At 38.7% G+C, this 121,896-nt stretch overlaps 17 protein-coding genes across 21 annotated transcripts in view; 3 read left to right on the forward strand and 14 right to left on the reverse strand.

Moving 5' to 3' along the window:
• Positions 1–1,413, forward strand: part of LOC306866507 (piggyBac transposable element-derived protein 4-like) — a 19,808-nt gene extending 18,395 nt beyond the window's left edge. Inside the window, exon 3 of the mRNA XM_079411757.1 lies at positions 1–1,413. This exon is cut by the window's left edge and continues 1,538 nt beyond it. Within this exon, the coding sequence (XP_079267883.1) occupies positions 1–68 (68 nt within the window). The 3' untranslated portion in view covers positions 69–1,413.
• Positions 1,414–12,960: 11,547 nt separating this feature from the next.
• On the reverse strand, positions 12,961–13,371 carry LOC306866510 (histone H3.2; the record flags this gene model as incomplete). Its single annotated transcript, XM_079411761.1, has 1 exon — positions 12,961–13,371. One exon carries the CDS (start codon positions 13,369–13,371, stop codon positions 12,961–12,963), a length of 411 nt encoding a protein of 136 aa, XP_079267887.1.
• A 927-nt stretch (positions 13,372–14,298) lies between these two features.
• Positions 14,299–14,685, reverse strand: LOC306866513 (histone H2A-like; the record flags this gene model as incomplete). Its single annotated transcript, XM_079411764.1, has 1 exon — positions 14,299–14,685. The coding sequence occupies one exon, from the start codon at positions 14,683–14,685 to the stop codon at positions 14,299–14,301; it is 387 nt and encodes a 128-aa protein (XP_079267890.1).
• A 689-nt stretch (positions 14,686–15,374) lies between these two features.
• On the reverse strand, positions 15,375–15,749 carry LOC306866516 (histone H2B-like; the record flags this gene model as incomplete). The annotated part of the gene is made up of 1 exon (XM_079411767.1): positions 15,375–15,749. One exon carries the CDS (start codon positions 15,747–15,749, stop codon positions 15,375–15,377), a length of 375 nt encoding a protein of 124 aa, XP_079267893.1.
• Positions 15,750–16,298: 549 nt separating this feature from the next.
• On the reverse strand, positions 16,299–16,610 carry LOC306866524 (histone H4; the record flags this gene model as incomplete). The annotated part of the gene is made up of 1 exon (XM_079411775.1): positions 16,299–16,610. The coding sequence occupies one exon, from the start codon at positions 16,608–16,610 to the stop codon at positions 16,299–16,301; it is 312 nt and encodes a 103-aa protein (XP_079267901.1).
• A 5,649-nt stretch (positions 16,611–22,259) lies between these two features.
• Positions 22,260–25,380, forward strand: LOC306866581 (piggyBac transposable element-derived protein 4-like; the record flags this gene model as incomplete). The annotated part of the gene is made up of 2 exons (XM_079411841.1): positions 22,260–22,402; positions 24,036–25,380. The coding sequence occupies 2 exons, from the start codon at positions 22,260–22,262 to the stop codon at positions 25,378–25,380; spliced, it is 1,488 nt and encodes a 495-aa protein (XP_079267967.1).
• A 6,133-nt stretch (positions 25,381–31,513) lies between these two features.
• On the reverse strand, positions 31,514–34,482 carry LOC306866506 (piggyBac transposable element-derived protein 4-like). Of its 2 annotated transcripts, none has more exons than XM_079411756.1 (4): positions 34,389–34,482; positions 34,094–34,243; positions 33,606–33,683; positions 31,514–33,433 (listed from the first exon to the last, which is right to left on the reverse strand). In XM_079411756.1, the coding sequence occupies exons 1-4, from the start codon at positions 34,406–34,408 to the stop codon at positions 31,864–31,866; spliced, it is 1,818 nt and encodes a 605-aa protein (XP_079267882.1). In that variant the 5' UTR covers positions 34,409–34,482; the 3' UTR covers positions 31,514–31,863. The 2 variants fall into 2 exon arrangements, with proteins under 2 accessions (XP_079267882.1, XP_079267881.1); XM_079411755.1 differs by having other exon boundaries at positions 34,379–34,476.
• A 2,188-nt stretch (positions 34,483–36,670) lies between these two features.
• LOC306866521 (histone H4) lies at positions 36,671–37,003 on the reverse strand (the record flags this gene model as incomplete). The annotated part of the gene is made up of 1 exon (XM_079411772.1): positions 36,671–37,003. The coding sequence occupies one exon, from the start codon at positions 37,001–37,003 to the stop codon at positions 36,692–36,694; it is 312 nt and encodes a 103-aa protein (XP_079267898.1). The 3' UTR covers positions 36,671–36,691.
• A 2,907-nt stretch (positions 37,004–39,910) lies between these two features.
• Positions 39,911–40,285, reverse strand: LOC306866517 (histone H2B-like; the record flags this gene model as incomplete). The annotated part of the gene is made up of 1 exon (XM_079411768.1): positions 39,911–40,285. The coding sequence occupies one exon, from the start codon at positions 40,283–40,285 to the stop codon at positions 39,911–39,913; it is 375 nt and encodes a 124-aa protein (XP_079267894.1).
• Positions 40,286–41,821: 1,536 nt separating this feature from the next.
• On the reverse strand, positions 41,822–42,139 carry LOC306866523 (histone H4; the record flags this gene model as incomplete). The annotated part of the gene is made up of 1 exon (XM_079411774.1): positions 41,822–42,139. The coding sequence occupies one exon, from the start codon at positions 42,137–42,139 to the stop codon at positions 41,828–41,830; it is 312 nt and encodes a 103-aa protein (XP_079267900.1). The 3' UTR covers positions 41,822–41,827.
• A 5,028-nt stretch (positions 42,140–47,167) lies between these two features.
• LOC306866503 (ankyrin repeat domain-containing protein 27-like) lies at positions 47,168–121,521 on the forward strand. 4 transcript variants are annotated; one of them, XM_079411748.1, is made up of 29 exons: positions 47,168–47,281; positions 53,786–53,908; positions 87,679–87,789; positions 87,882–88,038; positions 88,228–88,382; positions 91,788–91,847; positions 91,940–91,993; positions 92,086–92,151; positions 92,329–92,405; positions 92,687–92,814; positions 96,653–96,731; positions 96,860–96,992; positions 104,390–104,470; positions 105,124–105,248; positions 105,775–105,857; positions 106,401–106,516; positions 106,714–106,806; positions 109,020–109,217; positions 109,324–109,383; positions 109,668–109,787; positions 110,107–110,151; positions 110,795–110,914; positions 112,138–112,332; positions 117,564–117,683; positions 118,075–118,248; positions 118,822–118,918; positions 119,067–119,112; positions 119,685–119,736; positions 120,011–121,521. In XM_079411748.1, exons 2-29 carry the CDS (start codon positions 53,807–53,809, stop codon positions 120,263–120,265), a joined length of 3,102 nt encoding a protein of 1,033 aa, XP_079267874.1. In that variant the 5' UTR covers positions 47,168–47,281; positions 53,786–53,806; the 3' UTR covers positions 120,266–121,521. The 4 variants fall into 4 exon arrangements, with proteins under 4 accessions (XP_079267874.1, XP_079267871.1, XP_079267873.1 ...); XM_079411745.1 differs by having other exon boundaries at positions 96,650–96,731; positions 120,011–121,509; XM_079411747.1 differs by lacking the exons at positions 47,168–47,281; positions 53,786–53,908 and adding exons at positions 74,419–74,509; positions 78,270–78,392.
• LOC306866520 (histone H2B-like) lies at positions 59,534–59,908 on the reverse strand (the record flags this gene model as incomplete). The annotated part of the gene is made up of 1 exon (XM_079411771.1): positions 59,534–59,908. The coding sequence occupies one exon, from the start codon at positions 59,906–59,908 to the stop codon at positions 59,534–59,536; it is 375 nt and encodes a 124-aa protein (XP_079267897.1).
• LOC306866512 (histone H3.2) lies at positions 62,905–63,315 on the reverse strand (the record flags this gene model as incomplete). Its single annotated transcript, XM_079411763.1, has 1 exon — positions 62,905–63,315. The coding sequence occupies one exon, from the start codon at positions 63,313–63,315 to the stop codon at positions 62,905–62,907; it is 411 nt and encodes a 136-aa protein (XP_079267889.1).
• Positions 63,900–64,286, reverse strand: LOC306866514 (histone H2A-like; the record flags this gene model as incomplete). Its single annotated transcript, XM_079411765.1, has 1 exon — positions 63,900–64,286. The coding sequence occupies one exon, from the start codon at positions 64,284–64,286 to the stop codon at positions 63,900–63,902; it is 387 nt and encodes a 128-aa protein (XP_079267891.1).
• Positions 65,139–65,848, reverse strand: LOC306866528 (histone H1-like; the record flags this gene model as incomplete). Its single annotated transcript, XM_079411780.1, has 1 exon — positions 65,139–65,848. The coding sequence occupies exon 1, from the start codon at positions 65,745–65,747 to the stop codon at positions 65,139–65,141; it is 609 nt and encodes a 202-aa protein (XP_079267906.1). The 5' UTR covers positions 65,748–65,848.
• On the reverse strand, positions 66,638–67,012 carry LOC306866519 (histone H2B-like; the record flags this gene model as incomplete). Its single annotated transcript, XM_079411770.1, has 1 exon — positions 66,638–67,012. The coding sequence occupies one exon, from the start codon at positions 67,010–67,012 to the stop codon at positions 66,638–66,640; it is 375 nt and encodes a 124-aa protein (XP_079267896.1).
• On the reverse strand, positions 68,301–68,632 carry LOC306866522 (histone H4; the record flags this gene model as incomplete). Its single annotated transcript, XM_079411773.1, has 1 exon — positions 68,301–68,632. The coding sequence occupies one exon, from the start codon at positions 68,630–68,632 to the stop codon at positions 68,321–68,323; it is 312 nt and encodes a 103-aa protein (XP_079267899.1). The 3' UTR covers positions 68,301–68,320.
• Positions 121,522–121,896: the final 375 nt, after the last annotated feature.

Below are 121,896 nucleotides of genomic sequence, written 5' to 3' on the forward strand. Positions count from 1 at the left end.
GTCTTCAGTTGAACAGAAACTGTTTCCAGGAATGGCACAAATCTGGGACCTCAAAAATGTGCTGTTGAATGTGCCATTTCTTTTTTTTCCCCCTTTCCATTACAGTGTGCAGCTAAAATAAAAGATGTTAGAAGAGTCATTTCCATATCGGCAGAGCCTTTAGGGTGCTGGTCATTATCTTTAATAATAGATGTGGAACATAGAGACAGATCTCCTCTGAAGAACTTATCACCTAGGCCATCAGGACAACACCACGGGAACCAAATGATCAAATTTGGCTGAACTCTCCAATTTGCCTGTTTAAAGTTGAGCAGTAATGTCTGCAGTGTGACACAAAGATGCCCCTGTGTTGCAGATGGGGATAGAGAGTCTTCTCGGCAAATGTGTTATGGAGGTTCTCCCAACAGCAGATTGCTACAAAAGGCTTCTGCAGCCATTAATTTGTGCCGAAGAAGGATGACTGGCTCTGTCCCATTCTAGATCGGAGATGGCTGAACCATGTTCTGGCAAAATGCCCATTCAGGACGATCACTCAGAAACAGATCATACGTCTGATTTAAAGACTGGTTTATTTCAGCTGACTTGAAAGATTCACGTTTTCAGGCCCAAAAAGACGTTTTCACAGAAAGTTTTGGGGGTCATATTCAAAGGAATTTCCTACTAATTTACTGCCCTTTTGGGCTGTCCTTAGCCCTGTGTACATTTATACAATATGTAAATGTGGTGCCCTCCTGAGGATCGGTGGATTCCGGCTTTTTGGCACAAACCCATACCCCCTCAAAATAAATTTGAGAGGGCGCTTGGTCTGTTGGGAGGGTCACTGCCAGTGAAGTCACTGAGATTTTTGCATGTGTCCACTTATTAGGGAGGAGTAGAAATTAAACACAAGTCCAGTAGAAAGAGAGTCATAACAGAATCTAGATCTTGAGTTACAGTCAAATCAGTTCAGTCTGATCTTTCACAAAATTAAATGGCACAAACAGGAAACGCCTGCCAGAGGAAGAAAGCAGTGGAGTGCACCAAACACAATATCGGGGGAATTCCCTTGAGAGAGCAATGCATCAATCTGTTTCACTCTGAATTAACTGGGTGATTGTTCACTGGTGGAGAAAATGAAGCATCATCTGGAATAAGAGAAATCAAACCCTCCTCATCGTAGTGGTCGTTTGTTGTGTTTAGAAGTAGATCTTATTCATTCTTTTGTCACTTTTAAATTGGTTACCCTTTTAACTTCTCCAATTAATTATTATTATTTTTTTTTGTTACTGGTAATTATATTTGTGAATTATCCTGAATTGAGTATATAAGTGTTGCAAACTTATGCATTTATTTAGACAAACCATCTTGACTGTCTGTTGATGCCTGTACATTTCATGTATTCTAAACTTGACATAATAAAAAGCATCAATGGTCTGGTGTTTGTCTCGTGTTCTAATCAGACCGTCCACTGAGTTTCTGCATTCCTGACAGATTTGGATACAGTTAACATTGGTTAACAGGTGGCGATGAGGTGTCCTCCTCCACCACCGCTCTTGAGACTGTGGCAGTCCATGAAACCGTTTGAGGGAAAGATATGAAGTTTGGCGCACTGATCAAGATAGTATCAATAGGGGTGTGCGATATGACGATTTTTGATCGTGGACGATAAAAATGTCTCCACAATCTGCTTTTGAAGAAATATTGTAGTATCGTGCTCCGTCTCTATATACTGTACAACACGACATACAGCAGTAGAGTTACTGACAGGACACTGCACTTATTCACGATCGCAAAAGTACATTATTTGCACACAAGCCTTGCTGGTTAAATGTTTAATTCGCATACACCTGAAGCGCACACACTAAAATGCCTGTCTAACAGTGCCTGATTACTCAACTATCTTATATTTTTCACTACAAAACACAAGGTTTAAATACAGACTCGGTTAGCATTTTACTTTCATTTTAGAGATAACCAACTAAGTTTCTTTAGCGTTAAAGTATATCCAGCAATTCTCCAAAGCATCAGGCCTGTTCTTGAACCTCTCAAAGTGTGAACTGATGTCCATCAAAGAATGTAATTTGTCAGAAATTTGTAATATTCAAATAAAAGATCAAGTATCTTATTTGGGTGTTATTATAACAAAAAATGAATTAGAAAGATGCTCCTTAAATTTTAATCCATTAATTGGGAGTACTCAGAAAAAAAAACTGAATGTGGCTCCAACGTGATCTCATTGAAGGTGACATTGAAGGTCTGACGCGGCAACATTAGTCTCATACAGGCAAGTAGAAATCTTTGTAACAATACTATAATATTGCTGCTCTTATTTTTCCCTGTTCTTTATTGTGTAATGTAATATGAATTGTAAATACATTTGGCATTAACTTTTAGAGTATTATTTTAACATCACAAATTGTGTCTGTACTTTTACAGGGTGACCTTGTTCTCAGGAGGAACCAATACAGTGGACAACTGAGGTCTAGGGAGGAAGAGAGATTGACGCATTACAACACCGGTGTCATCAGGGAGAAACAGTAGGCCTCCTATGTTATGAGATGGTCTTGTAAAATTAGAAATTTCAGGTCATCAAAACATTTAGACCTCTTAAAACATTATAGATTGAAACATCAACACACTGGTCAAGGCCGATCACTGCCCTGCTTGTACTCGGACTTTAGATGAAAGTGAAGTGTCTTCTGATGAAACACTTGTGAAAGAGGGAGAAGATTTAGGTAAAGCCATTTTTGATGAGCTTTTTTCCTTATTGCTTAAATTAGATTGCATCTTCAATGTGCCCAGTAGATGTATAAATGAGATTGTAGAGGAGCTTCAATTTATTACTAGTTCAGCATCTGTACCCATTATCAAAAGCATTGTCCATGACACATTTGAAAACCATAACTGCGCTGTTGAAGAATTTGTAATCACAGATTTGGTAAAACGCATTTGCCAGTTAAATCCTATTAGTGCAGACTTTAGTGAAGAAGGTCCTCTTGGTACAGCATATAAGAGAAATCAGTATTTAAAGGAACAGTTCTCTGTTGTTGAACCGTTGGAGTATATACTTGATGCAAAAGAGGGAAGGACTTTCCAATATGTACCAATTTTGCAATCCTTGTCACAAATTCTTAAAAATAGTGACATTCAGGAGAAAGTGTTGAAGAGTTCAAGACATTGTGTTTCTTCCGGTCAGTATAGTAGTTTTCATGATGGTTCCCATTTCAAGGAAAACACACAATTTACCTAGCTGTTTTGTGCAAGGCTGATGACATTAAGACATTTGGCTATCCCCAAGAATCTTTGAGCCATTATTAAGTGATTTGAAAAGCTTTGAAGAGGATGGTGTTTTTGTGCCCTGTTTGGGAAAAATCATAAAGGGCACTGTATTTTCTGTGATTGCAGATAATCTTGGTGCCCACTTGGAGGGTTTGTTGAAAGTTTCAGTGGGTCATATGGTTGCAGATTTTGTATTGGAGAGAGGTCCCAGTTTCAGGAACTTGAAGTCAGGACAGGAGCATTCCCTGGTAGGACAAAGCTGCAACACAAGTTGGACGTTGAAGTAGCACTGGATAGCAACACCCCTAGCCACGGAGTAAAAAGACTTTGTGCGATCACTCAAAGATTAAATCATTTTCACGTGACAACAGGCTATCCTCCCGATATTCTGCATGATTTACTTGAGGGCATGGTACCTGTTGGCACTGTGTTTAGATGTCTTGATTAAAGAAAAAATATTTTTCTCTTGAAGAGCTCAACAGAGTCATCAAACAGTTCCCATATAAGTGGAAAGACGAGACAAATTGTCCCCAAGGTATACCAGCAACATTTGCCTCCCGTAAAACCATCGGTGGTAACGCACATGAAAATTGGTGCCTATGAGGCTGCTTCCATTTATGGTTGGCTGGAAAGTACAGGAAGAGGAACAGGCATGGCAGTTGTTGATGACACTCAAAGATGTTGTTGAGTTGATTGTCACACATGGATGAAAGCATTGGTCACCTAGATAGTTTTATTGCTGAGCATAGACAGATTTTTCAGTGTTTTTCCACAAGGGAAATTGATTTCAAAGCACCATTTTGTAGAGCATTACCCGCAGCTCATTAAAGCATTCGGCCCACTTGTGTCCTTATAGACGATGAGGCTTGAAGCCAAGCACCGCTTCTTTAAGAGGATAGTGAGACATGCTAGCTGCTTCCGTAACATTTTGAAGTCAATGGCAAAAAAACACCAGTCCATGATTGCATCTCCATGGTTCAAATGTCAAAAACCCTGATATCTCTATCAAAGATGTCAACAGTTCCATTAGAGGTTGTAAATGAGAACATACAAGATTTTGTATCACAGAAATGTCCTGGAGAGACAGTTGTTCTTTTGACAAAGAGGGTAGACTTTCAGGGAACCAGTTATGGCATTGGCATGATGTTGGTATATGGCTCCACTGGTGGGTTGCCTGAATTTGTTGAAATACTACAAATCATCATTGTTCGTGACAGCTTGGTGTTTGTAGTGAAACTGCAAATTGCATGGTACTGTGAGCATTTGAGATGTTTCAAGTTGGAGTCCACAAGCTTAGTAAAAGTACTTGAGCAGCCACAACTCACTGACACCCACTGGCTACCTATTCAGTGGAAGGCAATCGCATGGTATCTCTAAAACACCACATCTGCTTATCAAACTAGGTAAAGTATAATTGTTTGTAACCGACATGTGCCTTATTATTATTATCCAGTAACTTGTCAGGACCCATTTCTTTTTTCCAGATTTAAATTTGTTTTAAACATATATCAATAGTATACTTTTTTTCTGATCTATGTAGAGCAGGGGTGTCCAAACTACGGCCCGCTATCACTCCTATTGTGGCCCGCAAGGGATTAAAAAAAAAAAGATACGATACTGCAGAGGTGGGCAAATTATGGGTGTTTTCATCCAGCCCGTGAGGCAGTTGTTCCAATATGCAATATCAGTAAAATCCAATAGATGACGTTGTAGCCTGTAGTGCAGTATATAAACCCTGATTTACACTGTCCCGCCGCTCCAGTCAATCCGCGGCACGTTTCAGAAGCGGCTCTCCGCGCGGCTTCAGTAAAGAGAGGCGTCTAGTCTATTTTTGACGGACGCCGCGTTCAAGCCGCACAGAAAATACAAAATAAAAAGTCAAAATAGTTATATACGTACACTACAAAACTGGCACCATTGTAAATAAGTTACATGTTTTAAAAATGTGAAAGTGTTCATTTGTTTTGAAAAATGCCTTGTATTGGAACTGTTTTAAAAATGCTTAAAAGACTATCCAGTATCAGAACAAATGCCAGTGTTATCCTCCTGCTCACGGATGCAGTCATTTTGTGGCGAAAACATGGAAATAATTTGTCATTTTATCTTGCAAAGATATGCTTTCTTCTGTTTTCCACAAACATTTGTATGAAAATGGATATAGTACTGTACTGGATTATAAATTGTGTTTTTTATTGTGTTTTTTACACAATTATAAATTGTGAAATGTGTTGCAATTTCCAAGGCGAGTTATATAAAGCAATCAAGGTCAAGTGCGCACATTAGGATTGGTGATGAATGAGAAAAGGCAAGTGAGTTTGTTTCTATTGTGTATTTTCCAGCAACTACGCCGCTAGTTTCAGTTTCGCTTTAAATATTTAGGCTGGGCGATTATAATATATGTTTATATTGAATGCCACTATAATTTGTGTTTGTTTTTTACTTGTGTTTTCTTCTTTTTTCTATTCTGAACACTCCTAAATTTACAGGACATTTTGTGGAGTGTAGGGGAATATAAATACATGTTTCTAGTGTTTGTAAACGTTTCGTTTATTTTACATTTATTTCTGAACGAAATTATAAAATGTGTCATACATTAATTGATTTGTACACCGATGCAACTTGTGTCATAAAGTGCTCATAAACACAGAATAGAACTGCCATGTATGTACAAGTATACATAGTACAGTAGTAAGTGAGTGTCAATTTAGAAAAAAAATTAAAAGCCAAAGCTTCATATTATGTGGCCCCTCACTTAATGTGGAAAACTTGATGTGGCCCTCGAGTCAAAATGTTTGCCCACCCCTGATGTAGAGCATGCATTAATCATAGGCTCTTGTGGGGAGATATCTTATTCGCTCTTGTCTAATAGAATCATGTCTTTGTTTTCTCTTGCAGTTGTACTTGGCACACGGTTGTGATAATGTCTGCCCCAACTCAACTACTTATTATCATTGAAGAGACCCAAGTCCACAAGTTAACCCTACCAGATGGAATCCCTAGCACTGTTGACGAATTTTTGGCAGCCGCACAGAATCATTTTCAACTCCAAGGGAGTTTTACTGTTATGTACATGGACAAATATTTTGATGATCAGTTCTTCACTCTTACGTCAACATATATCATTAAGAACAAAGAAAATAAAACTTGTTAGAAATTAACCTTCATCCGTTATTCTCACATTGACTCCCATCAATGAGGATGCTGCCTCCTCTCCTTCAGTTGCACTGGGTCTGTCATTCCAGGAAGACGGTTCCTCGGTTAGTTCATCTGACACCATCATTTTACCAAGGTCCCCAGAGTTTCGATCTGAACCGTGGCCAACTATCTTTGAGAGACCCACCTTTTCATATAATGTTGAACTGCCCCTTCAAGCAGGAAATAAGGCCTATGAAACTGATGGCTCACTCCTTCAAAATCCAAGCATGAACTCTGACATACTTGAGAAATATTCCACTACACTGCCTATCCCTCTGGCCTTCAAATACTGGCAGTTGTAGAAGCTCTGCTAAAAAAGCATCCATGCCTAAAAGAGCCTGGGACCTCATATTCAGGCATGTACGGTTGGCAGCAGCGTCTTAAATACAAGATGGCTAATTACCGTTCCAAAATGAGAAGGCGTGAAGTTCCTTGTCTTGAGCTTGATATCAACTCCTTGAAAAGGAAACCCCATGGTGAGAGAAATCCTGCAAAAAATTGCAAGCGACCAAAGAGGGCACAGGTGAACTACCTTCCTCCACATCCAAGTGGAGAAACTAGCGACCCCATACGGACCAAAGTATGGTGGTGGACTGGTAGTTGGAGAGGTGCCAGTTCACCTCTTGGGCACTGCCAAGGTGCTCAGGTCGCCTTTCCATGGGCAGCTCCCTCACTCTGACATCTCTCCGTTAGTGCATGTATAGGCTTAGCTTGTGTGTGTAATTCAGGCCTGTGTGTAATGTGTGTAATAACAGAGTGAAAAGATTGGAATTTCCCCTTGCAGGATTAATAAAGTATACATTATTATTAATATCTACAGGATTTAAACTCGGTATCAGACTATTTGGCCTATTTTATTTTTTTTTTTGTCAATTCAGATCAAGGAGGAATTCAGGAGAATAACTACAGTTTCACTGGAGCAGAGCTTTATGTATAAACTTGACCACCACACAACAAAACTCATTGCCCTGATGATGGCCAAGGGAGGTGTCATCGGGACCAAGCTGAGGCCGTTTATGGACAGACTGAGCCGGGTAGGCTTATTTAAAATAGTCATGCAGGGAGAAAGTCTCTCACTCTTTCTTCTCTCTCTCACACACACTCTCACACTTACACAGCAGGTAATCTTTAAAAACAAATGTCTAAAATCCACAAATAGATGGATTTTCACAAGACGTGAAACTGTCATCCGCAGGCTTATCCTGTACCTCGGCGAGAAAGAAGAGCTATTTGAAGATTGCCCGGTAAAGCATGATTTTCTTTTTGTGTCATAAAAATAATTTTTAAGTGGAAGTGAAAGACACAAACATGAAGATTTTCCACTCAGCAATGGTCCAAATTATGTGCAGTCACAACTTAAACGTAGTCTGGATATTACAAAGTCATAGGGTTTCCTGGCACTGTAAAGGTGCAGAGGCACACAATGTATGGTTTCGAACAACATTCATTTTATGGGTACAATCTGAACTGCAGCTGTGCAATGTTCTACTCATTTTTTTACTAACGTTGACTCACTGTAAAACACATTATACTGAATTTAACAATGTGAGTTATTTTTAGCAAGCATGTTCGTTCTGCACTGATAATGAATCTCTTTTGTATTTGTTTCTCAATAGAATGGTGTTCTTTCTTTCTTATAAACTGTATGCAGGAGGACACTCGCAGTGATGCCGCTGAACATATGCTTAAGATACTGGTCGTCCATGGTGCTGATCGAGAGGATCCAGTCGATGTGTCTTTTGAAAGGCAGGGAAATGTTTCCAGGATGTGGCAGTACTGCTAAAGCTTGCACACTGCTGATGGGGCTTATTTATGCCCTCAACCTGGCATACCCCCCAACACTGCGCTACACCTTTGAGGTGTTCCAGAAACTTTTCCTGGACCTGGATTCAAAAGGATTCAAAGGATTCAAAGAACTTTTATTGTCATACCAACTCACATTTCCATGTTATGGTACGAAATTAGAACTCAGGTCCCGGTTTAAAAGCAAGAAGAAATTGTCCAAAGGAGATAATCGATAGTATTTCGCCTATAATAAATATTACATTTAAGGTGGATAAAGTGTTTGTAATGCAGATCAGTGTGTGTATGTATGTATGTGTGTATATGTAAGTGTTCAAAAGGAGAGATGGAATGCCTACAGAGCATGGCTAGAGTTCAACAGTCTAACAGCTTCAGGAAAGAAGCTATTTCTGAGCCTGGTGGTCCTACTCCGGATGCTCCTCAGCCGTCTGCCTGAGGGGAGGGGTTCGAAGAGTCCGTGTGCAGGGTGAGTAGAGTCCTTCATGATGCGGAGGGCCCTCCCCCTACATCGTGCTGTGTAGAGGTCTGTGATGGTGGGAAGCCTGCTCCCCATAGTCCTCTGTGCAGCCCTTACAACCCTCTGCAGAGCCCTCCTCTCAGTAGCAGTACAGCTGCCATGCCACACCGTAATACAGGTGCAGAGGACACTCTCCACCGCACAGTGATAGAAACTCCTCAGGACTGAGCTCCCAAGTCCAGCTCGCCGCAACTTCCTGAGGAAATAGAGACGCTGGTGGGCCTTCCTGACCAGCCGGATGGTATTGGTGCTCCAGGTAAGGTCCTCGGTTATATACACACCCAGGTACCTGAAGCTAGAGACCACTTCCACAGCTACTCCTCCAATGTACAAAGGAGGAGGAGGGCGCCTGTCTCTTCTAAAATCCACCACCATCTCCTTGGTCTTCTTCACGTTGATGCAGAGGTTGTTTCCTCTGCACCACTGCATCAGGTGTTCCACCTCCTCTCTGTATTCCGACTCATCATTGTCAATGATGCGTCCCACTACTGCTGTGTCGTCCGCAAACTTCACTATATGGCAGCTAGGATGTCTTGCCGAGCAGTCATACGTCAGCAGAGTGAACAGGAGGGGGCTCAGCACACAGCCCTGTGGCGAGCCAGTGCTGAGAGTGATGGAGGAGGAGATGGTGTTGTGGATCCTGACAGTCTGAGGTCTATTGGTCAGGAAGTCCAGAACCCAGTTCCCCAGTGTAGAACTCAGACCAAGGGAGGAGAGCTTCTGTACCAGGGTCTGTGGGATGATGGTATTAAAAGCTGAGGAGAAGTCCAGGAAGAGCAGACGAACATAGGAGTTCCTACTTTCCAGGTGGGTGAGGGCTGTATGAACCACTGATGAAATGGCGTCATCCGTGGAGCGGTTTTTCTTATAGGCATACTGGTGGGAGTCCACAGTGACGTCGATGGAATCTTTAATGTGGGCCATAACCAACCTCTCAAAGCACTTCATGACTACCGGGGTTAAGGCTATAGGTCGATAGTCATTCAGGCCTGTCACTGGCGAACACTTTGGGACAGGGACAATAGTGGCAGTCTTTAAGCAGGTGGGGACAGATGCCAGTGACAGTGAAGTGTTAAAGATGTCTGTAAACACCTCAGACAGCTGGTATGCACAGTCCTTCAATACCCGCCCCGGGATGTTATCGGGGCCTGCAGCTTTGCGGGGGTTGATTCCTTTAAGGGTCCTCCTCACATCAGCTATGGACACACTGAGGGGCGTGTCACTAAAAGATGGTATGAGTCTAATGCAGGGGGGAGGGGTGTCAGGATCCTCAAAGCGAGCATAGAACCTGTTGAGTGCATCTGGTAGAGAGGGATCCCTTGGGCATTGTGCATCCCTGGTGTTATAATCCATGATGCACTTAATGCCCTTCCACATGGTCCGGGGGTCGTTGGAAGTAAAATGCCCCTGAATCTTCCGAGCATATGTGGCTTTAGCCCTCGCAATGCCTGCCATCAGTTCTTTCCTCGCCACTTTCAGCGCTGATGCCTCACCTGCCCTGAACGCAGCATCCCTAGCTTTCAGCAGAGCTCTCACCTCAGCATTCAGCCAGGGTTTCTGGTTCGGAAAGCATGTTACTATCCTGGTGATGGCGACATCATCAACACACTTAGAAATGAAACCGAGGACAGAGGAAGTATATTCCTCCAGATCCACCTCTCCCTCACACATAGACGCGTCTCTAAAGACCTGCCAGTCTGTGCACTGAAAGCAATCCTGGAGCACAGAGGCTGCATCCCTAGGCCACACAGTGACAGTCTTTTTTGTTGGCCTGGTCCGTCTCAGCAGAGGGCGGTAAGCTGGTGCTAACAGGATGGAGATATGGTCGGAGAGGCCAAGATGGGGGCGAGGAAGAGCCCTGTATGCACCGCGGATGTTAGTGTACACACAGTCCAGAATGTTATCTCCCCTTGTGGGAATGGTAACATGCTGGTAAAAACTGGACAGAGTGTCCGTCAGTTTCACGTGATTAAAGTCTCCCGCAACCACGTAAAACGCCTCCGGGTGCCTAGTCTGCAACGAGCTGATGGTTTCATGTAACTCCTGTAACACTTCGTTAGCATTAGCATTTGCACCCGGCGCGATGTAAACAATGGTGATAAACACAGCAGTAAACTCCCGTGGCAAATAGTACGGCCGACATTTCACTGTCATAAATTCTATCACCTCAGAGCAATAACTTTTTACCAGTCCACAGTTTGTACACCAACCTTCATTCACGTACACACAGAGTCCTCCTCCCCGCATTTTCCCCGACCGGTGATCACGGTCCGCCCGGAAAAGCTGTAGTCCGTCAATCTGGAAGGCTGAGTCCGGCATGTTGTGATTTAGCCAAGTCTCCGTTAGACAGAGAACAGCACAGTTCCTCATCTCTATGGAAACACTCAGCCTCAGACGTAACAGGTCCACTTTGTTGTCCAAAGAGCGGACATTGGCCAGAAAGAGAGTTGGAATCGGCGGCTTGTGAGCCTTTAACTGTGCCAGCGCGCCCGCCCGCTTTCCCCTCTTTTGTCTCCGGGCACATCGTTTCCTCTTGCCCGCTGCTCCCCGTACTCTACTACACCACTCCGTTGTCCTCAGAAGCCGCTGTCTTCCAAGTGCGGATTTCAGCTTTGGTGAGATTGTGATAACCGAACTATCCATGATGACCATAAGTTCGGTTGGACTATACTTTATAGGCAAATTTAGTGCTAAACTAGTGCTGAAAACAGCCTCAAAACTATTATTATAAGGCTTAATCCCGGGAGCTTGAGTAGCCGCTGCACCACTGCGCGCCGCCATTCTTAGTTCATTAGTACTTTCATTAGTACGATCTTTGAATCCTTTTGAATCCTTTGAATAAACTCAGTTGGGTCACTTTAGAGTAGACCCTTTTAGGGTTAAGAACCCCTGCTTTAGACCATGCTTTTATAATACATTTTCGACCATTTAATTATGTAAATAATAAAACAACTCCATAGGGGATTCAAGTGATCAAGGGTTCAGGACATTGATCATTCGTAGCTTTCCATAATGATCCAATCCTTGATTGAAAGTCATAAAAGGAACTTCAGAAGTAGCCTAACTATGAGCTCAGGTACAGGCCACTGCAATATCAGACTCTGAAATTTCTGTTTATATGAACACTGAGTTTTGTATTCTAATACACATTTTCATTTACATGTGCTTTTATCTCTTCCAAACAAAACTTCAGTGTATCTGCTGTGCTCTAGTCACAGCTTTCCTGAGTGGAGAAAGCCACCTTAATGTCATGGAGCTATCATGATTATTTGGCTTGATGGCATATACCTAAAAGGAAAGCTGATAATTTTTTGTTTATTTATTTTGTTAATACTCATTCTCTTCAACTGACCAGTTCTTATGTTGTAAATAAACATATGCACATTCCTAAGAAAGAAAGAAAAAAAAACAGATCTTATAAAAGGACTCTACACATAATAGCACCGCGTATGTGCACATGATGTTTTTAAATTTGATTGAGAAGACAGACATTCAAATGTTCACATGATTTCCCCTGACTGGATTGAAAATTTAATTCAGTTTGATCGGATTGACTGAGGTGTTTACATGTTTGCATCATTACTCTTCTCACATATATAGTTGTATATACAGTTCTTAATATGTGCATGTGTACATGAGTATTCTGCTTACTCCATCTAGATGTAGAAATTACATTTTGTAGCCAGAGCTGATGAAAACAATGGTAAATAAAGTACATTATGATTCTGACTGATATCTTTAATTTGAGCAAACACTACTACAGACATCTACCAGATCTCCAGATCAATATATTGGATAGTCTTCTAATGTGTGAATCGGTGTGTGGTTAATAATTGGTTTAATTTATGACTCCTAAGTTTTCATTCAATAAAAGCATTTTTGTTGCCAATTTGAAACGACTTGATTCAATTCATGAGACTGATTTGCTAGGCCTATATATTATTGTAATGCTTCCCTAAATGTGTCTTAGCTGTAGCGTTATTGTGAGCTCTCATCTGCTCATGTGAAAGTCAGTGGCTGCCCTCAGGAAAGATCAAACGGGGTAATTACTGTAAAGATTTTAAAGTGTCATTGAAATAACTGTACACCGCGTGTTTTACAGGAATTCAAGAAATTGTACTTTGTTAGAGAAATTGTGGTGGCTCTAAAAAGAGCCTTTGATGTTTGGGGTTCGAGTCAGCAGGAGTTTAAGCGCGCTCTCCACGGATGCGGCGGGCCAGCTGGATGTCTTTGGGCATGATGGTGACTCTCTTGGCGTGGATGGCGCACAGGTTGGTGTCCTCAAACAGACCGACCAAATAAGCCTCGCTGGCCTCCTGCAGGGCCATGACAGCGGAGCTCTGGAAGCGCAGGTCCGTCTTGAAGTCCTGAGCGATTTCTCGCACCAGACGCTGGAAGGGCAGTTTGCGGATCAGCAGCTCGGTGGACTTCTGATAGCGACGGATCTCTCGCAGAGCCACGGTGCCGGGCCTGTAGCGATGAGGCTTCTTGACGCCGCCGGTGGCCGGAGCGCTCTTACGGGCGGCTTTGGTAGCGAGCTGCTTCCTCGGGGCTTTGCCGCCGGTGGATTTACGAGCAGTCTGCTTAGTTCTGGCCATTTTCTCTAGTTTTCGGCCTAGTTTTTTTCAACAGAATGATTATGTTCTGCAGGGGCTTTTTAAGCTCTCCTGCCACATTGGGCGGTGCGTCACCAGCGGCATTTGATTGGCTGTTGTGTTTACGTCGCAGCGTGAGGCGGCCAATGACAGTCCGTTTCCGGTTTTCGAAGCAGCAGCTGTCTGCGTTTCCCGCTCAAATGTTCTCTGTTCAGAGTCTCATTTACATATACGATCAGAAGCTGCTGCTAGAATCAGAGCTTAAGAAAAGTATTTGTATTTACTCTGCACTGACAGTGAGGTGGAGGATGTTACCATGAATGTTTTAAGATGTTTATCTTTCTGCTGCAGTGAAAAGTTCGATTCAGTTTTGTTCTTCATTGAAGGATAATTTTGTGTTCCACTCACACTAATGGGCACCATGGGCACCATGGGCAGTCGTGGCCTAATGGATAGAGAGTTGGACTTGTAACCCGAAGGTTGTGGGTTCGAGTCTCAGGTCCGGCAGGGATTGTAGGTGGGGGGAGTGAATAACCAACACTCTCTCCACCCTCAATACCACGACTGAGGTGAGACCCTTGAGCAAGGCACCGAACCCCCAACTGCCCCCCGAGCGCCGCAACAATGGCTGCCCACTGCTCCGGGTGTATGTTCGCTGCGTGTACACTTCGATGGGTTAAATGCAGAGCAGAGTATGGGTCACCGTACTTGGCCACACACCACTTCCCTTTCCCCCCCTAATTGGGGGAATATAACTCATAACTCGCACTATTAGCACCACTCATGTCCACAACACAAGGGTACCGTAGCTTATATATAGAACGATGGATATAAAAAACTAAGGCTTGTCATGATTCAAATTGCTCTTATAGAGAAAGTGGGTGGCTCTGAAAAGAGCCTTTGGAGTTGTTTTTATAAAACCGCTTTAATCTACTTGGTTTTCGCGGGTTTCTCGGTCTTCTTGGGCAGCAGCACGGCCTGGATGTTGGGCAGCACGCCGCCCTGAGCGATGGTTACTCGGCCCAGGAGTTTGTTCAGCTCCTCGTCGTTGCGCACCGCCAGCTGCAGGTGACGGGGGATGATACGGGTCTTCTTGTTGTCCCGAGCGGCGTTCCCAGCCAACTCCAGGATCTCAGCCGTCAGATACTCGAGCACAGCGGCCAGATAAACCGGAGCACCGGCACCGACGCGCTCGGCGTAGTTACCTTTGCGGAGAAGCCTGTGAACACGACCGACGGGGAACTGCAACCCTGCTCTGGAGGACCGAGTCTTTGCCTTAGCTCTGGCCTTTCCACCGGTTTTACCTCTTCCACTCATGTTGAAGTTCGTTAAAGCTAATGTAGAAATAAAAGCAATCCAGCGGGACAGTCAGTATTTAAGAGAGAGTGCTCGTCGTCTATTGGTCACAATCTGTCACAGCTGCAAACCAATCACAGCAAGCCCCGCCAAAACTCCAAACCCCTCCCCCCTCTGCCAGCCTTTCATTCTCATCTGTTGTAATGAATGGAGGAATGAACAGGACAAAAATAAACAGAAAACTTAAACGCAGAAATCATTACCTATTATTTTATATATGTACATTTGATGAATAGAAAACAAAACAACAGCATGGGAAACAAATGTCGTTTTTTTATCATCTGTTCTTCAAAGAATCCTGAAAAGAAAGAAAAACAAACTTACAACGGTTTCCAACAAAAAGCGTGAATATATAACAAGGAGTAGAAATCTTGTGATTGTTTCTTTATTTATCGTTTTAATACAACTATTAGAATTACAATGATGAACATTGAGCTCTATGTATGATATTGAAGTGCGTCACTGCGTTTTTTTTAAGTATTTCAGATGTTACTTTAAAGACTGTTCTGAATAGTTTTTATTTGCGAAAAATGTAAGTTCACTTATAATAAAACGTATTGCCACAAAATATTAAAACACCACAATCTCTTTCACTGATAAGATGTTTGGCTCTTAAAAGAGCCTTTGTGTGTCGGGAGCTGGAGCGAGCTCTACTTGGAGCTGGTGTACTTGGTGACGGCCTTGGTGCCCTCAGACACGGCGTGTTTGGCCAGCTCTCCGGGCAGCAGCAGACGCACGGCGGTCTGGATCTCTCTCGATGTGATGGTGGAGCGCTTGTTGTAGTGAGCGAGACGAGACGATTCACCGGCGATGCGCTCGAAGATGTCGTTGACGAAAGAGTTCATGATCCCCATCGCCTTAGAAGAGATCCCGGTGTCAGGATGAACCTGCTTCAGCACTTTATACACGTAGATAGCGTAGCTCTCCTTCCTGCTCTTTCTGCGCTTCTTTCCTCCTTTAGCGGCGGTCTTAGTGACGGCCTTCTTGGAGCCTTTCTTAGGAGCGGACTTTGCTGGTTCAGGCATGATAACAAACGATCAGTTAAACAGCACGATACAGTTCAGGAGCATGTACTGGGTATTTATGGAAATCTCATGCTAATTTAAGAGGGCTGGCTGCTATTCCCTGATTGTGTCTTTTCGCACAACGACTGAAAGAAACTAATTTCATTGGGTAGAAATCTGCTGCTAGACAGACATCAGCCAATCACAGGCTTCTACATTTGAAAGCTGTCGCCTCCCACACAAGCTTCTTTGTCTCACTTTCCCGCTCAACATATCTTTTTGATTATATATATATTATATATATACACACACACATTTTTGTGTAACATTAACACGGGTTTCATTTAATATCAAATCAGTTAATCCACCAATAAAAACTATTTAAATTATATTTAAGCAAAAACATCTCATCTGTCAGTGTTGAAAAGTTCACTTCATTAAAAGACTTCTATCATCCGATTCAGATTACATTTGTGCAAAAGTGTTAACAAAATATTATGAAATGCACTCTTCAAAGATGTGGGTGGCTCTTAAAAGAGCCGTTGTGTGTTTCTGATAATACGGACGTGTTTATCCTCCGAAGCCGTACAGAGTGCGTCCCTGTCGTTTCAGAGCGTACACGACGTCCATGGCGGTGACGGTCTTTCTCTTGGCGTGCTCGGTGTAGGTAACGGCATCGCGGATCACGTTCTCCAGGAACACCTTCAGCACACCGCGGGTCTCCTCGTAGATCAGACCGGAGATACGCTTGACTCCGCCGCGGCGAGCGAGACGACGGATGGCGGGTTTGGTGATGCCCTGGATGTTATCCCGCAGAACCTTCCGGTGCCGCTTAGCGCCTCCTTTGCCGAGTCCTTTACCGCCTTTACCTCTTCCAGACATCGCTGCAAATCTTCAAGCTTCAATGATACACAATCGGAGCTGACTATGAACGCTGTGGAGTGTGGAGACGCAAGAAAAGCTTTACAATTGCTTACAGGACCTAGTTGAAACATGCCAAGGTGGAATTATGCAACGTCATAATGTGCGTCAGTCCAGCGAAATTCCATCAAATTTGAAATTAGATCATTTTGTGCATAAAATTGTAAAACATATTTAAACATTTGTTATGTGGATACTGGCTCATGTGATTTTATATATATATATATATATATATATATATATATATATATATATTCTCAATTAATTGTCATTACTTATATATGCATAAGAACTTTATTTTAATTATTAATGAAAAATACCTTAACCTGATTGAATGAAACCTGATCATTCTGAATTATCTCATTTACTTTATGTTTTGATTATCACAGTCAATTGTTTTGTTTTACCAATACAGCATTTTTTTTCAAAAAGCTCTCTGATCTCAGCAGTTTGATTATTTATGGTACATAGATGATGGACTCCTCATTTAATGCAACAGCCATTTACGGTTTATCCAAACTAAATAAATAAATAAAGTATTTTAAAGAATTTAAAATGCTGCTCTTGTCATATTTACAGTTCATAATGATCATATCTGTGCAACAGTAAAAAGGAAAGACTTGGAATACAGACTAATGTTAAGTAACTTCATGGTATTTTGGGGTAATTTTGAGCAGGACAGGTTTGATCACTAAGACGATCAAACTTGGGAAGAACGGCACAACAATGCTTAAAAATGGGAAAAAAATGGATACAAGCCTGAATAATAATAACTATTTCAGCCCCCAGACTAATTTAATATCATAACATTCAGGGTCCTGCAAGTCATCTGTAAGAGAAAAAGACGAGACCCACAAACCCGTGGCCACAGAACAGCGCGCTTTTAAACCTCTGAAGAAAATAAACACTTATATGGCTTAATGTGTTAAGATAGTGCTATTAAAAGATCAAATTCAACATACAGTTTATTAATATAATGTATATAGATGTATATAGTGTTTTCCTCCCATGCCTCAAAACGTGGCATAATGTGCCATAACGGACTGAGATTATAAAGACCAAACTCAATATTCTCCTCTTCATTATTAAAACATAATTAATAAGCAGGTGAGCCCAGAATAAACGCAAAGTTTTGCGTTTTCCTCTTTTGATTAAAATGTCTACAGCCCTTTTGTATCATTGTCTTTGTCCATTAAGCTACATTAGTGTTTTATTTATAATGATTTTCTACAGGAGGAAAACGTTTAATGTGCAACTTAACGCATTGTGTTCTGGGCTCGACTGCTTGCCTGCACGGAGTTGGGCCTTTAATATAATTTAATACATTTCTTAAAGCGCGTTCATATGGTCTGTATACTTTACATAACAATAAGAAATAGCCTACTGAATTTAGTCTTTATCATCTTAGTCCGTTAGGCCACATTAAGCGTTTTGCTGTATGGGAGGAAAAGTTAAAGTTTGCTCGTTGTGTTCATGGCCATATGCTTGCCTTGTAGTATATTAAATTAATAAATTATATATTGAATTTGATCTTTTAATATCTTAACACATTAAGCCGTATTAAGTGTTTATTTTCTTCAGAGGTTTAAAAGCTGTTCTGTGGCCACGGGTTTGTGGGTCTTGTCTTTTTCTCTTACAGATGACTTGCAGGACCCTGAATGTTATGATATTAAATTAGTTTTAATCGTTTATAACCACCACAGCGTCTTGTCATCAAGTTGCAATTGCAAGTGACTCTTAATTTAGTTTAATTTTTCTTGTCTTCATCACCTGGCTACTTGTGTAAAATGTTGAGAGATAAAAAATAAAAAAGACTGCAAGTGACGTCACTTGCAGAAGTGCAGGTATCTCAGAGTACAAGTGCAGCCAGACCCTTCTCAGCCTTTGGGAACCACGGACCTTATTTAAGGGATTTAACCAAAATCCCCTTCAAAAAACTGATGGAGCCGGAAGAGCTATAATGCTAACTCGCTTCTGGGTTTTTGTGACATCATAGTGCCACCACGCTGCATGCCTCTAGGTCAGCTTTCATGTGTGCGGTTGCAGGATATCAAGAGTTCAAATCCCCGAATCAAAGCTTCGCTGTTACAAGGATGCATTTCCATCCCGCTGTTTGTTATTTGAAGCATTCTGCAACCGTTCGCACGCGCTTGCTCCTCATTGCTGAAGCACCACCGATGATCTGAAAACACGACAAACAAGCTGAAGTTTAGCGATTAAATGAGTGTCACTCAGCCAGTCTGACTTCTGCCATGAGATCTCGACGATATCTTTTGTGATTGTGGTTGCTGAATAAATGCTCTTACTCAGTAGTAAACAAATGAATGAATGAATGAATGAATGAATGAATACACTTACTCAAGAACATAGAAATAGGCTATTGCAATTTAGTATTAGCTGAATTACTAGGAATTTCACTCTTATAATATATATATATATTTATTTTATTATTTTTCTCATTTGTTTGACCAGTTTTCATAAAGAGAACGTTTTTAAAAAGCCTGTAACAAATCATTACAGTATATGAGGTAAAATAAACCATGAGTATGAGTCACACTCTATTGATTTGTGCTGATGAAAGTAGGTCTACCTCAAATACAAAAGCACATTTCTCAAATGACAACAATCATTACGATTATAATTTGGAGCAAAAATCATTTTTATCAGTTTAAGCATTAGCATAGCATGACGGAAATCTGACTAAGATGTTCATGCGTTTCATTGACTTAAACATGAATAAACAAACACAGGACAGGGTTGACTAAATATGATAACTAAAATGTACATTTGAGTCACACTAAGACTACATAAAATATGGCTGCCGAAATTAATATTGCTGTACGGTTAATTAATAATTTTCTTGCTAAAATGCCAAGTTTTCATTGAATAAAACTAGACTAAAATGTTGAGACTTTTAGTCAACCATATCTTGACTAAACCAAAATAGGATAAGGCTGACTAAACTTTGAACCTAAATGTGTTTGTAAATATCTGCTCAGGTGCAAATGTTTTGGAGGTGCTTTACATGGATATTGATGCCCCATCAACAGACATAAAGCGCGCCTCTATAGGCCTATATATCCATTAATTGCCCATCACTTATGCATGCTGTTACCTTGATCAATCATTTTTTACAACTATTTGTTGTGGCTATTTTTAAAACATTTGCTGCATGAATGCACCCCTTTGTGTGTGTGTGTGTGTGTGTGTGTGTGTGTGGAGTGTGTGTGTGTGTGAGTGTGTGTGTGTGTGTGTGTGTGTGTGTGTGTGTGTGTGTGTGTGTGTGTGAGTGTGTGTGTGAGTGTGAGTGTGTGTGTGTGTGTAGTGTGTGTGTGTGTGAGTGTGTGTGTGTGTGTGTGTGTGTGTGTGTGTGTGTGTGACTACTAGTCGCTCAGATTTCGGCAACACATGGCACGACAATAGCGCTATTTTGAAAAGTGATTTACAGAAAACTCTCCATGACGGATTGCAAAGGTAGAAGAAAACAACATCTGAAGAGTTATGCACTTGTGTTTACAAAAGATCAAGTTTAATCCATGCAAGACATACAGGGTTAAAATTAGACTAATTTAGATTAAATAAATAAAACTGAAAAACAAAATATTTCACCATTTATATGTTGTGGGAGGCCTGTAACGCAGAAATAAATGAGCTTTAACATTTTTGATATTTTAGTATGTTTTTAGTGAGATGTTGTAATTTCAGAATTTCAGTGATTTTACTAACTGTTTGAACAAATCTAAAGATGATAAGGGTTCATTTCCAGGGTATATGCTTATAGACACATAACAGCAGTCTATATATTCATACACAACTAATCACACAATAATAATTTAATCAGACAAGTCATGTTTTGTATGAATATTTTATTTATTATAAAAATATGTTCAATCAAGAGTATTTACTGGTATTTACAATGTCTGTTCATAGCCATGTTCAATTCCTATAGTCTCATAATGATATAATGATTTTATAAATGCTCCTTTTTTTTCATCCCACTCGCAAAATACAGATTTAGTATTCATCAAAATGAATTAAAACAGTGAAATGCAAACTCAGAATATGACGCAAACTGCAATAATTAAATATGTTAAATAACACAAATGTATCTAATCCCATTTTATTAACAATGTCTTTGCTGCTGAACTTTGATGATCCAGTTCAAACATACTAATAAGCAAAAATGACTTTAGATAAACTAACAATTGTGCTTCATTGTTTTTTTTATTGCCGAAGAGTGTTAAACCTTCTTATGCTGAGTTTTACTTTACAGACGTGAATTTACTTTTCCTTCACACGATACAGGGCTTTTACATTTGTATTAATGTCATTTCTTGTATTAAAAACAATCAAGCCCTGCTCATATTTAAAAAGTAACGCAAAAGTAACGCAACGCATTACTTTCCATAAAAAGGTAAGTAACGTAATTAGTGACTTTTTTAGGGAGTAACGCAATATTGTAATGCATGACTTTTAAAAGTAACTTTCCCCATCACTGGTGCTGACTGACTGGAAGCAGGTAAGATTTTTTTTTTTCTTGGGAGCACATAAAAAAACACTTTGGAAATGCCAGGTATGTGATGTTCATTTATATATTTCAACCTTTTATATATATATATATTATAGTCACCGTGTTTGCTCTTTCTTTGTCAGATCATTGCGGTAATCACATCCATTTGTTTTCTCGTGCAGTTTCTGCTGTCTCCCGCTTTCCTGGGTTAAAGTTTCCTGCCTCTGTTTTGAATATTGCACCCACAATGTCTTGAGTCTTCTGTTGATTTGTTTGTTCCTAAACTTCAAACAAAAAAGATATACATTTCTTTTTTCCTCACATTCTTTCTTGTAGCAATTCCCTCTCCATCACACACCTGACTGAACGGCTCATTATGCGGCTCATTATGCAGCTCATTATGCGGCTCATTATGCGGCTCATTATGCGGGCCTTTGTCTTCTCAGGTGTGAATCCTCTCACATAGACCCTTTCTACTCAAAAAGTGACTTGTGAATTGTTTTCTCTGAATGAGTGAGTAAGATGATTTTCAGATCATTTTGAAGAAAAAAATTCTAGGCAAGACCCGGTTCTCAAAAGTCTTGTGAACAAATATTCTGTATGTGTTTTATGGCCTTATTTCAGTGACTTCAAAATTGTAATTTTTCACTAACCACGCATAAACGTTGCTTTCTCAAAAACACAATCATGTACATAAATGCTGCTAATATAATATTGTAGCCCAGTTTGTGCTGTTTACAGTGTTATTAGAATTTAGCAATTGATATTTTTATAAGCAACTGAAAAAAGCACAAATGTCAGGGCATGTCGAAAGTTCTCCAGGCCCCCAAAACACCCTCAGACCCCAGAGGGTTAAGAAAAGCTTAAAAACACTAGGATATATGACGCTTGCAAAGAAGAAACACAATCTAGTAACTGTTATGAAATTATGTTTACAAAAGGTCAAACCTTGATTGATTTTCTTTTAGTTGTAATGTTTTAATGCTGATACCTGCACCTCTATTCATATGATAATGATCTGATGCAGCCATATGGTAACGCCCCTTATCAGTACTATAAAACTGGCAGCAAACTTCAGCTTTAGTGACTTTTTAATCACGATGGCAGACGAGGAAGCTCTCCAGACGACCACAGACAGCGAAGAAGAATGCTCTTTTTCCTCAGAAGAAGAGGAAGAGCTTGATGATGAACTCCTGCATTTCGAGGAGCGCTTTGATGCTGCGGAGGATACAGTTTCTAACGAGTAAGTCCTTTATTCTAACTTCGATTAGTTACTAGTCGCATATATTCCTTATTATTAGTTAGGGCATGATCCTAAAGCTGTTTCAGACCTATTGCCAGAATGAAATCCGTTAGTTAGCCTAAGATTGAAATGCATTGCCCCTTTTTTCTTCATTATATCGAACTGTCTTACAAAACGATTTGACCACGTGAGCGTTATATAATGAAACAAACCATAAAATAAATGTTTAATGTATAGTTATAGTTTGATGTGTGTTGACTGTCTCTTCAGCGGAGCCGTTTGTAAATATCTGCTCAGGTGCAAATGTTTTGGAGGTGCTTTATCAACAGACATAAAGCGCGCCTCTATAGGCCTATATATCCATTAATTGCCCATCACTTATGCATGCACTGGTATTAACTCAGACAATCAATGCTTACTGTTTGAACTGTTCTTTAGGAAAATGCCTTTACGTGCACATCATACCAGGGCGGCACACAAGCATCTTTCAGTTTTCAGCTCCGTTGAGAATCTTAACGAGTAAGTGTGAATTTACCCGCCTTTTTACTGTTTTATTTTGTATTTTGTAAGCCAGCTAAAATGGGCCGCGTTTTGGTAAATGACTTAAGTTATAATATCAAACAAGCTATGCATGAGATCTAATGATATTCTTATCAATAAGCTTAGGTCTCTTAAATATATTTATATTTTTTGAATGTGAAAAACTATAAAAGTTTTAAAATTATGAGAGTTAGAATATCAGCAGGTCCCTTCTTGAGCCACGGCACAGTTAACAGTCAGGTAAAATGGGCCAATATAAAAGAGAACAACACAGGTAATTTCAGATTAAATCATTTTATTTTTAGCAGTAAATTGACACTATTGTCTTTAGTGTGCCATAGCAACACCATAAATGTATTTCATTAAATAGAAAGTTGAATGAATATTTAATTAAACAATGCAATTAAGTGTGTGTTTCTGTGCATTGGTGTTTTTCTGTGCATGTGTGTATGCTTGCATTAAAGACTTAAAGAGTTTATATGGATGTATATCTAGGCCTATAAACCTATTTTCATCCTCAATTCCTGTGTAAAAGTGTGTGTGTGTGCATCCCATTTTAGCAGAAAATTGTGGCCCATTTTAGCTTAACCAGCCCTTTCTACCTAAAATGACCTTATGAAGTTTTTTTTTCTTATGACTTTTTTAAATTAAACTTTTTTTATTTTATTTGAAAGAGCATGCCAAAACATTGTTCATAAACCTTTGCTTTGTTGGTAAGCTTACTTATAATTGCATTAGTACCCTTATTAGTGATGAATAACATTGACTATGTCAGGCTAAATTACCTTACGATTTCTCTGACGAGCTTTACGTAACACTCTGCCCTGCCCATCTTAAAAAACTCAAAATTATTGTTACATGTCAACAATGCAAGATCAGTTGTTGTGATTTTCTGTAAAAATGTTGAGATATGATGCTACAACCTTATTTGGCCCATTTTACCTGATAGCCCATTTTAGCTGACTTCACCCTACTGTCATATATATTTACATAAATGCTTAATGTGAAGTATACACATTTTTAAATTGCTTCTTTTAATGATCCTGTTGACACCATGCTCATGCACCATGCTTTTTTTTTTTTTTTTTTGCAGATGCAAGAATGACAGTGAGCAGATGCCTGCTGCAAAGAGAGCCAGGACTCTTTCATGGAAAGCAGAGACGGATGTTGACCGGGCTCCACAGACTCTGAGATTCCTGCCTGCTCGGGAACCTGGACCGCAGTTATCTACTGCTGACGCACACTCTCCCATGAGTCTCTTCAAACTGTTTTTCACAGAGAGCGCCGTGGAAAACCTGTGCCACAACACAAATGCTCAGGCTGCCAGAGCAGCTGCAAAGGGCCGCAAGTACAAGTGGACAGATGTCAGTGTTGATGAGCTGTACCGCTACATCGGACTCGTATTGTACATGGCCACGGTGAAGATGAGCTCCATCACTGACTACTGGCGGCAGGGCAGCCCTTTCTCTCTACCTTTTCCCGCCACAGTTATGTCAAGGGACAGATACCGCACTATTTCATGGAATGTGCACATGAGTCACCCAGACGCAGACAAGGAGAACGACAAAAAGAGGGGCACAGCCCAACATGACCGTCTGTTCAGGATCAAACCCCTCATGAACATTATCCGTCTTGCGTGCAAAGCCTTCTATCATCCTAGAATAAATCTAGTTGTGAATGAGAGATCGGTGGCATGCAGAGCAAAGAGAGAAGTGACACCATACATGAAAGCCAAGCTGACAAAGTTCAAGTTTTTCATCCTTTCAGACTCATCAAATGGATATACTGTGGACTTCTCTGTCTACACGGGCAAGAATAGCTTTCCCACGGACCGTGGGCTTTCGTATGATGCTGTGATGTCTCTCCTGGACCGTAAAGTTTTGGGCTCTGGGTACCACGTGTACATGGATGATTTCTACACAAGTCCAAAGCTCTTTACAGACTTGTTTGCTCTGAAGTTTGGTGCTTGTGGGACGTACAGAGACCAGAGGAAAGACTTCCCGAAGACTGCAGCTAATTCACTGAGCAGAAGCTCCAGCAGGGGATCCATCAGATGGATTCGGGACGGGCCTCTTGTGTGTGTGAAGTGGATGGACACGCAAGTGGTGTCTGTTTGTTCCACCGTTCATGCTGCCTATACAGGAGACCGTGTGAAAAGGAAAATCAAAGCACAACACACATGGAAGGCAAAGTCTTTTCCATGTCCTTCACCTGTGACTGCATACAACCAGCACATGGGGGGTGTTGACCTGTCCGATCAGCTGTTGCAATGCTACGCTGCACAGCACAAAACCATGAAGTGGTACAGAAAAATCTTCCTACACTTCTTGGACATTGCCGCCAACAACGCTTTCATATTGCACAAAGAGCTGCTTGGCAACATGACTCACTATCAGTTCATGGAAGAGCTTATTGCAGAGCTCTGTGGCGTGCCATAGAAAGCAGCACCAAAGCAGTTTAGCACAGACCATGTGCCGGTTCCAGGAGCTGAGCTGACTTCAAACGTCAGAAGAATTGCTACGGTCGGTCGCCGGATCTGTGTGCATTGCAAAGCCATGCATGGAAAGAAGCAACAAACACCTTGGAAATGCCAGGCTTGCAACGTTCACTTGTGTCTTCAGTTGAACAGAAACTGTTTCCAGGAATGGCACAAAAGTCTGTGATTGTGTTAAAATGGATCATAGGTTTCCCTGCTTATTATTATTTTTTTTTTTGTGGAAACCATTTTCAACACTGTTAAAAGTAGATAATAATTTTTGATAATAATTGATAATTTAGTTGATTTCTGAAGGATTGTCACAATGAAGACTGGAGTCATGGCTTCTGAAAATTTGTGCCATTCATAGTATTTCTCTACATTACTGTATTTACATCTTACTGTATTTTTGATCAAATAAATTCAGATTGGTGAGAAGAGACTTCTTTCAAAAATATTTGGATGATTCCCAAACTATTTTTGTTTTGTATTGTCACGCATTATGCTGTAAATAAACTAAAATGAATAAACTCATGCAACACAGTTTTTGCTACAATAATGGTGCTACATTGCGTTAATCAAAATATGTGAGGTTATCCTCTGTGCATTCTCTCCTAGGAGGTTCCCTAAGACTAGCAAAGTTAAATTGTTGCAGTATGTGGCAGTATTGCACCACCATTCAATTATAAATCAATCAATCATACATACACACATAATAACATAAATAAAAAAGGATAGATAGATAGATAGATAGATAGATAGATAGATAGATAGATAGATAGATAGATAGATAGATAGATAGATTCTTTTATGCTGAAAGATATAAAGTAAGTAATTTATTGTAAGAAATAATAAATCTCCTAGAACATAAGTTTGGTAAAAATATAGTACCGTTCTTTTATGAGGTTTAAAGGTTTATTAGGAAAGTATAGAGAAAACTTAGCTTCCAGCCACACTTTGCCAAAGTTTATTAATTATTATAATACAATTCAATAATGATCACCTTATTTAAAAATGAAAAATAAATAACAGTATTGTATAGTAGTGACAAAATCCATAGTATCTCTAGTATAGAATAGATATTTTAAGAGGTCCGATGGCAGCAACAACAGGCCTGTGTGCTGGTGTATCAGCAAGTTTTATGAATTTTGGGGACAGGTGTAGTACATTTACATTTACATTTAGTCATTTGGCAGATGCTTTTATCCAAAGCGACTTACAATTGGGGAATACAAAAAGCGATTCATCTTGAAGAGGCAATCAGACAGAGGAAGTGCTCGTAGCACGAAGTCTCAGTCATTGTTCAAATAAGTACAAGCTAGTAAGGGGAGAGAAAGATCGTTTTTTTTTTTTTTTTTTTTTGAGTTTAGGATGAAGTCAAGTACTGCCGAAAGAGATGAGTTTTTAGTTGTTGCTTGAATTGATTGACAGGGATCCGGCATTCCGGATAGGGGTGGGAAGATTATTCCACCAGCCAGGAATGGTGAACGAGAATGTTCTGGAGAGTGATTTTGAGCCTCTGTGATGGTACTACAAGGCGTCGCTCACTAGCAGATCTCAGACTTCTGGAGGGGATGTAGGTTCGTAATAGTGAGTGGAAGTAGGAGGGTGCTGAGCCTGTGGTAGTTCTGTATGCAAGCATCAGTGTCTTGAACTTGATGCGAGCTGCCACTGGTAGCCAGTGCAAGGAGATGAAGAGAGGTGTAACATGCGCTCTTTTGGGCTCGTTGAAGATCAGTCATGACGCTGGATTCTGAATCATTTGTAGAGGTTTGATTGTGTTTGATGGCAGACCAGCCAGAAGAGCATTGTAGTAGTCCAGTCTAGAAACGACAAGGGCCTGGACAAGAAGTTGTGCAGCATGCTTTGTCAGAAAGGGCCTGATCTTTCTGATGTTGTGTAGTGCAAACCTGCAGGATCGAGCAGTCTTTGCAATGTGCTCTTTGAAGGTCAGCTGGTCATCAAAGCTTACACCAAGATTTCTGACCGAAGTTGATGGGGTAATCATTGATGAGCCTAACTGAATCGTGAAGTCATGCTGTAGAGCCGGAGTGGCAGGGAAGACAAGAAGTTCCGTCTTTGCCATGGATGTTCTTTCATCCATGCCGAGATGTCCGCCAGGCAGCCTGAGATCCGTACAGCTACCGTTGGGTAGCTGTAGTAGGTCATTAAACACAGACAGTTATACTCAGCCTTGGTTTTGCCTTGATCCACATTAGAAAATGGGTGTGCGTAGAGATGCAGTAATGGTCTTGGACAACCCGATCTGATGAAAGTGAATATAAATAGTAGGCTACACCAAATAATTGATACGCAAAAATTGACTTTGGCGTTTATATGCTACGCGATGGGTAGGATTAGGGTTGTGGGGTAGTATCATATGTACGTGAACTGCGTATCATACGCACGCCAACCAATTTCGTATCATATGCATGCAAAAACTGCATATCATATGCACGTCAAACACGTGCATATCATATGAGCGCCAAAGTCCATTTTTGCAAATCAATACCACAAGTTTTCATTTTTTTTATTTGGCGTACTACCCAATTAACAAAAACGAATTATCAGAACGTTTTGCTAACATTCCCATTAAGTTATGAAAACTTTATTTCAGATTGATTTGTACACGTTCAAACCGTCAAGTTCTTTAAATGTTTGAGGAACATTCTAATCTACCATTGTCATAACATTATAAGAACCTCAATCGTGTACAAATAACATCAAAATAACGTTCCGAGAATGTTGTTATAAGAATGTTTTCTCTAAACGTTACAAGAACGTAAATCAACCATAATAACGTTGTTAGAACATCCTATAAACATTATTTTAAGAATGTTCTGTCCTAACCTTTAAATACCTTTGAAACAATGTTAATGAAAGTTGTGGGAACGTTCCCTGTTAGCTGGGTATTTATACGCATTTTCATGAGACCGCGCTCTCATGGAATAGCTAGGAAAAATGTCAGTGGAGTTGTTGCATTATTATTTAGAAGTGAGCCACATGTCAATTTAGTTTGTGTCAATACACAAATTAATGGCGCTCGAGCCCGCAAGAAGGGGCGGAGCCGACTGCTACAGGAGTCGGCCCAGCGCGCCATTTCATCAAAATCAATGACTATAGCACGGTCAGTTACGCAACGCTCATTCCCTTATCTCAGGAAACCGAGGTTACGTGAGTAGTCGGAGCGTTCCCTATTGAAAGGTAACTCCGTTGCGTCGTCATTTTTATTGACGACTGCCTATGGGCAACGCATCCAGCGCCCGTGCTATAAGCAGAAGCAAAACTAAGCCTGCTCCAAGAGCTCAGCTCAGGCACACTCAGAATGGGCCTTGTGAGTCTGAGCTATAAAGAGACCCGAGAGGGATCTGGGGTCTGCTTGTCATAAGCCTTACTTGCCCGAAGGGAGGAAAATAGCATTAAGCAGATAGCACCTGTGCCTGCAGGGCAGGGACATCCAAACTGTAGAATCTGATAAGGGTTGACGGCGACGACCAGCCGGGCGGCCACACAAATCTCCCCAATACAGATTCCACTGGACCAGGCCCAGGAGGGGGCCATTCCTCTGGTGCTAGAAGGGAGATAACCTGGGCTCTAAACGGAGTTGAGAGCACCTTCGGTACATAGCCACTGCACGGCTGAAAAACGACTTACAGTCGTTGGGTCCAAACTCAAGACAGGAAGCACTGACAGACAGGGCTTGCAAGTCACTTACTCACTTGACAGACGCTAGGGCCAAAAGCAGAGCGGTCTTGAGAGTCATGACCCTTAAGCCGGCTGATGAAGCAGCTCAAAGGGAGGGCCCTTGAAGGCCCCACAGGACTATGGACAAGTCCCAAGTTGGCATAGTCTTAGGGAGAGGAAGATTCAACCACCGAGCGCCTCTAAGAAACTTAATGACCAAGTAAATTCTGTCAATGGTCCGGCCAGCCTCGAGAGAATGATTCGCCGCGATGGCTGCCACATAGTCCTTGAGCGTGGAAGGGGTGCGCCCCTTATCCAGCAGCTCTTGCAGAAGGGTTAGCACGTGGGACACGTCAAATGTAACCGGATCCTGGTTATGTGCTGAACACCAGTCACTGAAGACTGACCACTTGAGGGCGTAGAGGCGTCATGTAGATGGAGCTCTAGCCTCTTAATGGTATTAGTGGCCAGACATGAAGGCTCCACAGTTCCGGCTGGGGATGCCAAATCTTGCCCTGCATTTGCGAAAGAAGATCTCTCCTCAGTGGTATTGACCACGGTGCTGCAAACAGCAGCTGGATCATCTCTGGGAACCAGACTTGGTTCCTCCAGAGGGGGGCCACGGCGAGGAGAGAGCATTTTGTTTCCCTGATTCGCCTGAAAACCTGGGGTAGCAGGGCGATCGGAGGGAAGGCATACAGACGGGTGTTGGGCCAATCGTGGGCCAGAGCATCCCACTGCTTAAGTTGATAGCCGCAGGGGAAGGCTTCTCACTTCTTCTGCTGCCAGGGGCTTTTTTCTAGGGCGGCGAGCTGCAGGGGAAGGCTTCTCGCTTATTCTGCTGCCAGGGGATTTTTTCTAGGGCGGCGAGCTGCAGGCTGTACTTTTGCTTCGGCTTCTTAATTGCAGAGTCAGTGAAGAGATGGTCTCGTCACTGAAGGAGAAGATTCTGATGAAATGGCACACTGGACCGACTCCTGTAACAGTCGGCTCCGCCCCTTCTGGTGGTCTTGAGCGCCATTGGTTTGTGCAGCTACACAAACGTTAACAAATCAAGCTGTGGAAGTGTGAAACCGAAAAATATTCAGTAAAAAAAACGAAGAAAAGCCGGACAGAATGCATTTTAAGTTGTACGCGTGGGGGGTAAGATTTTCACAGGGGGTTGGATTTCTGTATAAGAGCGGCGATTCTCAGAAATTAATAAGCTTTGGGCGCTTTTTTGAAGGGAAAAAAAAGTCGCTAAAGGGGTCTGCAATGTTGCTAAGTTGGCAACACTGTGCATCTCCATTTCTCCAACTACGGGTAACAGATTGGGCCATGGGTTAAACAGAAAATACGCTCTGCGTAAAAAAAAAAAAAGTGCCGTTAAAATGAATTTGCGTTAACGCGTTAACTTTGACAGCACTAACTACATTTGTAGTAGGTAACCGTATTGTGAACAGTGTTTCCTCTTAAAGCTGTTTGTGCCATGTTCCAGCAGTGATAGGTAGGTGATATTTTAAGGCCATTGGTGTTTCAGTGCACAAACTGTGTGTAGTTAAAGCAGAACTACTGTAAGCTCTACATCAGCAATTATAGTGTATAAGGGGCCTCATTTATAAAGTGCGCGCACGCTCAGATTCTTAATGTGCATGCTCTTAAATCCACGCCAGTGCTCATATTCGTAAAAACTGGCTTTGACGTGGAAAAGTGCTTAGCATCACATCAAGTTCTGGGCAGGTACACACTTTGTCTTGTGGGAGTACTTCAGGTTTTTGGAAATGTTGCAGCTTGCTGTTCTAAATTAAAGGATTTGGACGATGACTGGTGATCTTTTATATGTTAATGACATTAACTAGGAGTCGTTAACAAGCAGATAGCTGAAACCCTTTGCGTGCAAGTTCAAAAATGCAAAAATTCAAAAATCATTTCACATTCATAGATTTCACATCTGAAAGAGTACATTTTCAGTGTGTACTGTAGGTTCATGAATCACACACGTACACATATGATTGTAAGATCAAATTTAGGATGGTTTCTGCACAACATTTTATAAATGAGGCCAAATGAGTGCAACGCTCCTGAAACTGTTATTTAAGCCAGTAGCACACTATAAACTTGTGTCCACAATGTGGCCATCTGAAACCAATTTTGTAAATTCTGAAAGATTGGCCTGATTTTAGGCCGAAATGTGTTTTTGTACCTCTTTTGAAGTCACTTTGGATAAACAAGTGTGTATAATCAGAAGTCTACACAGAAAGGACAAGTGAGAGCATACATACAGTAGTAGTAGTAGTAGTAGAAGTAAATTGTTGAAGAGTAGGCCTTCAAACTCCTTAACGTTTTAGATATACAAAATAAAACCATCAAAACCCTCTTCAAGTATTACATTTCATAATGTCAGAAAAAAACAAAAACAACAACTAATAATTCAGTGTCAATGGTACTTTATTGGAGTATTAATAATGTAGCTTACTGCTTTAAGTGAGCAAAACATCTTTTGTACATTTGTATCAGGAAAAATAAAAAGAAACAAGTTTTCAAACAGACAAAATGACACATTTTCAAAGCTGATAGGCCTATTTTTAATGCATGGGCCTTATGTAAGGTTTTAAAAGTCTTTTTAAATTGTTGTTAATGGGTCTCATTCTGAACATTTTGGCCTTCCATTTCATAGATTTTGTTCATGAACACTTAAATGTATTTGCCTGAGCTTTGCCAAATTTATTTTCCAAATGGTTTACATCTATCATCGCATTTTTTGCAGACCCAATTTTAACAGTCACAGACTTTTGTGCCATTCCTGGAAACAGTTTCTGTTCAACTGAAGACACAAGTGAACGTTGCAAGCCTGGCATTTCCAAGGTGTTTGTTGCTTCTTTCCATGTATGGCTTTGCAATGCACACAGATCCGGCGACCGACCGTAGCAATTCTTCTGACGTTTGAAGTCAGCTGAGCTCCTGGAACCGGCACATGGTCTGTGCTAAACTGTTTTGGTGCTGCTTTCTGTGAAACGCCACAGAGCTCTGCAATAAGCTCTTCCATGAACTGATCGTGAGTCATGTTGCCAAGCAGCTCTTTGTGCAATATGAAAGCGTTGTTGGCGGCGATGTCCAAGAAGTGTAGGAAGATTTTTCTGTACCACTTCATGGTTTTGTGCTGTGCAGCGTAGTATTGCAACAGCTGATCGGACAGGTCAACACCCCCCATGTGCTGGTTGTATGCAGTCACAGGTGAAGGACATGGAAAAGACTTTGCCTTCCATGTGTGTTGTGCTTTGATTTTCCTTTTCACACGGTCTCCTGTATAGGCAGCATGAACGGTGGAACAAACAGACACCACTTGCGTGTCCATCCACTTCACACACACAAGAGGCCCGTCCCGAATCCATCTGATGGATCCCCTGCTGGAGCTTCTGCTCAGTGAATTAGCTGCAGTCTTCGGGAAGTCTTTCCTCTGGTCTCTGTACGTCCCACAAGCACCAAACGTCAGAGCAAACAAGTCTGTGAAGAGCTTTGGACTTGTGTAGAAATCATCCATGTACACATGGTACCCAGAGCCCAAAACTTTACGGTCCAGGAGAGACATCACAGCATCATACGAAAGCCCACGGTCCGTGGGAAAGCTATTCTTGCCCGTGTAGACAGAGAAGTCCACAGTATATCCATTTGATGAGTCTGAAAGGATGAAAAACTTGAACTTTGTCAGCTTGGCTTTCATGTATGGTGTCACTTCTCTCTTTGCTCTGCATGCCACCAATCTCTCATTCACAACTAGATTTATTCTAGGATGATAGAAGGCTTTGCACGCAAGACGGATAATGTTCATGAGGGGTTTGATCCTGAACAGACGGTCATGTTGGGCTGTGCCCCTCTTTTTGTCGTTCTCCTTGTCTGCGTCTGGGTGACTCATGTGCACATTCCATGAAATGGTGCGGTATCTGTCCCTTGACATAACTGTGGCGGGAAAAGGTAGAGAGAAATGGCTGCCCTGCCGCCAGTAGTCAGTGATGGAGCTCATCTTCACCGTGGCCATGTACAATACGAGTCCGATGTAGCGGTACAGCTCATCAACACTGACATCTGTCCACTTGTACTTGCGGCCCTTTGCAGCTGCTCTGGCAGCCTGAGCATTTGTGTTGTGGCACAGGTTTTCCACGGCGCTCTCTGTGAAAAACAGTTTGAAGAGACTCATGGGAGAGTGTGCGTCAGCAGTAGATAACTGCGGTCCAGGTTCCCGAGCAGGCAGGAATCTCAGAGTCTGTGGAGCCCGGTCAACATCCGTCTCTGCTTTCCATGAAAGAGTCCTGGCTCTCTTTGCAGCAGGCATCTGCTCACTGTCATTCTTGCATCTGCAAAAAAAAAAAAGTGAGCATGGTGACAACAGGATCACAACAGCATTATCAATCTAGTGCATCAACCACTCATTAAAAGAAGCCATTTACAAATATATATATAATCTACAATTATGTAAAGAATGGTAAACTAACAGGTTAAAAAGACAAATAAATAAAGCACACTTACTGGTTAAGATTGTCTGCAGCAGTGGAACGACGCTTGCTTGCCGCCCTTGTGTGATATGCACCTGAAGGCACCACATTCCTAAAAAAACAAACAAAAAAACATTTGTTTTCTTAGATTGACAAAGGTAGCATAAGTGCATGCAAAAGTGATGGGCAATTGTAGGCGTATGGACTGATGGGACATCAACATACACATATATACCAATTTACGTTCACAAATATTTGATTATGTGTATGTAGTATAATATCACATTAAACAACGGCCTTAGGTTAACCAAAACTATATGCCATTGATATAAGTTAAACATTATTATTTATTTTTGTCACAGTATTGAACATTTACAGTTTGTAAGACAGTTAAATGGCATGAAAATCCACAGAACAGCACATTTTACTCATAACATTAAAAACTTATTTCAGTCTGGCAATAGACCTGAAACAGCTATATGCGCATGCGCGGCTTTTTATAAGAAAGAATAAACGACTTACTCATTGCAAATTGTATCCTTTGTTGTATCAAATCGCTCCTTCAAATGAAAGCTTTCATCCTCCACATCTTCGTCGTCTTCTGAAGAAAAGGCCGACTCTTCCTCGCTGTCCTCGATCGTCTGGAGAACTTCCTCGCGCGAGTGTGCCATCCTGATCAAATGACAACAAAGCTAAACATGTGCTGCCAGTCTATCGTGTTTCTGCGGCTCAAATCAGATCATTACCATATTTCCGGATGTGTATAGTCAGACCAGCGTTAGAAATTAGAACAGAAACAAGTGATACCTCTCCTTACGCTTCGTCTTTCCTACACATAAATCATTGGCCTGTTTCTCTTTGGCGCCCATTCTAATGTGAAATGGCTGAATCTTCTTCTTCTTCTTCTTCTTGCTTTACGGCGGATCGCAGACTTATAAATGCATTACCGCCACCTATCTCTCTAAACGGACCATTGACACGATCTACAATCTCCTGATTAACCTCTCCATCCGCATTCAAACACCTTGAATCTGTAGAGTCTTCACAGAGCTTCATCTTGAATACATCTTCCCCGCATCTTTTCATATGCTCTCTCCAGGTTAATCTACTGTCAAACCATACTCATTCAAATCTATACGCGTTCTAGTTCTTGTTTGTATAGTTTTAACTTCATATCAACATTCCTCTCAATATTTGTGAAAAGTATTATTTTTGTCTTTTCCACTGAAAAATTAAAACCATTTTCCCTTGACCACTTTTCTACATCATTTAATGCAAACTGGATTTTCTTTATATTATACTCTATATTCTTTCCTTTAAACCAAAGTGCCCCATCATCAGCAAACAAAGATTTCCCCAGACTTGAATGCATCCTTGAATAAAAACACAATTAATCATGATAATAAATAACAGTGGTCTTATTGCAGTACCCTGGGGTGCTCCATTATCAATTACTCAACTGGAGGATATAACCTTCACCCTAATACTCCTTCCAATTAAAAATTATTTAATCCAATTATACATTCTTCCTTTTATTTTATTTATTTCTTTGTTTATTTAACAGGGACAATACACTAGGCATTGTTACACACAGACAACCGATGCCGTGTACATAGGGCATATAGCATAAATATAGTTTGCAGGCCTGGTCCCTGGTTAGGCTTTTATTTAAAATCAAAACTACCAAATAAAAAACAAGCACAATCATCACAAGAAACAAAGCGAGTACAAATAAACATACATACAGATAACTGTGTGCGTAGTACATATTGCCGAGCCCATATGGGCAACTTTATACAAAGTCACAAACAAAATGTAAATCAACTTGCATTCAGAAAGAAAATGAAAACTAAACCAGCCTGAGGTACGTACTCAATGTTCACAATGCTGTAAAGATTTCAGCCATTGTTTCAGCTTTGTAGAGAAACGTTCAAACTCAACTTTTCTAATTTTATTAATAACCCCCCTTTCCACAACATAGCATACGCCTTCTCTATCGGAAATAAACAAACGAACAAAAAAACAACAGTGATGACACTCTCCTTGTTTACAAATGCCTTTCTAATATCATCTTCTAAAGATACTGAATCCAAAGTCCCTCTTCCCCACTTAAACCCACTTTGATGAGGAGAAAACCAGGTCCTGTTTTCCAAATGATATGTCAATCTGTCTGTTATCATTCTCTCCATGACTTTGCATAAATGAGAAGTTAAAGCTATTGGACGATAATTCATAGGATTACTTGGATCTTTCCCGGGCTTTTTAAGAGGTATACTTACTGCTTCCTTCCAACTTTGAGGAAGTATAAATGCTAAAATCACCTTCATAGAACTTTCACTAAAATTTAATTTCACCTCCAATCTCTCCTTTATGTATTCTGTTATGTACTTCTATGTATTCTGCTACTGGTGTTGTTTTAGCAGCTCCTAGAAAGCATCTTAATGCTCTATACTGAATAACATTCAATTTCTTAAGCAATGATTTTGATGCAGACCTATGCATCCATAATCTAATATGGAGTGAAGCAATGCATAGCATATTTCCATCATTGATTGTTTATCTGCTACTAAATAACTCATGTTAAGTACTGGAAAGACACCCACTCCAGTCTCCACCCCTTGATAATCTTCCATACAAGCTCCTGTTTCACTATCGTCTTTACTTTCCCGCTTGCATTATAAACGTGTCACTATTTCGCATCAAAGGAACTCATGCAGAATAGACACATGTGGAGCATTTAATACACGCGCCAAAATCCCTTGAAATAATGTTTGAAAGTCTGAAACAAAAACTATTTTACGAGAGACCATAAAATTAATATCTAATAATTATTAAAATCATGACAAGATATCAGAAAACATACATATTGATGATAAATGAATATATAGTCATCTGTATTTTAAACACGTCACCCTCAAAGAAAACTATCTGCATTTTCACTTTTCAAAAATCTGTTTATTATCTTGTTTACCCAAGACCTGAATCTAGAATCAGGGTGACACGAGTTGGTGTATATTCACAAGTTTCCATAAAAATATAATAACATATTGAAACGCTCTTTTCAAAGATGTGGGTGGCTCTTAAAAGAGCCGTTGTGTGTTTCTGGTAATACGGACGTGTTTATCCTCCGAAGCCGTACAGAGTGCGTCCCTGTCGTTTCAGAGCGTACACGACGTCCATGGCGGTGACGGTCTTTCTCTTGGCGTGCTCGGTGTAGGTAACGGCATCGCGGATCACGTTCTCCAGGAACACCTTCAGCACACCGCGGGTCTCCTCGTAGATCAGACCGGAGATACGCTTGACTCCGCCGCGGCGAGCGAGACGACGGATGGCGGGTTTGGTGATGCCCTGGATGTTATCCCGCAGAACCTTCCGGTGCCGCTTAGCGCCTCCTTTCCCGAGTCCTTTACCTCCTTTACCTCTTCCAGACATCGCTGCAGATCTTCAAGCTTCTATGTTGTATAACAGAACCTTTGAAAAATGAGGACATGCGCGAAGAGCTTTACAGTAGCCTACAGGACCTAGTTGAAACACGCTAAGGCGGAGCTATACTACCTCATACGATACGTCATTCGTTCCAGTCTGAGGAGAATCACATGGTAGTTTATTACAGGGCTTCATATAGGCTAGTATGTATTGTACATAAAGTTTACAAATCTGACCATTTATTAAATTGTTCACAATTTATTTATTTTAAGCTATGCAGACAAACTTTCCAAAGAGAACTCTTTAAAACATAATACTATTTGAACTCTGAACCAAGATATAAATTGATGTAAAAATCATCAAATAAAAACGTGGCAGAACTCTTGAAATAATGAGAATCAGAGTAATCTTTTAATCGCCAAGTATGCAAACACAAGGAATTTGTTACATACGTACATATAATCATTCATATGACACCTGAATTGAAGAACATTTAAATAACAACATGGTCTACATCTGGAACAGAACATATGGGGGGTGTTCCAGAAAGCATGTTATGTGAAATACCCGAGTATGTTTAAGAGTAAGCGGATAACCTCAGCTTTCGTTTCCACCCTGCTGAAAAAAAATCAGAACCCTGCCCAAAACACAATAGAAAATGTAATGGATTTAATGGTTATAATGGGAATTGTATTGGTTTTAATTGAAATCATAATCGTATGTGATGGATTCTATTGGTGGGATGTTAAATCCTATTTGAAAAATGCCCAAAACACACTACAAAAAGGAATTTTGTATCGGTTTTACTGGAAAAAGCTAATGGTTTATAATGGTATTTTAATGGAAACCATTGGAATTTCTGTGATGGTTTCTATTGTTTTTTTTTTAGCAGATTAAAAAAACGGAGGTAACTTTCAGGGTATGCAAGTAGCCATAGCAACTTGCTCTCTGAAGATAACCTGCTCCGGAGTAGATTATGTTCCCCTTCAATTCGGTCACTCTACATTGCTATGGGAAATACATTTTCCTCGAATAGTACTGAAACCTTATTGAATCACGCCAGTGAAACTGGCCAATGGCGTTCAAGCACGAGAAATATGAGCGGGAATCCCACATAAGGCAGTGCTTGTACGTAGTGATGGGAAGTTCGGATCATTTTACCATCTCGGACCTTTGAGTCTCGTTCAGCAAAATTAACAAATCTTTTTTCGAGTCATTTCGTTCATTTCGTTAATTTTAGCAAAAATATAATTCAAATGTTACGTGTTACTTTCCAAACACATCTACTACTTATGCAAACGTTTATCACACTACAAACAATACAAAACTATAATGCTATAAGAAACAGAAAATATTAATTCATTGTTTACCTGGGTCTTTAGTCTGATTTGTGCACCACCTCTTATCTGACGAGTCTTCGGGTTTGAGTCGTTCGTTCATCACGTAATAGCCCCATACACTTAACCAATGCAGCCTGAGCCGGAAAGAGAATTGATTAGTTCATCTCTCGAGTCTCGGGTTTGAGTCATTCGTTCTTTTGTCGCGTGACCACTTGCCGGATCAGTACATATCAAATAGGCTACCATAAAGTAAAACTGTATTTTTTGTATGTTGGATCATATTTAAGAATTATCATAAAATATGTGTAATAAGCATTTTCCTAGAAATAAAAATTGTCTTTTTTTTCATTTATTTGTTATTTAAATTGTTTAAATTCATTCAGGATTAGTTATTCTCTTAGCTAGAAATCTTTTTTGGCACAAAACGGTTATTTTATTTATTATAAAAAAAAGCCTAGCTTGTTGTGCAGTATTTTGTTTGAGTTTTTTTAAGGCTCTGTGGCTTTAGTATATTTAAATGTTCTTGTATTTTTTATTTAAATAGTTTAAATTCATTTTGGAATAGTTATCTTCTTTGCTATAGCTTTTTCTGGCACAAAAAATAAACAATAAAAAATAATTCAGGAGTGTGTACAGAGTGTTAATGTCTAAAGTGTCATATGTTACAAAAGTATAGTAAGTAACACTATAGTCCAATCTAAAGGGTTAACTCAAAAGACATAAATACAACAAGGTATTGTATTTTATGAAGATTAGACTCCAAAAAATAAATAAATAAATAAAGCATAACCATCGTTATTATCTTTATTACCACATGGTGTTATGGAAAAGAACCATGTGACCGAAATTAAAAGCAATAATTTGAGACCAGAAAAGCATCACATAACTGTAAGAGTAAATAATAATAATACTAATAATACTACTACTAATAATAATGACTATGCACCCGTTTGTAAGGAAGGTTGTAAATTAACTAATTTCTCTGTCCAAAACTGTCACGTCACATGACAAAAGAACGAACGACTCAAACCCGAAGACTCGAGAGATGAACTAATCAATTCTCTTTCCGGCTCAGGCTGCATTGGTTATGCGTATGGGGCTGTTACGTGATGAACGAACGACTCAAACCCAAAGACTCGGGAGGTGAACTAATTCCAGTACAGGACCCATAGAATGTTGTGCAATGCGCATGCGCGACTGATAAACGAATCACTACCCGAGACGACTCGTTCTTCCCGAGTCACATTAAAGATTCGTTCAAAATGAACGAATCGTAACCATTAATTTGAATATCAACTAACCAAAAATAATGATTCATCAACATGGTCATATTTAATTTTTTGTGAATCGACCACAAGGTGGCACTGCAATGACTAAATACATTTTTGGGGGATATGGGTATGCAGTGGTAATTAGTTATAAGCTCAAGAGGTAATTAAATATTTATTGAGGGTCATTTGAATTAATTCTGACAAGCGTATTGACAAACCATATTAAAACACCACAATCTCTTTCACTGATAAGATGTGTGGCTCTTAAAAGAGCCTTTGTGTGTCGGGAGCTGGAGCGAGCTCTACTTGGAGCTGGTGTACTTGGTGACGGCCTTGGTGCCCTCAGACACGGCGTGTTTGGCCAGCTCTCCGGGCAGCAGCAGACGCACGGCGGTCTGGATCTCTCTCGATGTGATGGTGGAGCGCTTGTTGTAGTGAGCGAGACGAGACGATTCACCGGCGATGCGCTCGAAGATGTCGTTGACGAAAGAGTTCATGATCCCCATCGCCTTAGAAGAGATCCCGGTGTCAGGATGAACCTGCTTCAGCACTTTATACACGTAGATAGCGTAGCTCTCCTTCCTGCTCTTTCTGCGCTTCTTTCCTCCTTTAGCGGCGGTCTTAGTGACGGCCTTCTTGGAGCCTTTCTTAGGAGCGGACTTTGCTGGTTCAGGCATGATAATTATCAGTTAAACAGCACGATACAGTTCAGGGGCATGTACTGGGTATTTATGGAAATCTCATGCTAATTTAAGAGGGCTGGCTGCTATTCCCTGATTGTGTCTTTTCGCACAACGACTGAAAGAAACTAATTTCATTGGTTAGAAATCTGCTGCTAGACAGACATCAGCCAATCACAGGCTTCTACATTTGAAAGCTGTCTCCTCCCACACAAGCTTCTTTGTCTCACTTTCCCGCTCAACATATCTTTTTGATAAACACAAAGATTTAAAAAATATATTTGTTTTACACCGTTTTGCACATTAAGTCAGCACGGATTTCATAATATTAAATCAGTTAATCCACCAATAAAACCATGTAAATTCGGTAAGAAGTAGAAGCATTTGTGTGTAAAACTTTTACTTCAGAACAAGCTTCTCTCTGGAGCTACTTGCCAAGTTGCCATATTTTGGGGACAGAATTGTAACGAAAGGCGCGCTAAACCGAACCAAACATTCCCACAAAAAACCCTGAAATCCACCGTTATAATTTTATTTAGAAAGTGCAAAAACGCAATGTTTTCTGTAAGAATTAAGAGTAAGATTTAAAATCTAAAGACGGTACAGAGCATAAAAATATTTAATTTATACAAAACCTTTATTTATAAAAACAAGTCTGGTTTAAGCTTGTGGGGATTCTCCAGAAGTCTGTTTTTTATACAAACAGTATATTTTATATTTCTACACCTAACTCTCTGATGCACTGAGAAGAGATCCAGGCAGACGAAGTGTAGTTTATTAAAAATCCATTAGGATAAATATATCACTTCTGGGTTGGTGATGGCGCAGTGGATAAGACACATGCCTTTGGTGTGAGAGACCCGGGTTCGAATCTACTGTGAGACACCAATGTGTCCCTGAGCAAGACACTTAACCCCTAGTTGCTCCAGAGGCGTGCGACCTCTGACGTATATAGCTAAATGAATAAATATATATCAACTTAGAAGAGAGTGCTTAATACCAAGAAACATTAACCGAGCAACATCTGTGCATAAGAAAAAAACATTATGCATAAATAATGAGTTTCCAACATCCTGTCCAACATAAAGGGAACAAGGTGTACTTATGTCAGACATAAAAGACAAATGCAATACGTCACTGGAATATGAACATCTAACATTAGGTATTAAAACAGACAGATATGAAAAATAAATGCAGTACCTGTGCACTAAATCTATGAATAACTGCATTAACATTAAACTATAAATTGATCCGGAATAAGATCATAACATGATATATCAAAGAATACATAGATGATAAATGAACATATAATTCTGTATTTTAGACACCACCTTCAAAAGAAAACTATCTGCATTTTCACTTTTCAAAAATCTATTCATCTTGTCGTTTACCCAAGACCTCAATCTAGATTCAGGGTGACACGAGCTGGTGTATATTCACAAGTTTCCATAAAAATATAACATATATTGAAACGCTCTTTTCAAAGATGTGGGTGGCTCTTAAAAGAGCCGTTGTGTGTTTCTGATAATACGGACGTGTTTATCCTCCGAAGCCGTACAGAGTGCGTCCCTGTCGTTTCAGAGCGTACACGACGTCCATGGCGGTGACGGTCTTTCTCTTGGCGTGCTCGGTGTAGGTAACGGCATCGCGGATCACGTTCTCCAGGAACACCTTCAGCACACCGCGGGTCTCCTCGTAGATCAGACCGGAGATACGCTTGACTCCGCCGCGGCGAGCGAGACGACGGATGGCGGGTTTGGTGATGCCCTGGATGTTATCCCGCAGAACCTTCCGGTGCCGCTTAGCGCCTCCTTTCCCGAGTCCTTTACCGCCTTTACCTCTTCCAGACATCGCTGCAGATATTAAAGTCTACAGAACTTTTGAAAGCTAAAGGCGTGCGGGAAGAGCTTAATAGTAGTCTACAGGACCTAGTTGAAACACACGAAGGGGGGGTCTCTCTCTCTCTCTCTCTCTCTCTCTCTCTCTCTCTCTCTCTCTCTCTCTCTCAAATTATCCAGGTGCATACCGCCACCTACTGTACAGAGGTGTGTAACATCAGTGCTTCATGTACTTCACGCTGGAGTACTTGGTTTATTATGGAAGGGAGGGGAAACATTGAATGTAAGCAGTGAAAAAAGTTTATCTGATCAGTTGTCAGTTTACTGAGATGATGGCGATTATAGTAAGATGTGCAGTGGGTGGAGGAAATAAAGCCAGAGTAGTATGTTGTGTTGACTCTGTAGCAGCTCTTTTCAATGTTCAAAAGAAGAAATCTAACAAAGGTTTAATGCTAGAAAGTCAATTGTGAGATTCTGCTGAGTACCTGCTCATGTAAATATAAAAGGGAATGAGAGAACAGACAAACTAGCAAAAATATCAGCCAGCACGAGAGATGTTATAAATATTCCCTTTGGTAAAGGAGAAACTAAAGCAATGATCAAAAAAGAAATGATGAAGAAATGGCAGGAAATGTGGGACATGGATAACAGAGGAAGAAAATATGACATATATTATTACACTGTAGGACATTTAGGGAGGAGAGGAATAGACTAAAGCAAAAAAAAATATTTATTTATTTACAGTTTTTTATAATCACGTTGCTACTATTTTCAGAACCTTGATGTCATTTTTCACAACTCTAGACACAAAACTCACAACCAATGATCAAAATGCACATTTTTCAAAACTCTAACCCTTTTCTCAATTGCTTGGATACAATACACATAAAACTTAGATCATTTGTTCATTCAACAAAAATCACATGTTCAATATGACACAACAACATCAAAGCACTACTATTTCAAAAGGCAATTCACACATTACATTTAAAACGAGTGTCTATTAATTTCCTTACAATGATCTAACTATCAATTGATACAACTGCTCAAAATGATAAGTAACTGTTGCATTACTCTTAATGCATAGTTGTATGGAAACAGACAAACAAACTTCCATGTTTAAATCATGAATGTTTCAAGATACTGTAATGAGATTCATTGTCACCAATTAGCATGGAACATGAACCAATTAGGCTTATTTTATCATAATGCTTCATCAGACACTGTGTCTATGGTCCCAAATACTGTACCACCTTTTCAGACTATTTACAGTATTGCCAGTACTGCACTGTATAGATGCAGGCCCTTGTAATTGCTTGTCCAATTCTGCCAACTCGTTACTGATGATTGAGTGCACATTGTGGAATGAGTATATAAAGAGTTGATTGGGGTCCAATTGCAAGAGCATAGTGATACGTAACATGGAGCCAGCAGGTGATCCAGGTCACAATGGAGGTCAAGCAGTGGTGGGAGGAAGACGAGGAAGACGTGTTGGTCAAAGGAATGGCAGGGGACAGGCACCCCTTCTGAGAGGTGGTCGTGGGCCTCATTTGAGAGGTGTGGGGGAACATGGTAGAGGACAAGGCCACGGACCAAGACAGCGGCAGCAACCGCATAGTGTCCAATGAAATTCAGGCAATAGTTGTAGACCATGTCATAAATCATGGCATGACAATGACTGAGGCGGCTACAATGATACAACCAAACCTCAGAAGGTCAACCGTGGCCTCAATCAGAACTTTACGCAATGAGAATCGGTAAGTTATAAGCATGCACTAAACATTATGCTACTCTCAAATGATTGCATACCAAGGTGCATCACAGAATAGGTGATGTTCCCTTCTTACGCTAATGTTCCCTGTAGAACTGTGACCAGGCCAAATAGTAGAGGCAGAGGCAAAATTCTAACGGACCAACAAGAGCAGGCTGTGGTTGGTCTGGTTCGGGCCAGAAATGATATTCGCCTTACAGAAATTTGCCAGCATATCTTGGATAATGAAGACATCAGAACTAGCCACAGCCATATCACCCTGCAGTCCAAGACCGGTTGCTCACTGAAGCTAAGCAGGGTTGAGCCTGGTCAGTACCTGGATGGGAGACCTCCTGGGAAAACTACATTGCTGTTGGAAGAGGTGTTAGTGAGGCCAGCAGGGGGTGCTCACCCTGCAGTCTGTGTGGGTCCTAATGCCCCGGTATAGTGACGGGGACACTATACTGTCAAAAAGCACCGTCTTTCGGATGAGACGTTAAACCGAGGTCCTGACTCTCTGTCGTAAAGAGGAGGGGTGTAACCCCGGTGTCCTGGCCAAATTCCCTCTACTGGCCGTTGTCTATCATGGCCTCCTAATAATTCCCATACACTTGATTGGCTCAATGACTCTCTCTCTTCTCCACCTGTAGCTGGTGTGTGGTGAGCGCACTGGCGCCGTTGTAGTGTGGCTGCCGTCGCATCGTCCAAGTGGATGCTGCACACTGGTGGTGGTTGAGGAGAGACCCCCCCACATGATTGTAAAGCGCTTTGGGTGTACAGCAATACACAAAGCGCCATATAAATGCATCGTTCATTCATTCAAGACATGTTCAACAACGTGGGATCCATAAGTTTGCCGACTATTGCACGCATACTGAAAAGACACCAGGTATCTATAAAACAACTATACCGTGTGCCTTTCCAAAGAAATGCAGACAGAGTGAAGCAAATGAGGACTGCGTATGTTCAGGTAAGTTCAGTTTCAAGATGGCTGTTGTAAAAACATTCCCAAAAATTCAACATTGTACAGTAATCTCTTTCCAATATGTATTTTTAGAGGGTGATGGAGCTGAATGCTGATGACGACCATCACAAATTCATATATTTGGATGAGGCAGGCTTTAATCTGGCCAAGACCAGGAGGAGAGGTCGGAATTTCATTGGCCAGCGGGCAACCATCCAAGTACCTGGCAACGTGGGGCCAACATTACCATGTGTGCGGCTATATCAGAAGATGGTGTGGTGGGACGCAGACCTCATATTGGACCATATAATGCAGCTCTCCTTGTCACCTTTCTTGATGAGCTCGATCAGGTTTGTAGAGCTGAAGGTGTGACCTATGTCATTGTGTGGGACAATGTCAGGTTCCATCATGCATGTGGCGCAAGCATGGTTTCAGGCCCATGCACAATTTACCACCCTGTATCTACCCCCATACTCTCCTTTCCTTAACCCGATTGAGGAATTTTTCTCCGCATGGAGATGGAAGGTTCATGATAGGCACCCTCATGAACAAGTCGCTCTTCTCCAGGCCATGGATGACGCCTGCAATGACATCACAGCAGACCAGTGTGTGTCAGGCCTGGATTCGCCATGCCCGAAGGTTTTTTCCAAGATGTTTGGCTAATGAAAACATCCATTGTGATGTAGATGAGAACCTGTGCCCAAACATCAACACGGAGTTGATGACAATGTAGAAGTACAGTAATCACTCCTGTTTTGTTTCTTGCAGTACAAGCAAGTTGAACACTGCATTTGATGTTTTACAGTACTGTCTTTTCTATTTCATAGCTAATTACTGTATTTTTGCTTTGATTCAAATAAAACGATGTTGTGAGTGTAGTGTTTTGCAACAATAAATTACAAACTTTGTTCAATGATTCCACTGTGCCTGTAGTATTCTCTCTACTACGGCAGTGCTTTTACAGAGATGTATTTACTGTACATGTAGTACCACAATGAAACCTGTATCACCTATTTTGTTCTACAATATTTAATGATTGTACGAACAATGACACCGTGAAACTATCGGTTGCTTGTGCGTGGGTGATCTATAGTTATGTCTCAATGGTATTTCACAGTAATTTTTTTTTTTTTTTTTTAACCAATGATAGTGCAAGATTTCTTTAAAGATGTGAATGCACAATGCAATGTTTTGAACATTAGACCGCCTGTGTTTTGTGTCTAGAGTTGTGAAAAATGACATCAAGGTTCAGAAAGTAGTAGCAAAGTGATTGTAAAAAACAATTTTTACAATCTCTAGAACACACTTCTCATGATTCTACATCACTACTGCTGTTGAATCGACATTGAAATCAACAACACAAATCTTTCATTGGTAATATTATTTGATCAACGTGATGATGGTTCTAAATCATTTGAAATGTCAACATAAAATGTTAACACGATGTAAGTTAATGTTGAAACAACATATAAAACTTCTGACCAGTGTTTGGGGGAAACCTTTTCAAATGATACCTTTCCAGCAGTCAATTTATTTGATTTGGCAGTTAAATACAATCAATGACACAATTACAGAAAAGTGGGGCAAACAGGCCTAATGCATTACAATCTTTATAAATAACATCACTTTCAAAAGTCTGATGCCATTATAAGAAGTGGTCCAACGGTTCAAGTTTTCAAAATCTGGCTTGCATCAGAATATAGCCTCAGAAATCTGAAAAAGGAAGGATATGTTACTTAAGAGCAAGTCAGTTATTTTGTGTGTGTGCGTGTGTGTGTGTGCTCTATACCTTTTATTATGTCAAATGTAATCAGGATTAAATATCTGGAGTACAGTTAAATTTAATGTATTTTAATTAAGTTAAAAACTCAAAACATATAAATAAAAAAAACTAAAAAGTAACAATAATATTAAATAAATAATTAAACAGTTTAATGAGAGGTGTAAAACTATTTTGTTTTTACTCCATAATACAAATATTGCATTTTCATCCTAATTACAACGAAAAGGGTTTATTTGAACAGTTATTAAATAAATGTAAATATTTTAAATAAAATGCACAGGTTTTAGAGTTTGCCGCTAGAGTGAGCTGATGTGTGTAGTTCACGCAAAGTAATTTAAGTACTGTTTCTCAACGATTTTATTTATTATTATTTTATCATCACAATTCAGTCAGTTGAAGTTTGTGTGTTCGTTCTCAAGAAATAATGTTAAAAGATTTGCCACAAGCTGAAGCTTTCCTCTGTCAGCTGGAAACTGAAAGACGCTTTGTGATTGGTTAACGCGTCATCGAGTTCACCTCTGATTGGTCGAGCTAATTTCAGGTTAATCATCAGTTTGTGCTGCTGAGGATAAGTTGTCTGAAATGTTTCTGCGTTCGCTGCCAAACTCCAGTACATTTTCTGTTTACCACATTATCACCCTGAACACAATTATATGAGGTAAGCTTAACCTCCTTCCTCTTTCATGACAGCATTATTGAAATCTTCAGTGTGGTTGTTCTCTTGTTTTAGAGCTGTGTTAGCAATAGCAAGTCTCAGTTAGCACTTTTTTTTTTTTTTTTTTTTTTTTTTTTTTTTTTTTTTTTTTTTTTGCTGTGGATTTTTTTTTTTTTTTTTTTTTTTTTTTTTTTTTTTTTTTATTAGAATTCAATTAACAGATATACAAACATCACAGTTCGTAAACAAAAAGAACAAACACAATACAAACACAAAGCAGAGCCATCAAATACAAATTAATATTAAATAATAATAATATTTTCATATTTTCAATTGAAAAGTTTGGAATATATATCAGTTGCTGACATAGCTTTCTTATTTTTTACCAATTTAAGAGACTCAAAATATATTTCAGTTTCAGTTCGGAAGAATTTAAAGCATGGTCTTGATTTAGAAAATTTAGCTTTATGAATATGAAACTTACCTAATAAAATAAAAATATTTACAATATTGCATAAACTTCTATCTCTACAATCAAAATATGTAATAATCTGTTTCCCTTCAATTGTTATTGAGTGTTTTGTTTTAAAAGCCAGATAACTTTCAACACTTTTCCAAAATGTCATGCAAAATGAACAACTATAAAAAAGATGAGTTAACGATTCTTGTTCTGTCTTGCAGAAACTACAAAGATTATCAACCGGTCTAAATTTTGAAATAAACATATTTGTGGGATATATATTGTGTAATATTTTCAAATGTAATTCCTTAACTTTATTTGTGATACAAAATCTAAAAGGAACAAGCCACGCCTCATGCCAATTAATTTCAGAAAAATGAGAATTCCAGAAAAATTTCCCACGAGGTGTTATTTTCTTTAAATTTAAAAAACATTTTCTGATATGCCTATTAGTACAATTTCTACTCATAATATCCATACCGTTTATATAAAGAGTAAAATTAAAACCGAGAATTTCGTTTTGTTTTTTATAACCTTTCATTAGTTCTAATATGCCATTAGGTATAGACTTGAAAACAGAGTTATATTCTTTGAACGTTATTGGGAATGCCTTCTCTTTGAGAAAAGATTCATAATTAAGTAATTGATTATTATCATCAAAAAGGTCTTTTAAAAAGATAATATTTCTATCGATCCATTTCTGCAAATAGAGTGACTTGTTCCCTTTAGTGATGCATTCATTATTCCAAATGATGGACTTGTGTGGAGAGAAGTTGTGCGAATGACAAAGTTTCCAGGCCAGAAGAGCTTGTTGGTAAAATTGGGACAACTTCAGCGGCAATCTTGTAATACTGTAGTTACATTTCAATAAAAATTTTAGGCCTCCTACACTATTATAAATGTTGTTGGGGATAAAGTACCATATGGACTCAGGTGCTTTCAAACATTCCTTCAACCATTTCACCTTAAAGGTATAATTTAAGTCACAAAAGTCCAAAAGTTCAAATCCACCTTCATCCTTAGAACCAGAAAGCACTGCTTTTTTAACATGATGGTGTCTGTTTTTCCATACAAAATTTGTAAATATGGTATTTATATCTTTACATATTGAATCATTAACATCGAGAGAGAGAGCAGGATAAACAAATCTTGAAATCCCTTCTGCTTTAATTAAAAGAATCCTTCCTAAAATAGAAATATCTCTTTGAAGCCATAAATTTAGAATTGTTTTAGTTTTCTTCAATTTAGGTAAAAAATTTAGTTGTTGACGTTCCTTGTGATCCTTGCAAACATGAATACCTAAATATTTTACACATTTCTTAACAGGTAAATTAAAAAAAAATTCCTCATCAGTCTGATACAGGCATAAGATTTCACATTTAGATTTATTAAGCGTTAAACCCGAAGCAGCGGAGAATTGGTCAATTATGGCTATAGCATTATCAATCTGATGTTTGTCACTCAAAAAGAGAGCTGTATCATCCGCTAATTGAGTTACTCTGATTTCTTTACCAAAAATAGACAATCCCTTAATAATAGGACAATGTTTAATATGTAATGACAGTAATTCAACCACCAGCAGGAACAAAAACGGTGAAATAGGGCAACCCTGGCGAACTGATCTCAGTACAGGAAATCTTTTTGTGGTATTTGGATATAATATCACAGAGCTATCAATATTTTTATAAAGCATTTCCACTATAGATATAAAATTTTGTCCGAAATCAAAAATCTGAAGTGCTTTAAGTAAAAAATAATGTTCTACCGTATCAAATGCCTTATAAAAGTCTAGAAATATTATCAGTGCCTCAGTATTAATGTTATCAGAATAATCCAGCAAGTCGAGAACAAGTCTTATGTTAGAGCTAATGTGACGGTTAGACATAAATCCTGTTTGTGTTTCACTTATTATCTCATGAAGACCCCTTTTTAACCGTTTAGCAAAAATTAACGATAAAATTTTGTAGTCAATATTTAAGAGTGTAATAGGTCTCCAATTTTCTATAATTAAATGATCTTTATCAGGCTTAGGGAGAAGACATATTAAACCTTGCTTCATACTCGAAGACATTTCCTTTTTCAAGATACATTCTTTAAATAAATCAAATATAGGATTTTCAATAATTTCCCAAAAATGCAAATAAAATTCAACTGAAAGCCCATCATTACCCGGCGATTTACCTTTTTTCATTGAACTAACAGCCTCTGAGATTTCCACTTTAGTAATGGGACGTTCGCAATCCAACTTAAACTGTTCAGATATAGTTGGTGTAAATGCTTTAACTAATTCAATAAATGTATCACAATCATCGAATTGAATATTAGACTTATATATATTGCTATAAAATGTACCAACATATTTAGAAATGTCTACAGAATTAGAAGTGATGTTATTATCAATTTTAAGAGTAGTTAAATTATTTCTCTTGCGATTTCGTTTCTCTAAAGCAAAGAAATAACTCGAATTTTTTTCCCCATGCTCCAGCCATTTTGCTCGCGACCTTACAAATGCCCCTTTAGCCATTTCACTATACATATTATCAATTTCCTCTTTTAATTTTTTCATTATAGTTTCTTCTTCCTCTGAAAGATTATTCTTAGTCATTAAAATATTTAGATTATTCATAATACTTATTTCTTTTGCTATATTATTTTTTTTAATTACTTTACTTCGTTTAATTGCTGTTTCTCTAATTTTAAACTTGAAAAATTCCCATTTTTGTATGTGATTCTCTCCATTATTATCAAATATGCTTTTTGCTATTTTTTTTACTAAATCACAAAACTCCTTATCTTTTAATAAATTATTATTGAATTTCCAATAACCACGTATATTACCATTTTGTTGTTTTGTTCCTGCTAAATGAATTGAAATTACTTTATGATCAGAAAATGGAGCATAGCTATGTGATGATTCTGCTACAAATTGCAGACAAGAGGGAGATACAAGCCATAGATCAATTCTAGACTGAGAGGATCTACTAACATTGCTCCAGGTAAATTCGTTAATATCAGGGTTTAGAAAACGCCAAACATCTATAACTGCCAGTTGTTCACATATGTATGCAGTACTTTTGAATCTCGAATGTGGAGTTAATCTTACAGGTACTCTATCTACAAGATCATCTGGAGCATCATTATAGTCACCTCCAATAATCAAATGTGCCTCCTTATATTTGTTTTTAAAGGCTTCAAGTTTCAAACAAAGTTGTAAAAACATTATTTTTGCTTGAGCTGTATTGTTATAGTTATATAAATTACAAACTATAAAGAAGGAATTATCTAATTTGAAAACCAAGATTATCCATCTACCCTCATTTGAGGTCGCTGATTCAATGACATCTCCTTTAAATTTATTAAGCAGAATGGCGACACCTGCTGATTGTTGAGAGGCATGACAAAAATAACATATATCACCCCACTGTGCTCTCCAAAACTTCACATCATCTTCCACCGAATGAGTCTCTTGTAAAAAAATTAAATCAGCATTCTTCCGTCTACTAAATAAAAACATTGACTTCCTCTTGGTGTTATCGCGAATACCTCTAACATTCAAAGATATTATTTTTAAGGAACCAAAACAAAAGTCTGTCATAATACAAACAAAGAAAATTAAAGAACTGGATGTTTGAAAAGTTATGAGAACTAGTTAAGGAAAAAAAACAGGAAAAAAAAAACAACAACCTGAGATAAAAGTATAAAGATTAGCTTACCTCAAGTAGAAAACTCTGAACACAAGTACCTTAATAAACTCCTAAATATTTTAACGATTGGAGTAAACATATTGCTCTTTTAACTGCCTACAAGAAGAGCAATTTAACCTATGATCGTGTGACACCATTTGCTTAAATTGAACCTCACATTAAGGGAAGTTTAACAAGTTATGCGGTGTGTCTCACACCGTTAATGACGACATCAGGACCCTGCCATTTCGTTTTCTTTCCGTCAGCACGCGCTTGCTTCACAAGAGGCCACAGTTTATTTCTGCATTGCCTCTCCAGTTGGGTTAAATCTTCCGTCATCCGAAGGTTCTTTTTCTTCATGACATCAGAGTTGAAAGAAGCTCTCCAAAGTTTGAATCTGAAATTGCGCATGGTGAACTGAATGATGATTGGACGTGTGCTTTTATCCTCTCTCGGGCGTCCGACCCTGTGCACAGTGTCCACCATGAAACCAAGCTTGCTCTTTTCCTCTGGAATGATTTCCGCAATAATCTCCATCACCTCCTTCCTCACATCCTCGTTGCTACTCTCCGGAAGATTCAGAAGACGAAGATTCCACCTCCTACTGTACCGCTCCGAATCTTCTTGTCTCTCCCTCACGATAGTCATCTGATCCCTCATCGTTTTTACTGCATCCTCAGTACCTTTCCATTGGATTTCTAGCCCTTTCACATTTTCTTGCACTTTAGCAATTTCAGCTGTGTTTTTCATGACCATTTCTTCAAACTTCAAAAAACGGTCGTTTAAGCCATTAATGGCTTTTAGGATGTCAGCATTTGAAACTGCTTCCTCTTCTTTGGTAACGTTACAAACTTTCTTAGGATTTGGGCTTTTTGTGGGAGTATCAGGAAGAGGTGTACATAAACCGGAGAACGAACTTACAGCTTCTATATCCATTATCAAGCCTTCCTTCCTCACCTTCTTGGCATCTCTCTTTGACATCGTAGCACACTTGCGCACGTGTTCTGGTTTAGCACTTTGGTTAACAACAAGCAAAAGGTCTTTTATTCAAGCGAAATAACTTCCTAGATGCAAGAGCAATGATCCACTCCTTCATTTATCAATAATAAAGTCTCAAAAATACAGTTTAAATCATTGGTGCTCGGTCAGAGTCCCGGAGCTCAGAATACACCATCTACACCGGTCGCCATCTTGGACCAACCTCAAGTCTCAGTTAGCACTCATATTGTCATTGTTTATATTCTGCGTCATCGAAACGTGTCTGTATACACAAAGTAAATTATTATTATTTTTTTTTTTGCTCAATCATTTAACTTATCCCATGCAGTCTGTGTTTTATTAGGTTTTGCATATGGCTATTTAGCTTCGGTTGCTATTTCCATGGTCTGTCATGAAATACAGCATGTTTTATTTCTCGTAACCGTGTTAAAAGACTAATTATATGTGACATGAATCAGCGTCAGGCTCAGATGAGGATTTCAGACTGAACCTTTCATATGTCATATACATAAATATGTCCATGTAGATGCTACAAATATGTTCTGCTTTGAGTCTTCTGATGTTATTTGAGTCTTCGAATATTAGTGTTTATAATGAATACAGTATTTATGATTGAACAATATGAACATAAAGGTTGTAATAGTCGTACTGATTTGCAACGAGGCACGTGATTGTTATGAACATCGCCTGATATTTTCATTTTGCAGCTTGCTGTTTTACTGTGAAGCAATTATTGTGAAGCAACATTATTTAATTATTATTTAAACAACAATTTAAAAGTTTTGAGTGAAAATTATCTAATAAATATACAGGGTGTTAGTGTGGATAGTTGAAAAATGGACACCGATACTTTGGGACACCAGTATTTTGGGTTGAAATGTGTATATAAATATGAAAATATTTTAGAGAAAATAAAGTCTTAACTGGTCTCTTCTCACCATGTTTGGATTTTTTTTATTTGACTTGATGGTCTACGACAGGGGTATCCGGAGGACCACCGTCCTGCAGAATTCAGCTCCAACCACAATCAAATGCAACTGAACCAGCTAATTAATATCTTTAGGAGTTGTGAGATGTGAATTAACAGTTTTTTAGTTTTTTGTGGTGGGAACAGGCTTCAATATTGATTAGTACGACGCCGTTTTAGTGCCACGTGAAAAAAAAAAAATCTAAGATTACGAGACTATAGTCAAAATACTACGATAATAAAGTTGAAATATTATGAGAACAAAGTCGAAATGTTTCGAGGATAAAGTCGAGAATAATATTTCATGTTTTCCATTGCATTCGTTATTTGTAGTGCCATATTGTCAGGTCTTTCTTTCTCTTTATGCATTTCTTTTTGTCCCCTCCTGTCTCTCTAAGGAACTGGAGTGCGGGACACATATGGCTGTGTATGATGAGAATATCCTGAAGAACCCTTTTTACCAGGCCCTGGAAAAACACCGACCGGATCTGTGCAGCAGGACGGCAGAACTCCATGGCATTGTGAGTCTCTCTTCCACATTTCTCATGTTGGTATTTTTAAGTTTTATTTAATGGCAATATTGTTTAAACTCCTACTCATTTACAGCTTTCAGACAGAGCAAAAGTGAATGTTGTTTGTTAATAATTTTTAGCTACTTACATTTTTACATTTACATTTTACAACTTTATTTTTTTGCTCCACTAATGGAGTGCTGTGGTCATGACATTTTTGAAATTGGCAACATCCTGGTTACCGCGACAAAAAGCCAATAGGATTTTTCTTTGACTTTTGAGGCAAAAAATGTTCTGTGAGCAACAGAAGTTGATTCTTACACTTTTTTTTCATCAAGATAATCTTCACAAATAAACTCAACTTGTATGAGTTATGAAGTCTAAATACAATCGCCAGAGATTCAAAACTCAAGTTAAACTATTAAAGCTGCAAGCAGCGATGAAAGGGCCCTCACACCTTTACCTAAATTCATTATTTCAGACTCATGTGCCTCTATAGAAGCTTGCGTTCTTCAAGTAAACGTCGCTTTATTGTTCATCCCAAAGAGGCACAAAATCACTTTCACTGACTTTTACATTAACTGTTCCCTCAATGACCTGCCCAACTCTATCCGAGCAGCTGAGTCCTTAGCCATCTTCTAGAATCGGCTAAAAACACATCTCTAAAGATATGACGTGATCTTTATTTGACCCTCTAACTCTAGCACTCTATATTCTATTATATTCTTTAAAATTTGTATTATTAAATTATTTTTATTCATTGTACAGTTAGCAAAAGCAAACGCTTGCTCTATTCTTTATCTATTCTATCTGTTTTCTTTTTATTTATTATATAATAAAAAATAAAAAAACTTTCCCCCGGGTTCACAGACAAGGCTTAAGGCTAGTACCAGACCAGTACCAGTGCAATAAACTTGCACTGACTGATCTTAAAATATATCAGTGCCTTAGTTTTATCTCAAGATGCACATCAGTAATGTTTTTTTAAGGCACATTTATAAAAAATACTTGAATTATTAATTGAATATTGATTAATAATTGAATTATGGCCTAATCCTGGTTTAGTCTATAAACCCTGTCTGTGAAACCAGGCCAATATTTGACAGAATCTGATCTGATGGTGAATTTTACACAGAGACAGAAGTTGTTAGGTGTGTGAATTGTGATGTTTTAGTTTTCCTTTTTTGATGTTTGTTGATGCTGTTGTTTTAAGTAGACAGTTTGTGTGTTGATTTGAGTCGTTCACTTCCTTTCATCACTGAGGATCAGACTTTTATTCCCTCACTTTGTCCTTTATAAAGTCACCGTCCAACTGGAGAGTTGTATTTATTAGTTAATTAATTGTTAAATTCATTTTGTACCCTGTTTGTGCTTGAGACAAACATCTCACTCTTTAATTCTGTCTTCAGGTCCTCAAACCTCAAATATTCTGGGCTCAATATTCACCCTCTGCTGAAGTGTCAGTCTTGCGTTCATATAGCTGATCCAGATCAGTGGGTTCAGATTGACCTCTCGGCCTGTACAGATGAAGGAGTGTCAAAGTTCAGGGTCAGCACTCGATCAGGCCGTTACGAGTGTGTCAGGACCAGGATGCGATGGGTCTGTGATTGTGACGTCACCCTTCAGTATCAAACTGTAGACGGACGATTCCTCAACGCAGAGCTGGAGAGACTGCAGAGCAACCGAATCGGTCCAGTGATGGACGTGACGGTGATCTCAGGGAAACTGGAGGAAGTTCATCTGCCACATTACGCCTGTTTAGGAGAGTCTGAAGCTTCCCTCAGAGATGCTGTGAAAGTCCTCAGTGTAAAAGACGAGGGAATAACCGTAGAACCTGTGCAGTTGACCCGATTCCATGCTAAGATTGTCCAACCATCCATCTCTATTAAAACATTAATTGTAAGATGGAAAATGCAATGGGACGAACACTGTGATCTTCTTCTGTACATGCGCTCTGAAGTTCCTCTCATTCTACATGTCTACTTTTTTCCATTTGATGATTGTGCAAAAGAAAAAGTTGAGAAGAACGAAAAATCAAGTTATGTGATCTTGCATCCCAGACCTGACAGACCTCTTCGGATGAAAACGCCACATTTTCTTAATGTTCCTGGTGCCTCTGTCCATCCCAAAGAAGGGATCACACTCAGAAGAGAAAATGAGCCAAACTTCTTCAAGATCAAGACACATCTGAAGAACGATCTTCAAATGAATCTTATAAGAGAGCAGGATCAGAAGATTGCCTGGACTGCAATAATTGAGAAAGACGAACTTGATCAGATTCATCAGAGAGACGGGTCACGTCTGGAGAGTGATGCAGATAAAGTAAGATATTTTGATAAGCACTGGCCAGATCTCATTCAGAGAGTTAAAAATGTTAAGATCATTGCAGATAATCTACTTCAGCAGCAACTCATTCATGAGGAACAATATTCAGAAATCACACAGACTTCAACCAGTCAGGATGGCATGAGAAAGATCTGTGAATTTATACGTGTACGCAGTGATGCTGTGAAAGCTAAACTCATCTCAATTATTCAGGAAGAGAAGCTCTTACACTTTTAAACATCGGTCTGATTTTACACACACTTCAAAACAGCAATCTCTGATAAACCCAAGGTTTCTATAGTGTTGCATAATAATGCAATAATGTTGGGCAAGTTGTGTCACTTCTATGTGCATGTGAACTTTTAATTATGAGATATTGGTTTAGTACAGATTAGTTTTTATACTAATTTTCCTTTTTTTTTTTTCTTAGAAATGTTGGTTTTGCAAGTATGGGGTTTCTAGAAGTTTCTGTAATATTCTCGTGCAGGGTTTTCTGTTTTTTAAGCATGCTGTATTTATAGATTATATAAGCAGTTTTATTTGATTATCATACAAATAGTTTCTGAATCATTTTTCATGAATTTACAGAGATTGCTCCGTCCAGGAACTCAGAAACTTGTTGAATTTGCGCTTTGCTTCTTTGAACAGTAAGCCCCACCTACTTTGATTTGATTGGCCATCTCATTTTGACATTGACGAGCGCTGTTAGACTGCTGAGGCATTGATCTGAAGCGCTTCGTATGCACAGCGGTCGCACGATTGATTTGCTGGAGCCACTGTCAGGATCTGTGAGGGAGGACCCAAACGCAGAATGGCAAATTACAGGGTTTATTAACAACACAGACAGGGCACAAGAGGGCACACAGCAGTGGATACAGAGAATGGAGGCAGGACTGTCAGGGGTGACCGCTGGAACTAGCCTAAGATGACAACAGTTAGGAGAACAGCAGAAGAAGTAGTAGCAGGGCCAGGCAGAGATCAAACATGAAACTAGACTATTGCAAGTTAATTCTCACACTTTAGTATGTATAGATCCTAGCAGGCTGGGTAAGCATGAAAAATGATTACTTCAAAATGTACGTTGGTATGCAGTTTTCCATATTGCCAGTAATTATTCCCCCTGTTTTCTGGAACATTCCAGACATAAAAGTCAAAAATAATCCATGCAGACACTTCAGAAGTGTTGAATGACTCCCTTTTGCTAAATATTTGTCAAACTGTTATTGTTAGCTCATCATTATGCGTGTACTGTCATTTTTATGCATGAGTAATAAGAGATTAGCTTAAAAACACATTTTTACAGTTCATGAGCACTGTTCATGATGCTCAAAACGTAATGTGATTTTTATATTATGCATGTCAAATTTTATAAAGAAACATTAAAAATAAAATCTATTATTGTAATAGAGTAAGTTATGGCATATTTGCTTTTGTCATGTCTCGCCACTCGCGTCTGGTGTAGACACATTGTTTTGGTATTTGTGAATCTTAAATATATTCATAATCTGCTTTATGTTTACCTGGCACCTGCAATTCAACTCTGATTCTTCAATCGCGCCATCTGGGGCCTGTACCATGAAGCCGGTTTAGCTGGCTAGCCAGATAAGTTTCAGTTTAGTTTGCACCAATCCTGGGTTTTAGGTACCATGAAAGTGGTACACTGAACAGCTAACCTTACGGTAATTTCAGGGCCAACACAGAGGGAATGTGCATTCAAAGCGCTTTTCATTCTAGACGCCCAGAATTGAGATGTAATGACATTTTTCGGTTTGTTTTATGTACATCTGCTTAATATTAGTGTTAATATTCATGCCTACTATATTCTTCTAACTGTATTTAATTGCAAGATTCGTAGAAAAGGAGATATGGGACATTAATCGATTTAGAGGGGTATTACGACTTAGTAATATCAGGTTATGGTCTGCGTTAGAGATCTCAAACTGAAATTGGACCAATCAGATGTGAGCAAAGTGACATATGTCTGATACAAAAAAGCCACTCCTTCGGTTTCTCTTCCTACAAATTAGAGGTCACTATGAAGTACCTTAAATAAATAAATAATAATAATAATAAAAATACAACAAAATTGTCTGGCTTTAATGATAATTACTATTTACATATGATTTATATTATTATTACTCCATTACACACAAGCATTTTAAGTTTAACAATTATTATAAAGCATTTATTTTAAATGAATATTAATACATCATAGGTAATAGAAATAAGTGGTAGAATCAACAGATAGCACTTTAAAAATGGCTACATGTGACCTTACATGTTTGAGTCTCTATCACTATATATTATAAACTAACTTCACTTGTGACTGCACTGATAGAGCAAGATCATGTCCTTTATTTGTCCTCTTTCATGGACAAGTACTTCAGTGGAAATGCGTTTAAATTCCTCATATTCTTAAATCTCTGAACCTTTAACAAAAGCGTTTTGAATCTCGCTGGCTCTCTCGCGAGAAGTGAGTCACCTGCTCTGTGTTGTGATTGGCTGTTCGCCGCTGATGTCACACATTCATGTCCAAGCACTCCATTAACTCAGGATCAAGCCTGAGTTGACAGAAAGATGATGATCATCTTCATGGTACCAACAAAGCCAGATTAGAGTGGTTTGGTTGTCAACTCAAAACCTATCCTATTACTCTGAATTTGTTCATCTACCATCATGGTACAGACCCCTGGTCTGTAACTGATAAGCAGGAAAATTACAGTGTAGTCTTTATCACCCTGCAGAGGTTTATTTTGCTAAATAATCTGCTGACTGTACACTATCCCTCAGCCTTGCCACGTCCCCATCATAGCTCCACGCTAGGCTTGTGTAGTTCATCTCAAACACGCCTAAAGCATACCTTAAACCCTGCCCTTTTAATCCCCATAGTACAATAGATTTTTTTGTTTTGTTTCCCAGAATAGGCCCACAAGGAAATTAATAGAAATTAAGTCTTGCCATATGGCAACTCTGTAACCATAAAGGGTTAATCTTAAAACACATTTTACACTTAATATTAACCATTTATTTAGACTATGATTCAAACTTGCAGACTGACCTAATTCACGGCCGTCAGTCAGGCTGCAGCTCAACTGTTAGAGAAAACATGATTATACCTCAAGGCAAAAATCAAACGTTTTTCACGGTCAGAACAAAAAAAAAAAAGTGGTTGAGAATTATAATTTAAATTAAGTTTAAACACTAATATTGCATAAGTTCACAAAACTACTAAACGCTACAAAATCTCTTTCACTGATAAGATGTTTGGCTCTTAAAAGAGCCTTTGTGTGTCGGGAGCTGGAGCGAGCTCTACTTGGAGCTGGTGTACTTGGTGACGGCCTTGGTGCCCTCAGACACGGCGTGTTTGGCCAGCTCTCCGGGCAGCAGCAGACGCACGGCGGTCTGGATCTCTCTCGATGTGATGGTGGAGCGCTTGTTGTAGTGAGCGAGACGAGACGATTCACCGGCGATGCGCTCGAAGATGTCGTTGACGAAAGAGTTCATGATCCCCATCGCCTTAGAAGAGATCCCGGTGTCAGGATGAACCTGCTTCAGCACTTTATACACGTAGATAGCGTAGCTCTCCTTCCTGCTCTTTCTGCGCTTCTTTCCTCCTTTAGCGGCGGTCTTAGTGACGGCCTTTTTGGAGCCTTTCTTAGGGGCGGACTTTGCTGGTTCAGGCATGATAATGAAAATGATGCTGCGAATCGATGATTGTAAGGAGCCGGACAGAGATATTTATTGACTCGCCTATGCTAATTTTCAAAGAGATATGGAGCTTTCTGATTGCGTGTTTTTATAGACCAAACCCATAAACTCGAACGTGATTGGACAACTCGAAGTATCAACAGAGGAGCGAGGGCCAATCACAGGTGGTGACTAGATAGCCCCACCCACTGCTCCGAGTTTGAATGCCATCAGCTGATAAAAGTTTCCTTTGTCTCTTTGTTTTATTTTTTATACAAGAAAACAAATGTCTCAAATATCATACAGTGTAATTTTTAAAACCCTTAATAGACCCATTGAGAGAATTTGGATAAAGAAAAGCAATGACGATTAGACACTTTATTTTTCTGTTGTTCTGCCAGTTTCACTTCTGCTCGAACTTAAATATCATTCTCACCTGACTTTATTTTCTCTTTATTTTGTAAATCACTTCAGTTCAAATAAAACGCTAAACAAGCAAATAAAAACGCCATGCAAGACAAACATAAATATGCTCTCATTCGTCTTTGAAGGAAAAAAAGTGCTACAGATGAAACATTAAATCAATAGTTATCAATTCCGCCATAAATAAGCAACTATTATAACGAAATTACCTCTACCTACTTTGCTTACTTACACATAGCAATAACTATTTATGATGCAGTTTTGTATAGGCCTAAGTTGTTTTTATGAATTATTAACTTAACATTACAGTTTTCCTCCATTGCCAACACACTATAACTGATTCATTTGGCCCAATTTTCCAAAGCATTCATACAGTTCTCAAAACAAAGACACGTTTCTCAAAACTTTTAACACATTTCACCTGTTTGCACACACGTTCCAATTTCTCAGTGTTTTCTGCAAAACAAAAATGCCATCATTTTGCACAAGTTTAACCATGTTCTCATTCAGAAAACACAAACACACAATATAATTAACTCAAGCATAAAAAAATGAACTCAAACAGCACACATGTATCCCTGTGTGAACATTAAGTAGCAAAACTGATGACACACAGGTCAGCATCTCAGGATGATTATGTTTTGGAAAATGAATCCTGGTAGTGGGAGACAAAGAGGAATAGGAGGGGGAAAGAAAAATGAAGGGGATGAGGTCAAAGGTAATTTAGTTCCTGATGAAATACAAAACACTATAGTTGACCTTGTTCTTCTGCATGGACTGACCATGTGGGAAGATGGGCTACAGGCTCATCTACAAGGTTTCAATACTACTTACACATACAATATAATAAGCAATATTTCAAATGAGAGAACGTTCATTATTCTGTATACAGTAAAAACTGTAGCACGTGTTGTACACCCTCAAACTCATTACTGTTGAATTGATTTGTAGCCAAGTAGTCCTTACATGTACTCTTTTTGCAGAACTGAGAGACGACTTTCTAGGGAGGCAGAGAAGTATATATATTTTTATTTTTTTCAGAAGACTAAGAAACTGCAATAACAAATAAGGATACCATCAATACTGTTAAAGTTTATTGCTGTATTTTACTGTATCTGCATCCCTTTATTTATGCAGTATACAGACATTGACTAGCAAAAGGATCCTATTTCCCAAAAGGAGGTTTTTGTAACAGTGTTTTGAATTGATCTCACTAGTGTTCTCAAGACAGGAAAGTAGTCCGAGTATTTGACAAGTTTGTGTATCATCTGAGGCCAAAGTTTGAGTCTGACAAAAGAGAACATGTTTTTGACTAAACTATTTGGTTTTGAACTGGAAGTTTGCACAAGTTGGTGTGTAATTCTTGAGAAAACTTGTACTGTTATAAAGTGTCATGAAAATAAGTATAAAATGTGATACTATGCTTTTGAAACAAATAATTGAGGGAGAGAAATTAGAAGAGAGAGACAGGGATCCACACAGAAAGAAAAAGATAGAACAACGCAGAAGGTAAATAGAACAAAAAGTACACCTTAAAATATAGTTTTAAAATATGTATTCACATCTTAATGAATATAGTTTGAATATCAATCATATTTAGGGGCTAGAAGAGTTTTAGTAACACTGATTGAAAGAGACTGAATTTTGTTGACGAAAATTTTTTGTTTAAAAAAAAAAACATGTTGATATTGCTTGTATAAAAATGAAACTATTTCTCCTGTGACATGTTCAAAGTTAAATAGTAATACTTCAATAACTACCATTTCTGTCCTTTAGTGTGATGTAATGTCCTATGGTGTGACACAAAAGAACCAGAGGTTTGTTTTTATCTCAAAAACACACAAGAAAAACAGTATTGCAATCGGGGAGATACACATCACTCAACTTAAAATGTCATAATTTTCATCACTTTTGAACGAATGAAAGCAAAGTTTGTCTTAAAATTGTCCAAGTCATGGAGAAAAAATGATGTTAACTATAATTGCATATTAAATAAATAGCGCTATATGAAAATAAGTGTCTAACAATAAAGATAAATCTCTCTCATGCTATTTATATATTACGATTTTTTTTTCTCTTAATTTTTGCTGTCACACTATATAAAACATGTATGATACAGTTTAGTAAAAAAAAAAAAAATGAAAGAATTGTCAAAGTTAGTGACCCTTTATATTTTCTCAAAGACAGACATTACACTACATAAATACACGCATTTCTTCTTTAAAAATGGGCTTTAAAAAAAACGCTTTTTTTTTTTACTGGCCATTTGTCAACTACCCATAAGTTACATGCATAGAAGTGTGGTATGTATAGTGTTATAACTTTGTGAAGCGTGTCATTGCAAAACAGAGTTAGGTTTAACATGATACAGAGATGTGTGCACTCTCTGATACGAACCTGAAACTGATTAAACGAATAAAACTAAAACCCAGACAAAACTCCTTTAAAAGATCAAGATCGTTCCTTTCTAATCTTTATACTCAGCGTTACAGCGCAATTTCTCTCATTCAGTGTGATATAGGTGGCTCTGAAAAGAGCCTTTGGGGTTAAAGACTTATGAAACCAGGAGTTTAAGCGCGCTCTCCACGGATGCGGCGGGCCAGCTGGATGTCTTTGGGCATGATGGTGACTCTCTTGGCGTGGATGGCGCACAGGTTGGTGTCCTCAAACAGACCGACCAAGTAAGCCTCGCTGGCCTCCTGCAGGGCCATGACAGCGGAGCTCTGGAAGCGCAGGTCCGTCTTGAAGTCCTGAGCGATTTCTCGCACCAGACGCTGGAAGGGCAGCTTGCGGATCAGCAGCTCGGTGGACTTCTGATAGCGACGGATCTCTCGCAGAGCCACGGTGCCGGGCCTGTAGCGATGAGGCTTCTTGACGCCGCCGGTGGCCGGAGCGCTCTTACGGGCGGCTTTGGTAGCGAGCTGCTTCCTCGGGGCTTTGCCGCCGGTGGATTTACGAGCGGTCTGCTTGGTTCTGGCCATTTTCTCTAGTCTTCGGTCTAGTTCTTTTCAACAGAATGACTATGTTCTGCAGGGGGCTTTTTAAGCTCTCCTGCCGCATTGGGCGGTGCGTCACCAGCGGCATTTGATTGGCTGTTGTATTTACGTCGCAGCGTGAGGCGGCCAATCACAGTCCGTTTCCGGTTTTCGAACAAGCAGCGTTTCCCGCTCAAATGTTCTCTGTTCAGTGTTTAATTTACATATATGATCAGAAGCTGCTGTTAGAATCAGAGCTTAAGAAAATGTTTTTTTTGTATTTACACTGCACTGACAGTGAGGTGGAGGATGTTGTGTTTTAAGATGTTTTTTTATCTTCCTGCTGCAGTGAAAAGTTTGATTCAGTTTTGTTTTTCATTGAAGGATCATTTTGTGTTGTTCCACTCACACTAATTGTGTGCATAACTCGCTCTATTAGCACCACTCATGTCCAGCCGACACAACGCAAATAGTTGTTACATATATATAAAAAACAATTTAAGGTTTATCATGATTCAAATTGCTCTTATAGAGAAAGTGGGTGGCTCTGAAAAGAGCCTTTGGAGTTGTTTTTATCAAACCGCTTTAATCTACTTGGTTTTGGCGGGTTTCTCGGTCTTCTTGGGCAGCAGCACGGCCTGGATGTTAGGCAACACGCCGCCCTGAGCGATGGTCACTCGGCCCAGGAGTTTGTTCAGCTCCTCGTCGTTACGCACCGCCAGCTGCAGGTGACGGGGGATGATACGGGTCTTCTTGTTGTCCCGAGCGGCGTTTCCAGCCAACTCCAGGATCTCAGCCGTCAGATACTCGAGCACAGCGGCCAGATAAACCGGAGCACCGGCACCGACGCGCTCGGCGTAGTTACCTTTGCGGAGAAGCCTGTGAACACGACCGACGGGGAACTGCAGCCCTGCCCTGGAGGACCGAGTCTTAGCCTTAGCTCTGGCCTTTCCACCGGTTTTACCTCTTCCACTCATGTTGAAGTTTTTTAAAGCTGATGTAGAAATAAAAGCACTACAGCGGGACAGTCAGTATTTAAGAGAGAGTGCTCGTCGTCTATTGGTCAGAATCTGTCAGAGCTGCAAACCAATCACAGCAAGCCCCGCCAAAACTCCAAACCCCTCCCCTCTCTGCCAGCCTTTCATTCTCATCTGTTGTAATGAATGGAGGAATGAACAGGACAAAAATAAACAGAAAACCTAAACGCTTTTACATATAAAATCTGTTTCATGCCGAAAACAATAACCAACATGATAAAATCGCACACTGAATATATATATGTCCACATAAACACTGGAAAAACAGAGAAATTATTGATTTTGTAAGTAGATCAGCCTCTGATAATATCTTTAAATCAAGCATAGCATCGGTGTTTTTACTACATGCTCCTATCAATTAATTTGTTTCAGATATTTAAAATGCTAATGTGAATAAAAGTTCATCAAATGTTTTCGATAAAGTAATAGGCTATAATGCAGGGGCTCTCAACCCTGGTCCTGGAGGGCCACTGTCTTGTAGTTTTGCTACAACCTCTATCAAACTCACCTGCCTGTAGTTTACTAGTAATCCTGAACAGATTAATTAGCTGGTTCAGGTGTGTTTGATTAGTGTTAGAGCTAAAATTTGAGCAGGAAAGTGGCCCTCGAGGACCAGGGTTGGGAAAGCCTGCTATAATGTATTGTACGGAGATAAAAGCATTCACGCGCTCCCTCTCAAATGTCCCAATAAGCATTTAATTAAAATACCTATAATTTTGCTCTTTAATTGTAGCAAGTGGGTGGCTCTTAAAAGAACCTTTTTGTTTTGGGAAGAAAAAAAATGTCTGATGCTTATTTCTTTTTGGGAGCCGCCTTTTTAGGTTTGGCAGCTTTAGGCTTCGCCGTCTTGGGTTTGGCTGTCTTGGTTTTCTTGGGGCTCTTGGCAGGTTTCTTAGCAGCTGCTGGCTTCTTCGCCTTTTTGGGGCTCTTGACTGCTTTCTTGGCAGCTGCGGGCTTCTTTGCCTTTTTGGGGCTCTTTGTAGCCTTCTTTGCAGCGGTGGCGGCCGGTTTCTTGGCCTTCTTGGGGGATTTCTTGACGGTGGGTTTCTTAGCTGCAGGCTTCTTAGCTTTCACGGGAGTTTTCTTGGCGGGTTTCTTCACGGTCTCGGCTTGCTTCTTGTTGAGCTTGAAGGAGCCGGAGGCACCGGTGCCTTTGGTCTGGACCAGGGTGCCCTTGATCACCAAACTCTTGATGGCGAGCTTAACTCGGGAGTTGTTCTTCTCTACATCGTAGCCGCCCGCAGAAAGAGCCTTCTTCAGGGCGGCGAGGGACACGCCGCTTCTTTCCTTGGAGGCGGAAACAGTCTTGACGATGAGGTCCCTGACGCTCGGGCCCGTTTTCTTGGGCTTAGACGCCAATTTCTTTTTGGGGACTTTAGCCGGTGGAGCGGTTTCAGCCATGTCTCTGTCTCTGAGCGGTTATTACACGTCGATAGACGGAATACAATGAAATGCTGCAAAGCGGCGCTGCGGAACTTAACTGCCACATGAGAACCGTGTAGACTCAACACCCAGCCACACAGAACTTCTAGCCTCAGCGAACATGTGATTATCGTTTGAACAAAGTAAAACAAGTGTATCAAAACATCTTTGTAGATTAGAAACTCGATGCTAATCCTTTCTTAGAGTTTAAATATAGACATGTATGTGTATCTAACTACCTGTAAAAAAAAAATGATTTGAATATAATTAAAATAATTTTGATTGCTTCTATGTACTCATTTGTAAGTCGCATTGGATAAAAGCATCTGCTAAATGACTAAATAAAATGCAATTGATCATGCGCTGGCAATATTTTAAGCATCATTACAGTCTTCAGTGTCATGATTTTTCAGAAATCATTCTAATATGCTGGTAAACATGTTATAACAGCACCTATTATTTTCTATGAACGTTTATTTGATGAGTAAAACTAATAACATGGGAAACATGCAGTTATTTTGAATTCTATTTTTCAAAGCATCATTAAAAAAAAAATTGTACAACTGTTTTCAACAGAAAGTGTGAATAATGCGGAGTATAATTCTGATTTTGGTTTCGTTATTTGTTGTAATAAAATCAGAATTATACTGATGAACATCTAGCCCTATGTATGATAGTGCATATTGTCTGTCTTTTAGAAATGGTTATTAGAAACGTGATATGTTCTGCATAACTGTTTTTATTTACCAAAGATGCAAAATCACTTCTAAAACGTATTAACACAAAATATTAAAACACCACAATCTCTTTCATTGATAAGATGTGTGGCTCTTAAAAGAGCCTTTGTGTGTCGGGAGCTGGAGCGAGCTCTACTTGGAGCTGGTGTACTTGGTGACGGCCTTGGTGCCCTCAGACACGGCGTGTTTGGCCAGCTCTCCGGGCAGCAGCAGACGCACGGCGGTCTGGATCTCTCTCGATGTGATGGTGGAGCGCTTGTTGTAGTGAGCGAGACGAGACGATTCACCGGCGATGCGCTCGAAGATGTCGTTGACGAAAGAGTTCATGATCCCCATCGCCTTAGAAGAGATCCCGGTGTCAGGATGAACCTGCTTTAGCACTTTATACACGTAGATAGCGTAGCTCTCCTTCCTGCTCTTTCTGCGCTTCTTTCCTCCTTTAGCGGCGGTCTTAGTGACGGCCTTCTTGGAGCCTTTCTTAGGCGCGGACTTTGCTGGTTCAGGCATGATAACTAACGATCAGTTAAACAGCACGATACAGTTCAGGAGCATGCACTGGGTATTTATGGGAATCTCATGCTAATTTAAGAGGGCTGGCTGCTATTCCCTGATTGTGTCTTTTCGCACCACGACTGAAAGAAACTAATTTCATTGGTTAGAAATCTGCTGCTAGACAGACATCAGCCAATCACAGGCTTCTACATTTGAAAGCTGTCGCCTCCCACACAAGCTTCTTTGTCTCACTTTCCCGCTCAACATATCTTTTTGTTTTACACCGTTTTGCACATTAAGTCAGCACGGATTTCATAATATTAAATCAGTTAATCCACCAATAAAACCATGTAAATTCGGTAAGAAGTAGAAGCATTTGTGTGTAAAACTTTTACTTCAGAACAAGCTTCTCTCTGGAGCTACTTGCCATATTTTGGGGACAGAATAAATATAATCAAACCAAATATTCCCACAAAGATAGTAAAACCTGAATCCACCGTTATCATTTTATTTAAAAAGTGCAAAAACGCACAAAATATTTATAAAAATATAGCATAAAAATATTTCATTTATACAAAACCTTTTTTTTATAAAAACACAAATCTGGTTTAAGCTTGTGGGGATTCTCCAGAAGTCTGTTTTTTATACAAACAGTATATTTTATATTTCTACACCTAACCCTCTGATGCACTGAGAAGAGATCCAGGCAGACGAAGTGTTTCAGTAGAAGTGTAGTTTATTAAAAATCAATTAGGCCAAATATATCAACTTAGAAGAGAGTGTTTAATACCAAGAAAAATGAACCGAGCAACATCTGTGCATAAGAAAAAAAACTATGCATAAAGAATGAGTTTCCAACATCCTGTCCAACATAAAGGGAACAAGGTGTACTTATGTCAGACATAAAAGACAAATGCAATACGTCACTGGAATATGAGCATCTAACATTAGGTATTAAAACAGACAGATATGAAAAATAAATGCAGTACCTGTGCACTAAATGTACGAATAACTGCATTAACATTAAACTATAAATTGATCCGGAATAAGATCATGACATGATATCGAATACATAGATGATAAATTAATATATAATTCTGTATTTTAGACGCCACCCTCAAAAGAAAACTATCTGCATTTTCACTTTTCAAAAGTCTATTTATCTTGTTTACCGAAGACCTCAATCTAGAACAAGGGTGACACGAATTGGTGTGTGTTCACAAGTTTCCATAAAAATATAATAACATATATTGAAATGCTCTTTTCAAAGATGTGGGTGGCTCTTAAAAGAGCCGTTGTGTGTTTCTGATAACACGGACGTGTTTATCCTCCGAAGCCGTACAGAGTGCGTCCCTGTCGTTTCAGAGCGTACACGACGTCCATGGCGGTGACGGTCTTTCTCTTGGCGTGCTCGGTGTAGGTAACGGCATCGCGGATCACGTTCTCCAGGAACACCTTCAGCACACCGCGGGTCTCCTCGTAGATCAGACCGGAGATACGCTTGACTCCGCCGCGGCGAGCGAGACGACGGATGGCGGGTTTGGTGATGCCCTGGATGTTATCCCGCAGAACCTTCCGGTGCCGCTTAGCGCCTCCTTTCCCGAGTCCTTTACCGCCTTTACCTCTTCCAGACATTGTGACAGATCCTCAAGCTTTTAAGATGTATAATTTGTGGAAACTATAGGTGTGCGACAAGAGCTTTATAGTAGTCTACAGGACCTTGGTGAAACACAAGAAGGCGGAGCTCTTTCTCTCTCTCTCTCTCTCTCTCTCTCTCTCTCAATTCAATTCAATTCAATTAAATTCAAATAGCTTTATTGGCATGACAAAAATACATTTTGAATTGTCAAAGCATTAAGAAAGACAACAAAGAAAATGGTTTACATGAACATTTGCATTAGAGCTTCTGAACATTTATATATTATAACTAATATGTAATATATAACTAATATGGAAATGTCATTAACACACACAGATACATGTAGAAAAAAAAAGAAAAGAAAAAAAAAACACTGAAATACAGAAAGTCGTGTAGTAACTACTGGACTGAGAATTGGAGCATTATGCAGATGTTTATTGGCTGTTTGTTTCTGGATTGTGGTTGTCTCTCAGGTGATGCACCATGCTACACATTTTACAGCAATAATTGCACATTTGGCTTTTTCGCCAAGAATGAAACAAAGTTTTTCGGTTGGGCTACAAATGTTAAATTGGGGAAATATATGATTAATTTTGGGGTAAAAGTGATCTCTAATGTTTTAGTATTTTGGGCACTCTGTGAGGAAGTGCAGCCATGTTTCGATCTCTCCCAGACTGCAGTGGGAGCAGATTCTCTCCTCACGGGAGAGCCATATCTATCTGCGCCGGCCCGTTTCTACGGCCAGACTGTGCTCGCTGAGTCTGTACATCATCAGTGTTTTCCTTTGTTTCACATCAGTCAGTGTGCTCAGGTAGCTTGCCATGGTGTACTCTCGATTTAGTGCAGAATAACATTCTAATTTGTGTTAGTTTTTAATGGTGTTTGTCCAATGGGTGATGTACTTGTGTTTATCTGTGTTGATGATCTGTGTGGGCCTAATGGTTGAGAGTGTGTGTGAGTCCTGAGTCAGTCTCAGCACCAGCTGAAGTAGGGGACTCTTGGTAGGTTTCAGGGCTTTATAATGGTATGTGCTGGGGTCGCTTGTCTTTTGGTGTTTCCTGAATTTCAGGGCTCTTTTTTGGATGTTTAGTAGGAGAGGGTATTGGCTTAATTCTGCCTGCATCTATTGTTTGGTGTTTCTTTGGACTTTGAGTATTCTTTTACAGAAGTCTAGATGTAGCGTTTCAATTGGATGTTTTTCCCAATTTACAAAGTCAAATTTTATAGATGGACCTCACACCTCACTGCCCTGAACAATTGAGCGCTTCGTCTTGTATTTAAAGGAGCCGCAAAGGAAACAAGCAGGTTGATCTTGTGTAGACTGACCACAAGTAGGGTATAAGTTAACCTCATGAAATATTTTAATTGTGAAAGCAAGAAATTGATGGATAGAAAGAACTTAATTATAGTTACGTGTTTGCTAACGAAATAAACCAATAAAAGCCATTTGTGTGGTGTGTTTTTGTGTTCATGGTTAAGTCTAATTTCAACATGCAGTTTATAGGAGACGTTTACTAGCTTAGGTTTTTAATTAATATTAACATTAATTTGTGCACAGCCTACATTCCAAACTGTCCTGGTTGAAGTGTAGCCTAAATGCAATTGGTCAAATCTGTGTTGTTTTGAGCAAATGAATTGCATTTCCACTGAAAAACAAGCGTTCTAGCGTGAAAATGCTTGGGAACTAATGTGGTCGGAACCAAAGTTTACAGGACCGTGTTCTCTGGAACCCTCTCAAGCGGAGGACTTCTACATTCCTATTGATTGCCGCCCAACCGCGTCATACCTCATTACCATAAAGTTGACCTGACTTCAACTCTCCTCGACGCTCTCACCGTCCAAGATGTGCCGCGCCGCTCTCGCCGGAGCTCGCCGCCAGCTCACATTGAAAATGAATGACATCCGGCCACTTTGACGCTCTCGCCGGCGGCGGTGGGAAAGCACGGTTACCAGTTTAGGTGATTTTTAGGCTGAGGTTAGGGTGACCAGACGTCCCGAAAAATTTGGGACAGTCCCGAAATCTAAGCTGCTGTCCCGAATCCCGAATCCCGCTCTAATTGTCCCGAAAATTATACTGAAGCAAAATCTTAAATAGTTATTGTCTGATAAAACATAAAAAACTGTCCGTGGAGCGAGGTTGAGTCATCCTGCAGCCTGGCAACCAGCCAATCCTATTTGACATTTACTCAAGGCGTTGTGTTTGAATTTAAATGGGGAGTCATCTCAATTATCACCAGTAAAGTATGGAGTACCACAAGGATCTGTCCTAGGTCCTCTGCTATTTTCAATATACATGTTGCCTCTTGGTAATATTATTAGAAAATACGGGATTAGTTTTCATTGTTATGCTGATGATACTCAACTATATATCTCAACAAGACCAGATGAAACTTCTCAACTATCTAAGCTAATAGATTGTGTAAAAAAATTAAAAGATTGGATGACCAATAATTTCCTCCTATTAAATTCAGATAAGACAGAGCTATTACTTATTGGACCAAAAAACATTACACAGAATCTCTTGGATTACACTTTGCAACTAGACGGATGTACTGTTACGTCCTCTAAAGTCAAAAATCTGGGTGTTATATTAGACAGCAACTTGTCCTTTGAAAATCATATTTCCCATGTTACAAAAACAGCATTCTTCCATCTTAGAAACATTGCCAAGCTTCGAAACATGCTACCTGTTTCTGATGCAGAAAAGCTAGTTCATGCATTCATGACCTCAAGACTGGACTATTGTAATGCACTGCTAGTTGGTTGTCCTGCATCTTCAATAAACAAGCTACAGATAGTCCAAAATGCAGCGGCTAGAGTTCTTACCAGATCAAGAAAATATGATCATATTACTCCAATTTTACAGTCTCTGCACTGGCTACTGTAAGGCTCGTTTATTGGTCCAATGGAGGTTTCCAATAAAACGAGGAAGGTTTCTCTGCGTATTGCTTGTCTTTCCTTTTAGCAACACAATCAAGATTAAATGCAATATATTTCTTTCACATGTAATAACTCGTTGTTTCATCTGACTCCATAAATGAAAGGGTTTTAATGATATCTGTGCATCATTAAAGTGAACGAATGTTTGATTGTTCTGTTAAGCTCTGATTATACTTTACCCGCTTAGATCAGGAAACTATATCGCTTCGAGTTCCTCACCAGGTCTCCGGCACAATTTTGTCAGTTCCAATGACCCAAAACAGAGGTATTTGGCTAAATATCTGAGATTTGCCGTATTCCCACGTGCACAATCGAAGATATTTAATACTTAGCCCCCTTGGCTGCCCCTCAGGAACTTAATTCAATCGTTTACTTTAGTAGAGTCTTCCTTTTGGCCACCATTTAAGAACATTAGTCGATCAACTTTACCTTTCTTCAAAATGGCTTTGTCTGGCCAAGCTCGTGGCTTTTCCCACGTAAACTTATCTAAAGTAACATTAAATTAGAACAGAGGTCATCGACGCATTCAGATCTAGGCTGATCAAACAGCATCTGCTGATTCTAGACAGAAACTTACTCGTCTCCTCATCCAAGCACACGTGAATTTAGGTATTGGGTATTAGTCGTCACTAATCCCTGACGCAAACTTGTGGAAATATACGAATCCGACAATCTACTTGGGAAAACAAATCTCAGAGTCGGTCAGAATACAATCAAACGTTTACAATTTATTGATCAGGTAATGAAGCAATAATTCAAAATCCAATTCATAAGAATAAAATCATCAGTTGAACATGTCATAACAACAATTCAGAAATAGAGGAATTTGTAGAAATTATTACCTGTCAACACAACTACACACAGCATTTGTGTGGGAAGTCAGCTTACAGACTCCCTGAACTTTTCTGCACCTTTTCCTTATATACCCAGCTAATTCAATATTCTTACCAAATGGTGGCGTTTGTCATTATAATTACAGTTTGGTTCCCTGTTGAGGGATTCACGCTGTGAGATCAGAATTTGTACTTGAATGGGTTCTTGTTTTACATACAGGAGGTATCTGAATGGGGGATCTGGGGAGGGAAACACCTTTTCAAGAGACACATCACTTTTCTCATATTTTATAACTTCTTTTAGCTTTTCATTATGGTTGGGAGAATGAGACCATTTTACCAGGCGCACAGAGACACTTTAAATGATATCAAACACGTATAGTTACTTATTGTGCATACATAGCATTGCATAGGTTTCAGTGTATTTTATGTGAGGAGGAGGAGGGGGGTGAAGGGGAGATAGTGTGTGAAGTGTGAGTTGCACTGTGGGCTGCATCTCCGAAGTTCCTTTTACATATGCAGGAGATAGTTCAAGTGTTAATTTTCAGGAGAGCCTTTTGTTTCGTCGAGGGGTAAATCAGACATATTGGCACCAGCCTTACACTACCTATTCAGTTCCGTATCATTTACAAAATATTATTACTTGCCTATAAGGCCCTAAATGGTTTAGCTCCTGCGTACCTAACTTGTCTTCTACCACGCTACAATCCAACCCGCTCCCTAAGGTCACAAAACTCTGGACTTTTGGTAGTACCTAGGATAGCAAAGTCCACTAAAGGAGGTAGAGCTTTTTCACATTTGGCTCCCAAACTCTGGAATAGCCTTCCTGATAACGTTCGGGGTTCAGACACACTCTAGCTGTTTAAATCTAGATTAAAGACACCTCTCTTTGGCCAGTCAATCACATAATGCATCTTATAATCTTGTACTGCAGTTATATCTGCTCAAATGTACATTTATTATTATTCTTTAGCTTGGGTTGAACAAATCATTTTTGCTTAGATGGAACAGCAGCTACGCTAATTATGTCTCTATTTGTTTCTTTGTTTCTGTCACAGGATTAACATCGCATGATAGGAATTACATAAGCTTCAGTCTGGATCCAAACCTTAAATGATCTGAGATGACCAAACACCTGAGAAAAGATAATACCAACCCCTCAGAGGACCCCAGAGGATGCCAACGCTCAGACAACATACAGAATTACCAAATTTTGCCATACATTAAATATATTAAGGTTCTGCAATATATACATATATTGTGGAAACTTAAATTCCTGTAGAGCTGCTGTGCAACGATTTGTATCGTAAAAAGCGCTATACAAATAAACTTGAACTTGAATTCAGTTGTATTTTGAGTGTGTGTGCCTGCGCGTGCTTGTGTGTATATGCACATACATACATTGATTTTTATTTGTATTGTTATTATTATTATGTCAAATGTAATCAGGATTAAATATCTGAAGTACAGTTACATTTAATGTGTTTTAAGTTCAAAACACAAAGCATCATATAAATAAAATACTAAAAAACGAACAATAATATAAAATATACAATAAATAAACAATTTAATGAGGTGTAAAAATATTATTAAATAAAGACGGCTATGTTTGTTTTTACTCCATAATACAAATAATGCATTTTTATCCTAATTACAACGAAAAGGGTTTATTTGAACAGTTATTAAATAAATGTAAATATTTTAAATAAAATGCACAGGTTTTAGAGTTTGCCGCTAGAGTGAGCTGATGTGTGTAGTTCACGCAAAGTAATTTAAGTACTGTTTCTCAACGATTTTATTTATTATTATTATTTTATCATCACAATTCAGTCAGTTGAAGTTTGTGTGTTCGTTCTCAAGAAATAATGTTAAAAGATTTGCCACAAGCTGAAGCTTTCCTCTGTCACGCTGGAAACTGAAAGACGCTTTGCGATTGGTTAACGCGTCATCGAGTTCACCTCTGATTGGTCGAGCTAATTTCAGGTTAATCATCAGTTTGTGCTGCTGAGGATAAGTTGTCTGAAATGTTTCTGCGTTCGCTGCCAAACTCCAGTACATTTTCTGTTTACCACATTATCACCCTGTACACAATTATATGAGGTAAGCTTAACCTCCTTCCTCTTTCATGACAGCATTATTGAAATCTTCAGTGTGGTTGTTCTCTTGTTTTAGAGCTGTGTTAGCAATAGCAAGTCTCAGTTAGCACTCGTATTGTCATTGTTTATATTCTGCGTCATCGAAACGTGTCTGTATACACAAAGACTCACAAATAAACAAATATCTTTGTTGCTCAATCATTTATCCCATGCAGTCTGTGTTGTATTAGGTTTTGCATATGGCTAGTTAGCTTCGGTTGCTATTTCCATGGTCTGTCATGAAATACAGCATGTTTTATTTCGCGTAACCATATTAAAAGACAAATTATATGTGACATGAATCAGCGTCAGGCTCAGATGAGGATTTCAGACTGAACCTTTCATATGTCATATACATAAATATGTCCATGTAGATGCTACAAATATGTTCAGCTTTGAGTCTTCTGATGTAATTTTTCATTGAATTGTGTTTAGTTTTGTCAAATATTATCAGAATTTCTAGAGTATGGATTGTAACGAATATTAGTGTTTATAATGAATGCAGTATTTATGATTGAACATAAGGACTTAATAGTCGTATTGATTTGCAACGAGGCACGTGATTGTTATGAACATCGCCTGATATTTTCATTTTGCAGCTTGCTGTTTTACTGTGAAGCAACATTATTTAATTATTATTTAAACAACAATTTAAAAGTTTTGAGTGAAAATTATCTAATAAATATACAGGGTGTTAGTGTGGATAGTTGAAAAATGGACACCGATACTTTGGGACACCAGTATTTTGGGTTGAAATGTGTATATAAATCTGAAAATATTTTAGAGAAAATAAAGTCTTAACTGGTCTCTTCTCACCATGTTTGGATTTTTTTTTATTTGACTTGATGGTCTACGACAGGGGTATCCGGAGGACCACCGTCCTGCAGAATTCAGCTCCAACCACAATCAAATGCAACTGAACCAGCTAATTAATCTTTAGGAGTGCTAGATCTTTCCAGGCAAGTGTGTTGGAGCCACACAACTGCAGAACAGTGGCCCTCCAGGAGCTAAGTTTGACACGTGTGATGTAGGAGCCACAGGTCCATTAGGTTTATTTATTTAAGTTCTAGGCCATATAGTGACTTGTTCGGTGGAGTCCATGGGACTGTAGTCACTTGATAATTGAGAGAGAGATAGTTTGGAGTGTCATGTGCCTAATCTTTATTTGTATTAGGAGCATATACACACGGAACTAGAGAGGTCCAAAGATAGAGCCCTGTGGGACTTTGCATGTCATTGAGGTTCACACAATTACAGCAGGGAAAGCTATTATAAAGGGATAATTCATCCAGACATGAAATGTAATTTATTCACCTTTGTCTCAATCCAAACTTACATGACACTCTGCAGAACACAAAAAAACTTTTGATAAAATGTACAAATGGTACAATTTGGATGCAGTCTGCTTCTATGGACAAAACACTGAGACTTTTCTCAAATTAGCCTAATCTAATTTTACATTACACAGGCAAAAGAAAGTCATACAGAGTTGAAACGACATGAGGATTGATAAAATTATTGACAGAATTTTGACAACAATTTCCACATTTTACTTAGATTGTTCAAATTTATTTATTTATTTGTAATTTTGTGTTTGTTGCAGTGCAGCCAAATGACCTTTGAGGGCAGTAAAATCACGTCATATCATGTTACGGCAGTTTCAGTTTTGTCATTTTAAATTAAATAGATGATTTTGTTTGGATCACTTGTGGCCTGGTATTGGGCCAAGCTAATAGTTCAATCATTGTATTTGGAAAAGCATGTCCCATTGCCAGTGTATTGCTGGACAACATGGTCGACTGAACTCAAGGATCACAGGAGTGTGGTTCCCCCTCAACCCAGTTTGTTATGGCCTGGAGGAACAGATCACATGGCAAATTTCACATTCTTCAGGGTTTCAGCAGACAGTCATCTGGGAAATCTTCCCATGATTCCCAGAATGAGGGGTGGAGGCCTGACTCTGGAATATTATCAGACTTGGCCTTGACCTCTCAGAGCGGCCATGTGATTATTTAATCTTAGCCTGGACACCCTAAGCCTCTTCATCTTCATGGCTCTCCTCTTCCTTATCCATCATTTGAAGGGTTTGAAGATTAAATTATTCCTTCTGTCGCAAAGTCTCTTTAACCACCATAAATATGTGAGTAAGACTTTGGCAACTATTGTGTGCTTTTACCTATTGTTTGATTACAACTTCAAGTTCATTTCTAGGTTATTGATGCTCTTCTTGGTCTTGAAGACTTTTTTGGGGGGGGATACGGTATGTCTCGGACGTGTTCTTAACAGGTTTTGTGATGTAAAGTCTACAGTCTTTTTGGTCAGAATGCACAAGATGCATTTTAAGGAAGTGAGCAGAATAGACTGTATTTATTTCCCACTCAGAACATAGTGGGGAATTCCTGCAGTGAGATGCTAAACCAAAGACTAGCTCAAAAATACAACTGAGCGAAAATATTTTAGATGCAATGAAGACTAATTTCAAACTGAGGTAGAAACATGTGTTGTGGCTTAAAAGGTTAATGTCTTCTTCCTCATTATCCGTCTGAATAAAGTTTATTGTAGAGTGCTTGGTCTACTCATGGTCTCTCTGCCTCTATTTACGTGGATACGGTCATGTTGACTGTACGTTGTTTTGTACGTGTTTTGAAGTTAATTTCATTTTGATGCCCTAATGAAATTCATCTGATGGGTCAGAAATTGAAAGAAGAGAGAGCAAGGAAGAGAGCGCTTTTTTGTCTCTGTTTGTAGAGAAATGTGCGTGCATGACCAAAGGGTTGCTTGTCTCTGTAAAACTCACTGGCACAATGCAGCTGTCATCTGACTGATCGCTAGGGTGTTTTTTGAAGCATTATGTCATTACTAAGATGTATGTAATACTAGCAGCTCTGATCATGTGACTAAAAGTGTAAATCGTATTGGTTGGCCTGTTTGCTTCGCAGTGTAATGGAACAATAAAGAAAACACTTTTTTTTTTTTTTTTCGTGATAAACTCGCACTTCTGACTTTTTTTGTTGTTGTTCTGACGAGTTTGTGTCTCGTAATCCAAAAAGTCTGAATTGCGAGATGTAAAGTTGCAATTGTAAGAAAGTCTTTTTTTTTTCTCAGAATCATGCAATGCTGACTTTTTTTGAGATTTAAAACAAGTCAATTACGAGATGTGAATTTACAGTTGCAAAAGAGTTATTTTTATTTATTTCTTCAACCTTTTTTTAATTTAGTGGTGGAAACAGGCTTCAATATAGATTAGAACATCTCTCCATTAAAAATAAATAAATAAAAATGCAAAGAAAGAAACAAACAAAACAATGTTTTGGATGGTCTGAACAGATGCATGAATATCTATTCTTTTAAATTATTACATTTTTAAATTATTTTATTGCGCCACATTTTTTTAACTAAATATTCATCTTGGTCTTAATACTTATGAATAGGGGTCTGTTCAGATCACTATACATAAGTGTGAACGATCTTAAAAGTCAAGGTCATGCTTGTTTTGGCAAAAACCATTTAATATTTGAAAAAGAGTTTATAATGGAAAAATAAAACAGCTTTTTAAAGTTCAAAATGCAATCAGGAGAGAAAACATAAGCTGGGCAAAAATGGTTAGTAATGCTAATCCACTTTAGTTCAACCCCCACATCCTTTGACAAAATTCCTTTTCGCCATATTTTCAGGTCTTTCTTTCTCTTTATTCATTTATTTTTGTCCCCTCCTGTCTCTCTAAGGAACTGGAGTGTGGGACACATATGGCTGTGTATGATGAGAATATCCTGAAGAACCCTTTTTACCAGGCCCTGGAAAAACACCGACCGGATCTGTGCAGCAGGACGGCAGAACTCCATGGCATTGTGAGTCTCTCTTCCACATTTCTCATGTTGGTATTTTTAAGTTTTATTTAATGGCAATACTGTTTTAACTCCTACTCATTTACAGCTTTCAGACAGGGCAAAAGTGAATGTTGTTTGTTGGCGACTGAAACGAAGAACTGATTTATTTGTGGAACATAATTAGTCATGTATTAATTCATGCGACTGTGGTCTGTTCACGTGGTCAGAAAGAGATTCTGTGTGTATGATTGTTTTATGTTAGGAGATGTTATCAGATGTCACAGAACAGTTAGGTTCTGTGATCCAAGTAATTATATCAATATTATGCTTGTGGTTTATTTTCAAACTCTCGGATTTAACAAAAATTCTTACACTTTACCTAAAATATTACCATATAACACATGTTCTGTTGTTCTGGATATCAGCACAATTGTTTGTGTGATATTGCTTTTATGCATCAATTCAATAATCAAGTAAATTTTTAGCTACTTACATTTTACAAGTTAAAGTAACTTTTTTGTTTTCCTGTTTGTCATGATAACATTTAATGTCCCCAACAATCTCAACTGTTTTTTTGTTTGTTTGTTTTTTCAAGAAATTTAAAAAAGCTCACAAGTAAGTTGTGTACACTCACCTAAAGGATTATTAGGAACACCATACTAATACTGTGTTTGACCCCCTTTCGCCTTCAGAACTGCCTTAATTCTACGTGGCATTGATTCAACAAGGTGCTGAAAGCATTCTTTAGAAATGTTGGCCCATATTGATAGGTTAGCATCTTGCAGTTGATGGAGATTTGTGGGATGCACATCCAGGCCACGAAGCTCCCGTTCCACCACATCCCAAAGATGCTCTATTGGGTTGAGATCTGGTGACTGTGGGGGCCATTTTAGTACAGTGAACTCATTGTCATGTTCAAGAAGCCAATTTGAAATGATTCGAGCTTTGTGACATGGTGCATTATCCTGCTGGAAGTAGCCATCAGAGGATGGGTACATGATGGTCATAAAGGGATGGACATGGTCAGAAACAATGCTCAGGTAGGCCGTGGCATTTAAACGATGCCCAATTGGCACTAAGGGGCCTAAAGTGTGCCAAGAAAACATCCCCCACACCATTACACCACCACCACCAGCCTGCACAGTGGTAACAAGGCATGATGGATCCATGTTCTCATTCTGTTTACGACAAATTCTGACTCTACCATCTGAATGTCTCAACAGAAATCGAGACTCATCAGACCAGGCAACATTTTTCCAGTCTTCAACCGTCCAATTTTGGTGAGCTCGTGCAAATTGTAGCCTCTTTTTCCTATTTGTAGTGGAGATGAGTGGTACCCGGTGGGGTCTTCTGCTGTTGTAGCCCATCCGCCTCAAGGTTGTGCGTGTTGTGGCTTCACAAATGCTTTGCTGCATACCTCGGTTGTAACGAGTGGTTATTTCAGTCAAAGTTGCTCTTCTATCAGCTTGAATCAGTCGGCCCATTCTCCTCTGACCTCTAGCATCAACAAGGCATTTTCGCCCACAGGACTGCCGCATACTGGATGTTTTTTCCCTTTTCACATCATTCTTTGTAAACCCTAGAAATGTTTGTGCGTGAAAATCCCAGTAACTGAGCAGATTGTGAAATACTCAGACCGGCCCGCCTGGCACCAACAACCATGCCACGCTCAAAATTGCTTAAATCACCTTTCTTTCCCATTCTGACATTCAGTTTGGCGTTCAGGAGATTGTCTTGACCAGGACCACACCCCTAAATGCATTGAAGCAACTGCCATGTGATTGGTTGATTAGATAATTGCATTAATGAGAAATTGAACAGGTGTTCCTAATAATCCTTTAGGTGAGTGTATTTTATGTTTTAGAACAAAACATTATATTGAGCTTGTGTTCAGTTGAGCTTCTATAATTCCAGGCTTTTAGAAAATATATCATCAATCATATGTCTATTTGCTTTTTGTGACAGCTGCTCCAGTCACGTGATATTAACTCAAATCTGATTGGACAGCCAGTTTCATCCCAGAGCGATGGGGAAAAAATTCGACACACATGAGAAAAAAAAAATCTTCGCTTTTTCTTGCCCCTAATGATCGCGCCTGGTGTGAATGGCCCCATTAGGGATCTATTGTTTTGATTCAAAAGCGTCATCGCACTGAACATTCGTGCCAATTTATTGCGTTGGGTGTAAAAAGGCCTTAATACTGTGTAATTGAAGTCAATTGCTTAACACCCATAAACTGCTTCCAGTTAGACTACTTACTTACTTACTTTTGTCATTTAGCAGACGCTTTTGTCCAAAGCGACTTACAAATAAGAAAAAGTAACTAAAACTAAAAAGTTACAACTCTATAAATACTATCTACCCACATATTTAAGAAAATAAAGAAATTAAATAAAATTAACACATGCATATAACAACAACATTTCAATAATAAACATATCAATGGAAAAATTAAATAAAAAGCTACTACTATCCCTTGCCGGTGTCCCTGCCCGGTGGAGTCGCACGGTAGAACTAAAGAACAATATTTCTTGAATTGAATAGACTTTAGTCAGGGTAGATTTTACATGAATGAAAATGAGACTTGGGAGTAGACTTTAGTCTTTTCCATTTGCATTCAATGAATAAAGCTCCTAGATCACATGGAGTTTTTTTTTTCTACTGAAAGTATTCTGGAACAATGTTATGTCAGCTGAACAACTGGAATATTGTTAAACAACAGTACAATTCATTGAACCCACTGTACTCAGCCTTGTTTTTATTCCTGACAAAAATGAGGCACTACCCTGGCACTACCCTGACTAAAGTCTATCAATATTAACAAATATTTACTATTTATTGAACGTTGGAGTCTCATTTTGGTTGCCGTTATATCAAAGAGTGATAAAACACTATTACGTTTTGATATAATTTACTCACCTAAATACATATTTGTTGTTCTAAATCAATATGCCTTTGTCTTCTGTGAACTCAAAAGAAACATTTAGTTACAATATATCAAAAAACAGGATAAAACACACCAGAAAAGAAGTTCACATGACCAGGGAGCTGTATTTCAAAGCTTCGCAAGGAAGGAAGAGTGCAGTTACACCTTTGCACGGTGAAATTCCGAAGGTGAAATGCAAGGACCTTCATAGCACGCAACATTTAGAAGTTGTTGCGGTAAAGGAGACATATTATGCCCCTTTTTACAATATCTAATATAAGTCTCAGGTGTCCCCAGAATATATTGTGGCGGGAGGAGCAAACGACAGACACAGTGGGCATGGCGTCAAGCCTCGGAGAGGTTTTTATTAAACAAAATTATTAAAATAAAGTGTCCAAAGGGGGAAAAGTGTCCAAAATAAACAGGGATCTGGTGTCCTCGTTGTGCTGCGGGGCTTGTGAAGGAGGGCAGTGTTCAGGAGGGAAGGGTCCAGGTAAGGGGCGGAGTCCGGTGGCCGCACGCGCTCCCCTCGTGGTCCGGGGCGCGAGGAGCGGCGGCTTCAGCTCGCGGCTTCGTCCTCTGCTGGCCGCGGCACTTCTGGGGGACTCTACGGCCCGCCTCCTGGCCCGTCGGCCGTATCACGAGTGCGGCGTCATCTGGACTGCGGGTCCGGTGGCTCGCGTCTCTGGCGGCGGCAGGAAATCCCTCAACGCTCCCTTCCTGGACCCACGAGGACACCAGCGTGCATGCACGGGGGAAGAGACCGGTCTCTCGAGGAGAGGCGCGCTCGGCATTTAACGGCGGCGTTGATGAGGCTCTATTCACATCAGGTACGCCTCATCACACGCCGCCAGCCCTGGCTGTTTCAGCGCCCCTCCTCACACACCCACTCCCGTCGGGAGCCTGGTGAAGGGCGGCGAATACGGGACGGGGTGGTGATGATAGAAAGGGGGGAGGCAGCCGACTCGTCACAATATCTATGAAGTTTCAGCTCAAAATACCCCACAAATCATTTATTATAGAATTTTGAAAATGCCTAATTTGAGTGGAAGCAGAAACACTGTTTTCGTGCCTGTCTCTTTAAATGCAAATGAGCTGCTGCTCCCTTTTCCAGAGCTGTGCCATTACAGCTCGTACCTGCTAAAAACTTCTGTTTTGGTTCTGATTATAATGTTCATCACGCTGAAATCATGCACTTTAAAGCATATTAGTTTAAACTTTTATAATATACCTTTTCTGAGCCCGTACACCTGAAGCGCGCACACTAAAAAGCCTGTCTAACAGCACCTGATTACTCAACTAAGTTATCTTTTGAGCTAATACTGTCAAAACACACAATATTAACATATTGACTCAGTTGGTTATGTCTAAAATGAAAGTAAACAGTTGAGAGAAAAATGGATGCATGCCTGTATATTAGATGCGTGAAAGTCTTAAAGGGACAGCACTGAACATGCTGCCGACTGTCATTAAAGGGATAGTTCACCCTAAAATTTTATTTCTGTCATTATTTACTCACTCACATGTTGTCCCAAACCTGTATTAATTTATCTTGTACTGAACACAAAAGAAGATATTTTAAAGAACGTGGGTAAACAAACAGGTGCTGGTCCACATTAACTACCTCATCTTAGCTGTAGGTAGGTTTTTGTCCCAATAAAGTGGCGTCGGTTCATCAATTAAAATTTATGATAATTTGCACTCAATATGTTATTGCATAATGTTTTATAATGTACTGAAGTATAAATCTGCCACCTAACTACTATTTACACACCTGTTGCTAAAGAAAATGCTGCTATTTTAGTGTAAACAGAATGTACCATTATTTGCACTTAGTGTAACTAGAATATATAACTTTTTCCAATTAGTGTAACTGCCAAAAATATCATTGTTCAGTTAAAGACAGCTCATTCAGTTCAGTCATATATTCTATGTAAAGTTATTCAATTATGAAATGAGTTCAATTGGGCAATATAGCATTGTTTACTAATATGAAGCCTTATTAACAAGCCTTTGTAAAAATAATAGTTAGCACATTTGTTTGTAAGGTAACAACCTTGACAGCTGTGCTGAATTAATGTTTGTGTTTGTTAATGTGACAATTAAGCATACTACTCCAGTGTTTCCGCTACATTCATTCTGCCGTGGCGGCCCGCCACACCAAAAATCATCCCCGCCACGGCTGAAGCTTTTCAGTGACGTCACTCGATTCATTTACAGTCTGGTAATTTATAGTGGAGGAGACGTTAGTCACACACTAATTATTAGTGTTTATTATAATAATTATTATATTATAATATAATATAGCGCAAACTTAAGTGTAATCATAGTAGTGGTGTACGTTATGTGTAACGATTCGATTCAACCTCCAACACAGTAGTTGTGAAACTGATCGCAGTTGATCCGTGGTCCATACGGACCAGACCTCAAGGTTCGGTTCGCATGTGATTAACAGACTAATTGCAAAAATTAACCATCATAGAGTGAACGTTTATCATTTGTATGTGTTTTATCTTGCCAATTTACACATTCAAGTGATTTTAAGCCATTCCAGCGCAAGACGAGGCGAATAGAACGTATTTCACTGTCCGTGTGCTGATTTCTTTGGCCACAGCTGCCGGACACGGCGCCCGCGCACAGATTTTTAAGCGCGCGCGAACACAGAGTTCATTCTTCATTCGCATTTCCTTGTGTTGGAACAGACGCATACATACAGAATTATGTGAAAATGGACGTCTCAACAATCATTCTCGATAACGCAGTCACTTATCCTCAGTGAACGAAAACAAGTTAGAAAGAAATAGCATGTGTATCATTATATTGGATCCGTGCATTCGGTCTTAAAGGGACAGCTGCCTATAAACACATGTGACAGAAGAAAAGGGGCATGGTCCACGGGAAAATCATTGTGTCATTGTGACCCCCCCCGGTGGAAATACAGCCTGCCGCCACAGCTGGACAAAATCCTAGAGGAAACACTGTACTCTGAAACATTTCTTGCTTATTGTATACTGTTTCACACACTGTTCTTTAAAAAAAACAGTAGGCAGTATGCACTGTGTACTGGACAGTAAGCTAGTATGCCATTTCGAACACAGCCAATGTGAAGTGAAGTGACATACTGCCAAGTATGGCGACCCATACTCAGAATTCGTGCTCTGCATTTAACCCATCCAGCGTGCACACACACACACACACCGTGAACATACACCCAGAGCAGTGGGCAGTCATTTATGCTGCGGCGCCCAGGGAGCAGTTGGGGGTTCAGTGCCTTGCTCAAGGGCACCTCAGTCGTGGTATTGAGGTGGAGAGAGCGCTGGACATTCACTCCCCCCACCTACAATCCTTGCCGGACCTGATACTCGAACCCGCAACCTTTGGATTACGAGTCCGACTCTCTAACCATTAGGCCACGACTTCCCTACAATGTCACGCAATGTCACATTTACCTCAAAAAAACATATTCGGTGACCATAAACGTATTAGTCAGATAGAAAAATAAACTGTAGGGAGGGGCATTTTGCTAAATATATGCACCATATATCATATTAATTTACTCATTGAAGAACTAAATAACTACATGATTAATTTATTCAAACATAAATTAAACTAAGTTTTTATGACAGCCACCATTGTTTATATTTCAAAAAAAGAATTGAAGTAGAAATATTAAGTAACTAAATTTGTTTTAAAAAATTGTGTAATTTTAACAAATCAATTTCAAGTCAATTTCAACCTTCAATATTATAGTGATGTAGTACCAACTGACTCTCATTTTACAGCATTAGTTGAGAGATTTTTTTTCCTTGAAAATTTGGCATGTACTGTACCTGATATATATCCAAAATTATTTATATTGATTCGAATCGAATCAAATTGGTAATCGAATCGTGAGCTTGTGAATGAGAAATGTGCCCTATTTTTTTAGTAACTGCACTTATTAATGCAAAACAATAGTAATTTGATCATATTATCATATATATATATATATATATATATATATATATATATATATATATACTCCATGCCCAAGAGGGTTAAGGCAGTGCTGGAAAATAATGGTGGCCACAAAAAATATTGACACTTTGGGCCAAATTTGGACATTTTCACTTAGGAGTTTACTCACTTTTGTGGCCAGCGGTTTAGACATTAATGGCTGTGTGTTGAGTTATTTTGAGGGGACAGCAAATTTACACTGTTATACAAGCTGTACATTTACAACTATTTACTTTCATTTTAGAGATAACCAACTCAGTCTGTATGTAAACCTTGTGTGTTTTGACAGAATTAGCGCAAAATATAACTTAGTTGAGTAATCAGGCGCTCGCGCTGTTAGACAGGCGTTTTAGTGCGCGTGCTTCAGGTGTATGCGCTCAGAAAAAGCGCACGTCAGACCAGCGCGCCAATTAAACATTTAACCAGCAAGGCTTGTGTGCAAATAATGTACTTTTGCGATCGCAAATAAGTGCAGTGTCCTGTCAGAGTAACTCTACTGCTGTATAGTAGAGACGGAGGCGCCAGAACTGTATTTGATATAATGTGTTCTGTAGCACGATACTACGATATTTCTTAAAAAGCAGATCGTGGAGACATTTTTATCGTCCACGATCAAAAATCGTCATATCGCACACCCCTAGATCCATGGTTTCATGTTCTTTACGCCAAATTCTGACCATCTACCATCTGAATGTCGCAGCAGAAATCGAGACTCATCAGACCAGGCAACGTTTTTTTTCAATCTTCTGTTGTCCAATTTTGGTGAGCCTGTCCAAATTTTAGCCTCTGTTTCCTGTTCTTAGCTGACAGGAGCGGCACCCGGTGTGGTCTTCTGCTGCTGTAGCCCATCTGCTTCAGGGTTCGACGTGTTGTGTGTTCAGAGATGGTATTCTGCATACCTTGGTTGTAACGAGTGGTTATTTGAGTTACTGTTGCCTCTCTATCATCTCTAACCAGTCTGCCCATTCTCCTCTGACCTCTGACATCAACAAGGCATTTTCGTCCACACAACTGCTGCTCACTGGATATTTTCTCTTTTTCGGACTATTCTCTGTAAACCCTAGAGATGGTTGTGCGTGAAAATCCCAGTAGATGAGCAGTTTTTGAAATACTCAGACCAGCCCGTCTGGCACCAACAACCATTCCACGTTCAAAGTCACTTAAATCCCCTTTCTTCCCCATTCTGATGCTCGGTTTGAACTTCAGCAAGTCGTCTTCACCACATCTAGATGTCTAAATGAGTTGCTGCCATGTGATTGGCTGATTAGCACTTTGTGTTACCAAGCAATTGAACAGGTGTACTTAATAAAGTGAGTGTATATTATGGTGTATATTAGGTGATGTGTATATTAGGGATGTAACGGTTCACAAAATTCACAGTTCGGTTAGATATGACACAGTGATGTCACAGTTCGGTACGTTTTCGATACAGGAGGCGGGGTAGTCGGTTATGTCGCAATGTTGGAAATATTTCTGCTTTAAACCATGAAGGCGAGCCAATGGATATCACACAAGCACGCGTTTGCACCAGGATTTGCACACGTGCAAACTATGTGCAAGATTTGTGCCGGTGAACGTCTCAATCTGTCAAATGACTTTAAGAAGAAAGTGAAAGTAAAAATGGAATGGCCTAATAAAAATAAGAATGTAACAGGCCTACATTAATTGGAAATGCCAAATCCTCTTAAGATTGCCAATAATTGATGTTTTTGACAATATCTCTGGCTATCGTCGATACAAGATCACTGTCTGCCCCGCGACCTCCCTTTGCTCCCAATGCCTGTTACGTCGTTTGGGCTACGTTGTTGAGCGCAGTGGCACTGATATTTCACACACTTTACACAGCTTTAATTTTCCAAACGTAATAGGATTAGTCCAACGAATCGTTCGGTTTGTAATGCGTACCGAACCGAAAGCGAAAAGTACCAAACGGTTCAATACCAATACGAGTATCATTACACCCCTAAATATATATATATATATATATATATATATATATATATATATATATATATATATATATATATATATATATATATATATATATATATATATATATATATATAAATATATATAAATATATATAAATAAATAAATTAATAAAAAACTGCACATTGTAATCTCTATGAGTTAAGTCTTTATTATCAACGCATTTGTCAGTAATACAGTCAAAATGGGGAAAATATGTGAATGATTGCATTGCATTTAAGGTGTGGCTCTAAATCTTCTGCTTGTGGTCCCAAAAATGTTCAATCAGGGGCTACAGAGCTCCTTGTAAAAATAGTTAGTCTGGAGCCCTGCATCCTTAAACTAAGTTAGGATTTTTTGCTACCTAGGCTGGATTTGTTATGTAGGCTGCTATTTATTGTGTGATATTTGTTTTAGATTCTGGTGCCGTGTTGTGGAAGTTTACCAGCGGGCTCTTTTACAGCATCTCAGTTCGATGGATACGTGCTTCAGCCTGCCGAACAGGGTTACCAGACGCTAGATGGAAAGGTGTGTAATCTCTCAGAAGTTCTATCATCAAAATTGAATTTCTGGATGCTGTCTGTAACTTGAACCGCTGTTTTGTGTGACATATCTTCCAGGAAGTGTCTATAGACAATAACCAGGTCCGGCTGGGTGCAGGGTTTCCCAATCCCACCTCTGTCCCCATCCTGTTTGAAGAGACGTTCTACAATGAGAAGGAGCAGGCCTATAGCATACTGTGCATCGCACGGCCCTTTGATGCTGAACACAGCCCTGGTAATTTGACAGTAATTGAATGCAATGACTGATCTGCATCAAAAATTCAGATTAACAATCAAAAGATTTAGTGATTTATTGACATCTTGTTGCAACATGCATGGTTAGGTTGAGGTGGAATAATGCAAATGTATTGTTTAACTCAAAACTAATGTTTTGATTTTTTTTCTCTTTCTTCAACTTTTGCAGAGGAGTTGAGTACCGTTTCTGCTCCGTACTGTCTGAAGAATATCGAGGATGTGAGGGAATTCTTGGGCCGCCATGCTGAAAAACTGGAAAAGTTTGTGGCCGCCTTTTGCCGCTCCTTTAAGGAACAAGAGAGGAAGGGCCTTCGACATCAAATAGTGAGACAAACTCTTTACATCATTTCTTGCTTTTATCCACATTAATGTTAATCAGAGCCTGATGACATAGATTACTCATTAAGAGAAGTTGAGTCTTATCGTAATCATTATTCGAAACCATCATAATGGGAATTTTCGTTTAGCATTACATCATAAAAAATAGATTTTTTTAGAACACATTTTTAGACTGTTTGTGGCTTATTACCAAAATGTTTGAATTATTTGGATGGGCTTAATAGGCTGGATATTGATACAGATTTTTAAACTCTATTCAAGTGTGATTCACAAGCTCCTGATTAGATTTTGATTCATTTTGATTGGATTCTGATCAGTTTATTTAAGTAATACACGACTTGATGCTGCCCAGGCAGAAGCTCCAAGAGTTTACGTTGAATTAAAAGCCAGATACAGTTTGTTGTATAACTATAACAGTTACAGTATCTCACAGAAGTGAGTACACCTCTCACATTTTTATAAATATTTTATTATATATTTTCATGTGACAACACTGAAGAAATGACACTTTGCTACAATGTAAAGTAGTGAGTGTACAGCTTGTATAAAAGTGTAAATTTGCTGTCCCCTCAAAATAACTCAACACACAGCCATTAAGGTCTAAACCGCTGGCCACAAAAGTGAGTACACCCCCAAGTGAAAATGTCCAAATTGGGCCCAATTAGCCATTTTCTCTCCCCGGTGTCATGTGACTCATTAGTGTCACAAGGTCTCAGGTGTGAATGGGGAGCAGATGTGTTAAATTTGGTGTTATCACTGTCACTCTCTCATACTGGTCACTGGAAGTTCAACATGGCACCTCATGGCAAAGAACTCTCTGAGGATCTGAAAAAAATAATTGTTGCATTACATAAAGAGGGCGTAGGCTATAAGAAGATTGCCAAGACCCTGAAACTGAGCTGCAGCATGGTGGCCAAGACCATACAGCGGTTTAACAGGACCAGTTCCACTCAGAACAGGCCTTGCCATGATCGACCAAAGAAGTTGAGTGCACATGCTCAGAGTTGATAAACAGGAAAGTGGGTCCAGCTGAATTGAAATGATCATTTGTTAGATTGGTATAATAAAGGTTATTATACCGCGGCAGCGGTCGCGGCAGTCGTCGTGTGAAGCCCTCCTAGTGTGAAGACCAAAGAGTGTAAAGACCATCGACTCTACCGTGCGACTCCACCGGGCAGGGACACCGGCAAGGGATAGTAGTAGCTTTTTATTTAATTTTTTCATTGATATGTTTATTATTGAAATGTTGTTGTTATATGCATGTGTTAATTTTATTTAATTTCTTTATTTTCTTAAATATGTGGGTAGATAGTATTTATAGAGTTGTAACTTTTTAGTTTTAGTTACTTTTTCTTATTTGTAAGTCGCTTTGGACAAAAGCGTCTGCTAAATGACAAAAGTAAAAAAGTAAAGAGTGTAAAGACCATCGACTCTACCGTGCGACTCCACCGGGCAGGGACACCGGCAAGGGATAGTAGTAGCTTTTTATTTAATTTTTTCATTGATATGTTTATTATTGAAATGTTGTTGTTATATGCATGTGTTAATTTTATTTAATTTCTTTATTTTCTTAAATATGTGGGTAGATAGTATTTATAGAGTTGTAACTTTTTAGTTTTAGTTACTTTTTCTTATTTGTAAGTCGCTTTGGACAAAAGCGTCTGCTAAATGACAAAAGTAAAAAAGTAAAGAGTGTAAAGACCATCGACTCTACCGTGCGACTCCACCGGGCAGGGACACCGGCAAGGGATAGTAGTAGCTTTTTATTTAATTTTTTCATTGATATGTTTATTATTGAAATGTTGTTGTTATATGCATGTGTTAATTTTATTTAATTTCTTTATTTTCTTAAATATGTGGGTAGATAGTATTTATAGAGTTGTAACTTTTTAGTTTTAGTTACTTTTTCTTATTTGTAAGTCGCTTTGGACAAAAGCGTCTGCTAAATGACAAAAGTAAAAAAGTAAAGAGTGTAAAGACCATCGACTCTACCGTGCGACTCCACCGGGCAGGGACACCGGCAAGGGATAGTAGTAGCTTTTTATTTAATTTTTTCATTGATATGTTTATTATTGAAATGTTGTTGTTATATGCATGTGTTAATTTTATTTAATTTCTTTATTTTCTTAAATATGTGGGTAGATAGTATTTATAGAGTTGTAACTTTTTAGTTTTAGTTACTTTTTCTTATTTGTAAGTCGCTTTGGACAAAAGCGTCTGCTAAATGACAAAAGTAAAAAAGTAAAAGTAAAAGTAAGTCATATCCAGAGGTTGTGTTTGGGAAATGGACGTATCAGTGCTGCCACCATTGCTGCAGAGGTTGAAGGGGTGGGGGGTCAGCCTGTCAGTGCTCAAACCATACGCCGCACACTGCATCAAATTGGTCTGCATGGCTGTCGTCCCAGAAGGAAGCCTCTTCTAAGATGATCCACAAGAAAGCCCGCAAACAGTTTGCTGAAGACAAGCAGACTAAGGACATGGATTACTGGAACCATGTCCTGCGGTCTGATGAGACCAAGATAAACTTATTTGGTTCAGACGGTGTCAAGCATGTGTGGCAGCAACCAGGTGAGGAGTACAAAGACAAGTGTGTCTTGCCAGTCAAGCATGGTGGTGGGAGTGTCATGGTCTGGGGCTGCATGAGTGCTGCCGGCACTAGGGAGCTACAGTTCATTGAGGGAACCATGAATGCCAACATGTACTGTGACATACTGAAGCAGAGACTGGGCCGCAGGGCAGTATTCCAACATGATACCGACCCCAAACACACCTCCAAGATGACCACTGCCTTGCTAAAGAAGCTGAGGGTAAAGGTGATGGACTGGCCAAGCATGTCTCCAGACCTAAACCCTATTGAGCATCTGTGGGGCATCCTCAAACGGAAGGTGGAGGAGCGCAAGGTCTCTAACATCCACCAGCTCCGTGATGTCGTCATGGAGGAGTGGAAGAGGACTCCAATGGCAACCTGTGAAGCTCTGGTGAACTCCATGCCCAAGAGGGTTAAGGCAGTGCTGGAAAATAATGGTGGCCAGACAAAATATTGACACTTTGGGCACAATTTGGACATTTTCACTTAGGGGGTGTACTCACTTTTGTGGCCAGCGGTTTAGACCTTAATGGCTGTGTGTTGAGTTATTTTGAGGGGACAGCAAATTTACACTGTTATACAAGCTGTACACTCACTACTTTACATTGTAGCAAAGTGTCATTTCTTCAGTGTCGTCACATGAAAAGATATAATAAAATATTGGCAAAAAAGTGAGGGGTGTAGTCACTTCTGTGAGATACTGTATAACCAGGAAAAAAATAAAAAATAAATCACACTGTATATAACACTTTGTATTTAAGGTTATTTTATAATTGATTTATTTTTCTCACCCAATCCTTCAGGACTCTGTAAATACCCTTTACACAAAATGTCTTCAATTGCTGTTGAGGGACTCTCGTCTGGTAAGCTGTTTTATGAACTTCAGTACTTTAAAAAAAAACTGTAATACTGACTTCTTTACTGAAGCTTATTATGTAAAATGTCTCAATTTCAGAAGGTTTTGGCGAGACAGGAGATACAGATGACGCTACTCAAACAAGCAGTGGAGGTCAGTTAAAAATGCACCGCTGTGTTTTTCTCTATCTTTTAAACATATAACTTTGCCCAAATTTGTTTATCATTTTATTCCTTTATTTTCAGATGTACATTCATCATGGCATCCATGATCTACTCTTTAGTTATGTGGGGACTCTTGAAGCAAGTCGGGTACTGATTTACCATTAATTACCTCATTTTCACCTTATTGTGTGTTTTAATACTACATAATGTTTATTTATTTATTTTAAAGAAATGTTGTAATGCTCTGTATGGCTGTTGTAAAAGTTGGTGATCACTGCAGTGACGCATTATTTCCCTTTATTAATGTACTGTTTGTCTTGACAGGATGCAGCTTTCAACAAAATAACACGGTCCTTACAGGATCTGCAGCAGAAAGAGCTTGGTGTGAAGTCAGAGTTCAGGTGAGCCGTTCTATCACTAGGTGTTTTTCATTAGAGTTTGCTAAGCCAAATCACTACTACTATTTTTCATTATTTTTGAGTTATTAGAGAACTGTAGACTAGCACCGTAGGAAGGACCTGAGTCCAGAATATCACAGAGACATGCAAAATGACAGAAAAAAATCTGGCATTACTGTACAAAATGTCTGTTATTTAAAACAAGCGTTTTGAAAAGAATATAGAGATTCTGCAAGAGTATTAAATGATTTAGTGATTATTTGTTACTTCTCTCTCTCTCATAGTATTAATATTCCTCGTGCTAAGCGGGAGTTGAGTCAGCTGAACATCTGTATGTCTCCCCAGCAGAAACTACTCTGCATAAGGAAGGTTATTTTAACCATTATGCAATCAACCAGACACCGAGATACAGGTGTTGTGACCACAAACTTTCCTTTCTATCATTGTGTGTGTGTGTGTAGGATTGTCTAAATTTCCTCTTGCTAACCGGACTGCTTCTGCACGGCTCCAGTAACTGGATTAGGCAGTGTACGCTCATTCCCAAACAATTAGTCCTCTGTTTCACCCCAGTCTTTAGTTTTCTTAAGGCAGAGCCCTGGCAGAACAACAACACATCCAGTATGTGTAAACTAGAGGAATGCTCTCCTAATGTCTGTTTGTCAAACAGCTTGTTTAGTCATTTTCACAATTTTGCCAAAACAAGGCACTGAAGGCTGAGAGAAAAACTGTTAGTCTGGCACAAGAGGTTCTGTCCATTTGTATGTTGTTCAGTGCTCGTTTTCTTCGGGAAATATTTCGTTAAATGGGTCATATGACACTGCTAAAAAAAACACATTATTTGGTGTAATGCAATGTGTTTATGCGATTTAAGGTTCAAAATACACATTATTTTCCACATACTGTACATTAATTTTGCTCCTCTATGCCCCGCCTTTCTGAAACGTTTCGATTTTTACAAAGCTCATCGTTCTGAGAAGCGAGGCGTGCTCTGATTGGGCAGCTATCCAGCGTGTGACGGAAATGTTACACCCCTTACCGTATTGTGATGCCGTGTCCTGGCGTGACGACACAAAAACAATAAAACACATTACAAACGAGGGACATCCATTGGGGACATAATTACTGGTTATAATGACTTATACTGTCTTTTTACGCATCGCATTGCATCGCACCGTGTAAACATTACCATGTCTGCATTTGTGATCAGAGAAACAACAAACAACAAGCGCTGCTCTACACAGCTCAAAACTCGCGTTTGAATCGTCAGTGGCAAATTCTTTAAATAAGAAAACATACTTACAGGCTGTGAGTCTGAAGCGCCAGACTGTCCTTACAAAGTTGGAATTGCCCCACTTTATAGAAACAGTCTTTGTGCAAGCCAGCATTGTAGGTAACTCTCCCAGTTTCAGGAAACAGTCCTATACGCTGCACACGCTCTAATATTTGGGTTGAACTGTTCTGGAACAGTGTTGTAAATACAATTTAACCATTGATTTCTAGTGGTGTTCTCTTTTGGAAGCCCAAACAAAGTAGTTTCGCTTTCACAATGAAACACAGCATCTCCACGACATGCTCCGGCGGCAGCAACAATACTACAGCGAGAATAATAGTTCCGCCTTCTTTTATTGCGTAAACATTTGGGCGGTGTTTTGCAAATCTTCCCATACCGTGGCGTAGACGTGGGGACAAGTTTAAATGAGCTGTTTTAGGGGGGCGTGGCAGAGTCTTAACTTTTATATAGAATATCTCTTTGGTCAACTTCAGGGATCTTATCTATGCACAAACAGCTTGTAACACTCCAAAGAGAAAGGAAAACTTGAATGCGCATCATATGACCTCTTTAAGGTCATATATTATGCCTTATTTAGCCTTGTGGACAATTCTTGGTAACATGTCCAGGCATTATTTTATTTTATTTTATCATAATATAAATTAATATTATTCATCACTACAATAATAATAATTGTTGTATTTTATTTTATTTATGCAGAATTATATTGAACCTAATATATTTTTTTTTAAGGGCTAATTGTCATAGTAATGTAAACAATCTCTTTACCCCTGAAAAAGGCCTATCTTCTTTACAGAAAATAAATAAATAATACATACATACATAAATTGTGAGAGATTCACCCATAGAGAAAGAAACAAAAAATGGCAACTTGCACAGGATTTATGTTTTTGTTATTTATTTAATTATTTTCACATTTTGATTCCTTGTTTAAACATTCATTGTGCAACGAAATTGTTAGAATTGTAAAGGCATCTTTACACAGCCGATTTAAGGCTGCTCTAAAGCGGATCTGTGTCTGCTCAGAATTCAGTGTAAAGACGCAATGCCGCATAAAAGCAGACCTAAAATACGCCGGGTCTGACCCACCTCAGTCCCTAGTATCAAAGGCGACGCAATGCTGTTTTGATTCAGTGTAAATGAAACGCGAAACAGTGCCGCTCTAAAGCAGCGTCGTTGTCATGACAACCCAAAGGACGCCTGTCAGTTCGAGCCAAAAACACGTAAGCTAGCTCCATATCTTTTCATACCTGTCAAGCAGGGGCGGAGCCAGACGATGTAAACATTCGGGGGCTTAGCCCAAACCTAGGGGGGTCCGGGGGCATGCTCCCCCGTGGAGATTTTTTCCCAATTACGTCAGCTAAATGCACTATTTTTCAGGCTGTTTGAGATAATAGAATGCCTAAAAATCTATACACTATCTGGGAAAATGATGATAGTTACTCAGTAAAAAAAAAAAAAAAAATTCAATATAAATTCAAATTCATACAAGCTGAGTGATGACATCATTTTTGCCACGCTCACCTTCGCGCTCGTGCGGACGCGTGGAGTACCGTCGGACACCACGCACGGTAATAGAGCTTTTGTTTAATTTTTTGCAGCTCCTGTCAGAAAGACTGAGAGGAAATTAGACAAAGTTGAAGTTATTTTAAAAAACCTAAAAGATTCGGGGCTTTTGACAAAACATTCGGGGCTTACGCCCAATTAGCCACCCCCCCGCTCCAATCTTTTAGCTAACGTTAATAATAATAATAATAATAATGTCTACCAATAGGGGAAACAACTGGTCCGACAAAGAAGTAAAAGAGCTTATTTTAATAAGAGCAGAGGAAGAAATTAACCGGCAAATTGACGGAACCGTAAGAGACAGCAATGTGCACTGTACTATTGCTGAGAGACTTCGACTTTGCGGTGTGCAGAGAGATAAGAAGCAGGTTACGGCTAAGCTCAAAAGTCTGAAATGTTTTTACCTAAAAACAAAAGACCACAACGAGTGGAATGACTTCCAGATCATTCGCTTATTATGATCTGTGTGATAATATCTAGCTAACGCTAGTATCAATAATTTTCTTTTGTTGTGTCTACGCCTGAGTGACTTTCTGGCTCTTTGAAACTAATTTCGGCCTCTTTTAATCGTGCGGCGATGTCCCCGATGCAGTAATTCATAATTTATTTTAAGTGTTTTGTCCAGTTGGAACAATTTTGTTAAGAAAAAGAAAATAACTGTCAATACCACAGAAGCTAACATTGTGACAAACGTCCAGCTCAAGATACACTGTAGCACGCGCAGGAAATTTAAATTTAATGTCGTTACATTTTAAAATGTTGTGTTTTTATTTATTTTGTGTTTATTTCGTTTTATATTACTTCTTCTTTTTTATATTTGTTATTTAATTTTATAGCATTTGTTTTTAAAATTGTAGTTATTATAAAAGGTATATGTTTCCCACAATTTTAATTCCTGTGTAAATGCATTTATGCTGCTTCAGAACAGCATTAAACGGTCTGTGTAAATGCACATTTTCGTGGTTTTATGCCGCTTCAGGTTTGGTTTCAGTGCCGCCTTTGCTGTGTAAAGATGCCTTTAGATGCTCAAACAATAAAGTAGTAGTGTCCTTCATTAGTTGAACTAAAACAATGAAAAGAATTTAGTCTTTTTGGTTAAAATTGCAATCTGTTATTTATTTATTCTGAAGCAGAATATACAGTGCAGTTGTGCTTAATTGTATGTTGTTTACATGCTGCTACAAAACTTTGAATAAACTGAAGATGAAAATCTTGCACATTTCCCCAAACCCAGCATCTATTTCTTCCTGTGAAGCACTCACTGTAGCATTGCAGTTTGGTGGATTGAACACTCAGATTAACAGTTTATGAAAAGCTCTTGTGATTTATGTGTGCAGTATGTATCAGACACTCAGTTCATCACAGTGATTTAACCTTTTGTGTCTTTCAGCAGTGAGCATTGAAGCCATGTGTGCTGATGATCTCCTGTTAGTCATTCTCTATCTGCTAATCAAAACAGAAATCCCTAACTGGTGAGTTGAGTGCTGTGTTTTTTGCAGCACAGTTACAAGAGCAGTGATTTAGTAATTATATATCTTTAACGGTCTGTCGAGGACTTCATTGTGTGTGCAGAATGCTAATATTCTGATGTTTTCTTCAGGATGGCGAATCTGAGTTACATAAAGAACTTCCGCTTCCGTACGTCCAGTAAGGATGAGCTGAGTTACTGTCTCACCTCGTTTGAGGCTGCGGTGGAGTACATCAGCCAGGGAAACCTCACCCAGAGCGCTCTGGTAAGAGATACAGCTTCATTAACAATGCTTGAGACAGTCACATTTTGGTTCAGGTTCAAGTAGTGATGATAATCCAACAACTAGTGGACTGAATACTCCTCAAAATACTGCAACAAGAGGTTAAAGGGGTCATATGACGCTGCTAAAAATAACAATATTTTGTGTATTTGGTGTAATTCAAACAAAACATATTTTCCACATACTGTACATTATTGTTACTCCTCTATGCCCCACCTTTCTGAAACGTGTCGATTTTTACAAAGCTCATAGTTCTGAGAAGTAAGGTGTGCACTGATTGGCCAGCTATCCAGTGCGTTGTGATTGGCTGAATACCTCAAGCGTGTGACGGAAATGTTACACCCCTCACTGTATTGTGATGGCGTTTCCTAACGCCGACGAGACTAAAACAATAAAACAGCGCCCCCTACAGATTAAAACTCCTTACTGAGCGGGCATTAGGACCCGGGGGAGGCTGCCGCTGCATGTGTTATTACTGTATAATCTATCACACACTGAACGCATCATTCCGTACGTGCTTCCACAGATTAAATGCAGCGATCCAAAAGAGTGAATCTAATCATCATTCAGACAAAACTTTGCTTCAAGAATGAGCCACAGTGCTGATGTGATCTGATCACTAGCACACCCTGAGCACATGTGAGTTAACATATTCCTCTTATCGGCAAGACAGATCGGCATAATTTTTCATATTGGGCCGATGCCAATATTTACATTTAAAGCCATTATCGGCCGATTCCGATATCAGTCCGATAATATCGTACATCCCTAATAGTAAGTACATGTAGTTAATTAATATTACTCTGTACTTAAATGCATAATTACATTCTAACAAGGACACCTTAAAATAAAGTGTAACTGGAACAACTCACCCAAAAATGACAAAAGAGATCTTTAGCAGGATGTGCACCCTGCTCTTTTCCATGTGATACAAGTAGGTGTTTTCTTTATTATCGTCTCAGTCTTCGTTGAGCTCAATGTATGGCTGTACGATTAATCGAAAAGATTCAGAACTTCAGAACTCTAACTGACGTAATTTTCCCATGTCGGTTATTTCGGCTTTAAATCCTATTAATTCTTTCCCCTTAGAAACAAACTCGTGTCAGATTCATGTGTAGTCGGCGCTATACAGATGTGAATGTTTCACTCGTGAGTGGCGATATCTATGAGTCAGTTCTAAAATAGTGGACCAATCATAAGACTCCGGAGGCAGGGCAAGCGTTTCAAGCTTTTGGTTACAGTAGCAGGTTGGCATGACAACTTTTTTATTTCACAGCACTTTCACGGAGTAGGCATTCTGCAATCCGTTTTTTTTTTTTTTAAAACATTCCTGAGCGCTGCATCTCGCGGTTTTAGACACAAAGACACGTTCTGTGTGAATGGCCAGTAAGAACCTAGAGTAAATATGCATAGAGAGTGACAGGATAAGATCACTGAGATGCTGCCCTGCTCTTTCTCTTAATCGGTAGTGTTCGAAATGCGCCACTTCCGGTATTTTGCCGGTTAGTCGACGCGAGCAAAATGAAGTCGATGACTTTTAATAATCGACTAGTCGCGACAAATCGCGACAGCCCTAGATTTAACGCTATGTTGTCACCTAGTTGGTGAGACGCAATGCTATAAAGTACATAAACATGTCCCTGTGTTTTACTCTCACAATGAGCTTATCATACTCGTTTGCTACATTAGTAGGGCTCTATGATTTCCCACGATGCACAACACAGAATTTGTGAAAATATATTATTCATTATTATTATTTATTCTTTTTATGTTTACATTTGGAAAAGCTCTGCTTTCTGCATAAACCTGTTCCTGTTGGATTGGCAGTAGCTTGTTACCCTACACAGTTACCTTGTTTATTTTCTCAATTCAAGTTATATATTTTTTGTTCTATTTGTGTTTAAGTTATTTATAATAAGTGGCGTGAAGTTCACTGTTAAGTGCACTGATGCCAGACTCATTTTGAATGATAAAGTTTTTTGTTAAATACCCTACCTCCATTACATAGGCCTATGTTTGTCACATCATTATAAGTGTTTGATCACCACATTTGAGTTATCATTGCAAAAAATGTGTTTATGTATATATATTTTGTTTATGTATGTACTGTATACAACACCAGTCAAAGTTTGGACACACGAATGGTAAATGTGTCCAAACTTTTGACTATACTTTACTATAATATTCAATTCAAGTTCAATTCAAGTTTATTTGTATAGCGCTTTTTACGATACAAATCGTTGCACAGCAGCTCTACAGGAATTTAAGTTTCCACAATATATTTATATATTGCAGAACCTTAATATATTTAACTTATGGCAAAATTTGGTAATTCTCTTGCTCAATTCATGTAATATAGCCTACACATAAAGAATATCGGCCGGTATATCAATATCAATCTCTTTTTTTACTCCCTAATATCGGTATCGGCATTGACCCCAAAGAAAAACATATCGGTTGGGCTCTAGTACTTTAATATTGATGTTTTTCAAAGAATTTAAGTTAGAAATTCCCGTATCATGACCACTAATTCATGTACTTTGTCAATAAGATAAAAGTGGGGTTTGTTCAAAGTTGCTGTTATCCACTCTGTAAAAAAAAAAAAGAAAAAAGTTGAGCCAACTTAAACTTTTAAGGCAAACAGCTTCAGCAGATTTTTGAGTTCTCTCAACTTATTTTTGTAGGAGATTCTCAGCTTTTTGTTGTATAAACTTAAAACAACAAGTTGAGAAAACTCAAAAATCTGCTGAAGCTGGTTGTGATGTACGTTTACTTGTAATTTAGTAGTATTTCAGCAATGTAACAGTACTTGTACTTAGGTACACATTTTCAGTACTCTTTCCACCACTGATTTCAAGCAATCTTTGATTTCAATTGTTCAATATATTAAACAAATAACCATATGTTTCCTTCAATTAGTTCAAAATCACAAAGATAAGAAATGCACTCTTTCATTACAAAAAAAAAAAAATCCACCTATAATAGTTGAATAGCTATATTTAAAGTACAAACCTTTAATGAACTATAAATAAAAAAATAAATAATCGTTCAGTAATCGTAATCGAGGTGAAGTGTTCAATTAATTGAGGTTTTGATTTTAGGCCATATCGCCCAGCCCTAGCTCAATGTGAATTTGTAGCTCTGTGCCCTCACAAAACTTTATCATTTGCATGTGTTTTTTTTTAAGTTGTGGGGTTTGAAAACTTTTTAACAATAACTCAATTTGGTAGTTGTGTGCTGTGTGAAAGTTTCTGTGCACACACACATCATGATGCTGGTCAGCAAGTGCATAAGTAATAAATTGAGTTATTTTACTGCACTTAAACTGTCAAATGCACACAAACGTGTCAGAATTACTGTCTTTGAAAATCCTTGAAATCCATATTTTCAATAGGAATCCACAGGATCAGGAGTTTCATGTGAAGTTTCCCCACACATATTTTGATCATTCACTACTCTTGACTGAATAACTTTACATTAAAATTTACTCAAGATTAATATGTATATTGATTTTATACAGTGAAGGCTATGCATTTTTTTAAACCTCGATTACCTTATTCAATTTATGTAGAATTTCTTATTTCTCATAGACCTACCTGAAACAAATCGTTGCAAAGCAGCTCTACAGGAATTTAAGTTTCCACAATATATTTATATATTGCAAAACCTTAATATATTTAACTTATGGCAAAATTTGGTAATTATCTTGCTCAATTCATGTAATATAGCCTACACATAAAGAATATCGGCCGGTATATCGATATCAATCTCTTTTTTACTCCCTAATATCGGTATCGGCATTGACCCCAAAGAAAAATTTCTTATTTCTCATAGACCTACCTGAAAAACCCTTTGTTGTATTGTATTTATTTGTCCTGTTGTAATTTGTTTGTTTGTACTCTATTACTGTTTACTTGTGTTCATTAAATTTGGGAACTTTTTTAAGTACATTGCTGGGGTCGACAATATAATTGGCCCGGTGGCCCGGACGTACTTTTAAAACCGTCAGGGCCACCAGATCGCTCCAACCACTAGCCCGGTGGGGCCAGTAAAAATAATGCCTCGATTAAAAAAAGTCTAATTTCACATTAATTACCTGTGGTTCTGTGTTTTGATTTCTGTTAAATCGTCTCGGTAACCACCGCTAACACGTTACGTGATCCCGACAGCCTTTCACGCTCCGTCTGCACCGCCACCGCCTTGCTCGCTCCCGCGGTTACGCGCGCAAACTGCACACTGCTGCTCAGCACCTACCTATAGCTACTATTAAGCTAGGCTACATGTTTCTGAAACCCACATCACCCGGCCAAACGCCGGGTAAAAAAGAGAAGGCAAGGAAGAGAAAATCACCAGAGGAATTGAGGGAAAGCGAAAGGGAATACGAAAAGAAAAGGCAGAGAAAGTTTCAGCCCCAGTGGTGAGACCGCTGGAATTGGCTGGGCTTAGGGGTGTGCGATATGACGATTTTTGATCGTGGACGATAAAAATGTCTCCACGATCTGCTTTTGAAGAAATATCGTAGTATCGTGCTACAGCACACATTATGTCAAATACAGTTCTGGCGCCTCCGTCTCTATGTACTGTACAACACGACATACAGCAGTAGAGTTACTCTGACAGGACACTGCACTTATTCGCGATCGCAAAAGTACATTATTTGCACACAAGCCTTGCTGGTTAAATGTTTAATTTGCGCGCTGGTCTGTCGTGCGCTTTTTCTGAGCGCATACACCTGAAGCACGCGCACTAAAACGCCTGTCTAACAGCGCCTGATTACTCAACTAACTTATTTTTTGCGCTAATACTGTCAAAACACACAAGATTTACATACAGACTCAGTTGGTTATCTCTAAAATGAAAGTAAATAGTTAAGAGAGAAACGGATGCGTGCCTGTATATTAGATGCGTGCAGCTCTTAAAGGGACAGGACACTAAACATGCTGTCGACTGTCATTAAAGGGATAGTTCACCCTAAAATTTCATTTCTGTCATTATTTACTCACTCACATGTTGTCCCAAACCTCTATTAATTTCTTGTGCTGAACCCAAAATAAGATATTTTGAAGAATGAGGGTAACCAAACAGTTGCTGGTCCACATTGACTTTGATCGCAGGAAAGAAAAATCCTGTGGAAGTCACTGAGGACCAGCAACTGTTTGGTTTTCCACCTTCTTCAAAATAGCATTTATGTTCAGCAGAAGAAAGAAACTCATTCAGGTTTAAAACAACTTTTGAGTAAATGATGGTATAAAAATAAAACATTATGACAATTGACAGATGACAGAATATTTATTTTTGAGGGAACTATTAATTTAACGTTAACAAAACAACAAAACGCAAAGAGAAAAATCACTCATTCTTGACTGAAAAACTTTAATACAGTTGCTTTAGGAATCAGTCTATGTAGTGTTTTATTTTTATATTTGTTCATTCAATTTCATTGAATGCTCTGCTAAATACACCTATTGTACCTGAAAATAAAGCACTGTTTGTTTTATTTGTATATTATGTGTATTTGTAATTTGTATCTTTGTTCTTATTTTTTAATAAGAAAGATAGAATGATGACAAAGATTTTTATCTTCGCCCACTTTGGCCTAAATATCTGCCATGTCTTTTTTTTTGTTACCTTGAAAGGCTTTGTCTTTCTAGTTTGGCTGTAATGCTCAGACAACTTGTAAAACCAACATGACAAAGAATCGTGATAAAATCGTGAATCGTGATATTTCTAAAAAAAATCGTGATATGATATTTTTCCCATATCGCCCACCCCTAGCTGGGCTACGATCAAGAAAAAAAAAGAGGTTTACTGTGAGCTCTGCAGATCAATGCCCACATATGCAGACAAGTAAGGTTGAGAAAAGTTAACGTGTATGAAACCTATGGTATGAACATAATGTAATGAATTGCTGTGTGAATACGGAGAATGAATCCTATGCAATAGGTTTATTTGCACTTGTTTCATGTTTTTGCACAGTTTTGCTGCACTTTGCACTAAACCTACCTTAAAAAAAAAAAAATGTTATTCATGTTGTTCAAGCAAACTGTTCTTTTTCGTGATTATTGGGATCAATACCCGACGCTTTGACCTGGGCCAGTGAACTTCAAAAGACACTGGCCCAGAGGGCCAGTGGCAAATTTCCCTTATTGTCTACCCCTGCATTGTCTAGGCTAGTATTAGTTTTTGCAGTAATATTGAAACTGGTGTGGAGAATTATTACAATTTATATTAGGGATGCAACAAATGTTCAGCAACTGACATTATAAGCGAAAACGCCAAATTGTAACCAATTTGTACTGAACAATGACGTGACGCGATCAAATAGCAACCAGCATAGAGTGAGATACACACACTCTATATAATGCAGCAAACACGTCTGCAGTGTGGCAGTATTTAAAACTGTCTGAGAAAGACGCAAAACTCATTAAAAGCACCGACAGCCAGAGACTGTTTAGTGTTGCATCGCATGTCTCCGATGAGAAGAGGAAGGGGTGGTTGTTGCTGGTTACTCTATGATGATTCGCGAAATGTTTTGTTGCAGTGGGAAATGTGCGACAAACATCTTCTCAAATTCGTAATGAGAATCATTATAAATTTGTTGTCAACAAAAAGAAGCACTGAGGTCTTCCTGCAGGTTTCCGATGATGATGATGATGATAGTAATTACAACAGCTCTATGAATACATTTATTAGTCATGCAGTGTGAAAACAACCGTGATCTGATTTGAACTCGGCATTATTCAAGAAGAGGGTCTCAAAAATGTCCAGAAACTATTTCACTAATTTATTCATTTTAAGTTAAATTAAGTTTAAATGGTATGAAAAAAATAATTATATCTATCTTTTATATTTAATATTATATATTATAATTGTATATCTATATTTATATTTCCAAAAAAAAAAAAACGGTATAGCAATGTATATTGTTATTGTTAAAATTACTCATACAGTGATATTTATAAAATGTATTATAAAATATGATTTTTTGTAATATATATAATTTAAATTGTTATTGAGAAATTAGTTTGAAGTCCTGTGATAAACCATAGCAGGGTTTGAACATTTAGCCTTTTAGGCACCAGGTGCAATATTTGTCCAATAGGCTTAAAGAAGGGTGCTTAATCCCAGAATGCTGTGACAATTTCTTAGAATCTGAACCTGATTTATAAAGCTACTAGTAGTCTGTTTTTGTTTATAATGTGTAAGCAGAGCTTCTCAGCTGTGAAAAGTGGCTTTGTAGACAATGTGGTCATGAGAAAATGTCCCACTGCATTCGATAGTCACATGCAATCAAGATTTTGTGAACTGACACATACTACACACACCTCCCATTGCTGCATGTCTGTGTCTTGTTTGTGAATGTGTGCTGTGGTCCGCAGGGGTCAGGAGATCGACTGTCCTTCAGACAGAAGGTGGACCTGCTGTCCCAGAATGCTACACCTATAGACCAGCTGTTTGAGGTGAGCACCGCTATAATGCCTGCCTTTGGCTCTTTGTGTAACCAGTTTCAACTTTACTGCCCACTTCCTGTGAACACCATAGGAAGAAATATTATATTTAGTACTCCTAGTAAGAGCTTTGTTTCATAACTGATCACTGAGACATCATTGCCTTATTTGAGCCTTATTTTTGACTGGCGCAAGAACAGGAAGTAAAACCTTATACTAGTTAAGAAAAAAATAATTGTCTTAAAATTGGTTCCTGATTTAAAATGTGTATATATGTGTGTGTGTGTGTGTGTGTGTGTGTGTGTGTATGTATGTATGTGTGTGTATATAAGGGAAAGGGAAGTGGTGTGTGGCCAGGTATGGTGACCCATACTCAGAATTTGTGCTCTGCATTTAACCCATCCAAGTGTACACTCAGTAGTGAACATACACCCGTATGTAACATAATCGTGTTTGGTCTCATACTGTATCGTGTATCTTGTCAGTGTGTGCACTTGCTTGGCCATTTTTAGTGATTAATAGGAAAGTGGGTTTAGCTGAATTCTAGCAGTGATGAGCAGTGGTTACAAGTCCAACTCTCTATCCATTAGGCCACGACTGCCCCCATATATATACAATGATGAATAAGATGAATTGATACTAAGTATGTGTTTGTATATGGACAGCACATTGTGAGTGGAAATGAAGCTGAGGTGAAGCGTTTGCTGAGCGAGAGTGAGAATGAAGAGGACGGGAGGAAGTTATGTCACCCACTCTGTTCCTGTGACGCCTGTGACCGCCACATCTCAGGGTCAGTAAGATTAGAGACAGGTTTGGTGGTATGGTTAGGTTTAAGGGGTTGAGGTAGGGTCAACAGTATAATTAGAGGTTTAACTACAAAATTACAGATGTAATTACTGAATGCAATTTTCAAATGTAAAATTATCTATGTACACATGAAGTGCATTGTATCAAATTATCAGTTTAAATGTAAGTACACAGTAGTAAAGGACACTTAATATAAAGTGGGTCCGTGATCTGAAATTTTGCATTCATTTATTTTAGACAGCACTTACCTGTTCTTCATTCAAGTAGTTTTATTAAATTAAAGACTTGAAATTGTATTAAATAAAGATTTATTTATTTTTACACTACAATCTGTATGTCTCTTTAACTTTGCTATCAAATTAATTTTGATACAGTTATAACAATGGTGTGTTGGGCTGATAACCACCACAGGCTGAACATATTAGAAAGCATTTAGGCCTAGTTTGAATGTAGGCGTACTTTCCTCATTATTTATTAAAGTAATGTTTTGCTTGTCTGTCTTGGTTTAGGAGGTTAAACGATCCGTCCATAGTCACTCCATTCTCTCGGGATGACCGAGGCTATACTCCTCTACATGTTGCTGCTATTTGTGGTGAGCATTGACTTAATTTAGTTTAGTTTTTTGTGTTTGTTTTGCCTTGGAGTTTTGTTTGGTTTATTTTGGGTTTTGTATTGTCTTTTATGCTTTGTTACAAATATATATATTTTTATTATTATAAAATTATTTATTATAAATATATATATATATATATATATATATATATATATATATATATATATATATATATATATATATATATATATATATATATATATATATATATATATATATATATATATATATTTTTTTTTTTTTTTTTTATTGTCTACTTCATTATTTGGTTTATGTTTTGTTCTTGTTTTACTTTGTTTTTGTTCAGTTTGTTTACTTTTTTCCAGTTTTGGTTTGGTTTGTTTTATTAGGTTGTTGTTGTTGTTTTGTTTGTTTGTTTTTGTTTTCACATGTCTGTTATTTTATAACGGGTTAGATTTTGTTGTATTTTTTTTTTTAGATGCTACCAAATGAATTTGTAGCTTTAACAGAGTTGACGATTAAATGTTGTGGCTTGTTTTCCTGTGTTGTGTTTGTGATCAGGTCAGTCCCTGCTGATTGATTTGCTGGTGTCGAAGGGAGCTGTGGTGAACGCCACCGATTATCACGCTCTCACACCGCTGCACCTCTCCTGCCAGAAGGGCTTCCAGGGAGTCACGGTCAGAACTCAACCTCACTCATGCTAATAATGATGTTGTAGACTTGTAGCTTTGATGAACAGGGTTACAAAACTGCAGCTAGTTTCTAATATCCAACATCACTTCAATCTGTGGTATTTCTTCTCAAATAATTAAAATGAATCTTATCACATTGTCCCTCATTTGTTGTTCAATTGATCTCCTGTTTGCTCTTGTAGCTGCTGCTCTTGCATTATAAGGCAAACACAGATGCTCAGGATAATAATGGAAACACCCCTCTACACCTGGCCTGTATGTACGGGCATGAAGATGTAAGTATTTTTTCTTTCTTTCTTTCCTTTGATTTTAAGTATAAAACGCATAAATACTCATAAACAGACAAAGCAATAGGGACCAAGGGACAAAGGACCAAGTTCTTACTGACTCAGTCTAGATCTTCTTTAAAATGTTAGTTCACCGAAAAATTTAAATTAGCCCATGCTTTACTCACCCTCAAGGCATCCTAGGTGTGTATGACTTTCTTCTTTCAGACGAATACAATCAGAGTTTTGTTAAAAATTGTCATGGCTCTTCCTAGCTTTATAATGGCATTGGGCGGGTGTTTCTGTTCAACAGTCCAAAAGAAGTCAAATAAAGTGCATCCATCCCTATTAATATGTGCCTCACTTGGCTGCAGGGGGTGAATAAAGGCCTCCTGTAGAGAATCGATGCGTTTTTGTAAGAAAAAGATCCATATTTAAAACATAAACACTTTTCTCTCATTTCCACTATCTGTTGTACGCAGAAGCCGTTCCGGCAGATGACGTAGGATGTTGGCGCCGTGCACACGCCTATGAGATATGCTAGTCTCACGAGTTTGTTTACAGGACGAAAGGAAGCAAGGTTTCCTTAGTTTAGCAAAGGACCAGTCTCCTCTTGGCTTATATCGAAATCCTCCGACATTTTTCTTTACAAATCCTCATTTTGTACATCTAATTCATGACCGACGTTTTGTTTTGCTGTCTCTCTGCTGCGCTTCCACGTTCCGTGATTCGCTACAGGAGGCCTTTATTAACCCCCTGGAGCCGTGTGAGGCACGTTTTATTACGGATGGATGTGCTTTATTTGCTTCTTTTAGACAGTTGAACAGAAACACCCGCCCACTGCCATTATAAAGCTTGGAAGAGCCATGACAATTTTTAACAAAACTTGATTGTATTCGTCTGAAAGAAGAAAGTCATACACACCTAGGATGCCTTGAGGTTGAGTAAAGCATGGGCTAATTTAAATTTTTCGGTGAACTAACCCTTTAAAAATAAAGTTCATTCACTTTTTCCTAATGTTGGGATCAGGAGGAAGGCAATGCAAAGACTGTTTTTCCACAACTTGGCACCACACAGCGTTTTGTTGTCTTCAGAGCCTTCATCATTTGGATTCTATGTTTGCCTCTCGTTATTTACACTACGTGTGCGAATCGGTGGACAGGGCTGAACAGGCAGTGAAGAATAATCTGTGGGTGGGGCTAAGCAGGCGGTGATGTAGAATTGGTGGGCGGGGCTAAACAGGCGGTGATGTGGAATCGGTGGGCGGTGCTTAACTGGCAGCAATGTTGGCTGGGTTCCAGTCCATTTTTTTTAAGCACTTCATTCGCAAACTTTCCTCCGTCTCGTTTAATCGTATGTACATCAGTGATTGTTGCATGAGTGCCCACTACTGGCGGAACCCTTGCAATGGGCTGAATTGGAACGTCCTAAGCCCTTGATCACTTAAGAATTAGCTATGGAGTGGGTTTATTGTTTACATTTTTCATTTTTTGCTAGGGCTGTTATAAGTGTTAAAAGATCTATAATTCTATAAAAAATTATATATTAAAGAGTTGTTTGGGGTGGGAATAAATTAAACTCTATCTGCTATGATGTCATAATCGTGTTGCATTGTGGTCTACGGAGCAGCCTGTGTGCATATGAAGCTGACTTGCTCCCTCGGTCAAAATCGAGGGGTCGAGGGTCTGTCCATATAAACTTCCCTTGTCCACTTCACAAAGTGGAATGCACTTCAAAATGGCAACAGGGATTCCTCCGAGGGGAAGTGCTTAGGGAAGTTCGCGAGTGTGTGTCAAAACGTGGAGTGGAATGCAACCGTTTAATCGGTGGGTGTGGCAAAACGGGCAGTGATGTAGAATCAGGCGTTGATAATCGTCTGCGGAGGCGGTGCTTATCCACAGTATTACATCATAGAGTAGAACATTGCACGAGCTGTCGTTTTGGCAGACTGGCTTCAATATAAGCTGTTTTTAGACTAACAAGAAAGTTTTTAATTCTGAAACTTACAGGCTGATTTTATAGTAGAATGACCCCTTATATGTCAACAGATCAAAGGAATTTTGGTTTCTAAGTTCATGACCACTTTAATAGAAGAAAATACATTTGTGAACATTTAGCTTACAAGTGGGATATTTTGCTTCTTAAAAACTGTGTTTCTGGGATGGACTGTAGAGATGTGTGTAATGTCGAAATTTCGTTCTTGATGTGAATGTGTGTCTCAGTGTGTGAAGGCGCTGCTGTACTTCGACCTGCACTCCTGTCGACTGAACGTTCAGAACGATAAGGGAGACACGCCGCTGCACATCGCCGCTCGCTGGGGTTACGAGGGCATCATGGAGGTGCTCCTGGAGAATGGAGCATCAACCCTCATCCTCAACAAAGCCAAGGAGACTCCATTACACTGTGCCCTCAACTCCAAGGTTAGAGTTACGTGCCTTTAACGGCATCTCACACCTACAATCGTGGAGCAAACTTGTTAATTTGACTGTCAGCGGGAAATAATTTTGTGTATTATCTGTGTTGTAGATTCTGTCATTGTTGGAGCGCAGACACAATGACTCCAGTAAAAGGGAAAGTGGATTTGAGGTGAGTTTAAAATGTCTTGTTCAAATATCTTGTCAGTCAGATTCATTTCTGTAGATCAGTAGTTCCCAAACTTTTTTTGTCTGCCAAACCCCTTAGATGTAATACATCTATGTCTCAACCGTTGAATCCATTCTGACAAGTTGCAAAATGTCTTGAGCAACAGAGAAAGACAAATAACTGTACTTGACTGTACTGGATTTTGTGCTGACCTGGAGAATCTTTACAGAGAAAGTATTTTAGCAGCAGACCTTTTGATAGACCGTAGTCTTCATTTCTTTTTTCAGTCTCCGAGTCGCTCTCCTCAGCCGTCTGACTGCAGCAGCAGGCGTTCATCTATGTCCAGCATGTCTTCACTTAGCGTCGAGGCCTCACCGCCGGAGACCGAACGCAGCAGACACAAAGAGGTACAGCAACACCATCTGGAGGACAGATCATAGCGTTACACTTCTCCTGTTACAAGATGAGGTCAAATAAGCCCTTATTGAGCGAAATTAAGCACCAAAATACAATACTAATATTTGTCTTAAATTTGTCAAGCATTCAAACTCTCAAGCTTTGCTCAGAGGGAAATTCAGCACCAAAAATGATTGAAAATGGAATTTAAAATTGCCATTTTATCTTCATATAATCACTTAATTAATGTGCTTGCAGAAAATTGTTGTGATTTTTACTCGCAGACACCCAGCTATGTTATGTTTTCTCTTTCCTGTGTTTGGTGAACAGGTGGAGAAGTTGTTGAGAGCTGTGGCTGATGGAGATGTGCAGATGGTGAGCTCATTTCAGGTCACATACACCTTGTTAAAGAGGATTCTGTCTTGCTTTAATCTTGCTATAATAATAATAATAATAGCAACAACACAAAATAACAGTATATTGTGTATGTAAAATAACTAAAAATATAATAAAATACCTAACTACATAATACTATTATTGTTAGAAATTGCAACAATATAAAATAGAAATAAATGCATTTATACATTTAAAATTTTAATTAAAACAATAAGTAAACAATAAATAAACAATTATCTCCTGGCCAGAGGAGAACTGGCCCCCCCGACTGAGCCTGGTTTCTCCCAAGGTTTTTCTCTCCATTCTGTCACAGAGGGAGTTTTGGTTCCTTGCCGCTGTCGCCTCTGGCTTGCTCAGTTGGGGACACTTAATTTCTAGTGATTATCATCAATTTGATTTTGCAGATACTATTTAAACTAATCTGATCTAGACAATGACATCTCTGAACTCAATAATGAAATGCCTTTAACTGAAAATTGAGTGTTTAATCTTATTATTATACATTACTGACACTCTATCCTTCAATTTGATACTGTTTAGTGCTTTGACACAATTTGTATTGTTAAAAGAGCTATATAAATAAAGGTAACTTGACTTGACTGTGTGTGTGTGTGTCTTTTAGGTACATTATATTTTGGATTGGCTGGATGAGGAGCCGGAGGAAGAGGAAAATTCAGTGCATGTTAAGACAGAGTTGTGCCATCCTCTGTGTCAGTGCCCCAGCTGTGAACCTGCACAGAAGGTATGAACACACTCATTTAACACTTTTATACATTTCATGCAAATTAATAATTATGAATAAATAATAAATCAAAACAATAGCCTTCAGGTATTTTTATTATTATTATTATTATTACATTATAAAAAATGACATCATATTACAATACTTATGACATGTGAATTTCCCTTTGGGATTAATAAAGTTAATCAATCAATTATTACATGAATAAAATGTTGAACAAACAAATCCTAGCTGTTTTTTTTTTTACACACTAAATTAAGTTCCCAACAAAATTTATGTAATAGAAGAATGTCTTGGATTAGCGCCCAGTAGGGCTGTTAAATAAAAATTTGAATTTGAAATATTTGTCGAATTTAAAATAAAAATCCACTTTCAAATGCAAAAAACGTTGCATTTGAATTTTAGGTGTGTGTCAGGCAGCCTTATCAATGGCTCACAAGATGCGATAACGATGTAAGTGTCGTTGCATTTTAATGCTTTTGTTACCCTATCCAGTTGAACCCACTCGATGCAGCGCTGCTGCGTTGTTCATTCAAAATATTGCGGAAAAAGAGAACATCAATGAGGAGAAGATCTTGTTTACGGCCAAACTGAAACCAAGCCGTTCACACAGAACGCATATTTTCTAGAAGGACATCTACAGCGTTGCACTCTTGTCTCGCACAAGAGAGCCACATGTTTATAAAGCCATGTAAAATTAAAGTTCAACTTTTAAAAAATCATGTCTCAAAACATCTTTTTTTTTCTTCCCCCCATCCCACTGCGTCACGTTTTTAAATGAAAAAGTACTCTGTGATTGGTTTTCAGTCCTTTGTATTAAACTATGCATGCGTACATGATGCTGTTTTGTTTCTATTTGTATAAACAACTTAAGTAATTATATTTGATTTATAAACATTATTTAAAAATTATGCACTTTTTTTCAAAAATAGTAGTTATTTTATTGCTTTGAATATATGTGCAATAGTAATATTTTGCTCGATGCGCCCTCTTGTGGCCTAAAGAGAGAAGTCAAAAGCCCCCCCCAACTTAAATTACTCCTTATAAATTTGAATATAATTTGAATATCGATAATTTTTAAGTACAAAATTCAAATTTAGTTTTTCTACCATTTTGACAGCCCTAGCGCCCAGGCAGTCAGTTTCTGATATAATCTACAAAAGTAGGTTAATAATCCAAGAATTTAGAAGCATTTTGTGGTAACAGTGAGTCTGTGTGTTCAGAAAGCAGCCCATCTGCAGCCGGATGGTGTGGGTGTGAACAGCAGTGCTGACGGCTTCACTCCGCTCCATGTGGCGGCGCTGCATGGACACACAGCACTAGTGTCTCTCTTCACCCGCCATGGTGCCAACATCAACGCCCGCAACAATCAGAGTGCCACCCCGCTTCACCTGGCCTGCCAGAACAGCCAAATACAGGTGCACAAATCCTGACCAATCACAGACCACCTCTCATAACAACATTACTGCTTTGAAACCAGTGTTTAAGCACTAGCTTTTTAATATCTAATAACTCATTGTGCATATTCATTTATATGTGCACTCCAGTTAAAAAGTTTGGGGTCGACAAGACTAAGACTATCTATCTATCTATCTATCTATCTATCTATCTATCTATCTATCTATCTATCTATCTATCTATCTATCTATCTATCTATCTATCTATCTATCTATCTATCTATCTCTCTCTCTCTCTCTCTCTCTCTCTCTCTCTCTCTCTCTCTCTCTCTCTCTCTCTCTCTCTCTCTGAGTGCATGCTGGGAGTGAGTGGGCAGAGTTGGTGTGCGTGAGTTGGAGTGTTTTCCACAGTGTGAGTGAGTTTTCTATCTTTTGTGGCTTTGTTGTTAAGTAAATAAGGAAAAGGTTGTGGGTACGTGTGAGGAGCGTCATCGGTCAGTGTGTACTGATCGCTATGGCGGCGTCTCAGCGCGCAAGTTTGGAAAGTTTAACGCGCCGGCATGACGTTAAAATCATGCCGGCGGAGCGTTGTTCAGTTGAGCGCCATTGTGATGTTTTTGAGCAATATTGATAAAGTAAACAGAGTCGTAGAGACCGGGATTACTGTGAATGATTCTTTTACTCCAGTTATGCCTTTAGTACAACCTGCAAAAAGAGTAGTATTGTCAAATGTCCCGCCGTTTATTAAGGATGAGGTGATCGAAAGAGAATTAAATTTTGATTAAATTTAAATAAAAAACAAAGAGCTAAATTTAGCCATGAAGTTTAGGATTGAGGATTTTGATTGTTATTTTTGCTACCTCAGAGTCCATGAAATGTTTCGGTTGTGGACAGGAGGGCCACGTGATACGTGTGTGCCCTGAAAAGAGTATAGATCAGAATCTTGATGCAGGTGAAGCGCTTAGCAATATAGATCAAGCACAAACAAGTGATAAAGTATCTTGTGTTGATAAAGATGGACCTGGAAATAATATAAATGAGAGTGTGGCCACAAATGAAGGGATGCATGAAGGTGATGCTTCTGAGGCTAGTGAGCAGGCCATATTCGGAGATGCTTTGGATGTTGACATGTCAGAAGATCAAAGTTTATTTAAAACACCGACACTGAAAAGGAAAACTAAGGACAAAGGAAAAGATAGAAGGGTTAGCAAAAAAGCTACTGGAATAGTTGCTGGTGATGCAAAGGAGTTAGACTCAGAGTTAAGTAATGTTGAGGAGTCTGGTGTGGATAGTGATTGTGAGTCGTCAGACTCGGTGAGCTCAGCTTCACAGAAACGATCTGTCCGCAGCGCTTACACATTGGACAAAATTTTAAAAATTCGTGAGTTATTCATAAATTCAAGCAGGGCTTTAATGAAAGAGGCTGGAGCCATCACTGAACAAGAAGTCTTTAGGCTGAAGAAAATTGTCCAAAAGTTAAAACTAAATTTGCTGAACGATGAATTCGAATCAGTCTAGCTTTTTTCTCTTTTTTTGAAGTGTTTGTTTTTAGAATGCTCAATTTACTTTTTTATGAGTAGGATCAGGTTGGGCACACTTAATTTAAATGGTGCACGAGACAGCAAGAAAAGAGCGATGCTTTACGATTTGACTAAACAAAAGAAAATTGATGTAATGCTGGTCCAGGAAAACTCATAGTGATGTTTTCAATGAGAATGACTGGTTAATGGAATGGGATGGGTTAGTTGTTTTAAGCCACAAAAACCACTGCAGTGGTGGCTTAGCTGTACTTTAAAAAAAAAAAACTTTATACCTGTATCTCATGATGTAGAGCATGTTGTTGAGGGACATCTAATGAAAATAACAGCAAAGTTTGAAAATATGATTTTAGTTTTTATAAATGTGTTTATAAAACCCTGTTCTTGGTTCTGAAAGAGTTGCTTTTTTGGATAAATTAAGCAATATTCTGTCAAATTGTAAAGAAGAGTAATTCATGTTTATTGGAGGGGATTTTAATTGTACAGCAAAAGATACAATGGATAGGAACCATAAAGAGCCCCATCTAGCTTCTCAACATGCAATAAGAAAGCTCATAGTAGAACATGATTTGTGTGATATATGGAGGACTTTATATAAAGATCAAAGGCAGTACACATGGGCTCAAACAAGAGAGAACTCTATTCCCATGGCTAGATTGGATAGGTTTTACGGTTTTAAATACCATTCTAATGTTATCAAGAAATGTGAGATTTTGCCTTGTGGTTTTTCTGATCACAGCCTGGTAATTTGTAGTGTGTTTATTGCTAACATAAAGTCTAAGAGTGCTTACTGGCACTTTAATACTTCATTGCTACAAGATCGTTTTTTTTAAGGATGTTTTTCTTTTTTTTTTTGGAAGCAGTTTAGTTCTAGGAAAAAAGATTTTATTTCCTTACAGCAATGATGGGGTCATGGGGAAAAAAGAGATACAGCAATTGTGCCGTCAGTACACTCTTAACGTATCCAAGGACATCTCCCAGTCAATGAGAACCCTAGAGATTGAGATAGTGGAACTGCAGAATTTGGTAGAGTCCACAGGAAACAGGGGACTTATTGAGCTCCTCAAAATTAAAAGAAGGGATCTGGATAACCTGTTAGGCATCAGAGCATAGGGAGCTTTGATCTGCTCACGCTTTCAGAGTGTAGTAGAGATGGATGGCCCAACTAAATTCTTTTTTGGTTTGGAAAAAAAGAATGGCCAAAGCAGACTTACTACACATTCTTTATACTCATTGGATGGCACAGAAATTGTGGAGCTTAAAGAAATTAGAAAAAGAGCTGTATTTTTTTTATTCTGAGCTTTATAGAAGTGAAAATACAGAGGCGGATGAGCTGGCCAGCTCTTTTTATGTGGGTTTGCCCAAAGTATCAGATGAGACCAACTCCTGGCTCGAGAAGCCGTTTTCAGTATCGGAGCTGCATGTTGCTCTGCGGAGCATGGATTGCGGTAAGGCTCCTGGAATCGATGGTCTACCAATTGAGTTTTATAAAACATTTTGGACAGTGCTGGGTGGAGATCTGCTGTCTGTGTTCAACGATAGTCTGGCCGGAGGGCTGTTACCTTTGAGCTGCAGGAGAGCAGTTATTACCCTGTTACCCAAAAAAGGTGACTTAAAAGAAATAAAGAACTGGCGCCCTGTCTCACTCTTGTGCTCAGATTTTAAGCTCTTTTCTAAGGCTTTGGCCACTAGATTGAGGGAGGTGATTGGGCAGGTTACTGTGTGCCAAACAGGTCCATTTTTGATCATTTTTATCTAATTCGGGATATCCTGGAGGGCTATTGGATATAGATACTGGTCTCATTTCTTTGGACCAGGAAAAGGCATTTGACCGGGTTGAGCACAGCTATTTCTGGCATACGCTGGAGGAGTTTGGTCTCAGCTCTGGTTTATTGCCATGATTAGTGTTTTGTACCAGGATGTTGAGAGTGTATTGAAAATAAATGGTCTGAGTGCTACTTTTAAAATCTCTAGAGGTATTAGACAAGGTTGTGCTCTTTCTGGAATGTTGTATGCTCTTGCCATTGAACCTTTATTGGTTAAAATCAGAGAAAGTATTGAAGGGTGGACCATACCATGCTCTGGAGCAAATTTTAAACTATCTGCATATGCAGATGATATTATTGTTCTGGTTAAAGGGCAAAACGATGTTGATATTCTTAAAGAAATTCTTAATAATTTTGGTATAATTTCCTCTGCCAAGGTTAATTGGTCAAAAAGTGAAGCTATAGCAAGTGGTAAATGGTCTCATGGTTTCCCTGAATTACCAGGTGCTTTGTCCTGGAAAAGGGATTGGCTCAAATGATAAATTGCATCCAAAATAAAAGTTTTTGTTTACATAATGTGTGTGAACTGTGTATATTTATTATGTATATATAAATAGACATACATGCATGTACATATTTCAGAAAAATTTAGTTTATATATTAAATATATTTATATTTAATATAAATTATATGAATATAAATATATACACATGTAAATGCATGTAAATATTTTCAAAATATATACTGTATGTGTGTGCATATATGTGTGTGTGTGTGTGTGTGTGTGTATATATATATATACACACACATATATACATACATAATATACACAGTACACGCATATATTATGTAAACAAACTTTTATTTTGGGATGTGATTAATCGCATATACAAACCGAACGATTCGTTGGACTAATCCTATTACGTTTGGAAAATTAAAGCTTAAAGTGTGTGAAACAACGCAGCCCAAACGACGTAACGCTGCGAGGATAAGATTAGGCTATATTTACTCCTCAATTAAAATGTTTTTTTTAAAAAGGTAAATAAGGCTATAGGCTACGGCTACCTCCAATGAATTATAGTCCTATAATTAAAATATTAACACTGCAGTCATCAATAAAAATTAATGAACTAAAAATATTTTATTTCAAGCACTGACTTTCAAAAACAACCTGTTTAACACGAAATACGGTGCTTATTTTTTCAGTATGTACGGGCCACAAGAGAAATATAAAGGAAATACATGAAAACAGCAATAGGCTATACCGTTATCAGCAGCATATGTTGAAGTAGATTCGTCTCTCGTCGTCTCTGAGAGAATATGCAGCGTCAGATGTCAAAAACTCCGTCATTCCGTTTTTACTTTCACTTTCTTCTTATAGTCAATTGACTGTGATTAAGACATTCACCGGCATAAATCTTGCGCATAGTTTGCACGTGTGCAAATCCTGGTGCAAACGCGTGCTTGTATGATATCCACTTGCTTGCCTTCATGATTTAAACCGGAAATATATCAAATATTGCGACTTAACCAATTACCCCGACCCCCCGTATCGAAAACGCACCGAACCGTGACAGCACTGTTGTACCGAACCGTGAATTATGTGAACCGTTACACCCCTAATATATATATATATATATATATATATATATATATATATATATATATATATATATATATATATATATATATATATATATATATATATATATATATATCATGAGCTGTAAGCTCTAATCAACAAAATTAAAACAAAAAAAAAACATTTTAAATGTTTTATTTTTACATGTAATGAATTTAGAAGTTTCACTTTTTTAAATAAGTTACAAAACTTTCACGATATTCTAATTTTTTGAGATGCACATGTATTTAAAAACTTTAATGTCAAGCGGGATTAATCGTGGTTGAACGGTTTCTCTTTTTAATACCAGTAGTGTGTGTGTTACAGGTGGTGTCTGCTCTGCTGGAGTGTAATGCCAAACTGAATAAGAAAGATCAGTATGGAAACACACCGCTGATCCTTGCTTGTCTGAAGGGAAATCTGGAGATAGCCACCATTTTGCTTGAGGTAGTATATTACATTATATAGATTTTTCAGTAACACTTTATTGTAGGGTCTCTTAACTAGTTGCTTATTAGCATGCATATTACTAGAATATTAGCCATTTATTAGTAGTAATTAAGCAAATATTAATGCCTTATTCTACATGACCTTATTCTACATCCCTAATCCTACCCAATACCTAAATTTAACAACTACCTTACTAACTATTAATAAGCAGCAAATTAGGAATTTGAGGGAAAAGTCCTGGTTAATAGTGAATAAGTGTTCCCTATTCGAAAGTGTTGCCATTTTTTCATATCTATATCTATTGTACAGAAATATATTTTGTATTTATTTGTTATTGACATCTATATTGCAATATGGACACTTTCTGGACACCCTTGTTGTGGATCAGAGCGGTGCGCTGGTGAATCTGGCTAATAATCACGGTAACACTGGAATGCATGAGGCGGTGAGAGGCGGACACCTCCAGCTGGTGGAGCTGCTGCTGCACAGAGGGGCTTTAGTGCACATGCGCAACAAGAGACAGCGGACCGCCCTCGACTGCGCACACGAGACCGCCGGGAAGGTGTGTGTGCTCAGCTACAGCTGCAAACACACATACGTAGAGTTTAAAACATGTAAAATGTTGTTGTCTTTTTCTTCAACCCTTGTTTCGGACGCTTCTTTTTCATTCTTTTTTTTCTGTAACAGTGTAGTCATTAAGATCAAAAAACGAGCAACCGAAAGCAAACCATTTTTTGACTGTGAAACTCAACTAGATAACGAAATCTCAATCTTTAGTAAACTTTGAGTTAAATTTCAAAAGTTTTCATGTATTTCATATTGTACTTGTTTTTTGTTTTTTTAGTTTTTTAACCTGACTCTTAAGTGTTTTTCAAAGTGTTGATTTTTGGCAAATTGCATAGAAATCACTGCAGGGTCAGTTTGACCCCAACACTAAAGTCATGACAAATTATGTACAGCCTTTCCAAAACACATCAATGTGTTGAAACTTTGCAGTGACATTCATTACCCTAAATGAAACACATTCACAAAACTTTGGGGTTAAATTGACCCCAAAACATCAATAGGGTTAAAAGATGTGCTATATTTTGAAAGAAAAAATAAACGATTTGTTTGTATTTCGATGCTTCCTCAGAACACAGAGATTCAGAGACTCCTGCAGAAAGCCTGTGCTGACGCTCCGGACATTCATCCGGTCAAACCACCCTCCAGAGGAACAGAGGGCATTGTGGGTAAGAATCAGATATTTGTACTTTTATTTAATCTCAACACTCTAATAGGCTGTGATGAACATAGTATTATATGGTATGCATTGCATTATGAATTTACGTTGTGTAATTAAACTGAACTCTGTTATTTCTCCAACAACATAATCAATAGTTCAAAGAGCTAAACGGCATGAGAGTCCAGACCACACAAAACAAAGGTACATTTACTGTCAATTAATGGCTTGTTTATTAACATAACATTGAGAAATATACATGTATCTTCTCTGCAGTTCAATAGTTTGGGTCGGAAAGATTTAGATTTTTTTTTCTTCTTCTTTTGTAGCCTCTATGACCAGTCTCTTCTGGTCATTAAGGCTACATTTATTTGATCAAAAACACAGTAAAAACTGTAATATTGTGAAATATTAATGCAATTTAATTTAACTGTTTTCTATTTGAATATATATAAAAATGTAATTTATTTATGTGATTAATCTGAAGTTTCAGCATCATTACTCCAGTCTTCGGTGTCACATGATCCTTCAGAAATCATTGTAATTTGATGCTCGATGTTAAAAAATAAGTTGTGCTGCATTAAGAAAGTTCAAACAACAACATTTATTTGAAATGGAAATCTTTTGTAATATCATAAATGACTGTATTGCAATTCTATGCATAATTCTTTAATAAAAGTAACGTTTTTTTTATTGTGATCATTCACTCTCTGACTAAATTAAATTTTCCTCAATATCATTTCAAGCTGTTTATGTGAAGCTTTTGCTCTTAACAGGAGTCAGAAGAGGACCAACAGAGCAGCAACTACCATAGGAGTATTAGACCAGGTACCATTCTTCAGATATCTGTCTTATTTATTTATCCGTTTGAACTGAACTTAACTTTTAACTCAACCTAACTTAACTTAACTAATTTCCAAGCCACAATAATCATTTCCAACCATAGTTACCGTTTGTATAATAAAATGTAAAAATGATTTGGTCTTTAAATATTAAGGTTTTGATGGTATTTTAGTTTCGTCTCGTTTAGTTTAATGAAAAGTCTGCTGTACTACAGTACTAAAGCTCCTGCTAACCTGACTGATTGTCGTGTTGATCTCAGACGGTGGAGGCTCAGAGTGACAGACGCAGACTGGCGAGAGGAGAGACGGTGGACAGCAGCGGGCCGCAGTCGCCTGGCGCCCACAGCAGGAGCCTGACCCGCTGCCACACCATCAGCCAGGACCTGACCCAGCGCTCGCTGCAGGAGCCCAACAGGGAGGAGGAAGACGCACAGTCCAGAGGAAGTGATGTGGAGACCGCTGTCACCGAAATGGATGATGATGGTGGTCTTCAAGCTACCGCTTTAATAGACTAAATATAAATCCATCATTACTAAATCAGTTCCACCACCTCATGCTGGCCTTTATTGTATTTGAGTGTTAAAGTATCTAAACTTTATTGACCTGAATATGAAAGAACGGTCATTATTTTTCCAGGTTAACATTTTCTCATGCTTGTGATTTATAAGATGGGAAGAAAAAACAGTTTTATAGGTTTTTAAGCGTCTGTATGTGGAAATCAGAAAGAGGAAGTCGATTTTATTATTCCACTTAAAACTGATGCTCTTAAATCACAAAATAGAAAAAGTTAGCATGTGTCAACACTAGTGGGTGAAGGGACAAAAACCGCAGTGACACAAGTGAATATTTGAGGTGGGTGATATTGAGACTTTGGAAACTTTCTTCATTTGTGGCATGTAGGTTAAAGGGAGGCATTTACAGTAGCTACAGAAAGGTCACATTATTAAAAGGGATAATTAAGGATAAAATTATGTAGCTAGATTTGAGTTTTCTTCACATTTTTCCTTACAAAACTTATTACATTTACTAGACATCTCTGTGTGTAGGCAACTAGTCATGGGAACTTTTTTTCACAGGATTATATGCTCTAATAGTTAGTTGGTGTTGCTGTTGTTTTTTCGTTTTCTTAATGTATTTCAATCTTTCCTATTTTGATTTATTTCATTAGTAGAATACATTTTATTTTATGGGATGAATCTCCTCTCTAAACTCAAAACAATGAATTGCACCAATAAATTTTTTTCTTTTTTTTTTTTGAGGGGGGGGGGGGGGGGGGTGTCTTTGCATATGGTGAAAAGGTTGTGTTTGTGAAAATGTGTAGAATTAGGAATAAATATGTGTGTAGGGGTCAGCAGGGGGCAGTATTACGGACCACGACTCTGTTTAAATCATGCACTTTATTCTCTTGCTAGTTTTCTGTGTGTTTGGTTTTAGGAGCTGAGCTCATGAAACCTGATTGATTGCATTTTGAATGGCGGGTGTAAATGCATTTTCTGCTGCATTGTGTGTTAGCAGGATAGAGTTAATGCTGGGCAGGGAGTCATTAAATATCTTCACACAAATTGACCATGAAATAAAACCGAGCTGGTTTGTGATGTGATTTGTCTTTGAATGTAACGGTTCTTTGCGGCAATCTGAAAAACTAGAGACCAATTATTTTTGTATGATTCCATAACAGTTTTTGTGTAACATTGCAGTGAATGTGCCTTATTTAATTTGTGCCAAAATATTGTAATAAAACCACATAACAATAAATAAATGTATTAAAGCTTATTGGTGACATCGTGACACAAACTGTATCGAAAAAAAAATGTAAAATGTATATTAGTCTATCCATCTCTCTCTCTCTCTCTCTCTCTCTCTCTCTCTATATATATATATATATATATATATATATACATATGTGTATGTATATATATATATATATATATATATATATATATATATATTAGTGCTGTCAATTAAAAAAAAAAAACGAATTAATCGCACATTTTACGCGATTAATCCCACCTAACATTAAAATTTTTAAATACTTTATTGGAATAATTTCACATTTAATCTTCAAATTAATGTACAAACAACATAAAGACAGTATATTTTCAATATTTTTTTAATGACATCTTTATTTGTATGACTGAAGATCAGT

The sequence above is a fragment of the Barbus barbus genome (genome assembly GCF_936440315.1).
Source record: "Barbus barbus genome assembly, chromosome: 48".
Taxonomy (NCBI): domain Eukaryota; kingdom Metazoa; phylum Chordata; class Actinopteri; order Cypriniformes; family Cyprinidae; genus Barbus; species Barbus barbus.

Coding starts and splice junctions, on each gene's coding strand:
- LOC306866506 (XM_079411755.1), bottom strand. CDS start 34,440: ATGGGCGCCAAAGAGAAACAGGCCAATGATTTATGTGTAGGAAAGACG. Junction 34,244..34,378: donor AAGACGAAGCGTAAGGAGAG/GTATCACTTGTT, acceptor TCATTTGATCAG/GATGGCACACTCGCGCGAGG. Junction 33,684..34,093: donor AAGGATACAATTTGCAATGA/GTAAGTCGTTTA, acceptor TTGTTTTTTTAG/GAATGTGGTGCCTTCAGGTG.
- LOC306866503 (XM_079411745.1), top strand. CDS start 53,807: ATGGCTGTGTATGATGAGAATATCCTGAAGAACCCTTTTTACCAGGCC. Junction 91,848..91,939: donor TGTTGAGGGACTCTCGTCTG/GTAAGCTGTTTT, acceptor TCTCAATTTCAG/AAGGTTTTGGCGAGACAGGA. Junction 109,218..109,323: donor ACTGTGCCCTCAACTCCAAG/GTTAGAGTTACG, acceptor TCTGTGTTGTAG/ATTCTGTCATTGTTGGAGCG.